Source organism: Arvicanthis niloticus, chromosome 21 (assembly GCF_011762505.2).
Source record: "Arvicanthis niloticus isolate mArvNil1 chromosome 21, mArvNil1.pat.X, whole genome shotgun sequence".
NCBI lineage: Eukaryota > Metazoa > Chordata > Mammalia > Rodentia > Muridae > Arvicanthis > Arvicanthis niloticus.
The window spans coordinates 23042287-23186465 of record NC_047678.1 but is presented as its reverse complement, the minus strand read 5'-3'; the positions used below and the strand labels follow the sequence as shown (position 1 = coordinate 23186465).

General features: G+C 43.6%; 1 protein-coding gene and 1 long non-coding RNA gene across 3 annotated transcripts in view; both read right to left on the bottom strand.

Annotated features, from left to right (window-relative positions):
* Positions 1–39608: 39608 nt before the first annotated feature.
* Ryk (receptor like tyrosine kinase) lies at positions 39609–109231 on the bottom strand. 2 transcript variants are annotated; one of them, XM_034484208.2, is made up of 15 exons: positions 109033–109231; positions 84226–84347; positions 78166–78265; positions 76572–76706; positions 74433–74486; positions 71992–72136; positions 65875–65975; positions 61804–61938; positions 59259–59345; positions 56519–56588; positions 51190–51322; positions 49873–49982; positions 49589–49748; positions 41803–41939; positions 39609–40732 (listed from the first exon to the last, which is right to left on the bottom strand). In XM_034484208.2, the coding sequence occupies exons 1-15, from the start codon at positions 109214–109216 to the stop codon at positions 40621–40623; spliced, it is 1785 nt and encodes a 594-aa protein (XP_034340099.1). In that variant the 5' UTR covers positions 109217–109231; the 3' UTR covers positions 39609–40620. The 2 variants fall into 2 exon arrangements, with proteins under 2 accessions (XP_034340099.1, XP_034340100.1); XM_034484209.2 differs by having other exon boundaries at positions 61804–61929.
* A 30880-nt stretch (positions 109232–140111) lies between these two features.
* Positions 140112–144179, bottom strand: part of LOC143435327 (uncharacterized) — a 25768-nt gene continuing 21700 nt past the window's right edge. The window contains exons 5-6 of the long non-coding RNA XR_013105527.1: positions 143723–143816; positions 140112–142227 (exon numbers count right to left, since the gene is read on the bottom strand). This is a non-coding gene — a long non-coding RNA (uncharacterized LOC143435327). The remainder of the gene's footprint in view (positions 142228–143722; positions 143817–144179) is intronic.

Below are 144179 nucleotides of genomic sequence, written 5' to 3'. Positions count from 1 at the left end.
TTTTGAAGAAATATTTTTAATTATATATATATACTTCTGTATGCTTCTGTATGAGTTTATGCACAAGAGTGCAGGTGCCTAGAGAGGCCAGAAAATGGCATTGGATCCCCTAGAGCCAGAGTTATGGGTTGGGAGGGCTAAGGTCCCTGATATGAGTGTTGAAAGTAAACTTGGATCCTCGGAAAGAGTAATACATGCTGTAAACTTCTGAGCCACCTGTCCAACTCCAAGATTCATTCTTTTAAGACTTCCTTTTAAATGTGACTATATTAAATCAGAATAGCATTTAGTCTGGCGCTAATTTTTTTCTGGTCACTGAAGCAGGCACCATGCAATCTGCCTGACTATCAAAGTTTCCATTCTGGAGAGCACAGCCAGAAGGTTTTCTTTCCTTGGGCTACAAAGATTTTCCGGTCTTTTTTTTTTTTTTTTTTTTTTTTCAGGGGAGGGAGGGGAGGTGTATCTTCACCTGCCTTGTGTGACTCAACAAACCTGAGGGACCCTCTGTGTGTTCCTAGAGTTTTCTTCCTACAGCTTCTCTTTGCTAATCATTCCCTCTGCAAAGTCAAGCCTTCTTAGGCTCCAGTCCTATCTTCTCAGATTAGGGAGATTCTTAGTCCTCCCTAGCTCGTCCTTCTGGAATGAACTTGGCATGGTAGGATGCATCTCAGCTGCTTCTGGTGTTAGAGACTACAGTTCCTAATTGCTTAAGGTCTAATGCTTGAGGAGAGGTTGTGTTACGTGTTTGTCAAGAAGTTTTGTCTGTTTCAGGTGGAAGTAAACCTGGCAGGCTAATCCATCTCGCTCAGCATTGGGAGTCTCGGACATCTATCTTTTGATGGGATAAGCCTGAAGTTTCTGTTAGTCATCCATGTGGTGATATATAGCCTGAAATCTTATGAGTCAAGAGCTCTGGGGAGGCAACCCGTTCAGTCCCCTGGGAATGACCTGTTTTCTTGGAACTTGCTGTGAACACCTTGGCATCTGAGAGATAAGAGAAGATCCCAAAACGTTCTGTGCTGGGAGAAATTAGTGGCCTAGACTCTTCCTGTTCGTCCACCACCATCACGCTGATGATTGTTTGGTCTTGAACAGACAGCCATGTCTGTTGCACCGTGGTCCAGGCTTGTGTAGGTTACGAACTGTAATTCTTCCAAGCACTTACTCAGTTGCTAATTTCTCCGAGTTGGTTCCGGGTATTAATCACAACACACCCTTTCTCCTCATGTTCTCAAAGCTTAATGTTGGCTTTCTTTTCTCACGCCCACCACTTGCTGTCTCTCAGAGGAACAGCAGCTACTCAGGGCCCATTGTGACAAAAAAAAGCCAAATTAAAATGTTTGTCATTAGCATGTATTTAAGTAATAAGTGTTTTTTGAGCCGTCGTTAGGCAGAGCACATTTTAGTCCTTTTTGAGCTTCAGAATTCTCTTCTCATCTCTCTACCAGCCTCTTATTTTAGAATGGCTCGATTTTATTGTATTTCTACTTTGATAAAGGCTGGTTCTCTCCTTAGCAAACAATATTCTTGCCATGCCTTGCCAAACCACGCAATAACATCTGTGCCTGCTATCCAGGCACTGCCCACCTCACTCCTTCCTGTTCCTGAGGGCCTGGTAGTGTGTACCCTTCCTCTCTCTCTTTTGACAAAGCAATGAAAGCCGGGCGGTGGTGGCGCATGCCTTTAAACCCAGCACTGGGGAGGCAGAAGCAGGCGGATTTCTGAGTTCGAGGCTAGCCTGGTCTACAGGGTGAGTTCCAGGACAGCCAGGGCTACACACAGAAACCCTGTCTCGAAAAACCAAAAAAATAAAATTAAAAGTAAAAATAAAAATAAAAAAGACAAAGCAATGATTCTACCAAACAATCGCCTCTCACAACACAGGTCCTTCTCCAGACTCCAGGACCAGCTCCCTCACTGTTAACAACCCACTACTAAGCCAGCAGGTTATATTTTGGGATTTTATTCCAACAAACTCTCACTGCCTTTAATCATCTTTTTACAAGTCAAGGAGTTATATAGTTGTGTGGGTTGTTTTTTCTACTCTAACGCAGTGAGTGTTCCTGGTTGACTGTTCACTCCTAACTTATGACTTCTTGGTCACCTCAGCTAGGTCCTCGGTTGGTAGTCAGGGAGCTAAAAGACTGAAAGCAGCTGAAGCGTTCACGAGACAGTCAGGCATGGTGACACACACCTTTAGTTTCAGCGGAGGCAGGTGAAGTTCTGTGAGTTAGAGGCCAGCCTCGCTTACATTCTGAGTTTCTGGACAGCCAGAGCTAGCTACATTAATAGAAAGATTCTGTCTTAAACAACAACAATAACAACAAAAGAGTTTATAGGGTAGCCTAGGCAACAGGCCAGGAAGTGATATTACATTAGCCAGAACTAGTCACAAGGCCCCATCCAGAGACTGGGAAACGCAGTCATCTTGCACAGAAAGTACTCTGAAAGGCGATTGCTTGGTGATGGTCTCACAGCACCATCCGTGCGTCCTTCTTCCTGTCTGCCCACCTGTCCACCTATCCCCACCGTTCTTAGGACTCTTGAGAAGGTAGGAGCATCAGGCTAAACTTAGACATGAAAGAGACTTATTATGAAAGATTGGCTCACGCAGTCAGCAAAGTGGAGATGTCCCATGGTCTTTGACCTGCCATCCGGAGAGCAAGGAATGCTGATATACTTTTGAGTTTTAAAACCTGAGAACCTATAGTATAGTTCTTAATCTAAATCCAAAGACTTAAGAACCAAGGGTGCTTGTGTCTGAAGATGAGAAAGGATCACTTCCTAGGCCCTTTTTGTTCTATTCTGGTTCTCAGTGTATTGGAGAATACACACTCATATTGGCCAGGGGGATCATATACGTAGTCTCTGATGCAAACATTTCTTCTAGAAACAGCCTCATGGCCACACCTAGGAATAATGTTTAACAAGCTCTCTGGACATCTCTTAGCCTAGTCAAGCTGAAACAGAAAATTAACCATCGTATCCTCTTCCTTGGGACTATTCAATACTTCTGAGCACTGAGTACTTCAGAAGCTGGGGAAAGAACTGACTACTGCACTACCCAGAGTCTGCTGACTTCTGTGTCCATCTGCTGCCCAGACCTTGAGGCCCTTGCAGACAGAGACAGACCTTGTCTGTCTCTCTGCCTGTGACATCAGGTGCACGCTAAGTAAATGAATATAAACTAGGGGAGGGAGGGTGAGTTAACTAATGAGCGAGACCCCCCCCCCCAGGGCTTCTAGTCTATGTTGTTGGATCCACACTCCAGTCTTTGTCTCGAGAAAGCAGGCAGAACTTGTGTGCAGCAGAATACAGTGGGTGGAAGGCAGCAGCCTCCTGAGGCCAGGTGATGTGAGATTCCTGCTAAATCCCTTCCCTGGGGGAAAATAAAGCAATGTCTACCTTTCCTCCCAAGGTCTCAATGACAAACCCAGGTGGGGTTCCACCAGACATGTCTCTCTAAAGGACAAATGACTTTATTGGGCTTCGTTATTAAGCCCAGGTGAGGGGTTACTTTCAGAGGTGCAGTGCTCCTCCCACAACTGTCCACATCTGGAAAGCTTTACCCAACAAGGATAAGGCCTTCTTAGCCCTCCCAGTCTCAATGCTGGATCTGCTCCCTCAGGCCACACACAGAGTTGCTGGGTGGTAGGGAGCAGAGGGACACCCAGGAGAGATTGTCTGTCTTCTATCATGTAAACTGTCAATTGTCCCAACTGGGAGGATCTTTTGGGGTGGGGGATGGGAGGCCCAGCTGAACTCCCCAAGATGGTAGTTGTTTGCCTCAGAGATGACAGAGGTCCTAGAGCAGGGCCTTCGGTTTCAATGAAGAGAAGGTTCAGGGGCCCCTCCCCTTCAGGTGGGTTGGGAGGCAGGAGTACTCCAGTTAGTGCCTCTTATGTTTGTGCTCTGGCAAAGGTCTTTAGTCATGAAGTCATTGCAAAGCTGGCTGAATATGTGTCATGTGTTGGGTACCACGTTGGGTCCAGAGGATCTCATACAACCAACACAGGCACTAATCTAGTGGACCTTGCAGCTAATTAGACAACAACTATCTGTACATCATGAGAACATCACAGTCCCCTGTGCAAGAGTGCTTCTCCTCCTCTTCCTCCTCTTCCTCCTCTTCCTCCTCTTCCTCCTCTTCCTCCTCTTCCTCCTCTTCCTCCTCTTCCTCCTCTTCCTCCTCTTCCTCCTCTTCCTCCTCTTCCTCCTCTTCCTCCTCTTCCTCTTCTTCCTCCTCTTCCTCCTCCTCTTCCTCCTGCTTCTCCTTTACATTTACCCTGGGGACAAGGAAGCTTTGTGTAGATGAGCAGGGTCTTCTCATTCACTTCCCTTCCTGGGGCAAGATGTAAATCCACTTCATTTCTCACCAAGTGTGATGTTAGCCTCCGTTGTCAATGTGCAGGATTTGGGATCACCTAGGAGACACACTTTTAAGGGTGTCTGTGAGAATGTTTCCAGTGAGGCTTAACTGAGGAGGGAAGGCCCATTTCAAATGTGCATGGCACTACCCTATGGGCTAAGATGCCAGGCTTAATAAAAGGGGCAAAAGAGGAAGGCAGGTGGGTACCATATTTCTTTCTCTGCTTCCTGCCTTTAGACACAGCATGACCAGCCAGCCACTTTGTGTCACCATACCACACCACCGCTGTGTCTGCTAGGACCACCATACCTTCCCTACAATGATGGACTACACCTCTAAACTGAACTCAAATCAACCCTCTGGGAAGTTGATTTTACAAGGCATTTTGTCACAGCGTTAAAAGTAAATAATATTTCAAGTTTGTCTAAAGGGTAGAGAGGAGGTAGTCCTGAGGGAGGTAGGAAGAAGAAGAAGAAGAAGAAGAAGAAGAAGAAGAAGAAGAAGAAGAAGAAGAAGAAGAAGAGGAGGAGGAGGAGGAGGAGGAGGAGGAGGAGGAGGAGGAGGAGGAGGAGGAGGAGGAGGAGGAGGAGGAGGAAGAGGAGGAAGAGGAGGAAGAGGAGGAGGAGGAGGAGGAAGAGGAGGAAGAGGAGGAAGAGGAGGAGGAGGAAAAAAACCCAGAACAAGAATAAAGGGACAACAAAATGCACCTGGGAACATCAGGCCTGTTCTCTCTTCAGCTCTGTATCACACCATGTCCTGTCAGAGCTGAGCTGCATCTGTCTCTGTACAGAACTGCCTGGAGACATAGCTGGTCTCAGAAATGCACCCAGGTGGTCCTGACAGGCACACAGAGTTCTAAAGAGACAATCACTGCCCTTTCCAGACTCTCCAGATAATGGATCCCAGGAAGCTGGGATTTCTCCAGGAGTCTCATCTGGAAGAAGGAAAAGCCAGAGCATGGGTGCCAGCCAGCCAGGGAAGAAATGTCACATAGTTTTGGCAAATTGCCAGACCACCTTGCACAAGAGGCTGGAGCCAATGACCACTCATCGATGGGATGGACCACACCCTTCCTGGGACTGCTTACTTACATATGCCTCTTGCCCTCTGTTTAAACCTCAGCTTCACGCTGGGACCCCAAAGATGGACTTGGGTGGGGGTGTCATCTTTGCCTTTTCCTCTTCCCAGTGTGGCCACACGAAATCAATCACCTTTCTCTGCTTGTCCTTGTTTATTTGTCTATTTAATTGGCTGATTAAGGTTAGGTAGCCCTGCCTACTTTGTTAGGGCTGCCAGGGCCAAGGCTCTGACCCTATCAACTCCAGAAACAACAGAAGGCGCCGAGTACCCCAGGTGGGAACGGGTTGCCATGGGGATGAATTTCCCAAGCCTTTCTGCCCCTCATCCACATATGAGACGATACATTTCTACACCCCAAGTGTGTGCCTGGTAGTTCCATAGGAAACCCCCTTAGAGATTAATTCTTCCCTATGGTTTTCTAAAAACAGGCCAAGGTGCCACCAGAGTCATTGTGTTAGATGCATGGACACGAAACTTAAAGAAGAGTCCCATGGTGCCCTGCTTGGATCTTTCTAGAAACTTTTGCAGCTTAGGTAGTAGTAAAACATTCCAGGTATTTACCAGAACGACTTGAGGACACACTGTAGGGGCCACACTTCTAAGGGACCTGATATCTCCTGTCTGGTTTTAACAGCTGTAATGGGAGAGAGCATTTTTCTTTTTTATAAAAAACATTTTTATGGGTGTGAATGTCTTGCCGGAATGCATATCTATGTACTTCTTGTGTGCCTAGTGCCTTCACAGGCCAGAAGAGAGCATTCGATTCCTTGTGACTGGAGTTACAGAGAGTTGAGCCACCATGTGGTTGCTGGAAATCAAACCGTGGGCCTCTAGAAGGGCAGCCAGTGCTTCTAACCACTGAGCCATCTCTCTGGCTTTCATCAGGCAGATAGCTTCGTGCTTTGGGTGTCCCTAAGGGGAAGAGGGACTCTCCACAGCATTCCTGCTGTGATCACATGGGGCAGGTGTGTGCCAGGGACTGGAGTTGTCATGGTCTTCTGCTTCTTCTGTGGCACACATGTCCTGGCTGGAGGTTTAAACATGCAGAGAGATGGGAGATGCTTTATAAGAAGACAAGATTCTGTGTGGAGGGGGTGTCTCAAGGATCCTCATTAGGGACTACTGACTGACAGGTGGGAGTGACCCCTGCCTTGGGAGTGTGTGAGCTCTGGGAAGGCTTCATGCCTTTAGCTCTGAGATCATGGCTCTTTTTTCTAGGCATTGTCTTCCTGCTACCCCACTCCTCAGCCTCACCTTCATTCCAGTAAAAGGGTTAGTGCTCCCTCTCCCTCTTCCCCCCCATCCCTCCCCCTCTCTCTTCCCCTCCCCCTGGCTCTTGCTCTCATGCTCTCTCTCCCTCTCCCTCAGTTTTTCTAAGCCTTTTATTTAAATGTAATCCTGGCTGTTCTAGAACTTACTCTGTAGACCAGGTTGGCCTCAAACTCAGAGGTCAGCCTGCCTCTGCCTCTTGAGTGCTGGGATTAAAAGTGTGGGCCAGTGGCTGCCCTTTCTGAAGGGACACCTCATTCCTCTGCACATACAGGGAAGACTGCCTAGCTCTATCTTAGCAGAGCAAGAAAAGATTCTTATGAAGATGACATGAGCTTAAAAAACAAACAAACAAACAAACAAAACCTGTGCACTATGTAGCAACTCCTGCCACATTTTCCAAAACCACACATCTGGATTTTAATGAGCAGACTCATCAGCTAAGGATCTAGTTAAAGTTCAGATTTAAAAGGCAACACCCAGATGCACCAGGCTGCAGAGCACACACTGAGGAACAAGCCAAAGGGACACCTAAGCAGGCAGCTGGGAACCCTAAGGGTAATGGTTCTCAACCTTCCTATGCTGCAACCCCTGAAAACACTTCCTCATGTTACTCATGTTATGATGACCCCCAGCCAGAGAATTATTTTCGTTGCTACTTCATAACTGTAATTTTGCTATTGTTATGAGTCTTTTTTTTTTTGCAACAACTGTTTTTTTTTCTTTCTTGTTTTTGTTTTTATTTTATTTATGAGCACACTGTAGCTGTCTTCAGACACACCAGAAGAGGGCATCCAATCTCATTACGGATGGTTGTGAGCCACCATGTGGTTGCTGAGATTTGAACTCAGGACCTCTGGAAGAGCAGTCAGTGCTCTTAACCGATGAGCCATGTCTCCAGCCCCCATGAGTCTTAATGTAAATATCTAATATGCAGGATATGCAACCCCTGTGAAAGAGTCATTTGAACCCCAAAGGGGTCTCAGCCTGCAGGTTGAGAACCATTGCTATAGGGGTTCCCTCCAAAGACATGGATGCACAGAGCCCTTCCTTGAGCTTAGCTAGATCAGCCAAAGGGGTCTCATGCTTCTGCTCTCTGTTTTCCCTACATAACAATGGAGTCATCGGAAAGAGAGACTTACAAGTGTGATGGTAAGAATAGAGACTATTTATTAGTTAGCCTTCCAAACTGACTTAAGTTTCACTGTTTCCTACATATCCTCTTGCAAACCTGGGTGTTTCTTTCCTGCTTAGAGAGGTCTTGTGATGCTGCCCCATGCCCAGGTGGTAGATTGATGTGGACTCTGGGGGCAAGTCTCCTCTAGCCTCCTTCTCTTAATGACTACCTGCCATCAGTGTCTTAGCTGGGTTACTATTGCAGTCTTAAAACACCATGACCAGAAGCAATTCAGGGAGGAAAAGGTTTATTTCATCTTAGGACTTGTTGTCCATCACCCAGAAAAGCCAAGCAGGAACCTGAAGGCAGGAACCTGAAGGCAGGAACTGAAGCATAACCTGGGAGCACTATCACTGGCTTGCTCCCCATGGTTTGTTCATCCTGCATTTTTATAAACTCCGAACCACCAATGCAAGGACAGTACTGTCCATAATGGGTTGGGCCTCCCCTAACATCAATTCCAAGAAAGTTATCCATAGGCTTGCCCACAGACCAACCTTATGAAAGCATTTTCTCAGTTAAGGTCCCTTCTTCCCAAGTGGTACTAGCTTGTATCAAGGCTGCATTAAGAAGTAGCCAGCACAGGCAGGTGCTTGTACAGTAAAGACTTTAAGTTATAAGTAACAAAAAACAAATGAGCAAACAGACTAAGTTCCATGATGAAGTGCCTGCCTGACATTGATATAACTCTGGGTTAGATTCCAGCATAAGACAGACAGACAGACAGACAGACAGACAGACAGATAGACAGACAAATGGACTGACATGGCTTACATACCTCCCTCCCTCTTTTAAAAGATCACTTTTTAATTTTTAGTTTGGTTCATTTTTGTTTTTGTTTTTTTTTTTATTTCCAGTGCTGGGGACCAAACCCAGGGTCCTTGTGTTACTAGGTAAGTGCTCTACCACAGAGCTACATCCCACCTGTGGTTTCTATGTTCCAAGAGAAGTTACTTGTTAACAAACTAAAATGTCTAGAGAGGGGTTGATAACTACGTTAGAGAGCTGGGACTGGAGAAGGAGCACAGAAAAGAGGCGTGACTGCTGCTGACGTAGCCAAAGGCACACTGAGAGTCTGCTCACCTGTTGATGCCAGAAGCCCCTAGACATCCTAAATGCAGGAAAGGCATGATGGCCAGGGGCGTGAAGCCAGACTGCAGTCCAGGTGCTGTGCACCAACCCACGGCCTCATTCCCTCTTACTGTCTCTCAACATTGCTCAACAGTGTCCAATCCAGCCCCGCTCCATTCTGCATGTTCTGCTTCCTCTGCCTAGAATACCTTCTTTCTCTCCCTCCTTCCTGCAATGTTCCCTCACCTTATAAGGCCTTGCTAATATCTTCCTTGATCCTCCAGGGAGTGCCAGAGGCTGGGTCTGCTGCTGCCAACCCCCCTCTGCATCGTCTGCCTCTTAGGCTATATCATCCTGGAGATGATCAACTATCCACCTCTCTCACCAAAATAATAAGTAAACAAGAATACATATGTGTGTACATACATACATACATACATACATGCATGGCTGTGCGGTGGAGATGGAAGGCATTTCACACAATGGGAACATGCATAGGAGAGTTTAACAGAGTCTCCCCACATCCACATTGCTCTCTGGTCCAAGGCCTCAATGTCATCTCTCCCTTACCTCCATAAGGCACTAGGTCTGCAGCTCAAGCATCGGGCTACAAATGGAAGTAGAAACAGAATAGAAAGTAAGAACTGTATTGCCTTGGTCCTAATTAGACACACAAATCAAATCCCAGCAGCAAGAGTGTGACTAGGCTCTGGCTGCCGCAGGAGTATGAAGAACAGTCGAGGTGGGAGGCAGTGTTTGTTGTTATTCTTCTTCACTGCCATGTTAGGAAAATCCCTGAGAGTTTTGCTCAGCCCAACTTCTAGCCATCATTCTTTGTCCCGCCCCCATTTCCAGCCTCACTGTGCAGTAGTCATTGTTCTGACCCGAATATCTGGCTTGACTGAATGTGAAAGAGTTAGGGACACATGGAGACTGAGAGTTGTGGGAGCAAGAGACAAAGAGATGAAAGTAGAGGTGCAAGCTAGCACACAGTGAGACATCACAAGCTAGCACACAGTGAGCCATCACAAGCTAACATACAGTGAGACATTGCAAGCTAGTATACAGTGAGCAATCTCAAGCTAGCACACAGTGAGACATCACAAGCTGATACACAGTGAGCCATCACAAGCTAGCACACAGTGAGCAATCTCAAGCTAGTACACAAGAAGGAGTCATTATTGAGACAGAGAAGCTTAAGAGGGAAGCTGGGAGCCACTGCTTTTTACTGTGTTGGCGCTCACACATCAAAGAGTACCAGGGACATAGCTCTAGTTGAATAGATATTTGTTGCAGCAAAGGAGACCGCACCCCATGGGGAACTTTAGGGTGCTGTTTCTGCCCTCATTAACTACAAACCAAATTTCACCTACAGTAGGTTCCTAGTGGTCTGTGGCTCATGAAATTATCAATAACTGAGATGTCATTGATTGTGACCTGGGATAATTTGGCTATTTTAAAAAGGCTATCAAATTATATTTGAAAAGGTGAAAGTTATGCTTTTTTTTTTTAAGACTATACCATATTATAGTAGGAGACGATTTAAGTTAAGAGGATAAAGATTCAGCACACAATGCTAACAAGAACAAAACCAGTGAATAAGATCAAATTATAGTGTGTGTGTATGTGTGTGTGTACCCGTTACTCTAGAGGGGGTAGGATCTGGGAGAGTGGAGCCAATAAATCAGGCAGACTGAGTCTCATGCAATGACCAATTTTTTTTCTCAGACTCCCAGACAGTTTACACTCTGAGGGTTGAGAAAGGTCACATGAGTAAAGTTCTCCTGAGTTCAAGTTGTATACACAATCACAAGGACCAGCCACATGCGGCAAAAACATGTTTTTCCACAGAAGCATATAAAGGATAGTTGAAACATCCAGTTGAACATCAGCGGCAAGCAGTAATGAGTAAGCTGAAGTAAACTCACTCCTACCCGCTACACCTGGGAGGAGCACGGAAACACACCCCAAGGACAGCTCTGTGTTTTTAAGAAACTGAGCTCACAAGGTTCTTGATTTCTTGGAGTTTTCTCCCCAAGCACTCAGAATTCTCACATGACTCCATTCTTGGACTGTGTTCTGACGTGTGTGTGTGTCTGTGTGTGACCTGCGTTCACATGCTCATACCCACACACTGGCATACATGCATGTGTATATGTGTACGTGTGTGTACATATGTGTGTGTATGTGTGAGTGTATATGTTTGTGTGTGTGAGAGAGAGAGACCTCTGGCTTCGGCAAGCACCTGCATTCACATGCACGCACCCACACACTGGTGCACATGCATGTGTATATGTGTATATGTGTGCGTGTGTGTACATGTGAGTATGCGTGTGTGTGTGTGTGTGACCTGCATTCACATGCACATACCCATGCACTGGCATACATGCATGTGTATATGTGTACATGTGTGTACATATGTGAGTGTATGTGTGAGTGTATATGTGTGTGACCTCTGGCTTTGGCAAGCACCTGCATTCACATGCACACACCCACACACCGGTGTACATGCATATGCATAAGTAAAAATAACGAGCATTTTTAAAATGTGTGTGAGATGGTGAAATACTGAATGGAAAGTTAGGAATAAATAGAGAAAAATAGGTCCATGAATTAAAGAAAAAGTTAAAATGGAAAGTTACAGACCACATAGTGACATGGAATGGGGTCTAATAACAAGCATAATAAGGTGTTAAATAAGGTATGTACTAAACAGAGTGTACGCCTCGGTAACAAGGACACGTGGCGATTATAAGCCTTTACACCTGAACATGTTTCCTACTCGTGAGATGAAGATCACAGGTACACATCACATCTGCATGCCTTTTAGTACAGAAAGGTGTTGGGGGCCGACTTTTAGCAGAAAGCGGCTATCAGCTTTGCAGCCATCTTGAGCCATATACCCTGACATGAGACTTGGGTTACAATAGCCTACAACAGCTGAGAACACTCCGATAATCTTGGTTTAGATACCTTGGGTGTGTGAGATTAAAGGTGTGTGAGATTAAAGGTGTGTAACTTAAGAGTGTGACTTAGAAGTATAGAGATCAGAGTTAGAGACAAGACCTAAGGACATGATTAAAGGTGTGACCAAAAGGCATGGCTTAAAAGTGAGACATATAAAAGGCAGAGGCAGACAGAAGAGAGTTGAGAGAATCACACACTTTTAGGAGACACTTAGAGGAAGAGAGACTGAAGAATAAACAGGATTGAAACACACTCTGTCTGGTCTCCATTCTTCGAGTCTGTCCTCACTCTCTCTCTTGCTGAACCCCGACCCACAGACCGGAGTGGCAGCTTGAGCCGGGATACAGTGGCCGCTAAACGCAGGGTAGCCCAGGCCTCAACATTCAGCTCGGGCCGCAACATTTTTTGGCACCCGAACGTGGGGCTAGTGCAGTTCTCAACAGAAAGGTGACTTCAAGGGGCACTCATCAGCTTCCCTCAAAAGTCTCTAAGGAACCAGGGTGTCAGGCAGTTTACCTTAAGAGGTAATGGTTCAGAAAAATCAAAGGCAAAGTTGAGGGAAACCAAGATAAAGCTGGGACATTTTACTCAAAAGAAAATGAAGGCTGGAGAAGAAGAACACTGACCGCTCTTCCAGAGCGGTCCCGAGTTCAATTCCCAGCAACCTCATCGCGGCTCACAACCACCTGTGATGGGATCTGATGCCCTCTTCTGGTGTGACTGAAGACAGCTACAGTGTACTCACATACATAAAATAAATATAGAAAGAAAGAAAAAGAAAGAAAGAAAGGAAGGAAGGAAGGAAGGAAGGAAGGAAGAAAGAAAGAAAGAAAGAAAGAAAGAAAGAAAGAAACTGAACACGCTAACAAACAAACAACAACCAGCTGAGATAATCACAGAACTTCGCATTATAGCAAAGCTTCTTAAAATAAGTCATGACCCCACCTGGGATCACACAACCCGAGGTGGGAGTTGTGAAAATCTGGCTGAGGTTAAAGGTTTCTGAATTCGCAAGGGCTAAAAGTGAACCCCAAGGCAAACACAACATGAAATCCGAGCTGCTTCCGATCACACTCACTCACGCTGCACAGGGTAACCTCCACCCTCCCTGCAGCTTTGCGCCTTGCACTGTGCACACCACACGTGATGACAAGGTCTCACTGAGATGCCTTGGCTCAAGTTTGACACTACTGTGCTTTTCTGCTTTTTTTTTTTTTTTTTTTTTTTTAGAAACACATTGGTTTAATTATGTAAAATTTTAAAAAAGACTAATTTTTCCACTGACCGTTTTTAGTGTGTATCTAACTAGTTTATTGTATCTTCAAACTGGAGTGTGTTAGGCAAGTAAGCACCTCCATTTCATTGGTATAATTTTGTCTTTAATAAGTGTAAAGTGATATGTATGCCAAGGAATTGTTTTAGAATGATCTTCATTATGATTTATTATCGGTAAATGTCGATTTGCACATTTATACCTATACACCCTGGGTGATCTAAAAGGAAATGAAGAAGACAGGCGTGAGTAGAAGTTTAAGAAATCCTGTAATAGACTACAAAGCAAATCTCCTAAGCCCCACCCATATTCATGAACAGTAATTAAGCAAATTACAAATTAGTAATAAAATTAGATAGCAAGGCACAAGCATACGGAAAAAAAAGAATCTTCTGCTTCTTGTTATTTTTAGGTTACAGAAAAAAAAAAAAGGACAAAACTCGACCAAAATCATGTTTAAAATTATTTTGAAACTATTTGAACACTCTGAGGGAAGCGATACTAACAAGATGTCGCACTAGGAGGCCTCAGCCACAGCCACAGTTATTAACAAGACATGGACCGAAATGCCTCTGGGAGACCGCCAGTGAACAAGGAGAGGCTACAGCACACTGGCTGTCAGAAAACCAAAACCACATTCCAGTGAAAAGGGGAGGGACATTTTCAGAGATGGATGGATCGGATCACGCCCCTCCGTCTACACCGCACAGCACAGGTTATCCAGGCTGACGCCCCACCAAAGTGCGGCTCCTCCCTAGGACGGAAAACAAAAAGACCGACCTTACACCCAATGTCATGGATTAGCTGAGCTTGCCTCTAAAGGTCTGGTGAAAAGGACTGCCGAGCAAAAGCCAGAGTCTGAAAACTACCGAACAGAGTGGTCACGTGACCACTCCCGTTCTTCAGACAGACAACATGGAGACCAAGAGATAAGAAAGATCTGTGAGGCCCTAAAACCCCTAAATCGGGCCAATCAACTCAAGAATGGTACTGGAAGGTTTGCTTTTTTTTTTTTTTTCAAATACAAATATTAAATAAATAAATAAATAAATAAATACATAAATGCATACAAAGAAACAGAGACATGGTCCATTGAAGCCCTATGATGTGAGAGAGGGCGGATGGAAGTTGTCCCTGCTAATGTTTGAAGACTGTCCTAGACTGTCCTAGACAGTCTTCAAACAGGAATGAAGAAGCAGCGTGCCTGTCCAGACTATACAAACAAAGTTATCTGTTATTGTTGGCAATAAAATCACATACATTGGAAAGCCCCATAAAAATCAATTACATTCTCAGAACAAGAGGGAGGGCAGCCCGACACAGATATGATTTGGGAAATATAATGGAAAAATTACTATTTCATTTTTTCTAAAAATCTGTAAGACTTCTAATTCTGGGCTTTTTAAAAGTACTTTTATAAAACACTATTTAGAATTGCTGGTGCTCCTTTATATATAAAGTAGACTGCATTTGTGAAGGACATGGGCTGGCAACACGGCTCGGTGGGTTAAGGCCCTTGCTGCGTAAGGCTGGAGATCTGAGTGTGATCTTCAAAACCCACAGTGGGAAGAGAGAGGCGACTCCTACAAGTTGTCCTTTGACTATGCACATGAGATAACATTGCATGTGTGTGAGACTCACACACAGTAATAAATATAACAATAACAATACTTAGTATATTAAGAGTAATTTGTTATGATGGGCAGTCACTGTGGCACTGAATAGCCTGGCCCCGTATATCACCATGTTAATTATCTAAAATGTCCTTGCACTGTTGCTTAGGCATGCATGGAGGCTTGGCTCCAGAATTCTCTCCTATGCCTTGGAAGCTCAAAGTCCTTTCTGTAGAATGCATGAGTGCTTGTATATAATTCTTACAAGTCCTCTCATGTTATTTAAGCCATCTCTAGATTACTTATTATGCTTAATACAAATTAAATACTGTCTAATGGATACTGGCAAGAAAAATCTGTCCATACTTGGTACACATGCTTTTTCCCCCCAAAATAAATTATATATTTTAGACTGACATAAGATCTTTTCACCAAGTAAAAACTTAAAAGTCCATAAGGGAAGATGAATCTTATAAGAAAGAATATTAATCAAGTTATAAATATGTGTTTAATGTTGACTTGGGTATAAATAAATTCCTAGTTAAACGGAACATGAAACACAGAATTAAATTGACACATGAAAGAGAAGTGAATTTTTAAAGGTGACAGGGCAGATGAGTTTTTCACTTTGCTTCATGAGGTAGGGTACTGCTGTGGAGACCAGGTTGGCCCCAGAACTATGTAGCCCAGGCTGACTTCAAATTCAAGATTCTTCTACCTCAGTCTCCAAAGTGCTGGTATTATAGGTATCTATCATTATGGTTGAAGCACATACATTCTATGCAGGCTATGAAATATTTGACCAGTGATTTGGGAACAACTGGATGTAGAGGAAAGGGTAGGAAAAGTTTATCTCCGTGCTATGAAATTATTCCTCCATCAATCAAAACCCGGGGAGAAGCTGAGAACTAAATATAAAACAAAGCCAGAAAAAAAATCTATAAAGGCACCCAGAGAAAATTTAGATTATTTATAGTTAGAAGATAAGATTAAAAGGAAAATAAAAAAGAGTTCTTGGTGGCTGGAAACGTAGTTCTATTGGGAGAGGCTTGCCCAGAATGCACGAAGCCCTGGATGCAATCCATGGCACTGTGTCAGCCATCTAAGCTGTCAAAAAAGGAAAAAAGGAAAGAAGGAAGGAAGGAAGGAAGGAAGGAAGGAAGGAACGAAGGAAGGAAGGGAGTGAGTGGGGTGCTGGAGAGATAGCTCAGTGGTTAAGAGCACTGCTTGCCATTCCAGAAGACCCAGGTTCAATTCCCAGCACCCACATGGTGCCTCACAACAATCGGCGGCTCAGATTTATTGATCCTACACCGTCTCCTGTCTTCCATGGATACCAGGCTCTCAAATGGTGCATGCAGACACATGCAGACAAATCACTCATATACATAAAGTTGTTTTTAAAAATAAGAATGAAGAAAAGAATTAATTCCCAGTAAAAAAAAATTATGAGAGGAAAACCAGATAAATTTGATCATGTCAAAATGCAACTTTTAGCCTGCTATGGTGGTGGGCATCTTTAGTCCTTGCACTTGGGAGGCAGGGACAGGCAGATCTCCATAAGTGTGAAGCTAGCCTGGTCTACATAGTGACTTCTAGGACAGTCAGGGCCTTGCCCATAGATAGACTGTGTCTCAAAAAAGTAAAAACACAAACAAATATATGTAATTTTAAAAACTTGATAGACTAGGGGGAAAATATTTTCATCATATAGATCAGATACCAAGTAACGGTCAAAAAGTATATCCAAAATTTTAGTGAAAAGAAGAAACAAAAGATACCAACTGAAAAGGAAAACAAGCAATGTCACTGCCAGGCAATCCTCAGGAAAAGATACTGAAGAGGGGCGATCTACTTATTTTTAACTAAGCCTATTTTATTTCTTGTATATGACTGGTTAGCCTGCACATACATACAAACGTTCACCATGTGTTTGCCTGGTGCTTGAGGAGGTCAGAGGGAGTCAGATCCTCTGGAAATGAAGTTACCGACATTTGTGAGCTACTGTGTGGATACTGGGAGTCAAACCCCAGGTCCCCTGCAAAAGAAACCAGTGCTCTTAACCACTGAACCAACCCTGCAGCCCCAGGAATATTGTTATTTTATTTAAGTGCTCAAAACTGTCCCCAGAGGATGAGAAAACTCCCCATTGTTCTTGTCTTTCTGTGTTTTGGCCTAAACCAGGAATACAGTTGTGGGAAGCAGGAAATTAAAAGCGGGGCTTTAGTCACAGCGAGAAAACCAAGATGAGAGGCTCTGGGAAACAGGATGTCAGAGGAAGGGTGCAAAGAATAAGGAACCTGGGTGTAGAACCCCATAATATAGTATATAATATATAGCAATAGAGTATATCAATAAATATATAACAATGCATGATAGCGTACATCTTATACATTATCAATATATAATATTATAGAATATACATTATGTAATTATATTAGTTATATATTATATGTAATACAATAATAAATAATACTGCTTATGGAATCTCAGGTTTACATCTAACTGTGAGTGAATGGATATGACCTTAAAACACACCAAAACATCTGAGCATCACAGGAAGAATGAAGCTGGTTGCAACAGAGCAGGGGGCGCCTCACTAGGAATGCAAACATCTTGAAAACGGAGCTCACTTCAAAACACAAACACCAGAAGCTGGATCAGAACTTGCAGGCAAAACCCAATTGAGCTGATTGATTCTAACAGCCAAGAACAGTGTTCTCCGGAGAGCTTAAACCAGACTTGGAATCTGATATATTAGATTCAAAATGATCAGAACACAACCGACAGGCGTGCGTGCACACCCACACTCACACACACGGGAGAAACTGAACTCTTTCCAAACGATGTAAAATTTTAACTGTACAAATCGCAGCTCAGTGAATTGAGGAAGGAAGCAGCAAGAAATCATTTCACCCGATTGGCCCAAAGCTAATGGGGGGGGGGGGTCCTTGCAATCAGCAAGTGAAAAAAACCCACTTGTTTTTAAACAGAGGATCAAAACAAAAAAAAAATTTTTTTAATCAAAAATCAAAGCAACATGGAAGGAATGGGATGACATTTTGAACATTATGTGTCCTGATGGCACAGATGTTTCTGAACCTCTGGCTGTGTTGAAATTCATAAGATGACACACAGAAAAAAAAAAAGTAAAATTCTCTCATGTTAAAAAAGGTAAATAAATAATAGAAGTACATTCAAGTAGTTTTCTTCATCAGGCAAACATTATTATAACTCATAAGGAAGAATCTTTGCAGTTTCTTCCATTTACACTGTCATCTTCCCGCGTAGATTACCACCAAACCTAAGGCATTAGAAGCCACCTACTGACCCTTCTTGCATTGACTTTGGACACTTACACAGTGTATTCTGCCTTTTCTCTAAAGGCCTTCAAGTATTACTAAGACTCCAACATTAATAATAAGAAAGCTTGCCTCTTACAGCTTCAAAACACCAATGCACTGGGGGAAATCATGCCCAGACTAATAGACTTTATGAATTATTCTGACATAACCACTTATCAATCACATATGTGCTAACTGCTATGAAGGAAATGTCTCCCAGCGGAACAGACTGTACCTGACAACTATGGGAAAGGAACAAAGGGACCTGGAGAACTGCAGATTCACTGCCCAGGGAGTGGGTGAAGATGCTGATTTAGTATTCATTTTCAGAAAACCAAAGGTGATTCTGATTGCCTGAAGAATGACCAACAACACAAATGTGTACAATTGAAACACTGCTTATTAAAACGTGCCCAGACAAGAACAAGGAAATAGATACGGGGCACTGGGGCACGGAGTGAGTACTCAGATGTGAGTTATGTGGAAACAAGTTAACAACCGTCATAGGTGTACCAAACGAGACACTTCTTAAAGGTAATAGAAGCACAAGCACAGAAAGTAACTAAGTCAGGAAAGTATCAATGACAAGAAAGCTGGCTGTGGCTGGAGAGATGACTCAGTGATCAAGAACATTTGCAGCTCTTTCAGAGGACCTGGGTTTGATTCCCAACACCCATATAAGGTGACTCAGCACTACCTATAATTCCAGCTCTAGGGGATCTGATACGCTGTTCTGGCTACCACGGGGTACCTGCACATATGTAGCATAGACAGACACACAGAGAGAGAGACAGAGAGAGACAGAGACAGAGAGACAGAGAGACAGAGAGACAGAGAGACAGTGAGAGACAGAGACAGAGAGACAGAGTGAGAGAGACAGAGAGAGCAATAAATAAATCTTTTAAGAAAGAAAGAAAGGGAGGAAGGGAGGAAAGAAAGGAAGAAAGAAAAAAAAAAAAAGAAAGAAAGAAAGAAAGAAAGAAAGAAGGAAAGAGAGAAAGAAAGGACAAAAGAAACAGGCTTAGACTGTTTTTAGTTCATGCCTACCTCTAACAGCACCAGTATACCATCATCAACAATATTCTGAGCTGATCTGAGCAATGCAATCAGCAAATGTATGGCAACAGGCACATTTTGTTGCACCTAACAACCATACATGTACATTCTTTTCAAGCACACTTAGAATATTTGTAAAAATTTACCATAAAACCATAAAAAAACAACAAATTTTATGTGAATAGAAATAGAGAGGAAAAAACATTCTATAACTATTATGTAATGATTCTGGAAATTGATAAACTATAGCTGAAATTTTTTGTTTATTTGGCTATTAATTAATTCACTTATAAATAATCAATAGGTTAAAGAATCATTAGAAATCAGACATTATTTTGAATAGCAACAAAAAGAAACAGCAAAGGTTCAACCAAAGCAACATGTGACAGAAAAGACCATGACTACAATAAATATATTTAAAAAACACAAAAGGCAAAAATTTTGGATAAGGAAAAGATATAAAATTAATCCAAATAAATACAAAGAAACAAGTAGAAAAGGAGATGCAATATGGAGGACAAAAAACTATTATTTGATAGAATTTTAAAAACTGATCAACTTGTTAAGACCCACTGTTGAAGAATAGAAAATTTAAAAATACAATAAAATAATGAAAAAGGGTAAAATAACCATGCCATAGACATTAAAACATAATAAATATTAAAACTATATGACTTTGAATTTCTTAGAGAAAAATAAAAAACCTAGTAAGAAGAAATAGAATGCTAGTGTAGTCCTACATCCTCTGAGAAGTTAATCAGTAGTCATAGGGCTTGCCACAAAGAAAACTCTAGATCTAAGTCACTAATTAATCTAGAAATAAAGAATCCCAATACTATTAGACTTCTTCTAGAGAAAGAAAAACAAAAAATACTTCCAATATCAAAAAGAAGAAGCACCTCCTTTGGAGGTGAGACCATAACCCTGACACCATGACCTGACAAAGAAAATATAAGGACAGAAAACTAAGGGCCACAATCACACAAACATAATCCCCCCCCCAAAAAAATCCCCAAAAGAAGTCCTTTCAAAAATGCTACTGTATCAGATTCAGCAATGCATAAAAATAATGTATGGTGACAAAGTTGCATTTGTCCACAGAGTATAAGATTGGGATGTTACTTTTACTAGGAAACTAGTTAGTAAATTGATTCTCTATCTAAAAAGCTAAAAGAAAAACTATATGATACTATTAACAGGTGTGCATGTAGAATAGTTCAAGATATATTCTGTTAGTCAGTTTTTTCTATTACTGTAACACTAAATCCCTGAGCAAACCAACTTAGAAAGAGTAAAGGTTTATTTGGACCCATGATTGTTTGGTGCCATTGCTGTGGGCCTGTGGGGGACACAGCATGGCAGAAAGGGCATCTTAAGGCAGAGCTGCACACCTCCTATCAGCTGGAAAGCAGAGAGAACATGAGAAGGGAAAAGGCCAGGGGGAGTTACTATAAAGTGAATTGTTTCATGTGAGTTTTGAGATTGCTTAGTTGAACAATGGTGGTGCATGCCTTTAATCTCAGCATTCAGGAGGCAGAGGCTAGCCTGGTCTATAGAATGAGTTCCAGGTCAGCCAGGGCTATACAGAGAAATCCTGTCTCAAAAAAATAAAACAAAACAGATTGTTTATTGCTAGTTGTACAGGCTGACTTTGTCTGCCAACTTGACAAAAGCTCGAGTCATCAAAGAGAAAGAAGCCTCAGTTGAAGACATGAGATCCAGCTGTAAGGCATTTTATCAATTAGTGATCGATGGGAGAGGGCCCAGTCCATTGTGGACAGTGCCATCCCTGGGCTGGTGGTCCAGGGTTTTATAAGAAAGCAGGCTGAGCAATTTAGGGAAGCAAGCCAGTAAGTAACATCCCTCCATAACCTCTGCATCAGCCTTTGTCCTCAAAAACCGTTATCAAATAAATAAAAAGGCAACCACAAATTGAGGAAAAACATTTGTAAATTATCCGCCTGACAAAAGTTTCATATTTTAAGATAGATCAAAGAAGTCAGCTGGGCATGGTGTCATGCCTTTAATCCCGGATCTTGAGAAGTGAAGGGAGGTAGGTCTCTGTGAGTCTGAGGTCAGCTTGCTCTACATTGCCAGTTCAGGACGGCCAGGGCTACATCTCAACAAAGCAAAACAACCTTAAACTCAGAAATAAAGTAATTGTGGTAGCTGGTGTTGATTGTCAACCTGATAATCTAGAGTCATCTGGGAGATGGACTTCCAGACATGCCTATGCGCCCTGATTGTCACGATCACATTAAGTAATAGGGGAGCTCTTCCCACTGTGGGCGGTGCCATCCCCTAGTCGGAATCTCAGACTGCAAGAAGGGAGATAAGCAGGACCATGTATTCACTGCTGAGGACTTCTTGCTTGTAGACCCAATGTGCCCAGCATCTTCAAGCTCCTCCTGCTGCCTGGACTTCTCTGCCGAGGTGAACTGTACCCTTCTGGGATCCAAACTAAACTTTTTGTCCTTGAAATCACTTTCATTAGAGTGTTTCATCATTAACAGCAGGATATGAACTTAAGACACTAGTGTTAAGGTGGGTAAAAAATTTGAAGGCATTTCTTGAACAGAAATATACAAACAGATAATGAGTACGCATGCTAGTCACATTTCTGTTGCCATGATAAAAATACCATGACCAAGGCAACTTATAGAAAAACTTGTTTGGCTTATGATTCCTGGGGGATGAAAGTCTGTCATGGTGGGGAAACACGGCAGCTGGTGACCATCGATTAGGAGCCATTGATCATTGGTACCACTGATCATTGGTGAACTCAGCAGCATATACAACTGAAGGCCTTTAAAAAATAGGCCATCTATATTTTTTGTTATTTAAAAGGGCTTTTTTTTTAAAAAAAAGACTCGTTTATTTTTATTTATGTGTATGAATGTTTTGCCTGCACGCATACATGTGAACCATGTGTGTGCCTGGTGCCAGGGAGGTCAGAAGAGGGCATTTATTCCCTGCAGTTACGAACGGCTGTGAACCACCATGAGGGTACATGGAGTCAAACCCAGGTCCTATGCAAGAGCTGTAAGTGCTCCTAACCTCTGAGCCATCTCTTCTGGCCTGACAAAAAAGATCATGACAAGTTTGTTTCTCTCCTCTTAACACAAAAGGGCGTCAACCACTGTTCTTAGATCCATCAATGAAGTCATAGAGCAGGCTGTGCTGAAAATCGGGGAGACAGACAAGTGGATTTGGAGGGCCACAGCTCGCTAAGATAGGTCAGGAAGTAGAAGCAACAGCAGGATTCCGCAGGGGAAAGAATATTTAAATAGACATATTTAAATATTTAAATATTTAAAACAGAGTAGGGAGTCTGGAGGAAGAAGAGAACTGATAAAGTGACCCGGATACAGCACAGAACACACCTGGACACCAGATTCTCACCACACAGATTTTATTATTTGGATGGACAAGGGGCGGTGGGGGTGGGGGGGGGGAGCTGCCTCTGGATTGTACAGAGACAGAGATGACTGACCAGCACGTGGCTTGTGGCTGGTTCTAAGGGCTCAAGTGTAAGAGAGTGGAAAGGTGTTGAGCTTCTCGCCCCGCCCCCAGGGGGTTGGGCTTCTCAGATTGGCTAGGAGGAGAACGAAGGAGATGAGGTAGGGGCGGCTTTCTGCCATGTAGCCTGGTACTTTTGGTCTCAAGCCTGGTGGGCTTGAGAGGACCAACAGTTGGTATAAATGCTAGTGGTGGGTGGCTAATGGTGACAGTATACTATTATTAGAGATAACACGCTGGATGATCACAAGGTTGATGACATCAATGTTAGGAGACGATGAGGCAAATAGCCTGACCCTCTGGGGCCCAGGAATGTTGATTAGGCTTATGGGAGTCTCCAGGCTCAACATGAAGTTGCCTGGAGGAATACCGGCCTGTGGGGAAGCCCCAGTCTGTTCCATAATCTCCAGCTGGCTTCCCGTCAGGCCCTGTAGTAGTTTGGTTGGTGATGGTGGCAATGGTGAGGAGGAAAAGAATGTGGCCGTCGCCATGGAAGCCACCAAGGCTCAGCCAACGAAACTCAGAGACCTACACCACTTTGCTAGAGCCAGGGAACTAAGCCCAGGATTCGAAACAGGTAAGAAAATGTGTGCACTGCAAAGTTAATGGTGCTGTTGAGGTCTCTGAAGAGCACAAAAGTGGAATTCCAGGCACAGGACATTTAGGATTGCTGTGAGAAGGCACCAGCAACAGCGGATGTGTGAAGAGGTTCCCAGAGTTTGCCCTCCCTCCCTCCCTCCCTCCCTCCCTCCCTCCCTTCCTCCCTCTATGAATATCCCCAACTCGGGCAACCTGCATCAGCTCCTTCTGGCTGTGTTGGTTTTGGTCTAGTTGTTGGTAATATTAACACCTGTTTCTTTAAGGTGCCTCTCCCCGCATAGTCTATAGCATTCCAATGTGTAGTTTCCCACAGCCAAGAAATCAACTACCTTAGCCAAGAGGATTATAGGAAGATCTAGGGAGGTAAGAAGACACTTTATACTGGGTCCTGAGGCACTTGTCACAGGAAGAAAGCAACACATCAGGTTGTTGTCACATCACATCACAGTCACAGACTTCATAGCCCCCAGGGCCTTAGAGAAAGACAGTCTGAGACTGAGGCCTGTGGGGAGTGTCTACAGAAGAAGGGAAGGCAAGTGCTGGAAACCCTCTCTCAAGCCACTGTCCTTCTGGGCAGTCTTCCCATTGGAGCATACGGTTCCTATGAACTGAGCCCAGCCTTCCTGGGCCCTGCAGAGTCAGGTTATCTTAAGCACAGGTTTCAGCTGAAAGAAACAACTCGGCTTTTGTTCCAGGGCTGAGGCCTGGCAGATGTGGCAACTTTCTCCTCACTTCCCTCGAAGGCCTTGTCTTAAGAGGCTACTCTGCAAAGGGCTGGGGCTCCTGACAGGAATGCTGCCACGTCCTTCAAGGTCAGGCAGGCCACACTGCTTCAAGAAGCCCCACTGGCCTGCCCAGAGCAACTGTTCTCTCTTAGGCCGAGACACAGCCAGTTCTGTCTTCTGGACTGTGACAGTAAGCCAGCCCGCATGTGTGCATGATTCAGTGTCCTCCCTTCCCTTGGCTTCCTGAATTGGGGTACTTGTATACTGGGGATCTGCCCAGCTATGCCTCGCAGACTTTTTATTTTGGTTTTGGCCTTTGTCTAAAGATTTGGGATGGAGGCTACATTGATGAACCTAACATTTTGTATGCTCAGCACAGATCTAATCCACAGTACAGACAGGTGGAGTCTACCTCCCTGTCCTCAGAGTCCGTCCCACTAGGCTCTCCAGCTACTCTCAGGAAAAACTTGGAGAGTACCGTCCGCTCTGCCATTACACTGAATTCAATAAGTAACTCAGATGATTAACGCAGTCATTCTTTCTATAAGGACACTTGGCGTGGTCATGGGATTTGACTCAGATCCCAGAGCCCTCAGGAGAAGAAGAGACGTCATGATCCCGTGGCCTTTCCTCTCAGACCTCAAGCTAACCTCCACCAAAGCAAGCTCTCATGACCAGCAGCCATTGCAAGCATTCACAAGTCTGGACATCTGCTGTCACTGAGGCTATGGCTGGGCCTTCGCTAGGAGGCAGTGAAGCCCTCCGCTTTCATAAAGTGTCCCAAACTATCTCAAATAAAACTCCTCAGCTCTGAAGGAGAGTGTCACAGTTACGTAACGAGGGAATTAAGCACATTTAGAACACTAGGCTATTTTTGTAAGCCTGTGGACTCAAAAGAACACCGTGCTCCCTGCAAACCAGCACTACCCATCTTGGGGTCCCCTCCACCCACAATGCCGCCCAGACACTCTGACGCTGACATGGGTCAGCTAACACATTTTTCAACCTCGGAGCACCATGTGCTTTGCAGGGATCTTTGTTACCTGTAATCAATTTATCATGAACAAGCAACAAGCAGCACAGAGTGTAAGTAGCAAATACCCTTATTCTGATTCCCAGATGCAAATCTCCCGCAGGCTCCCTGCCTTTCCAATCATTTTAGAATAACAATCACCATTCACTTCTCTGGTCAGTTCTGGTTTTAAGGATCTTGTAACTTGTAACAGAGGACTACCAACCCATTGCAATCACAGAAACTCCAAACCCTGTGAACTGGAGATCTCCTTTCTCTGTGCCCCACCCCATCCCACTATCCCTTCTCCCTCCTGGGTTGTCATGTCCTGAAAGTGTTTGGGAAATGGGCTCTCTGTGCCTCAGTTTCCTAATCTGCAGAACAGAAATGTTTCTAATGCTGTCTTGATTCAATTCCATTCCCAAAGGGCTTGTTCCCAGCTGCTGGGGTCTCTACCCCCAGCTAGATTTGATTGGCAATAAAGAATTGCTGTACAGCCAGGCGGTAGTGGCACACGCCTTTAATCTCAGCACTTGGGAGGCAGAGGCAGGCGGATTTCTGAATTCGAGGCCAGCCTGGTCTACAGAGTGAGTTCCAGGACAGCCAGAGCTACACAGAGAAACCCTGTCTCGGAAAAAAAAAAAAAAAAAAAGAATTGCTGTACAGCCAACAGCTGGGCAGGAAGACTGAGGTGGGACCTGGGGATTTGTGAGGGCTAGGAACTGGGAGGGGGTGGGAAGGAAAGGAGGAGATAGCCATGAGGGTCGGGGGACCGGGAGTGGGGGAGAAGGGAGCAAGACTAGACCGAAAGGCCACCGACATGTGAGAATCAGGGAAAGTGGCCACACAGGCCACTTCCCCAACTGTGTTTGGCGTAGCAGAGATGAAATATAGATTTTTAAAAGATGTTAACTCAGGAGTACCGGAGGGGAGTATTTGCTAGCAGAGAGAATTAGAACTGCCCAACCTTTGAGCTAGTCAAGGCATTTTAAAATTAACTGGCACAAACCCGCTGGGAGCCTGAGCGGTTAGTCAAAATGACCGCTACACTTAAGAATCGCCATGTGCACTGTTTAACTGACTAGTTTCTCTTCCTGATAAATGTGAGATGGTGTTTGCCAAGTCCGTGTTGTGACTTTGTTAGCAAACTTGGGAAGGAGTGACGCGTTTATGATCTTGGATCTCCTCTTCAGAAACACAGTCAGCATCACCACGTAATCAGAGCTGGGTTTGGTTTGCTAAACTGTGCATGGGCTGCACATTCGTTGACTTGTTTAACTTGTTTATTCTTTATTTTTATCGGCTGTTTTAAAAGCTATCTTTGCCCAGTTCTTTAAAAAAAAAAAAAAAAAAAAAAAACAACAACAACAACCTGTTTATTATTATCTATTAGAAAGTAAGACACTTAGGTAAATTCTCTTTGCCGGGTCTCTTAGTTATTAATATTTTAAATGTACTCTAATAGATGATTGGTTTTTTCCACTTTCTGGGTTCATTACAAAATCATCTGCAAATCATCCCCTACCCCATCACTTCTGGACCATGTCTCATTATCAGGATGAGTGTGCTGGCTAGTTTCATGTCAACTTGACACAAGCTAAAGTTATTTGCAAAGAGGAAATTGAGAAAACACCCCCACCAGATTGGCCTGTGGGTGAGCCTGTGAGGCATTTTCTTAGTTGATGATGAGGGAGGGACCAGCCCATCACAGGTGGTGTCACCCCTGGGCGGGTGGTCCTGGGTTCTATAATAAACCAGGCTGAGCAAGCCTTAGGGAGCAAGCCAGTAAGCAGCACTCCTCCATGGCCTCTGCTTCAGCTCCTGCCTCCAGGTTCCTGCTTGATTTCTTGCTCTGACTTCCCCCAGTGACAGAATGTGACCAAAGAGTTGCAAGAAGAAATAAACCTTTTCTTGTCCCAGTTGCTTTTAGTCATGTTTTATCAGAGTAAAAGAAACCAGAAGACAGTGAGAAACAATGTAACATGAGCAGGGGAAATGAAGCCTACCTTAGCTATACGCATATGGAAGGATGGGTGTAGTAGACTTCCCAGCTGATCAAATCCTGAACTAAGAACTTGATTAGAATTGTTACACTGGTGGGCTGGAGGGATGGCTTGGTGATTAGAAGTGCTTGCCTCTTAATCCTGGTGGCCTGAGTTTGATCCCTGACACCCTAAAGGAAGAAGAGAACCAAGTACTAACACTTGTTCTCCGACCTCCACACATACATATGCCTGTACACACTGTGCTCACTTAATCTCTCTCTCTCCCTGTCTGTCTCTCTTTCTTTCTCTTTCTTTCTTTCTTTCTTTCTTTCTTTCTTTCTTTCTTTCTTTCCTTCCTTCCTTCCTTCCTTCCTTCCTTCCTTCCTTTATTTCTTTCTTTCTTTCTGTGTGTTTGCCTGTCTGTCTCTCATAAACAAAAGTTGAAGAGTAAAAAATTATTTCATTGGTTATTAAGTTTGGCTACACATTGGAATTATGTAGGAAATATAAAAAAAAATACTGATGCCTAAAATTCTAATATAAATGTTCTTCATGGTGGCCAGGGTATCTTGGGTGGGTTTATAAAAAATTCTCGTAAGACTTTAAGTATGTAGTAAAGGCTGACAACTGTTGCTCGGTGGCCATTGGTCTTCAGATTAACTGCACCAGCAGCCTGACACAGTGGAAAGGCTAGCTGGCAGGCTCAACCCGAGCCTTGAGGGTGAGGTACAGGGCTCTGGATCTAAACAGATTCTCCAAGTGGCTATGCTGTTCACTCTGGTTTGACACCACAGATCTAATAGACAGAGAAAACACAGTCCTTGAGAAGGTGAGAGGGAGCAAGGGCCAGATTGGCCTTTTTCAGGTTGGGATGCTTTCCTAGGAGACTCAGATGTGAAAACACAGGCTGAGGGCGGTTAGCATTTCTTCTAGGCTCTGCCCAACAGTTACCTAGCAACAGCCAGGTGGGAGCCTGGTTTGTTATAAAAGCACTCTCTCTCTCTCTCTCTCTCTCTCTCTCTCTCTCTCTCTCTCTCTCCCTCCCTCCCTCATCCCTCCCTCTCTCTTTCCATGTGTTCCTCGTAGGCCTCTTCCCTTCTCTCCTGTCTCTGTCCCTCTCTGTCCCCTTTCTTTCCCACACTCCCTTCTCACCCCACTTCTCATGCCCCAAATAAACTTTATTTCATACTAGACCTGTCTATTGTACGGCTGGTACCTGGGGCGGGGGTGGGAGGGTGCCTCAGCATGGGCTCACTAAGGCACCCCCTCCAGCCACATCATGCCACAGAATCACAAAACATATCAGTAGGCCCAGACATCTGGTAGCATAGAGAGCAAAGATATGTTTTCTGGTGTCACCTACAGTCTCTAGAATGAGAGGAGGCTGAAAGAGATGAAGGGAGCCAGGCATGCTGGCTCTCTTGGGAGGTTCTGAGGTCAGCCTGAGTAATACAGAAAATTGCAGGACAGCTTAAAGTACAGAATACAACCTTGACTCAGAGAGAGAGGAAGGGGGTGGGTAGGGAGAAAGAAAGGGAGTTGTAAGTATGAAAAAGACAAAGTATAATTGACTTTGCATCACTCTGACAAATGCACGATGGAATAGAGTAGAAGGAAGAATGAATGACTTTAGCTCACAGGTTTGGAAATTTCAGTTCATGCTGGGTTAGCTCCTTTGCCTGACGCACAGCTAAACATCCTAACAGCATCCTGTAGAGAAAAACAGTTCACTCATGGCAGATGGGAGAGCGAGACAGAGAGAGAGGGAAGGGGGGGAGGAGAGGGAGAGTTTCAGTTCCCAAAGACATGCCCTGTGATCTGTCTCCTCCAGCTAGACACCACTTCCTAAAGTTGCTGAACCTTCCCAAGCAGCACCACCAGCCGAGGACCGAACCTTCGACACAGGAACCTTCCAGATCCTAGCCATAGCAGTAGTAAACTTGGACAAAGATACTGAGCGCCACGTGAAGTTTGAGGTCTTCATCTGGAAGGGATGCTCATAACCCAGGCCTGTAATTCCCAGAAATGTTCAGGCTGAGTTACCCTCTTCCCTCAAACTGCCGTTTTTCCCTTTTGTGTTTTCTTTTTGTTTTGGTGAGACAAGACACTTCCATGTAGCTCAGGCTGGCCTCCATTAGAGCCTCTCTCTCTCAGCCTCTAGAGTTCTGGGGTTACAGAAATGCATGACTATGCCTGGCTTTCAAGATGGTTTTCAAGGCAAGGTGCAGATTCCAAGCACCTGACTGAAAGGGAGCCAAGGAACCTGACCTAGCAGGACCAGAAAGGAGTCTGACCAATGGGATTGAACAAACACATGAAAACGAGTCTTCCTGGACCTAAGTTACTGGTGGGGGCATAACAGTAGAGGGTGGCCAGTGTCTGAGTTTCTTTTTCCGCTATCATAAAATACTCTTGACAACAGCAATTTATGAGGCTTGGTGGTGGCGGCGCACACCTTTAATGCCAGCACATGGGAGGCAGAGGCAGGAGGATCTCAGTGAGTTCAAGGGCAGCCTGGTCAACTGATGGGGTTCCAGGACAGCCAGGGCTACTTAATGAGACTCTGTCTCAAAATGAGTAAATGCCTTTATTAAAGAAAAACACAACTACTGAATTTTAAGACCTAAGTGCATTCTCTGTTAGTGGATGAGGACAGAGCTAAGGCAGACAGCCGATTATTGTCCCTCTGCAGGCAGAGTTTTTGTGAGGAATGGTATTTTAAAATGTCCCTGAAAGACAAAGTTGTTGTAATAGGAAAAGGCCATAGAAGCCTTCAAAACTAGCTTTTTTCTTCTTACTGTTAAGATTTTATTGACCCAGCCATACGTCCTCAAGCTATTTTCAGAGTTTGACATTTTCTCTCAAACAGGAAGGAAATCAAATGCCTATTGCAGCAAGTACACAAGTACATTTCAGTAGAACTCCAGTAAACAATTTCAAAGCAACTTTCTAGCAATCTGTGCTTGGTAAGAATGTGTATTTGTTAACTGTGTAACAAGGTACCCTGTATTCATTTTACTACAAAACAAAACACACCCCCAAAAGACCCCCACACCTTACAAGAAACCTGATTTCTGAGGTAAGGAGGAGACAGACTATTGTTGAAAATTCATGTTGTAGGCCCAGCGCCACCCCCAGGGAAGGTCAGCCAGCAGTGTCACCTCTTTAGAACACATTCTTAGGTGATGTTTTGTGAGAGAACTGATGAAGCAGGACGTGACTGAAGTCAGGTCACAGGCCATTTCCTCAGTGGCTCCCAGCCACAGGCTGCAGCCCAACCCCAGGAGGCGCCCTGTGGTCTCAGGCTTGGATGCAGAGATCAGGGTCGTGTGCAGAAATTTCTACTTCTCCTAGGAAAGCAGTCGGCTGAGGAATTACGGGCTAGAATGCGAGTGATACAATAAAGACAGGCTGTGGGAAAACCAGTAGGGTTTTCATTAAAAAAAATAAATAAATAAAGACAAACCCCATACATGGCTCCCTCTGCAGGGCAGCAATGAGGATAAGTCCATCTCTGTTTTGGGGTTTGCTAGACCTGCCTAGATTCCTTCCTCTAAAACTTTAGAGTATATTTGCATTTTTTTTTTTTTTTTGCTAATACAAACTTTTAGAATATTGAATTCCATGTGTATTTTCTCAGTAAGAAGTAATGTTTAATAAATTCTAGGCTAAAGGAAATTGCAGAGGGGGTGGGGTAGTCCTTCTTTGTTTCAGGAAAGACAACAATAGACAGCATATATATATATATTCTCTACACGCACATGTGCGTGCACACACACACATACACACGCACACACACACACACATCTTAGTTCACATGATCCTATGTATCACTGATTGAACAAAACTATCTCCCATAGCAACTTTTTAGAGCCTGAGTGAATATTGAAACAGATAATCAAATAACCAATGTGGGAGTGGGGGCAGGGAGCTAACTGGGGCAACGGAGTCTGGAGAGAACTGGCAAGAGACCACACGTTCTGCCCACATGGCTCAGGAAGCACTATGAAATAGTAACGGTGGCTTCCTGGTAGCCCTGTGGAGGGCATAGGAAGGGCTAAGTTCCATGTTGGGATTGAGGGGTGCCAGATGGTCCTGCAGAGGTGCTGAGCACAGAAAAGCCCACCGACGGGCAGGTGTTCAAGACTGACATAGGAACCATAGGAATCTAAAATTTGGGGGAGGGGAAGGTGAAAGCTCGAGCAGCAGAAGAGCTAAGTGTGGAAGGAAGGCGGAAGTGGAGATTTGTGGTTTCTTTGGAAAGTCAGTTATGTCAAAGAATGCTTCACTAAAGCAGACACGTGAAGGAATGTTTCACGGAAGCAGACACATGTGAAAGGATGTGTGATGAAGGAGTCTTCACTAACAACACACATGTATTGATCCACCTTATGTGCATTGTTGAACTCTACAGTTGTGACTTCATAAAGAGAAATGCACCAAAAATCTTCTCTAGAGGTTCCTGTGTCTTCTTGCTACTTCTAAGGACTCAGGCTGATTGGCACAATGATGTCAGCTGATCCAGACATGTGGAGTTTTGCTAAGACAGACTCACATGCTGAGGCAAGACCTATGATAAGGCAAGACCCTTGGAGGACACATATTGTTTGGGGGAAGTATAAATAGGACTCAATGGACAGTGATGGGGGCTTAGCTTGGCTTGCTTGTATAGTTAGCTTTGCAATGCTTCTTGGTCTTGAGTCTTCAATGATCTTGGCTTTTCTCCTGGCATCCCTGGTGGTCCTGCTCCCTCCTGCTGACTTATGAAGATTTGCCGGAGGTCTGGCTGTCTCTACTAGGTCATGCCAACCATTGATGATTCATGTTTGTGATCCCAACACTACCAAACTGGACTGCTGGTATATCTGTGAAGTGTTTGCGAGTGGACTGAGCTGCTGCTGCTAATTCCTGTGAACTGAACGGTTGGTTTCCTGACAGTGCAGATGGGATTTGCTTCGAAGAACAATTTCTAAACAGGTCCACTACCCCTGTATCCTAATAACCTTTCTTTTCCATTACCTCTGATGGGTGATGGGCTAGAAGGGAGGTTCAAACGATTAAGAACAACCATTAAAAGTAGGATTTGAAAAGTCGAAGTCACAGAAGGTATTTCAAGGAGGATGATGTGCTGACACATGCCACAGAGAGAATGTCACCGAACCTGGCACCTATGGTGTCTGGGGCCTGCAAAGGGAGCCATCATCCCAGGAAGGAAGGACCCTGAGTAGAGTGGAGGAGACCCACTGAGAGGTGGCAGCTCATTCTAATGGGAAGGCAGAAAGGGGTTCTGGAAGTTGTGAAAATTATTGGCAGAGAAAACTATGCACAGAACAAGTCTGAGGGGTCCAGGGGGAGCATAGGAGGCAAACACGAAGCTCTTCTGATAGAGAAGATATCTCAGAACACTCTGGCAAGAAAGAGGAGCTGTTGACTAGAACTGAATTCAAGGGAAGCTGCGGAGAGGCTAGAAACAAGGATGGGGGGTGGGAAGCAGGGTCAGAGTGCAAGAAGAGAGGGAGAAGATGACAGAGTTGGGGTGCCAACTGGATCGTCCCGGCGTCAAGAGGGCCAAGGGGTCTCTAGCAGGGCCAGCTGCTTAGAAAACACACTCAAGCTTACAGCAGGCTTGCTGCTTATGCAGTCTAAATGTGAAATGCCCCCCCCATCTGCTCATGTGACACTTATATGCTATAAATAACACGGGGTCGGGTGGGGGGTTGATTTGATGGTGGTCAGACTGAATGTGGAGACTAAAGATGCTAAAGAACCTCTTGAGAGGTGGGTTTTATACAACAGGGAGCTTTGCCAGAACTGCAGGAGGTATGGAACACCGTTACACAGATGAGATTACAAGAGAAGGCACAAGGGGTGTGTGTGTGTGACAGTAGAAAAGAAACCATATGTGAAGTAGGTGAAGATGATGTTACAGTTTGGACTAATGTCCACACAAAGGTCCATGTGTTAAAGCTTGGTTCAAGGCATTATTGTAAGGGGGTAGATCCTTTAAGAGGTGGGGACTATTTAAAGGCCTTCCAGCCAAGAGAGGTCATGCCTTTCAAATAAGTATTGGGCATCTCCCTTTTCTCTGGTTTCTGGCTTCCAGGCAGGAACTATTCAGTCCACCATGTGTGCTCTGCCATACCATATACTGCCTTGCTACACGCTCAAAAGCAAGAGGACTCCTGTGTGAACTGAAACCTCCACAAACTGTAAGCAAACATAAGCTCTTCTTCCCTTCAGCCACCTCAGGGATTGTTAGAGCAAGCCAACAGAGAGTAGAGTGTTGTGTGCTAGGATGCCACTCCTGACCATAGGATGCTGTGACTGTTCCACCCCAAACCCTTCATCTCCCAAACCATGGCTGTAGGGGGCTTATTTTCTAGACCTAAGGTGCTCTGGACTCAAATCCAGATCCTATTCTAGCTACAAAACACCAGCTCTTACTCATTTACTTTCTGCCTGTGATGGTTTGTATATGCTCAGCCCAGGGAGTGACACTATTAGAAGGTGTGGCCCTGTTAGAGACCCTCATCCTACCTGCCTGGAAGTCAATATTTTGCTAGCAGCCTTCAGATGAAGATATAGAACTCTCAGCTCTGCCAGCACCATGCCTGACTGGACGATGACATGCTCCTGCCTTCGTGATGATGGACTGAACTTCTGAACCTGTAAGCCAGGCCCAATTAAATGTTGTCCTTTATAAGACTTACATTGGTCATGGTGTCTGTTCACAGCAGTAAAACCCTAACTAAGACACTGCCTTAGTCCCCATATTTACTCTGGAAACTCTTAGGCCCAAGGTATTCGGATCTTCAATATCTTGGTCCAGATACTTAGCATAACTGAAGCACAAGGTCAGGCATTCCCGCATCAGCCTAAACTCCGGAGTGCAGCTAGCCTCACACCTATCCAGAAACTACTTTCTCCCAGCCAGCTGCCTAGAGTTCCTTTCTAAATGATATCCTTGAGCTGGACCCAAGTCTTTCCTGATGGATGTCAGCAGAAGTGACTCGGTGGCTTTTTTATTACTAAGGGAAGGACCTTTCCTGCTCATACCCTCTTCTGGGAGGCACACTGATGTGCTTGCAACCCAGCACTGGCTGTGCAGCCACATTAAAATGGCCTCTGATAGGAAGGGCAGGATGAAAGGATGACGGGTCCTTAGTCACCTCCCTCCCTTTGGACTATAATGTAAGAAGGAAACAATTGCTTAATGTAGTATTTGTTATAGCAGATTCCACTGTAACCAGATTTCTGAAGAAAAATGTGCAACCAACCAGGGCAGCACCAATGTGACTTACCTTAGGTGTGTGCCATTCTTACCTGCTTCTAGCCAGCTCCTATTTTAATTTCCCTCCGTAACACTTCAAGCCCCTATGAGGCTTACAAGCACCTCCCCAACCTGGTACTCTAAACACTAACACTATCTTTACTCTCACTAGAAATGTTGGAATCAACAAGCAGGGTAAGATGTCCTGCCTCCTTGCAAATCATTTTCTCATCTCAATGGCACAGTGTTTGGGGCCAGACTCCCTGGAGTAAGACAAAGACACAGCATTACTTAGGCAACTGAGTTCAACTTAGATTTCCTCAACTGTAAAATGGAGGTCTGTTGGTAACTGTAGGTCTGTTGGTGGTTAGTGCCATATCTGATGTAAGGTGGCAACATCTGCCTGCCACAAACACTGCTAAAACACATGTGGCTGTCTCTCTCTGATGTGAGCCTTGTATTGAACTTCTATTACCTCCAGACCAAAGTCTGAACTTCTTGATGTTAGACCTTCATGGCACATCTTCCCATTTACCTTGGTACCTTCCCTCCTGGCAACTTTATTTTTGAAGGGTTTTGGCCAATAATAGCACTCTGTTCACGGATTCAGAAAATCAAATATATGAATCTGATCTCATTTGACAGGTGTTTGTTAAAATGCCTACGAACAGAGTGTTGGTCAGCGTCCTACCAAATTAATTCCCCTTCTTGAAATGCACGCCCACCTCCTATAACACACCAACACAAGAAACAGCCTGTTATACATCTTATGTCTGCAAGCAAAGGCGGCATTCATTTCCTTCATTTGTAAAATAAGGGAGTTACGTTATCAGCTTGCCATCTCTAAAATACAGCACTACACTGAGGCGGTGATGGGAAATCCAGTATCTCTATCTACTTCCCGATCTTATGTTGTTTTAATGTACTTAAGGGCCACATCCTGTGGAAAGAGAACAGCATTCCTTCAATAGGGACATGCAAAGGATGAGCCAGAGGGTGAGGCCAGCAGCAAACTAGAGCATGCAAAGACCTGAGTGGCCAGGGGAGGTGGAGTGGGGAGCTTCCCACCAAGCCCAGCAGGCCAGGCTCCTGTCTCTTCCTTTTCCTGCCTTCCCAGAAGAGGTGAGGAGGATCCGAAGGGAGCACTTACCACAGAACAAGAGTCTGTTTAGGTGGCCAAAATGGCTGTCAGGTTAAATACACAACCCTCTCCTTCAGTGAAGGCATCTGTGGGTCTTGAGGGGAAAAGAGGAGTCAAGGCCAGAGGGACACTGCCTAGAGATTCCAACACAGAACTTAAAACACTCATAATATGCACTCCACTTCCTGACCTGGTCAGGCCAAGGCCGTTCTGGCTCCAGACAAGTTGGGGCCAAAGGATCTTTCCTCATAAATAGTAACACTGGTGTTTCTGTGAAGCCAGAAACACTGACCCATGCCCCTAAAGCACTCTTTAGATAGGCTTACTTCTGTGACTAAGTAAAGCTAGTTTAAGGTGCCAAATCTCTAGAGGCTGAGGAGATGGCTGAGTTGGCAGAGTGCCTGTCACAGAAGCACAGGGATCTGAGTTCAGTTCCTAGCACATATACAAAAGTCAAGTGTGGCTGGGGAGGGAGAGACAGGAGAGTCCATGAAGCTTGCTAGTAGCCAGCTAGTCTAGACAACCAGTGAACTCCAGGTTTCAGCAAGAGAATCTGCCTCATAAAAGAATGTAATGGAAAAAACTGAGGAAGATACCTGATGTTGAAGTCTGGTGTGTGCACACACATACAACACACAAAATTAAAACTAAATGTTGAGCTGGGCATGGAGCTGTGAATCTGTAATTGCACTGCCCAGGAGGCTGAAGCACTCGTGGGGTGTGGGAGGGAGGTGGGGGATCAAGAGTTTAGGCTATACAGTGAGATTTGGTCTCCAAAAGACAATGTTAACAAACCTCTTGTATATGCAGATAAAGACTTAAGACCTATAGTCCAAGACTTGTATCATTAGGCCAAGGGTCAAGTGCATTTACCTTCAACGTTTGCATAGGTATATGGCCGGATTTCTGCACTATTTCCAGAGGCTAAAGGCCCTAGATAGTTAGATCATGGAGCCAAAGCAAAGGCATCTGAGGTAGATTTTACAGTACCAAGTACAAAGAACATACTTTACTTTGCAAGTCCAAATACAGGTTGTTACAAAAAACAGAGGTCAGAGTGTCAGCCGCCATGATGTACGGGTAGAGCTCTCAGGACCAGGAGTTAGACGCTAAAAGCTTAGCTGGTGGCTCTTACCAGCTTTTCTCCTCAGTGGTGGTCTCTGCTTACTTGAATCTTCCTAGAATCACCCTGCTTCCCTTCACATTTGACAACTCCTGAAGTGCAAAACACATTGCCGAAGGAAGCCAGGTCAAGAGTCCATCTCTTCACTGGGGCTGACCCCGCTAGGACCCGCCTACAGCCATTGCCCATCCTTACCCATGGAAAGCCTCTTTTTGTTTTTGTTTTTCCCAGGTGAGGATCTGATTAAACAAAAACTCAGTGTCCTCAAGCATGTGTCAACTGATAATGTGGAATATCCTTACAAGGGAATATGTTTCAGCAGAATGAAGCATTTGCTGACCTTGCCACATGGAAAAACCCTGAAGACCCATGGGCTAAGTAAAAGACAACTAACCATGTGACTCCATGTAATGCAAAGTTACAAACAGAGATAGATTAGTGATTGCCTAGAGCAGAGGGTGAGAAAGGAAGGGAGGTGACTGTGAAAGGGCATTGGGTTTCTTCTAGGGGCCACACATCTGAACAGGGGACCTAGCAGCAGTGCTCCCCCTTTCTTCCAGCATTTGCAGGCTAAAGCAGGACGGCTGCAAAGCAAAGGTCTTAAGAACTTCCTGGGCTACACAGTGAGGTTCTGTCTCAAAAACAAAAAAACAAAAAAACAAAAAAAAAACCAAACAAACCTATAAGACAAAAAACCAAAATGAAACAAATTGAATTCAACTGTGGTTATGACCATTCAACAATGAATATACTAAAACCCATCTATTTTACGGTGTAATATCAATTATATTTTAGTAAAGCCACTTTTTTAAAAAACCTAACAAAATATAACTTCTGGGCTGAAAAGATGGCTCAATGACTAAGAGCATTCAATGCTCTGACAGAGAAGCCAGGTTCAATTCCCAGCACCCACAAGGTGGCTTACAACCATCTGTTAACTCCAGTTTCAGGGGATCTGATATCTTCTTCTGGCCTCCACAGGCACCAGGCACACACACACACTGTGCACATACATACATGCAGGCAAACACTCATACACATAAAATGAAAATAACTCTTTAAATGTTTTTTCCTGGAATGCCTAGTAGCCAGGTGTGCCCATGTGCTACAGTTCCAGCAAGACGTTGGCAGAAACACCCTACAAGAATGACTTCCTCACACAAGGACTCAGCTAACTGGTGTTCCCATTTTTCTATCACAGCACATGAGGCTAGGAAGATGGCTCAACTGGTAAAGTGTTTGTCATGCAAGCACAGAGAAGTGAGTTACTGTCATAGTCTTCTTCATGACATTTGTGTTCATATACATGCATGCCACAACACATAGTGGAGGTCAGAGGACAACTTGCAAGAGGCAGTATTCTCTTTCCTAAGGATTTAATTCCAGTCATCAGGTTTAATAGGAAGCACTTTCCGAAACTGAGCCACCTCACCAGGCCAGGGTTCTAAATTCTATCCCTAGCACCCACCAAAGTAGAACAGCAGTGTGATTGCTTCCAGTCCTGGGGAACCACAAACAGTGGGATTCCTGGGGCTTGTTTAGCAAACTGGCAAGTTCCAGGTTCAATGAGACACTGTCTTAAGAAAATTAGGCACCTGTCTTGAAAAACCAAAAAACCAAAAAAACCAAAAAAAAAAAAAAAAAAATTAAGGCACATGTCTTTAATCCTAGCACTCATGACAGAGGCAGGCAGATTTCTGAGTTCAAGGCCAAACTGGTCTACAAAGTGAGTTCTAGGACAGCCAGCAATACACAGAGAAACCTTCTATCTTGAAAAACCAAAGATAAATAGATAGATTGACTAATAGATAAGATAGCTAACAAAAACTAAAAGAGGAAGATATTTAACATCCGCCTCATACTCACTCTCACTCTCTCTCTCTCTCTCTCTCTCTCTCTCTCTCTCTCACACACACACACACACACACACACACACACACACACACACACATACTTATGTATGTTATATATGGGTATATATACTCATATATAATGTTATATATGAGTATACATGTATATTCATACATATGTATATGAGTATGTGCCTTCGTGAGTTTATGACACCATGTGTATGCCTGGTGCCTATGGAGGCCGGAGGGATCCCCTGGTGTTGGAGTTACAGGTGATCGTGAGCTGCCTGCCATGGGTGCTGGGATCCAAACTCAGGTGCTCTACAAGAGCTGTAAGCAGTCTTAGCCATGGAGCCATCTCTCCAGCCCCCAGTACACTGACCTTTAAAGCAACTTCTATACAGAGAATTGTAATTTCTAAATATTGTTCTCATCTGAAACAACAGGAGTGCACTGAGTGTTGGAAACAGGGCAGAGCTGAATCGCTCTGTGTAGGTAATATACACATTTGCTGACTGGATGCTGAATTGCTCTGTGTAGGTAATGTCACACTAATACTTGTTGACTGGATCCCTTCTAAGATGCAGGCTATTAACAAAGTGTCTTAAGTTGAAAAGGGAAAAAAGTATTTTAAAACCCAGACATTTGAGGACAATGCACATCATAAAGAAAATACCAGCAAGTTAGGCCATATGCAAGACACTGTATGCAGGAGGCCGTATGTCAGGACACCGAATGCAGGATGCTGAGTTCCTGGCTTGCTTGTGGGAACCTTGTACTATGCAATCTGTCTTTTCAGATACTCTTTATTCATAAGACTTACTTTAATATAGCAGACCCATGTTCTCCCTTACATCCAAGAGGCTGGACACAGGGGCAGTGGCTGCAGGCCTAGTCACTTCACAGGCCCAGGTGACGCTCCCTTAGGTAGCCCAAACCTGTGCGTACTACATACATGCCATTTACAGGCTCTCTCTGTGATACTTCCTTTTAGGAGTAATTCCAACTTCTTAACAGGCCACGGTGGCTGAGCAGTCAGCTGTTCTTTTGTTAGGGTTTTAGAACGCGAGCAAACTCACAAGGGATAAAAATGTGACCCTCCAGCTGCTGCATACTCCAAGACTTTCAAGACACGACCAACAATCACACACTGTGAGCAGTATCTTGAATACCAGCATATAAAATGAGTCCTTTAATTTTTCAAGTGTTTTAAACAACAAATTTATACTTAAGCCAGCCTTGAAGATAAGCATAAAAATTACCAATTTAAACCACAAACCAAAACCAAAACACCCCACACCCACAACAACGGAAGCACCAACTCTGTGTGTAGCGTCACCCAGGTGTGCACAGAGGGAACCGCAGCCGTAGAGAGGGGTCACTGTCTGGAACTGCGTCCTTTCCTTACCTGGAGAGCAAAAATAAATAAGGCCACCACTGCTTTCTACAAGTCTGCCCCCAGCCTTCTTCCAGCTCACAGGAAAGCTTACGGAGACGTGATGAACTCAGACCTGCTTCCCCAGACATGAGCAGAGCCATGTTCACTAAACAGCGATTCTCCATGCAGGGACGATATGTTCTTTTTATTTTTGCTTTCAAATTTATTTTTCTTTTTACTTTTTCTTCAATTTTCCTTTTGCTAATATACTATCTTTCCTTGTATAAGGCAAATCAGACACCCTTGCAATGTTTTTCCTAAGAAAAGTACCGAATTTTGAAGACAAACCATTCCCAAAAGTAGTGACCAAAATGTTAAAATAGCTTTAAAGGTGAATCATGTACATTACTTCAATGAAGTAAAACATTAAAAATAAAAGCAGTTGGCACTAAGACAGCTATTCCAAATATCTGTGTCTAAATAATTTTTTAAATTGTTTATTTATTTTTTTAAAGAATGCACCCCCTAGTCCAAAGTAACTATATTTTAAAAAATTTTTGGCCAAAAAATTTACAAAACCCCTTTTGGTTTAACCTAGTAAAAGTGGTATCTAGAAAACACTCTGCATTATTAAGTTGTCTTTAAAAGTTCAGGTGAAAGCATTCCTAAGGCTGGGTGATCTGGGAGACAAAATGTGCTCCTGCAGGCACTGTACTGCACGCTGCACACTGCATGCTGCACGCAGAGAATCTGTGACAGACAGGCACTTTCTTCTGAGTGGTGGAGCTGGGAGAGAAGTCACACGTAGGCTCCCAGGGCAGCGTGGAACTCTGTGAGGCACTGGACCAGCTGCTGGAACTTAGGCCTCTCCTCCGGGTCCAAGGCCCAGCAACAGGCCATCACAGCGAACCTGCAGAGAGACATGGAAGCGTGTCAGGCCTCAGTCAGCTTCCTGCCAGTTATGAGCTGTTCAAATGTGCTGGTGGGGAGGACAGCCATGAACTTAGCTTAGTTGTACTATGTGTTAGCAGTTTCAGGATTAAAAGAAGCTAAGTTATTTGGATTACATAGAGCAATCTCAGTTCTTCACGAGAATACAATACTCAGAAAGTTCAGAGCTTCCTGTAAACACACAGAACACAGTCAGAATAATGGCCTGTGTTGTCCTGGACACTGCTGAGGAAGAACTAGGAAGAAGTGTTACCTGAAATTAAGATTCCTGGATCTACAACAAAACTACGACCTAAAATTGGCAGGGAAATTCTGGGGCCTCTGTAGACAACACATTTCTGTGCCCACAATCCCAACCAGCCCCTGTGTACCCCACTGCTGTGATGGAGGCAGGAGTCACATGTCACTAGCCCTTAGCATCTTCCTTAAGAAAGGCAAGACCATAATGAGATAGGTGTCTGTCTCTGTCTGTATTTACCGTCATGTGGTGTATGTATATGTCTATGTGGATGTACGCATGTTCTGTACATGTATGTGGAGAGCAGAGGTTAGCATTGAGTTTGTCCTCTACTGTTTTCTTTATTCAGATGGAGTATCTTACTAGACCTGGAGCTCAGAGATGCAGCTACGATGGCCAGTGAACTCCAGGGACCTGGCCGTCCACCCGCCCTGTGGGAGGGAGGGGCGCAGATGCACACTACTGTGCCTGTCTTCTTGGTGCGTGCTGGTGGTCTGCACTTGGATCCCAAGAAAGGTTTTGCTAAGTATTGTATCTTTTAATCATCAGTTTCCTCACGATTATGTTAGATCCTCAGGCTAACTTTTAGTAATCAAAATGATGTACCACTGATACAAGATGCAAAGTGGGTTAACAAGTGACTGTTGTTTCCCACAAGGTCTCAGTCCTATCTGAAGATTCCTCATTCTCACAGGGGAGCTTCTGTGTGAACACAGGAACTTGCTTTCTTACTTATATAATAACACAATAAATGCATCAAAGCTCATGTCTAAGATCCAAAAAAAACTCACAGTTCGTCAGGGCAGTTGATTGGCTGGGCTATTCGGTAACCATCTTTCAGGTAAGCAGCCATCTCAAAGGGGTCGATGTCCACGTAGGGCGTCTGGCCCAGAGTCATGAGCTCCCACAGTGTCACTCCGAAGGCCCACTAGGGGAGGAACAGCAGCATAAAAGAAAATTACCACAGTGGTTAGTTTCTCTAGCTGGGGTAGGAAAGAAAGCATTTTAATGAGTTAATTCTTTAATGTTAACATCCGTATCATTTATTCTAAGTAATTAGGTCTGTTCAAAGAAACCATTTTTATCACTGGCTATTTATCATGCTACCCCCAACTTAACTAACTATGGTGGGAAATGGAGAACAACGTAGAGGGACAGAACATCTACTCATGGACAGAAGATTCACTCAGTAAGTGAGACATGAAGATTATTTAAAGTGTAAGTCATGGGTGTTTTGATTTGCTTATTTTGCAGAGATAGGGATGGAATCCTATCATAAACAGAGGAGCACCATTTACAACTTTTAGGAACACCCTGAAAAAATATTGTCCAGCCGAGTAAAAGTCAGATTTGCTTAAAATCAGCAAGTGGATGGCCAGTAAGAACAGAGCCTAAGCAGAGGCACCTCAAGTCCTGCGAGCTGAGTAGGCCTTCCCTTCATGAGAAGGATGAGCGTGTAGAAGACAGGCTCCACCACCACCTAGAGCTGCGGCTATGCTGCTGTCCAGGGCACGGTGGGGACAACCTCTAGCCTGCTGCCACCTGTGAGCCCTGAGTTCCCGTCACCGCTCGGGAGAGGGAACACCACGTGCGGAAGCTAATGGGTTCTCACCAGTACTCAGCAATGAGCCTCCCGTCACATTCTGTTTTCACAACAGACCCTGAGAACCTCACACTGGCAGCTTAGGTGACAAGGTGAGGAAGCAGGTGAAACCATGGCTGGCCCATGCACACATCTCAGTGAGTGGAAGAGGAAAGCTGGGCGGGGCGCACAGAGCACATCTAAGCCCAAAGCACAAAGCCGGAGGGTGTTATTATCTATTATGAACAAAATCTGGAAACACTGTGCAAAACACACGGATTTTTTTAAAAAGCCTTTTCTAGGTTGAATATCCCTAATGCAAAATGTGCCAAAATCTAGTTACAGAGCTACAGTAAAGAAATTTCCATACCATGAAACTCTGTTTCATGCACAAAATCATTAAAAATATTACACAAAACAGAACTGTGTTTAGACTTGAGTTCCTTTTGTACAGCATACGTATGTACGTATGTATGTATCTATGTAGTCTGGAAAAAAAATCCAAACATTTTGGATGAAGGCTATTCAACCTATACTAGTGAACAATAGCCACATTTTTAACAAAATCTATAAAACAAAACAAAAATCCACAATGGAATGATATTAAATATTAATCCTAATTCCAGCTTCTACTGGAAGTCCTAGGTGTTCTTAAAGTTATATTCTTAGTTTCAGGGATTAAAATTTCCCATCTATCATTTGGAGACTGGGGGTGATAGAGTTCAAGCCACTATCCATGCTGCATGAATTCTCAAGGGGCAGCACTGCTGGAATAGCAAAGTCTTTCAGAATCTACTGTCCTTTCATGCAGTGAGCATCAGGCCATCTGACCTTGGGGTCACTTTGACAGCAGGAGGTATAAGTAACGGGTGCAGTTGAATGTAAGTTGAATGTAGTCTCTATTTTGCAGGTGCTGCTCTGCTGGTGGTAGGTGGTGGTGGTGGTGGTGGTGGTGGTGGTGGTGGTGGTGGGTCTCTCTCGGTAACCCAGGCTGGCTGCAGACACCCAACAACTCCCCTTCTTCACCTTCTTAAACTGCTGAGATTACAGACATGAGCCACCAGATAGAGTTTCTGATCTTGTTATTTAAGATGAAGGACAAAAACTAGTTTTTTCATTAACAATATATACTGACATGGTTTGTCAGAAAGTACACAACTGTTTTAACATATGTTTTAACAACATATCTTAACATATGAGGCTGAGGTCACTGTATGATGAAACTTCTGTGTGGTTACACTGAGAATTTGAAACGCCAGACAGGCTTTAGCACAGAAATCTCCCCTAGCCAGTTAACTGAGAGTAAGCATTACTACTCACTATGTGTGACAGAATACGCTCTCATTTTCTGCCCTGCCTGGCTGGGACCCCAGTGGAGAGCCACAAATGAACTTTCATGGGCAGCTGTCATTGAAGGTACCAGGGTCCTGGATGGCAAGGTACTGAGCTAAAGAGACCTGCTTGAGTCTAAGGTGCATTGTGTTTGCCTGTTGGGTGTGCCTTTTTTCCATTGCTATGTTCCCATTGCTTTCTTTCCTGTCTGTCCTTGTGGAGACAGATGCACCGACTTACCCACCCCACCACTGCTTTCCTGGTAGTTGGTAACTTGCTTCCTTTCCTAAACTTAGAGCTGAAGACAAATCTGCCTGAGTATAAACCATACTTCAAGGCTTGCTCATATCTGATAAGACTGATTTTAGGCAAATGAGGAAGGAATGTCAGGAAGGAATGGAAGTAATCTTCTACATGAGGGATGTGAATGAGAAGGCCCGGTAGCAGAACGTGAGGTGTACGCCCCCACCATGTACATTTTGACCTCCTGATGCCTAGTGTGATGGAACTAGCAGGTGGAGCTATGGGAAGAGTTAACATCATAAGTAGAGCTGCCAGGAATGGGATTCGTGCCTTATAAAGACCTCAGCAAATCCCACTCTTCCCTCTGCCATGTGAAGAAATAGCAGAAAGCAGGATACTTCTGATCAGTACCCTCATGCAAGACTTCCCAGGCTTCAGAGCTGGAGGAATGCAGCCTGAATGCGTTACTGAGTCTATGCACCTTAATCTAAGACACTGCTTAACCTCAAAAACCCGCATATGTAGCATCAGCATCTGCTAGTATGACTAATCTTTAGACACCTGCAAACCTACTCACAACCGAACACTATCACAGAACTGGCTGCTCATGCCACTTTCTCCACACAGACACTTGCACACGGCTTCACTGGAGTACTGGGGTCTCCTACGGGAAATGAAGCAGAAAGGAGGAGTAAGTCTCTGGGAGGAGATGTGCTCAGAGACTCACGAGATCCTGAGAGAGCAGCACTGCAGACAACACTGCCAGGGAATCAACCATGTCTGGAAATACAGCAACTGTTCTTAGCGTAATTCCTATATCCTCATTCTTAAGAAATATCAGGACAACTAACGTTAGAGTAATACAACTAAGCAATATGGTAACATCAAGACTATTAAATCTTAGATCTATTTCCTAAACCAAGGTCTAAACTGATCTTTCATTTCTACATTGTCCTTTTGTCCTTACATTAACTCTCTTAATGTGAATTTGATACTAAAACAATAGGTGTAAGATGGCTGGTGTGTAAAATCTGCAGCCATGCAGGAAACACATAACTACTGAGAATCTTCTAAACACTACTCTAAAATTAGTAATGGGAAATATAAAACAGAAAGAGTTCTCTGCTTTTTAAAAATAAGAAGCATCTTCCAGAAGCTCCAGCTTTCCGTTAGACAGCACCGTAGCTGCAAAGGCTGCTGGTGGTGGGGATGCTGTAAATGCGTCTCCTGAGTGAGTCTACTCAGTACACGGCCATGGCCGTTAGAGCGAGCGCTGGGCAAACTGAGCAGGATGGAACACGCTGCAGATGCACTCTCTGAATGACTGCAGACTCTGCTCCCAGAACAACGTCCACCAATGTCTAGAAAGAAACGGCAGGCACATGGGGAGCATTTGATGTGCCCTATGGCCTAATAACCATTCAAATGCCTTAAGAAGGATCTCCTGAGTGCCATAAATCATGCTGATAAGATTAGCATGGAAGTCATTTCTGTGATTTGTTTTTCCCAAGAAAATGCTTTTTAAACACAATGTAGTACCACAGAGACGAGAAAACCAACATGAAACTCTCAACTGTGCTTTCTTGACTGCACTCACTACTCAGTCGGTGGCAGACTCTTGACAGCTGAACTGTGTCAGCTACTATACTTATCTAAATAATTCAAAGGAGGCATCAATCAAAAAGTATTTTTTTCAAATAAAGGGGAAAAAAGTCATAACAGAAATCTGAAGTTGTGCCTACATTTGACAAAACACAGAACGAGAACAATGCCCGGACAGTTTTCGGAGTGAGGTCATATCTTGGAATACTAGATATTCATAACTAGCTGGATCTGGTTATGTGTACTTCCTAAGCTGACAGTTAAGAGCTGATGTTAACATTATCAGAATCTTAATGTACCAAAAATATGGGATGTTTCCAGACAGAATTACAAAAGCAAAGTCCAAAGTGGCAATGTATTACTTTTATGACAAAACAACCAACCAATGTGTTTCTAAGCAAATCATGAAGACTCCTTAACTATAAGGTTCTTTCAAGGAGAAAAAAGGGTCCTGAGTTACACCTACAAGTGTGCATTTTATACACCCGCAAGTGTGCACTTTACATGTGCAGATGCCAGTGGGAGCAGGGTTACATTTCTTACTTAGTACATGATGATGAAAACTGTTCAGCACCCCCAAGAAATGACAGTGACACCTCCTAGCACTCAGGTGGCAGAGGTGGGTGGATCCTCAAGTTCAAGACCAGCCTGGCGCCGGGCGGTGGTGGCGCACCCCTTTAATCCCAGCACTTGGGAGGCTGAGGCAGGCGGATTTCTTTGTTTGAGGTCAGCCTGGTCTACAGAGTGAGTTCCAGTACAGCCAGGGCTACACAGAGAAACCTTGTCTCGAAAAACAAAAAACAAACAAACAAACAAAAAGACCAGCCTGGCCTACAGAGCAAGTTCAAGGACAGCCAGGGTTAAACAGAGAAACCATATCTAGAAAAAAAAAAAGACAGACAGACAGAACCCCACCCAAAGAAAGCAAACAAACACAACATATGTTCACGGAGTTGTTAGCATTTTTAACCCTAACATTAGAATGTAACAATAACCTTAAGAATTTAAAACAGTATTCAATGCCCCAAACTGAAAAGCAGAATTTTACACTAACAGGCTACCACAGTCACAGGAAAAGACCTAACTATTCCTTTCATCCCAAGTATTCAAGGCAAAAGACACTTACAGGAAGTATCTGTGTGCATGAAATGAGTCTGGAAGAATTTAAGAGAAAAATCTGGTCATTTTCAGGAGTTAGCCACATTAAATGTAACCAAGGGACATTCTTACAATGATATACTAAGCCCAACTCAAAAGTGTTTTGAATAAGACAAAACGGAATACTTAACCCATGGCAGCACAAGCCTGTAATCCTAGCATGTAGAAGGCGGAAGCAAAATTTCATGTTCAAGACCAGCATGGGCTGTAATGAGTGACAACTTTGTTGAAATGGAAGTTGGTGTTCTAAGTTTAGAGAATTCTGTTAAGATATCCATTACTGGATTCACAGTTATTAAAACAGAATGAAGCGGGCCATTTGAGGAGTCATATGGAAGCCTACTGCAATAGATATTTCTTAAAATATATACACATATGAAAGAAATCGAAAGGGAGTCACCAAATAATGGAGGAGTGAATAACCCAACTAGACATCTCTCCACCAAGTGATGCCTCTAGTGACAGGAATGGGTCACATCTAATTGAGCTGTTGCCAAGACGGGCCCCATGGGAACCCCTAAACAACTCATGCTATTGCCAAGGCCATTGGCTGATCTCCAACCAAATTGATGGTAATGCCCTACTGCTGAACACAATGCCTACATAACTCCCTGACCATGGAGAAGTTGCACTGCTGCCTAACTAGCATCTTCACTCTTGAGTGACTAGTGTTTATCGGTGCTCTGCATACTACCAGGGAAGAAAGATAACCATCAACTCAGTTACAAACCCTGAAATCTACACTGTTTACTGTCCTACGTGATACTCTGGTGATAGTGGCACAAATGTGGGAGTGACCAACCACTATTTGTCTGGATTAAAGGCCCACTCCATGAGACAGAACCCATGCCTGACAATGCTTGGGTGACCAAGAACCTGAGCTTAAATAGACCACAGACCTATAAGAAAACCAAATACTATTGCTATGCAAAAGGAATTTAGCAATAAAATGTTGTCGTAATTATTTAATCTCAAATCAGGGTTTCTACCCCACTGAATGTCCTTTGATCATTCAGTTCCCAAATAAAATACACAATACTTTTATTATCATAATAAGCCTTAATCAGCACTAGAGCTGGGCAGATGTCTGTCCTCTACACTACTAGAATCTATTTCCCCATTAATAACCCCAAATTATCATTTGCCATGTTCCCTCTGAGCTGCTCTTAACTTCAACTGGCCGGCCCTCATGTCTATGCTTTTATGACTGACTCACCTAACCCATGGCATCTTCTCCCCTCCTTCTCCCTCCCCTCAACCCCAAGTTGAGAACCCCAAGCCCTGTCTATCTCAGTTTTGTCCATCTATAGGCTATAGGCATCTTTATTCAACAACCGGAGGTAACTTGGGAGGCAAGGTCACAGGGTGTCACTTGGGTCTACCTGCAGACTCTCTTGTCCTTGAGGTCAACCAGGCCTTGGGAGCCGGTATTTAGCATAGCAACAGACCGAACCTCAACAATACTCCTTTTTAGTCCAATAAAAGGCTCTTTTTCCTTTCAAATACAAATTTCAAATACAAGATACAAATACAATTATAACAATTATGAAAACTATAAGGTATGATACATATTTATGTCTAGTCCATTTATATCTGAGTACTGAGGTTATAGTAATTTGTTATAGAACCAGCAAAATTAATATACTGAGGGAAAGAGTGTGCACCAATCAATGTAAATAACTAGCAAAACGGGTCGGTAACACACTATTAGAAGGGAAATGCGTAAACTGAAATGGAAAGGCAACTCTGGATAATACAATAAACCAGAAGACCAAACACAATAAGCCCAGTTCTTCAATGTTGAAACATGAGATCAAATCCCAATTATTTTACAAGTAACGTAGTATTGCCAAATGATGATTTAGGGACCTTAATAGCAAAACTTTTTACCTAATTTCCAAATACAAAGCTACAGTGTGTAACAGTCAAGAGATAAAAACAAAACAAAACAAAACAAAAAACAAAACAAAAACAAACAAACAAACAAACAAAAAACCACATTAGTTTTTCATTCTTTCTTGAGATATAGTCACTATGTACCCTAGGAGGGTTTGGAACTCACAATCCCCCTGACTCTGCCTTCCCAGGGCTGGCATTACAGGCATGTGCCTCCAAGCCTGGGTTGATTATGATCTAAACTAGAATTAAAAAGTCAAGCAACGGGATGGAACCTTATAAGAGATGAGTAGATGCAGCTTCTGAAAGCACATCACTGAGCAGGAGGGCTCAATTGTGTGCTCTGGAAGAGGAGACAGAACTGTGCTGACACCTAACTATGTCAGGACTGCAGATGGGAGAGGCTGGACACTGAGAAGAGACCATGCACAGAAGGTAACCATTCTGGCTTTAGTAGCCACTCTGTCATCCTGAGACCTGTACAAGGAGATGACGAGTGGTTGTCAGCTCCCTAAACCTCAGCGCCTGCCTCGGTGGGGACAGTGCTGCCTCAGCTCCTGTGAGCAGGGAGAACACACAGCATCGACCCAGATCTGGGCCAGTTTCTCTGCTTTAAGTGCGCCAAAAGGGAGCTAAGTACCCGGGCTCTCGGGATGAAAATTTCAAGGAATAGTACCAAGATCTTTATAAGAACAAAACACTGACTGTAGTAGATCGGGAAGTTTTCCTCTCCATGCTGTTGATACCTGGGTTCCAGTACTTACCACGTCGCTCGCACTAGAGAATTCATTATTAACCAGACTTTCCAGAGCCATCCATCTCACTGGCCTGTTCTCGTTATCCCCTAGGCAGTGGTAGTCCATAGGAAACAAGTCTCTGGAAAGGGCATTGTCTGTGATTTTTACTTGAAGAGTGTCGTCGATGCTGAAAAGAAAACATGAAGGTAAATGGTATGAGGGTGTTAAGGTGCAGCATTACCATCCACAGACTGTGTCCCACAGTGTGACTCCAGGCAGAACCCCAAACCCGAGGAGCACCTGACACCTACACACAGTTCCTAGCAGCCAGGTCTTTATGGATCACTTCTCTTCTCGCCAGGTAGCTCATTCCACAAGCAATCTGAATAGCCATATGTACCAGATCTTGTTGGGAAATTGCCTGTTGTAACAGAGGGGGGAAAAAAGACAGTTTGCAGCTACTACAAAGTGAGTTTGGGATCTGATTACCTGAGCCTACAGTCCCGCCCCAGAACACCTCCTTGCACCTACTTACTAAGTTTTTAGAAACCTATTGCTCAACCAGGATGTGCTCTGGAAGCATGGTATACTGTTCATCCATTGCAAAGATTCCTGTTCTGTAACAGGATTTACCAGCTATGTGACTTTATCCACGACACTTTCTTTTGCATTTATATTCTCTAAAATCAGCATTACAGAGCAGCGTCTCGGTGATGCCCGCACAATGAACAGAATCTCTAAGGCAGTATTTCGAGTGACTTGTTCTTTTCTTTTGCAGTAGAAGGTTTTATCATATTATCACCACCACCACCACACTGGGGTCGGGGGCAGCATTCCACTAAAACAAGTCTCTCCGCTGACATGCTCCTCGAGATGCATGCCGGCACTGCAGGCTGGGGAGGGAAGTTCCTCCCCTGGTGATACTCACAGTCCACAGCCTCTAACTACATGGTTCGAACCAGAGCTTCATTCTTTTAGCTTAAACAACATATCATATATATTAAGAGTCAAATACTCAGTGCAGATCTGAGTTTATTTTTTTTATTAACTACAATAAGTATGCTATTATAAGTCTTAAAATCAACTTAGCAAAACCAGAAAATATAGCAGACAGCAAAGCAACAGCCACTCTTATCACTATCACAGCATATCTGGAATCTGATGGAAGGTTCACAGTAAGTACTTGGGTAGTGACAAGAAAGAAACTCTTAAATGGTGACGTCTCATTAAGGATATTCCTGGTTATCTCCCACAATCCTGACCTCCAACCTTCAGTGCTGTGGGCGCCATATGGTCAGACAACTTTGTTAAGATTTCCATTCCAAGAAGGGAAATCCTGGACCATCTTCAGAAGTTACCCCAGAAGGGACTTTGAGATGCTGACATAGGGCATGAGAGGTGATTATGAATGAACGCATGGTGAACAATGAGAAACAGCACGGGCCAAGAGTGCTGCCTTGGGGAACCACAGGCCATCTTCCTGTGCCTCTAAATCAACAGCTTATAAATGTCGCCTGATTCATTCTGAGGTCTTTTGTTTTAAAGTTTTTAGATACTATGCATGTGGTTTTTTAATATCTACTTGCAAAGACATTAGAAATTATTCATATTTAGAGAAATTTTCTCACCTGTGGATTATTGGCTTCTACTAATTTGCACTGCCGTAGAAATAATTTAAGATTCCCCCAATTCATGTATGGCAATACCACCATGGGCTTTTCTCCTTCTTCTATGCACACATGAGTAATAGGAAGAAGGTTTCTAGAAAATAATAAGAGATTGGGAAAATGCAAATGAAATCTAAAACCTTATTGGTTTATCTTAAATTAAAAGTAATAAATACAATCGAAAGCAAAACAAAATCCCAAACACACTTAAAAAGATCATTAAAATATTTATTTTCAAATGTTCTACTTTTCAAAACAGATATAAACAGTCCTCATACGCATGAGCTTTCTTTGTAGAATAAAAATTACTAACATAGAATGAACCCCTTTGTACTAGATTTGCTGAAAGCCATGTTAAGTCCCCAACCTAAAGGACAAGCATAGACAGCTGACAGCAGCTGGGCCAGGAGCACATCATGATGGTGCTAGCCCACTGATTTCATCATCGAGCTTGAAGAAAAAAAGGCCCAATCCAGACTGTGCATATAAGCAAGGTCATCAAAAATCTCTAACTATTCAAACTGTCACAAATGTGAAATGTTTGCAAGAGAATTTGGAACCTGATTTTTGAAAATAAGATTCACTATCTGAGTGTGTGTGTGTGTGTGTGTGTGTGTGTGTGTGTGCTCGAGTGCCCACAAGTGTGCATGGGGGCCCTGCTCCCCTCCCCCACTTGGCTTTAGTTTTCAAACTTGTAACATGTGGGTTTCACTAGTCACAAACAGTTCTTATGTATAAAATAGAACAAGAATGTACTGAACAATCTTGTCTACTTCCTGTGGCATGTGCGTGTGCAGGCACACGGAGACACACACACCTCGTCTTCCAGTGTAATGACACTCCAGCTGATATATGAAAAAAACTCATTTTCCCCAAGGTTTTAAGTATTTAAATAATTACCTCCTCTCTACTAAGCCAGAATAATCACAGACTCAATTTATATACTCACTGTCATATCCTGGGTTGTTATGTTTAATGTATTTTTGAAACACACACACACACATAAAAATACCCTAAAAGCACTATTTATTAGTAAATTCTGTTCCTAGGGATGGTCTCATAAAAAATGAATATGTGAGGGCTAGAAAGGTGACTTGGGAGTTAAGAACACTGGCTGCTCTTCCAAAGGAAGTTCAAATCCCAGCACCCACATGGCAGTTTACAACTGTCTGTAATTCCAGTTCTAGGGAATCTGACACACTCATGCAGATACACTTGAAGGCAGAACACCAATGTCAATAAAAAACAATTAATATGAAACATAAAAAGCTGCATTAACAAGAGGAGTCAATAGGATATCAACAGTGAAAAGTTGCAAACAATACAAACGCCCAAGAATGGCAAAATCATACAACTGAACAATCATAAAATGCAAAGAGCTCAACGAGACTGAGGCACAAACCACACATTCACAGGACAACCAGGAAGACAAAAGGGAAACTGCAGAAATGTACCAAGAGGAGCTGTCTTCGACTTGTGAGACTACAGTAAGTTTCTGCTTGTCCTTTATGTCCTAAGAGTGTCCCCACTATAAGAAGGATTGGTTTCTAAGAGGAACTGGACCCATCAAGGACTTCTGCTTGCATTACAGCTGAAGAGTGGCAGCCATCCCTAGAAGAAAGGTTAGGTACCTACAAAGATCAAGTATAGAGAGAAGAAAATCCAGGTGTCATCAGAATCTACACCCCTGTGCTTTCCCCTGGGCTGCTGGACATTTCCTTCCCAGAAAAAGGGGGAATGCAGGAAGGACTGCAGAACCTTTCCTTTCCAGAAGTGCAAGCACATGCATGTGCTCATGCGTGCACATACTCTCTCTCTCCAACTCAAGCCTCACCTGGAGGATCAACCAAGGCTAACCCTGGCTTCAGGATAACCAAGTGAGCTGGCCACTTCCTTAACCCTGAAGGATCATCCCCGTTCCTTCACTCATGACTGAAATATTTAGCAGAATTAATGGCATTTTGTCCAGACACAACAAATAAGCTAAAAAAATCAAAATGTTTATTCTTGTGGTTAAGTGGTTAAGAGCACTGGCTACTCTTGCAGAGGGACCAGGCTTGGCTCCCAAAACCCATATGGTGGCTCACAACTGACTGTAACTCCAGTCTCAGGGGAATCCAATGTCTCTTCTGCCCTCTTCCCACCCTGTATAATGTGGTACACAGACATACACATATATGCAAAATACCTATATACATAAAATAAAAACTAAAGGGGAAAAAACTCTGGAAGCAGTAATAAGCTTTATGAAAATGTTTCAAAGAATAAATGACTGCTCTCCACTGCCTATTTTATGAAGGAAAGGACGACAAATGGAAAGATCTGAGGTATCTAAGAATGGACAGATGGAGAGCCAAGGTGAGAAGGTGGAGTCAAGGCGGGGCTGTGGGGCTGGGCACAACTGCCTCCTGTACTGAGCATGCTTACAACCTTAAAGCTGCATGTCACTCAGCATTATCAAGTGTCATCACTAAGCATCACTAATGGGGACTTCAAACCACAAAAAAATTACTTAGGGGTTTTCAGATATGAAGTAATCAAAGCAGATTATTTTTAATTCATACAAATATTTAGTTATGATAAAATCTTACAAGTTCCAGTTGAAAAGCCAAAACTAACAAAAAATAGAATTTCAAGATGCTTTAAGATGTGTCAGTGATTCTTAACCGGTCATCACAGAATGTTAAAACACAAAGCAAACCTTCTGAATCACAGACTACATTTCTTGCTGAGGACATGGAGCCTGCATGATAAGCTCTATGGTACTGATGTGAAGATTACTCCTTCAGTCTCACTCTCTGCCTCGCTGAGCTCTAAGTACAAAATGGGCAGTTAGTGAATGAAATCAAAGCAAGTGCAGTCACGAGTACTCGGTTAACAAGCGTGTGGTCAGATGAAAGACTGCAGGCAGTAGAGCACACTAACAGCTCTACTGCCACAACTAGGAGTCTTGATGGCACTTCACAGTGAGATGACAATGAACTCTGACCAACTTGCTTTTCCGAGCTTCACATGTCATTCTGTGGGATGTCTGGGACTGCTAATCCATCAGGTGGGACGCTGTGAAGCAGTTCAGCTAAAGCCGCATGAGAGAATGTTGCAAATACTTGCCTGGAAGGTTGCTTAGCCAAGGCATGCTGAGGACTAAGGTAGATCTAAAGCTACTTCTTGGGAAAAAACCTGGCTTTGTCTCCATTTATTCCTGCCACATGCTTCTGTCCCGACGAGTGCAGCTTTCACTGGGTCAGAGGACTGGCGAGGAGCATAAGCCCATTGAAGGCAACATTCTTGAGTTATGTGACTCAACTCTTCCAAGGGATGCCCTCACTGTTCCTCAACTTTTTTTTTTAAAGCCTCATTTTTCAATGAAGTAAAGTGTTTACTTTTATATTAGTCAGTATCTACATTAAATAATAAACCTAATCCAATATCTGTCTTGGGATCTGAGACTAAAAAAGCTTTTTAACCTCCTACCCTAAACAAAGTGTTTTCTCTTTCCTCCACTTCTGAGACTCACTAGACTTTAATATCACCTTCATCTCAACTGATCAGAAGCCAAGAATTATGTTGTGTTTACTCTCAGTCCAAACAGTTGTCTTCTACTCTTGGCTTGTTTTCTTTACACTACCACAACGCCAAAAATCTGTCTCATTTTCATTACCACTGAACTCATGTTCATGTGGCTGTCATCTTTTTAGGTCCTCAAAAACCAAAGTAAAAACTAAATGAAAAGAAGAAATTTCTATGTATTCAAACTTCTATGAGAGTACCCTATGCACACATCACTGACCCCTCTCACATGCAGAGTCATGATTCACTTTTCAGATATGTGAAATTCTCAGTAGTCATACAAATTAAACAGAGTCTACACAGTAGTTGTGTGTGGAATATGTGCATGTAGGAGTATATAAGTATGTACATGTTTGAGCATGTGCATAGAGGTCAGAGGTCAACATCATATGCCTTAACTGGAACTGGTCTCTGTCTGACCTGGAAGGCACAGAATCAGCTAGGCTGGCCAATGAGTTCCAGATATCAACTTGTCTGCACCTCTACAACTCTGAGTCATAGACATTACCACCTCCCAGACCTCTCTATATGATGCTTCAAACAAACCAACAAACAAACCCAGACTATCAGCTCATCTTGGTGGAACACACCTTTAATCCCAGCACGGGGGTGGCAGAGACAGTGGAGTCTAAATAGTGAGCTCCAGGAAAGCCAGGGCTATATAGAAACTCTGTCAACAAACAAAGAAACAAACAAACAAAACTCTGCCACGGTGCTGATGCTGTGGTCCCCAATGATTCCTGGTCTAGAAGAAGCTGTTAAAGGCTCTTTCTATAGGCACACTTTGTAAAATCATACTATGATTTTAAGAGCATACATAAGAGATAAATTAAATAAAATGTGGTACAGTCATTTAGTAAACAACTAAGTGGCCTTTTAAAATGGGGACAGGGATTTACAGTTACCAACATAAAAACCTAGAAACAGGAGCTGGAGAGATGGCTCAGTGGTTAAGAGCACTGACTGCTCTTCCAGAGGTCCTGAGTTCAATTCCCAGCACCCACATGGTGGCTCACAACCATCTGTAATGGGAACTCATGCCCTCTCTTTCTAGTGTGTCAAGGACAGCATGCTCATATACATAAACTAAATAAATCTTTAAAAGAAAAAAAAAAACCTAGAAACAGTTTTTTTAAATTGTTACATAAAGAAATACATTATTTTGTTAAGGTAAAAACATCCTTTTTAAAAGTATACTGGAAACACTAAAGTGTTGAGATGCCTAATTTATTATAAAATATCTCTACAGACAAATACATAGATGGCTATTTCTAGATACAGAGATCTCAAGTAGACACACACACACACACACACACACACACACACACACACACACGAGTGCACACTCGCAGTACATGGCAGACCATTAACCTCACTGCATCCAAGGATGGTTGGTTATTTTTGGCCCTGGTGCTCACAGCAGTTATGTTTAATGTATACACCATTCTGTCGTATTTGCTAAAGGGAGACGGGTGCAGACTATGTGCAGACTATTTCAGAAAGCTTAGTTGTGCGCATTTACCATTTTCACAGCTTACACCCTGTGCTCTGTCTTCGTCCTTTGCTGTTTGCACACTGTGCTCAATGAGCATGCATTGACTTTATATTCAGAAGGAAAAGAGTCAAGAATTTCCAAAAGAATTCAAATCTGAACAAGAATAACATTCTTAAAAAATAAGTCAGTGTGCTGAGTCGCACTGTGCGTGGTGCCCGCTCTCACCTGTGGTGGAGACCTCTCAGCTTGCAGCTCTCCGTAAGCATCATCGTCACCTGAACTTCAGAAGCTTGGTCTATAAATCAAAACAACAAAACAATAAACAAAAGCCATTGCCATGAATAATACTGTATTTGTTACACTAACATTTCATTATCTAGGGTCAATTTTCATTGTAAGTTACAAGCAGTCTAAAGCCACAGGGCAGCAGACAAACCCTTGCTGAAGATGTCAGCTTTCACAGAAACTCCGGAGCAGATGACAAAATCTGGTTAGGTTCCATAAGGCACATTACGTCTTAAAACCAAAATTACTTGAAAAATCAAAAATACCTGGGGACTCTGTTTTTCACTGACCGTGGGAAGAACAGTATCCTACTCTTTATACTGGCTCCTTAGGGCTAAGATATCTTATATTTTGCACTTTTCTGTACTGTAACAAAGTGTTAGTATGTAGCCTAGGGCGATCTCTAACTTCTGATCCTCTGCTTCTGCCTCCTAAGCACAGAGTACTGTGCCTGGCCCTCTTTTATTTCTAGCTTCTAAATTCATGGATTTTGATCCAGGTAACATATCTGACTTCAGTCTTTGGAAACGGACACTGGATATCTATTATCTCTCTGAACAAAATTATTAAACTTTAAAAAAAAAAAAAAAGCTCCAATTTTCCCCCATAAAAATAAATCTACATTCTCTAAAACAAATCCAAAAACCCAAAACTTATTCTTTGTAGAACTACTATCTGTGCAGCAGGCATAAGATGAAATAAAGCACACAAGCCTGTTAGGGAAGTTTGTCAGCAGTACACATCAACTGGGAATCAATACTCTAAAAGATAACCGTGGAGTAACTCAGTCATGTGGCCTATGCAAACAAGCACCACTGCATGTCCCAGCCCCACAGAAGCCATGACTGGAGCCATGCTAAGGGCTCACTGTGCTTGCTCCTGTTTCCCGCCAGTTAAGGAGAACACAATAGTCACAAGGCAGGGAGCAGTGACGGCAGCTCCGGCACAGAAGGGAAGGCTTATCTCAGGACTGCAGGGTCTGTGCTTTCTTATCAGTATTATTTCCTTTCAACCCTAACTCAGGATTGAATTCAGGATTCATTAGGATGCAGAGAGAATTTATAAATCCAAAAAATACTGCCGTTAAAATATTTCCTTAAGAAAAATGAGAAAACAAAAAGTAGTTCTTTTGCTACACTTGTGGCTCAAACCTTATATTTATAAAGAGTAAAATGTAAAAAAGAGTCACGTAAGTTATACTTCAAAATTAGTCAGAAAGCCCACTATCATCTAAGAAAATAGTAAATGTCTTGGGAGCTAAGGGGAGTTGGCAAACAAACATAAAACAAAATAGCAAGCCGAACCATTTGTTTAGCAAGGGGAAGGAATGTGCAGGGTCTTAAGGCTTTCAGAAGCTTTAAATGGACAATTGTGTTAAATTACAGGCAACAAATTTTTAGAAATAATATATATATGCTCTCCATCTTTCCCGTGTATTCCTTTAAGTAAATTTAGAAACAGTTACTGTAAATCTCAAAAAAATTTTACATCTTCTACTCAAAAGTAATTTCCCCTCAATCTTTGCAAAGTGCTTAATTTCTTTTCAAAAATGAGTACTTACTAGATTGGAAAGAAGAACTGTCTGTAAAGCACTTGCCTTACAAGCATGAGGAACCAATCTAATGGTCATGAAAAATAGCCAGGCATGCTGGCACATGCTTACAGCCCTCACACTGTTAAGGCAGACCCAGATCGATCTCTGGAGCTCACTGACTAGTCTGCCTCGCCTAACTGGACAACCCTGGGTCCCAGAGTGAGAGACCTGTCTCAAAGATCAAGATGAATTTGGGAAAAGATGGCCCAGTGATTAGGAGTACTGGCTGCTTTTCCAGAGAACTTGGGTTCAAATTCCAGCACCTACATGGTAGCTGACAACCATCTGTTCCAGGGGATCTAACACCCTCCCAGGGGGCCGGGGCACCCAGGTGGTACAAATGTACACACACAGGCAAAACATTTATATACATAAAATAAGATAAAAATAATTTAAAAACAAAAAGGTGGCTAGCACTTGATTAAAGAAACCTAAGGTTGACTCCTGGGATCTCTGCATGTATGCATGTATGCACATACGTACATTTAAACCTGCTCACCCACATGGGTGAGGGTAGAGGGTGGCAGTCAAGGTAAGGGTTGTGGAAACAGGCACTTCTTAGGACACTATACAGCATGCAAGAGATGGGGAGGGGGAGAGAATGAAAGGTAAACAATGTATATCTATATAAGGTACTGTGATTATATCTATATAAGGTACTGTGATCTGAGGACAGTTCATTATCTTCTTTATAAATGTGTTAAAAAGAAAACTAATGACAATGTTTTCTTATGTATGATTCAGGATGGTATGACAGAGTTTTAATAGGAAAAATCCAAAGTTAGACACAGCCAGATTAAGCACATGCAATTATGCAATTTAACTACACTTGGAAGCATTTCTAATAAATGTTTAGTAAGTTAAAAAATTATTTTCTATACCTGATGAGAAAAACCTAATTTGCAAAAATTAGCCTGTGAGTCACACTAATATAGACTAATTCAAAAGGTCTGGCACACACTGAGACAGGGGACAGAGTTTTGCCAGTTTGAGTGATTGACAAAAAAAAAAAACAAACAACAAAAAACAAAAACAAAAAAACCTATCATGGAAACAGCATGTAAAAAAAAAAAAAAAAAAACCTACCTTTAACTGTTTTTACGAATGTTTGCTTTTCTTTATTTGGATCTTTTTCATCTACTAAAATCCCATGGAAAATCCGCCCAAAAGTACCTAAAAGGAAAAAGAACAGTTAATGAAGCCATATGATAATCTTCACAACATCACAAAGCTTTCTAGTACTGTGACTAAACTGTGACAGGTATGGCTGCTGTTAATTCTTGCTCCAGAGTAAACCGGACCAAAGCTGTTAAAAGCAATTCAAGCCTACAAAGCAGGTTGCTTTGAGAAATCTTATATCTAGACTGAGTATCTGAGATTATTTTCCTTAATTTCTCTAAATAAACTAGTAACACAGTCAGGCAGAACTGTTACAGGTGTCAGTTGGGGCATCTGATTCTCTGGTAGTTGCCTCAAAGCACCGACAGAGGGAGAGAATAGCCTCTCTTTCTGCAGATGCAGACATCAATGAAAAAAGAGTGAGGAATGCAAACCCTCTGTGCTTCTACCACTCAGCCTCAGGCGAGGTAACCCACCTCCCCGGTCCTGTGGGCCACGTGTGCTCCTAAAGAGCTCGTACAGCAGAGAGAGTCATGACACTCCTGAGGGGGCAAAGCAGGGTAATGAGATGATCTTCAAAAAAAGATTACTGGCATGTTGTTCTTTCTCACAGACCATTTTTTACTTTCTTTTCATAATTTAGAAGAAATGCCTGAAAGAGTTTAGCTTTGCTTGGACACCACACACACCTTGGCTTTAATATCATTCACTGTGTGTGCTCAAGTTACCGATGCCCGTGTAGAAGGTCCCACTGACTCACAGAGTCTGAGTGACATGGGTGCTGCAGGCAGAAGGGTTTGGAGAATTTTTGCTTGGAGCTGTCCAAACACTTCCAAGTCTCTGTTCTGTCAAAGGAGCTCCTTTCACCCCTGCCCAGCAGGATAGACCTCTCCCTTCCACCCCTGCCCAGCAGGACAGATCTGGTCCTTCCTTCCACCTCTCCGCCTGTCTCCTCTTCTCCATACCTAGTCCCCTTTCCATATTCCAAACACAGACTTTAAAGGCAAAAGTAACTGTGGGCGAACCCCACACTAAAGCATGTGTATGCACAGATTACCTTGCCACAGGTCATGCATAACAGTTTATTCCCTTGTACCCTGTCTGGATATCTAGCTATCTCCTTTTAATTCCATCCAATCTGACAGATGAAAAGAGGCGTGTAACTGCTGTTTGATTTGCACTTAGTCAGATTTCCAGTGAACCTCACCACTTTTCAAAATATTAGCCAGTCACATTTTCTTTTCTGAAAGCTAAAGTTCTTAAGAAAACAAAACAAAAAAAAAAACCAAAATCAACAATCAAACAAACAAAAAACTATTATGGCTCAAAAAACATCAAGGAGTGATCACGGGAGTGTTTACAGAATTTTGCTTAATGCCTTGCTTGTTCTTTGACTATTTGTGTTTATTGTCTTGCTTGTTCCTTGACTATTTGCATCTATTGTATTGCTAGTTCCTCAACCTAGAACTGACCTTAATACTTGCATGTAATTAAAATGATATAAAAGAAAAAAGAAGGAGGGGGATGGGATGGGGGTTCTAGGGAGGGGAAATGGGGGAAGGGGATGAGAATATCTAATAAAAAAAATAAAGAACAAAAACATCAAGGAAAACCTAGTTCCAAATTTCCTCAAAGTATGAGCATCCTGTTTGGAAACACAGGAAGTTGGAAGCATAACCATTAACTCTGTAGAAAATGTTGTCTGGCCTGGTTATTCTCCTCAGACTACAGATAGATCTGAGACAGGTTATTCAAGTTAGGACACGGACAACTGAAGGAGTAGCATTCCTACTCTGAAAAACAGACCAGAAATAAGCGTCTTCGCCAACTGAGCACCGCTTGCTCAGAAGGCATCTTAGCTCCTCATTTAGCCGAGGCTAGCTTCCAGGAAAACGGTCCTGTGAGGAACCAGGAAAACACATTCTAGAACGAATTACAGCGGAGGAAACAAGCATCTGCCATCTAACTGTGAGTTGTGTAGTATTTCATTGTTAATTTCTGTCCTCCGATTTCATCATCTCCTTGATCAAGACCTAAAACTCAAAACAGAGAGCAAGGGCCTGCAAGCCGGGGTAGACATAGTCCTGGACATGTCAAATACAGATTCTGGTAAGTCTTCCACAAGCACTGTCTCATCTTGCCTCCTGGCTAGTCTCAGAGTGATCAGGACTAGCACAGTGTGAATTCTACAGAAAGTCTGAGATACTGTGTGATTTCTCTAAGGTCATTCAGGCTACAAATCCTGAGTCTAACTCCAAAGCCCATCCATACACTTGATCATCCACAACCCATGAGAGAATAAACTAATTTAAATATTTTAAATACACCTGCTGGGTACTGATCACTTGAAGTAAGAATAAAATGCACTTATAGGTAACAGATACTTGTCTGTTTTATCACACTTCAAAATCAAGATGTCCATCAAAGCTGTTAGGACACAATGTATAGTCTAAAGAAACGGGAAACGAAAAAACTTTTTAATCAAAACTGAAAACGTAGAGAAGATAAATACCTTCTTGAAGTACATCTTTCAGTGTTATCCTTTCCCTGGATATCGCGATATCCTTCACCTTGGCTTTGGCTTCCAGAAGAGTGACACTTCGCAAGTCGTTCTTCTCTATCCGCAAGGTAGGATAACCTGAGGAGCCAACAAAGCCAGACCAAGCAATATAAATACCCTATTACGGCACTGGGCTCACCTAGGCACTACAGCCTGAGAACTTCAGTCATAGCAATAAATGATGAAGCAAAATAAAAGCAAACTACATACACAGACCAGGGAAGCTACTGATGAAGGACAAGACGTTAAAGAGAGGGGCTGGAGATGTGGCTCTGCAGTTAAGAGCACTGTCTACTCTTCTAGAGGACCCAGGTTCAAATCCCACATGGCAGCTTACAGTCTGTATTACAGTGTCTACTCCAGGTCCAAGAACCAGACACCCTCACAAGAGACATATAGGCAGGCAAAACATCAGTGTGAATAAAATACAAATAAATTCTTTTATTTGTTGTGCCTCCCACAACTCTCCTACTTCCAAATGCTAAAACAAGATATGTTAAAATTATTATTATTGTTATCATTTGGAATGCCTCTGAGACACATGATACAAGGTTTGACTTATAGACTCTAATCCCTCTCTTACTTAGTTTTTCCTCCTAAATGATTTTTCAATAAACCATGTAACAAAAGATCTACTCAAATATGGAGAAGTCTGAAAAGCAACACTTCTCATAAAACATGTCCTCGTCACTTTGACTGCTCTTGTTAGTACTCCTGCAGCCCAGCCTGATCATGCCATTCGGAGGTTCAATTTTAAGTTCACTCAATTTCTAGCTGTTCTCAATACAATGACAACAAAAATACAATTTGCAGCCATAAATTAGGGTTTTCACGCCAAGAAAAAAAAATTAGGATAAAAAGAACAAGGGCTGGCAAACAGAACCTAAAATGGCATTTCTACCAACTTCTAACAGATAATGGAAAGAAAGCACGGAGAGGGACACAGGGTTAGATGATGGGAAGGGAGGAGACATCTTAATTAAAAAAAAATTAATGGGTCAAAACAATGAGCATCGGTGTCTGCCAGACTACTTTATGAAGTCTACAGAGTTGTATAACAGATGCGGTCTGGCCATATCTGAACCCAGTGATGAGATGGCTATGTGGTACGTTTAAATGTACCTCAAGCGTTCTTAGTGTCCTGGATCTGTGGTCTGTTCTGTTGTGTTATGTTGGAAAACTCTTGGTCAATATATTTTTAAGTATTTTTTTCTGTCCGCCCCCCCCCCCCCTTTTCTTTTTGAGACAAAGTCTAACTAGACAGCCCATACTGGCTCAGAACTCATCACCTGCCTCAGTTTCCCACGTATTGGGATTATAGGTATATTCCACTACACCCCATCCCTGCAGTTGTTATTACTTTTTTGTTTTGTTTGAGACAGGGTCTCACTATGTATCCCTGGTTGGCCTGGAACTCACTACATAGAGCTGGCTGGCTTCAGATTCACAGAGAGCTATTTGCCCCTGCCTCCTGAGTGCTAGGATTCATACCTGGCTTTCCTTTTTTAGTCATAAAATAATTGTATTTATATTGAGTTTTTTAGACAATAATTTATGGGGGATGGAGAGAAAACTCAAGTGTTTAAGATCACTTGATATTCTTACAGAGGATCCAGGTCAGATTCTCAGCACCCATATGGCAGCTTACAAACACTGGTCCCAGAGGATCCAATGCCCTCTTCTGACCTCTGCAGGGACTTCACGCACATGGTCACATACACATGCAGGCAAAATGCTCATACATGTAAAGGTAAAAAAAATTTTCCAGTGTTTTGTTTATAGCATAACAATAAATAAATAAATTCTACACTAATGACAAATTTTTAATATGTAAATTATTTTCAATAACGTCCTTAAAATTTTTTCAGCATATATAATCACTGAATTATCTCTTTTATAAAGTCATATCCACAAGTAAGGACAGCCCCTAATGGCAACACTAAAAGGTTTGCCTTTTCCGAGCAGCACTGACCTTTCTATCTACCACAGCATTGACCTCTCTGAGGTTTCTTGTTGCACCTTGTTTCCTGCCACCACCACTACCACCGAGGGAAACAGATCAATGACGCAGAACTGCCCTCCTTGCTCCTGGTGTAGCCTTCACCTTCTTCCTCTATCTTTTTATTACATGAGAGCTGCAAGTCCTCCAACGCTGATTAAGTCTAGGCTAATCACGTGGAAGTCCATATCCACAGGTATAAAGTATCTGGCTGCTGGACTTTTTGTGCTGCTAAGTGTATCTAACTTACCAGCGGGTCCAGGGAAGGATCTGATTGGCTAATGGTAAAGCCTCCATTTCCTTTGTGCTTAGGGTTTTCATCAATGATCATCTTTCCTAGACAAGGTATTTTATTTAGGATTCTAAGTATTCTTTTCTAACTATATCATTCTTTTCATATTTATTAGCTGTAAATGAAATGCTTGCTTCTGTAAAGAGATGCTTGCTCTGAGCAACCAGCTCTAGCTAGCCACCCTGCAGTACAGCTCATTCAGCCGGCTGTCAGAATACTAGGGTGTTGACGGAGTCCCAGTTAATAATTATGTGAGCAATTATACACGTTATACATTTATGGATTATTACCCACATTTTGTTCCAATTCACTGCAGTCACTATTCTCTTGTATACTCTGTGGCTCCATCCTTGGTAAGTGGGATATGTTGCTCAGTCGTATGTCTCAGATTTGTCCTGTTCATTTCCTGACCCAGACCTGGAATCTGCATTTTCTCCTAACAAGTCTGATTCCTCTTTGTTGGAAACAGTTTAGAAAACCCACCACAGGGCACTCAGAGTGTGGTGGTTTGAATACAAATGAACCCCATAGGCTTATCAGTATATACTGAGTCTCCTGGGAGCTGCCGTGTTTGAAAAGATTAGAAGGACAAGGAGTGTGTCACTTGGAGGTATGGGGGTAGACCTTAAGGTTTCGAAAGCCACCCCCCCCACACACACACACACCCTATAGATCAGGATGTAACAACATGAGCAAAAAAAAAAAAAAAAAAAAAAAAAGGCCCAAAGAGCCACAGGTCAGGTCTTGACTTGGAAGGGCTGCTGATTACTTAGGATTTTGTAGGACATTAGCAGTATTCTTTGACCTGACATTCTCTTGGTAATAACATCAGATCAAGGCTGTCTTCCTCCCTGTCTTGGTCATTACTCTATTGCTACAAAGAGGCACCATTACCAAGGCAACTGTTATAAAAGAAAACATTTAATTAGGGTCTTGCTTACAGTTTTAGAAGGTTAGTCTATTCTCATCATGGCTGGGGGCATGCTAACTGATTCCCCACTATATCTAAATTATATTCCAATAATGACTACATTGTTACATGCATATTTTACATTGCACTGTATATAACTTGTCAGTTAAATATTTTTTTAAAAGAATTATTTTAGTTGGGCAGTGATAATACACAACTTTTATCCCAGCACTTAGAAGGCAGAGGAAGACAGATCTCTGAGTTTGAGGCCAGCCTGGTCTACAGAGCGAGTTCCAAGACAGCCAGGACTACACAGAGAAACCCTGTTTTAAAAAATCATAGACAGACAAAATTCCATGCATATAGCATATCAGTGGTAACCAGATTTTTATTAGGATTAGAAGACAGTGAAGGACTGGTGGGCAGCTCCTGACATAGTACAGCTGGCATGCTGGAGACCCTGGGTTCCATCTCCAATGTTCAATCAACCAATGTGAAGTCTCTATGTACCCCAGGAAAGTATTAGCTTATTCCATATAACTAACCTGAAAACCTTCAATTTAGATTTGTATTCAATTGATTTATTAGCTCTTTTAATAAAATTAACTATGGAAATCTCTCCAAAGCAAAAACTAGCTCTAGTAATTATTTTTACTTTAAATACCCCAATTTTTTTTATTCAATGATCTAAAAAACAAAAACCGAATATCAAACCAACTTTTACACAAGTTAGATGCTTGTACATTAATTCCACAAATACTCTAACCACAGACAGAGACCATACAGCTGTGCAAACAGCTTTAGAATTAAATTGACTCTTACTGGTGATGGGAGTTGCATTGTTGGGTGTATCAGCTCTCAGATACTGGGTCGTCTGGGTGGATGGCTGAGACAGCCCCTGGGAACTACTGCTGGCGCTGATGCTGCAAATAATTTGGAGACAGAAATACTTAATAAGTGAGCCTCAGTGAGAAATTTCTTTTCCATAAATATAAAATACATGTGGCTTTAAAAAGTTGATAGTTGACAATACAATAAATGCATGCAATTCTATCAGCGGTCCATATTGAATTCCTGAGGGATGTCACAACAGAGGGCATGTCGTCAGAGCAAAATTATTCAGAAGTGCAGGTAGAAGTGCTCAGAGAACAGTCCTGAACCTCACGCAAAGTATGTCAGGGAACTATGGCTCAGCTCTCTAGAAAAGACCCCATGTTGTTCAGTGGAACTGGCTTTCAGAAAAGGAGAAAAACAAGCTCATTTAAGCAATGGCCCAAATCAAACGGACCTCAGATGAAGCAGTCACAAACTAAATCAGTGTGCCACGCCCAATGGCGGGAAGCAGCATCTTCTCAGGCTCACTGTTTAATCATACACATGGCCACTCTTCACCTCCCCTAACCCCACTTTTAGAATTCATGGTTCTCAGAAATCTCTAGAACTTGAAACATCACATTACTCCGTAAGAGGCGCTCCTTTAGGTGGTGGGCTCAAATCCTGTCAATAGTTCCCAAGCATATTCTATCTTTTTAGTAGGTAGCAACCTTGTCCTAGGTCCCTTGGGTACATTTCTATCTCACTGGCCTATTCTTTTCATTTTGTAGCTGTGGGGAAGTAAAGCAGAGACACTCAGCACAAAGAGTAAAAACAGAAAGCCAGACAGAACTTCTGAAACCACAGAGGTGGTGGTGCCCAAGAGGTGCCCAGAGGCTCCAAGTTTATTACATATGAACAACCTTGTGACTGACTGCTCTTTGTACCTTATCACTGTAGTTTCAAACCCCAGTGATTACAACGAAACTGGTGACCAACTGCTATATAATCTGAACACTTACATGTGTATTTGTATTTTGCCAGTTTCAAGAGCCCAAAGACAAATGTAAGGACATAAAGTATCCAAGTAGTGAGTACTGGAGGCTCTATGGAGCCTTTTACCACTAACACAATTTAGAATGACCTACTATTATAGCTAAAGTACTGAGATGGAGCGTCCTCCAATAAACATTCGGAGAGCATGTATATACACAAGCCACTTTGCACAGCACAACCTCCATGTGAAATGCCTGTTCATTTAATGTGCCCTCAGCATGCCTTCCTTCCCTGGAGACGCTCACATTTCAGATTATTACTTCTTTCTGTTAGCTTGCAGTCAACTTTGTTTCCCAGCAACTTTGCTGAAGGGACTTTCAATTCAGAGAACGTTAACAAAGATTTGTCAGGCCATCATGTGGTCGGAGTTCTGGAAGTTATTAAATAGTGATTTATGTGAGTTTACATTTGTAGTTGGTCGTAAGCAAACGGAGAACATAAACCTGTACATCATAACTGCCCACATCACCAGCTGTGTGACATCACCAGCTGTGTGACATCACCAGCTGTGTGACATCACCAGCTGTGTGGCATCACCAGCTGTGTGACATCACCAGCTGTGTGGCATCACCAGCTGTGTGGCATCACCAGCTGTGTGGCATCACCAGCTGTGTGGCATCACCAGCTGTGTGGCATCACCAGCTGTGTGGCATCACCAGCTGTGTGGCATCACCAGCTGTGTGGCATCACCAGCTGTGTGACATCACCAGCTGTGTGGCATCACCAGCTGTGTGGCATCACCAGCTGTGTGACATCACCAGCTGTGTGGCTTAGGCAAACTGTTCAATCGTTCTGGAGCCTCCGACTCTGTTGGGACAGAGGAAGCATAAAGCTCCTCCCAACAGGAGTGCTACAGGGTTACACGGAAGATGTGTAAGTACATCACTGAGGGTACTGCTTGGCCCTCAGACACGCACTATAAAGTACTACTGTTTTACCATGAAGAATATTATGTATATGGTCTCCAAACTTAGAATGATAAGGACCTACAGGGTACATGTTTTTGCTGAGTACTTCGTGAAGATGTGACTAAAAGTCATACTTGTTAGAAGTCTGGTGTTCAGTGCAGAGGAGGGTTGTCTGGTTTGCATCTCAAAAGGGGAACAGATGAGGAACTCCTCCACAGAAGTGGAGTGAGAAAACCTACCTCACAGGATGTGAGGCTCAAACTTAGGATACATGTAAAAACTCAAATATTTCCTGCAAGCAACAATGTGTACGGATGAATAAACTTCCACAACTGAACAAACAGTAGGTGGTGCTCTTGTGTCAGCTAAAAATAATTAAGAGCAGTCAAGCTTTCTGGCTACTTATGTCAGATTTTCATTTCCTTAACAGACTCTGGGTAAATGAAAAATGAGCAAAGCAACAGTGGGGAAAGAAATTTTCTTTGGAACCAAAACACACTATTATAAGAAAAGCACGGACAGTCAGACAGCTCCTGACACCCACAAGAGGTAGGAAACAGATTAAAATGTATATTTACTAACATTTAATAGCTTATGACTAGTCTAAATAAAGTTGATTTTCATAAGCGAGAAAGCACCCAGATCTAGGATAAGCTAAGAATTTAAACAACAATCTTCAAAATAATAAATTCTTACTCTCTATTTTTAGTGAGTCATCTATGTATTTACTCAACAACTATTTATCAGGTGTCTATCACGTGACAGGTGGTGCTCTGGCTGATGAGGATACAGCACTGAATATAACGTAGTTTCTCATCCTCTGTTCCAGTTGGGACTTCTTGCTGAATGTCTCATCAAGGCAGATCACAAACTCCACGGGGACTGTTTAGTCCACCCTCTCCAACACCCACGCCTGTGCCCAGCACAGCCAGCCCAAATGGCCCGTGAGAGCCCAAAGCACAGTGGGTTAAATACTCGGTGAAAGAAGCCATACCCAAGGACTAAGAAGGCATGAACCAGGCAGAACGCTTGCTTCTGACTTCAGCTGCCGATACGTGATGAGAAGGGAACTGTTTAGTGTAGTAACTCACTTTTCTGCTTCTATTCATTCTTCACACACGCCTTTAGTACCATCACTCAGTAGCCAGAGGCAGGCTGATCTGAGTTCAAAGCTAGCCTGGTCTACAGAACAAATTCCAAGACAGTCAGGAATACAGAGAAACCCTGTCTCGAAGAAGAAAAAAGAAACTCTAAGACTCTGCATATTACTATGTATGCCAGTCTGTTAACAACAGTAAGGGTAAAACAAGTATGAAAAAGAAAAAACAAAAAACAAAAAACCCACACCACTCTAATAGTGAGGATAGTGAGATGCTAGAAAACAGTAAGTAGAAGAGAAAAAGAAAACTACTACCAAGTAACACATCTAAGCTTCCTATACTCAAGGAATGGATTTTCCAGTCACTAAGGGGGAGACCGCAGAGAGAGCAGCTACAGACCGATCTCTGCAGGAGACATACTCAGACCCTTCAGGACAGACTGACCTGGTGTAATGGACTACAGATCAATTTGCTGTGTTGTGAGAAAGGGAAAGCCACATGTGTGAATTCCATGTGTCCCTGTTGAGAGCATCTCAGACAACTACACTCTGCCTCCAAAGAAACTTTCTATGTAACAGAGCACTGGCTCTTCCCAAGAGTTCACAGCACCACAGACCTCCCCACTAAGCCTCCCAGGGAACAGAACCTGTCAGGCAGCAATCATTTTATGTAACTACAATACAGAAATGATAGAACGTAGCCCTCCAGCTTTGCACTGGTGTAATGTTACAATCCCACAAGTCATTGTCTTTACATCTGTCTCTGGGTCTTGATTACACAACCAGCAGATGTAGAGTATAGAGGAGCAGCAGGTGTCTCCAGTGCTATCAGAACACTGCATAGGAACCTGGTCACCACCATTAGCTTGCCTGATTTGTCATAAGCAACTGCCAGGAGAATGGGGAAGCCAGAAGAAACCAGGATTATCCACTGCATGACTCTGGGAATGAAATCGGCATGGCGGCACTCACTGCATGGATACGGCTGAGATCTACTACCACCTCTCTATCGTCCTTTCTTTAAAGCCCGCAATCCCTGCTTCACAGGTGAGAAGGCTGTGAAACACAACAGCTGGACATCAGATACACATGGCCTGGCCCCAGAGGCTAGCTCCTAACTACTAGGCTGTGCCCTGAAAACAAGCAATCATATAATTGCTTTTATTCAGACAATATCTAGGAACCTAGAGAGTTTGCTCATGAGTGCTCACTACTTAGCAGGAAGACACGCATGCTTCATGGAATCTACAAGTTACAGCACAATTTTGGCTTGTGTGAACTCATGGCCTTAACACACATACCAGCAGTCAAGGAAAACTCAACTCAATGGGCATCAGAACAGATGTCTGAGCTGAGTATAACAGTATGTGCCTGTTAGGGGATGGAGCAGAAGAATCAAAAGTTCAAGACCAGCCTGGGCCACATGAGGCCCTGCCTCAAAAAGCCAAAAGCACAAAGTGTAAAGTATGACTTCTGACCATCCTGCTCTTCAGTAGGTCTCGTCATTTATGTCAGTTCTCATAACTGTTTACAAAATGTCTATTACCACTCTTCTCCCCTCAACTGCTTCCAAATGCCAGTTCTTCCTCTGTAAAATCAATGAACTCCATTATCACACTGTACACCAAACATCCTGAAACAGCGTGCACTATCCTAATTAGCTAGCTGTCAACTTGACACAGCCTAGAGTCATATGAAGGAGTCTCAGTTGAGGAAGTGCCCAGATCAGATGGGCCTGTGGCTATGTAAATGAGATGTTTTGGTTAATGATGATGTGAGAGGGTCCAGCTTACCATGAGCTTCACCCCTAGGCAGGCGGACTTCAGTGTATAAGGAAGCAATGCAGTTGGCAGCCATGCCCCATGGTTCCTGCTCCAGGTTCCTGCCTTCCAGTTCCTACCTTGACTTCCCTTAGTGATAGACTGTGACCTGACAGTGTGAACTGAGATGAACCCGTTCCGCCTCCACAATGGTTTTGGTCAGTATTTTATCACAGCAAGAGAAGCAGGTTAGAGCGCCTGTGTGCACTCCACCATGTTCAAGGAAGGGAAGGAGCAGAGTGGAGACCAAGTCATGAGTACTGGATCCAACCAGCTCCCAGATCTTTTATAAAGGGAATGCTGACATCATGGCTCTACCTTACAGTGTTAGGACTGAGTTTAAGGAGAGAAGGCTCTCTCCTCCCTGCCTGGAAAAAGCTTGTATTTTAGTTGTGGAAAAGACGGTGATAGATCTGGAGTATAAATAATGGGTCTGGATTAGCGGAAAGTCCCATGGCCCCAGTATGAACAAAAACTCTGAAAGGGCAGAGTGAGGGATAAGGAATCACCTGACAAGTCGCACCTACGGATAAGCAAGACAGGTAGAAAGGCTTCAAAGTTCAAAGCTAAATACAATGCCTTTAGTCGATAAGGATTGTGGGTTATGAACACATATCTGCCATTCCATCTTTACCCCTCACTGCAGTCTGGCTATAATGCGTGTGACTCACCCAGGGTATGCCAGCACCTTCTGCATTCCCACACTACATTATACATACCACAATCATCAATTCTATACTATAATTATAGGTTGCCATCAAAGAACCTTGATACCGTGAGGAGTATCGTTAATCTTTATAATCCCAACACTTAGTGTAATTCTCTCCCCAGAGTGCCTCTACTCTGCCATACATTAGGATCGTCCAAGAAACCTTAAAGTGCAGCAGACAGTGAAGTGAGAAGTCGGGAGAGAAGGCAGGAGGGAGGGATGAAGGGAGGGATGAGGGAGTGTCTGAGGAAGTAGAAGGAAGGAGCAGTTTCAAGAAGGCAATCGGACTGGAGGTGAATCAGGGTAATGCACATAAAAACCGTATCTGACCTTTATTTCTCCCCAGGTTATAATCCCACCAACTTCAGAAGATGAAGATAAAACATAAAGGTAGTAATAACCAAGGCATCTGACTTCCTCTCTGGCTTGAGCTTCACCGCTCTCCCTCCTCCCCTGCCCAGTGTGCATGCATGTGGGTATGGGAGGGCACTCATGCACATGCAAGTAACATGTTTCCCAAAACATGTACACTACCTGTCATCCAGTTCAATCCTTTTCATACTATGAAGGTGCAAAACGGCTAATATTATTGCTACAAGAAATATTACTGCACAACAAACCCCTACACTGATATAAAACACACGCGTGGAAGTAGTTGGAGCTGCATGTACAGGATCATCTGAAACAAAAATAAGAAGCACATTAGGTTTTTAAACAAAGCTGATGGAGTGCTCGTGACCTAACATGGGGAAGTACCCTGTTCCTCACAAGAAGGCCTGAATTTCATCACACTCATCCTTTGATAAAACCAGATACCCGCAGTGCGACACACAAATTTTGGTGGTTTTGTTATAGTTTTTTAAAAAAAAGACTTTAAAATTTCCCAGTTAATAAGAACCACAGTCCCCCAAAAGTAGTATATACAAAATACCCCAGTACACAAGACACACAGCAGAGCTGTCCCACAGATGTTCTTCAGGAAAGCAATGTTCTAGAGCATATTTACAGAAACAGAGAGATGGAATGTACTGCCCAACACAGTAGCCACTTGTTATTTTGGCTATGTGGTATGCAAAACAACCTGAATAACTTCACTGTATTCTACTTTATACCATGTTAGTGTATTTACAGCCTCAAGGCTACACACACCTAATAGTCACCCTGCTGAGCAGACTGCACAGTTCTTTTCATCAATATTATTTTGCTTCTTTGGTTTTTTTTTAAAAAGGTTCTATTGATTAAATATGATTATACCCAGCTAGCATTATTTTAAGAAACACCACAGGAATAGAAAAAAAATTAAATACCAGTTATAAGAAGAGTTTAAAAGCAGGTTAAATAACACAAGAAGGTGTATACTTTGGCAAATTCTATGGGACAAAAAAGACAATTTGATCAGCTAATAAAGAAGTGGTGTGTCTGATGAACATAAAATGGTGTCTCTGATAGACAAAACGCACTATGTATAGGCTCCATTTAGATCCTGATTTTCAGGAAGGAAACTATAGAAAGATGGTTTGGCACAATTAGGTAAATTTGAACACAGACTAGATTGAAGAGGTTACTAAGGATTTACTGCAATTTTGCTATATGTGATAAAGTGTGTGTGTGTGTGTGTGTGTGTGTGTGTGTGTGTGTGTTGGGTAACCAGGGGCTTTTTAAGTGACCTACAGTGAAATACTTAGGGGAAAAATGATGTGATGTTTAGAATGTGCTTTAAAACACTAACTCCCTTAATCCATCAAACTTGGAAGTAGTAATGCATAGAAGGACACATGCGATAGTTACTGAAGACATAAATGTCCACCAATGCATGCTGACCTTCAGTGTACTTGCAACTTTCTCCTGAAAATATCATCTATTTCTATAAAGATCATTTGGTGCTAATGCTACCATAATGTGTTCATAAGAGAAAAAAGAAGCTTGTTGATAGTGTATAATATAATCAATACCACAAGTAAACAACTAAATCTAATTGGCCTAGCAATTTTTTTTTTCTCTGTGTGTTTAAATAATATATACCTGGGCTGGGAGTGTGGCTCAGTAGGTGTTTGCCTAGCATGTGTGAGGCCCTCAGTTCAATTCCCACCACTCCAGAGGTAGAGATAGGAGAATCAGAAACTCAAGGTCACTCTCAACAACATACAGATCTCCAGGCCAACCTGAACCAGAGTGTTCATCTGTCTGTCTGTCTCATCCTGTGTGTGTGTGTGTGTGTGTGTGTGTGTGTGTGTGTGTGTGCGCGTGCGCGCGCGCGTGAGCACAAGCTACGTATAGGTGTTTATGCGTGTGCACATGTATGCATAGACCAGAGGCTGTCATTCCGTATCTTCTTCTATCACTTCCTACCTTACCTGTTGAGACAGGATCTCTCACTGTACCTGGAGTACACTAGCTGGCTAGGCTGGCTGGTAGCAAACTTTGGAGATCTGCCTGACTCTGCCTCTCTACCACCTCCCACCTTCCATCCCCCACAGCGGAGCGTTACAGGAGTATACCACAGCACCTGCCTTTTACATGGGTGCTAGGAATCTCAACAAGTCTTTATGCTTGCATAGCAAGCACTTTACCAACTAAGTCATCTTACTATATCAAAGTAAAACATAGAATAAGGAAGGACATAAATTTTCACTTTCACATAGATAAAATCAGTTAGGGGCTGGGCCTAGGCCACACTTAAACACTCTGCTAATGGAGGTCTCACACATACTTTTTAATATCCTTTCCTTTATTGGGCCTGCCTGAGAAAAACCACAATATAAATTCTTGCTTCTAAAAGGTATTTGTTAGCTTGCTATAAAGTATGTTTAACTTTGAATTTCTCAAACTCTTCAAGGTCCTAACAGCTTCATTTGGTCTATGTATCCATCTGTATACAAACAGCATACTGACACTGGTACTGGACCAGGCTTTAGGCTTCACACAGTCATGCTACACACAGTCAGGGTGGAGAATGCTAACACAGTGACACTTACAAATAGTTCTGCTAGTGTTTCTGTCCAAGGCTGAAGTTTTTACTTCTTCAAGTTCTAGATTAAAAGAGAAATAAAAAGTACTTTAGAAGTTGCTTTCTGTGGCAATCCTTACATACTAACATACTTTCTGAACACTGCTTGAGCTAAGTCACAGCTGTTTGCATGATCACTAGAACTGCCGTCTCACCATCAGTGCAATCAGATTCCCAATGAGACAGGCTTCTGTGGTCAAGAGTGTGGGGAATCCCATAAACTTATACTGTCGTCATGGAAACTCACAGCACAACCAGCTGAGTGGACAGGCTCTAGAGTCCTAAACGAACGAAACTTCCTGACCCATAATTCTCACCTGTGAGATACAGAAGCTTCTCCTAGGGAGTAACAGCCCTTACTTAACATTCCACACAGCTCGGGTATGCTTACTAGTTTAGTTTTTTAAGTGCTATAGGCTAAGAAATCAGATAAACACAACAGAATCACACATTAAAGTAAGAGTCATGAACAAAAACCACACAATTTAAGTGGACAAAATATGACCACCAAATTAAGATGGTGATATACATTAAATCTAAAATGGGATGGTTTCCAAAAGTCAGGCATGGTGGTGCACACCTTAGTCTCAGCTACCTGGAAGCTGAGGCAGGAGTAACACAAGTTCAAGGCTTGACTAGGTTACATAGTGAGTTCAAAACCAGCTTGGGTAACTTAGCAAAACCCTGTTTCAAAATAAAAATTCTAAAATAAGAGTTTTGGATATATTTCAATGGTAAAGCACTCTCCTAGCACACCTTTGGTCTAACCCTAGCATTAACCCACCCTTCCTCCCTCCATCATCCATCCATCCATCCATCCATCCATCCATCCATCCATCATCCATCCAACCATCCATCCATCCATCCATCCATCCATCCATCCATCCATCCATCTCTCTATCCTCTATCCTTCCCTCCGGGTCACTCAGACTTTTTGAAAACATACCACCTGAAATTGGTGTAAGAATACACAGGTTTAGTGCATGCAAAGTGTATAGATCATGGGAAGCATTCACTGAGTTTACAGTTTGTTTTGTTTCTATCTTAAACAGCAAACAATTCTATGTATTTGTAAATTCTGGAAATTTTATCTCTGGACTACATGGAGATTAGATAACCTTTAAGAATCTTTATTTTTTTTTTGGGGGGGGGCGGGTACGAGACAGGGTTCCTCTGTGTTGTCCTGGCTATCCTGGAACTCACTCTGTAGACCAGACTGGCCTCGAACTCAGAAATCTGCCTGCCTCTGCCTCCCAAGTGCTGGGATCAAAGGCGTGCGCCACCACTGCCTGGCAACCTTTAAGAATCTTAAAATTGGAGCTAGAAAGATGGCTCAGTAGTTAAGAGCACTGACTACTCTTCCAAAGGTCCTGAGTTCAATTCCTAGCAAGTACATGGTGGCTCACAACCATCTGTACTGGGATCTGATGCCCTCTTCTGGTGTATCTGAAGACAGCTACAGTGTAGTCATATACATAAAATATTTAAGTCTTAAAAAAAAAATCTTACACTTCAAAACTTAGCCTTGGTGTTCTAGAACTCAATAGTATCTATGGTGATTTCCTGGGTAATAAATAATTCAAACCCTAATTATTAAGTGGCCATATGTGGCTTTCTAATTCTGGACTAAGTTTCATCCCCTTTAAAGCTTCTCTGAAACAGCATCATCCACATTTCACAAACAAGAACCTCAGCCATACAGAGGTACACGTTTCCCCCATCCTGAAAACAGCAGAGATGGTTCAACCTAGGCCCATGTGACCCCAACACAAAGGTCCTGCACAGCGCAAGGCCATCAAGCAAATGCTCAGCTTTGTGTCCCTGTGTGTCTGTCTGTGTGCCTGTGAGGTTTGTCTCCCTTCTTTACCTTTCACCCACACAGGCACCACTCCCACTCCTGACGGAAACACCCACATAACTCTGAGAGTCAGAGGCTGAGTGGGATCCACTCTACGCTCTGTGGCGCTCACCTCAGAGTTTCATCCACTGATATACGTTGCTTTTCTCACAACTATAATCAAGACATGGTCCTGATTAAATATCTATACAGATAACAGCCTTCTACTTCTATCTACATGATACACATTTTGTTAAATAAATTCCTTACTTTTGTAGCACATTTTCCTTCGTTTAAAATTTAAAACTGTAAAATTTTTTGAAGAATTTACTGTCAGATTGAGCTGCATCAGTATCATAACTTCAGAGTCTACTTTGCCAGTACAAGAAAGCTCGACCCGAAACACTGTTTAAAAGAGAAACAAGAGAAAGTACTTTAGTGTCCTAAAAATCAGAATCAATACCATACAACATTTTCACTTATTTCTGCTCAAATAAAATAGACAAGCACATCTTAATGAGTGGACTGGACAGAAGCTTCAGAGACCCCCTCCGCCAGGGCTCTGGACGTCTGTACTTCATTCACTGTAGATCCAGAGGAGGACGGAAGGAGAAGGCAAGACACAGATGAAGGGACAGGTTCTTCCAAGCCTGTCCTATGATTTTTTTTAATCTACCAATTTGTCTTCTATGTTCTGCTTTTCAACATACTGAAGCTACTGAATCATAAGACAAACTCTGCTGATCTTACCAGTCTCATCAGCAACAGTAACAGAATTACACCAAAGAAGGAGAGACTATGCAGTACCAAATGCATTTATATATTTCTCCCAGCAATGTAAAGGATGTAAATGTCAAGGAGGATGTACAGAATAAAGCATGTCGTCATCATATTCCTAAGGCGGGGAAAGCCTTTCCTGTTGTTCGGCTAACAAAATGTGGGAACACCAAAGACACACTGAACTGAATGCCAGGAGAGTTCCTGTTGGGCTTAGAGCTACGCCATTACAGATGGCCAAATATATACATTAACACACCACCAATAACAAATATATCCACAGTATGAACAGACAGGTGTATGACATGTTTGAAAGTATCCTCTATGGAAAATGTATATGTATATTTAGGAACCACATTTAAAAATTGTCTCATTCAAAAAGAGTAATCACTAAGAAGTACCCTAGGAAATAAAGACAATGTTACTGGGGAAATTATAATAAACCTCTAAACAAAGCTAACACGTTCTTGGCTATGAATTAAAAACAACACTGCCCTTCTAAACAGGATTAGCTTCTAAAGGTGTACCTAGGAACACTTTGTCTTTTAGTTTAGGATTCCTTTCAAATTTCAAAGATATTTCACCATCTATGAGTAGTGGATTAGAGATTTAGACATTTCTGTAACTCCTGCTGACCCACAAAAAGTAACCAGCCCCCAGCTCTGTCTTAAAGCCTAGCTGAACTTGTACCAATAAGAATGGTGAATAAAACTGCCAAGAAAAGCCTTACAACATGCTATATGTAGCTCATCCTTTCTTTAAATATAAATAAATAATAAAGATGACAATAATAATAATAACCACCCATCTACTTCCCCAACCTCTGTTCCCCACCCCCGGGATCGTTGAGCTTTTCTGCACTGCTTAGTTTTATCAACTTGACACAAAGGAGAGTCACCTGAGATTGGAATTTCCAACTAAGGAGCTGCCTCCATCAGACTGGCCAGGCATGTCTGTGGGGCAGGCACTCTCTTGATTAATGACTGATATGGAAGGGCCCGGCACTCAGCGGACTGTCCTTGCAGGGATAGGATGCAGACGGCTGAAAGCAGCACACTAAGTGCTAAGTCCATCTTTCTTGGCTCACCTGATAAAGTGCGTGGGACCTCCCCTTGAGCAGAAATATTGACCTGGGGCATGCCCATAGCTACAAAGTTGTCTACTTGGAATCCCAGCTTATATTCAACCTGTAAAATGAAGAGAGATAAAACATTATACCTGTGACAACAGAAAAGGACTTCACTAATGAGTTCATTACTAAGCAGTATGAAAGCTATCCACAGGTGGAAAAAAAGTCACTATCAAAAAGATTCCAAAGAGCAGGCCTTTAATCCTAGCAGTCACCAGTGAGCAGTAGGTGGATCTCTGTGAGTTTGAGGCCAGTGTGGTTTATATAGTAAGTTTGAGATCAACCTGGGCTACAAAGTGAAACCCTGTCTCAAAAATAAATAAATAAAAATAATAAAACTGAAATCATGCTAGGAATTTTCAACCAGATAGAAATTCAACCTGAAGGCTACTACTGTCCATTTGGTATCTAGAACGAGACCACCCTTTGACCTAAAATCAACAATCTGTTACCCTGGAGAGGAAGCATTCAATCTCTTAGTTCATCACAACACCATGGCTGCCACCAAGAGGTGCTAGAGAGCTATCACTAAGGTACCCTGGGCTTTCCAGCACTAAAACCTCAAGAGGATACACTGACTGTAAGGTATGGTGTAGTACCTCTGTACAGGAGCACAAGGCAGGCAGGGAGGGAGGGAGGGAGGGAGGGAGGGAGGGAGGGAGGGAGGGAGGGAGGGAGAGGGAGAGAGAGAGAGAGAGAGAGAGAGAGAGAGAGAGAGAGAGAGAGAGAGAGACAGGCAGGCAGGCATGGAATCTGGAGCCAAGAGGCCATGTGACCTGCACACATGAGCAACTTTCCCAAGCTTCAGCCTTTAGAAAGTGAGGCCCACACAACATGAGGAGCAGAAGTGCTGACTGACCCAACAGGCCTGTGACACTGGCTCGGGACTCTCAGCTCACTGTGGGCCCAGTGGCCTCAGCAACCTCTCCCACTGGCAAGCTGCACTTCTTTGTGGTCATTAGCCTCCTGTCAACCCCAGGGATTTGCACACAAACCCTCCTGAGCTGTCAACACTGGTGTGCTCAGTTTTGTTCCCGGTGTGAGGAACCTCACCTACATAGCCTCTCACACCCTCATCTCCCTCAATGTGGCTTTGCCCTCAGGCATCCTCTTCTTGCTCATGTCCACTTTCTACATCTGAGCACTGGGCCTACATGTGGGGTCAGTATCCTAAAGCTCTAAGACCCTCTCTAGACGTCCTGAGTAAAATCAGCCCCTATACTCTGAAGCTCACTTCTACTCAGGCCATCCACATGTCACACACAAGACTCTACAGAGGTTTTGAAGGCTGGTCCATTCCATCTCCTCCAATCTTTCTGTTAACTTTGAAATTCCGTGTTCATTCTGACATACCACTCAATTTCTCCATGTCCAAAACAGATACAAATATTCTGTCTGTTCCATCCAAGACCCCAGCACTGCCTCTGACCACCCACCTCTGGTCCCTACAAAAGCAGTTCTTTGTGTTCACTACTCTAAGTCAGACAACATTTATGAGGCATGTTTATGAGGCAAGGGCTGAGCTTGTAGAGAGGGAAAGCAGTAGTCAATTAAACGACTTCCTTCCTTCCCCGCACAGCCAGGGGCCTGGTCTCATGTTCCCACAGCCTGTGCCCCAGCAGGGACATCACTGACAGTCATTCTGACACCTTTTCAGCTGGTTCACTCCGTCTTCTTCACACTGGGATGGCAGTGCCTGCAGCCCCAGGGCCCTTGGCTCAGCTTGCTGGTAAGATGATACACACATGACTTCTCAGTCCTATACTCAATGGCTGCTCTTCTTCAACCTCACCCATGGTCCTCACTGATGCACCGTATGCTACCTGCCGGCTTCTTCACTTCCAGGCAAAACTCTTGCTCCTTTCAGCTAGCATGCAGGAATCTTGTTTGTCCTTCCCAGCATCAGGCAGGTTTACCCAAGGATAAACCCTTCAACTTGTCTCTTGCTCTCCTTTTCCTCCAACTACCTACTAGGCATACCCATCTGGTAACCTCCAATGTTGAAGTTGTAGGGTTACCAGATAGAGCTGAACTTATCTGATTGCCAAACTCCTCTCACAGATAAAGACAAGCACCTCAGTGGGACACTTACTGTCTGTGGGTTCCCACATACATGTAGGAGCCTCCTCTCATATGTAGACAGGCACCCCACTGGCACACTGTATGTTCCAAGTTAACAAACACCCTGGAGCCAGGATTTCTTACCTAGAAAGTGAGTCACTTGATGCCACATCCAGTTCCCCCCTCCAGTCCCTGCCTCCTGCCTGGGAATCTACCACATGGGCTCGGCTGCTTCTCTCCAGAACCCATCATGCTGTCAGTTTCTAATGTTAGGGCCTGAGCTGTGCTTGAGGCCCATATCATCTTGCTGCCTCTCTGTCTGTCCATGGCATTAATGTTTTCCCAGAAGCTCCTTACTCCCCAGCTATGCCCCTCAGTGTCCCTCCTGAGCATCTCCTATAACCTTTCAGCCTCCTTTACTAAGTCTTCAGTTATTACAAGCAGAGGAATCGCTGTGCAGGGACCAAAGCTAGGAAAGCAAAGACTGGGTACAGCCAACAAGTCAGAGGTCTCTGACGGCAGAGCTGAGGGCAAGGGACAAGAGCAATGGCAGGGTCTTCTCAGTCTAACTACAGGAGGGGGAGAACAGGGTCATCTCAGTCTAACCACAGGAGGGGGAGAACGGGGTCTTCTCAGTCTAACCACAGGAGGGGGAGAACAGGGTCATCTCAGTCTAACCACAGGAGGGGGAGAACAGGGTCTTCTCAGTCTAACCACAGGAGGAGGAGAACAGGGTCTTCTCAGTCTAACCACAGGAGGGGGAGAACAGGGTCTTCTCAGTTTAACCACAGGAGAGGGAGAACAGGAAGGAATGATGTTGTAAGTGGAGGCGGTAAAACAAGGAGCGGAACACAGGCAAAGGTGGCATCAAGGCTGAGGGAAGGACTGAGAAAATCAGCAGTGGCTTAGAGAAACCCACAGTAAGAAGCATGAAAGACTTTGCCTAAGACTTCCTTTTGACATACAAATGAACACAGGAAGCATCAGAAGGCAGCTTTCTCCTCACACTGGTGTCCTTAGGATACCTGTTTTTTAAATGTAGTTTTTGGAGTCAGAAAAAAACCTGCCAATCATTGAAATACAATTTTCTCTACTTTGGCATGTACTGATCTGTAAGGAATGCCATTTGTCAATCACCTTTGAAGAAACAGATCTATTTAGAAATTACACCACAGCCTACCCCTACCCCCCAAAAAGCAACTCTGCACAGCAGTTGTTTATCAGAAAATAAATGAGCCAAAATACTTCAGAAAAGTAACTACAGAAAATATAAATATTTGAATAAGCTAAAAAATAAACACGTTTGGTATTTTTCCTTACTTGGAACACATGGCTGTGTGAATAGGCAGATGATGAACACAGCCATCTCCTTCTGGAACATATCTAAAGTGAATGTGCTTGCCTACAGTCAACGGCCTTTTCATTTCTCTGAAATTGCCAGAACTGCCTTTCTCACAGCTACTTCACTCCACTGGGACACAGCAGGCTGGCCCCCAGAGGCAGCTGCTGGAGCTCTGACAAGCTCCCCACAGAATCTCCTGGATGGAGACCAAGGAGAGTGGGTGGTGGGAGTCTTCTGCCACGTCCTACCATGCCTCTGCCTTTTGGTTATCTAGAATATCTACTGACACTTAACAGACATAGTTGCATGTTTTTTCTTGAACACTGGGGAATGTTCTGGAACATACAAGAAACTAATTATCTGTTAAGACCGCCTAGTAGTCTACTCTTGTGAGAGAATCAATACCAGAGTTCTCCTCCCATCTTAAAATACAATTAACACATTCTCAACCACTCAGTGAGGCACGCATGACATAGATGTTAAGAAAAGACACACACAGCTCCAGCCGCAGAGGGAACTGAAATCTTTGGCAAGACCAGTCACGTAAACACTGGAGAATTCTACCAGCAAAAGCTTTGATGTGGAAAAACTGATGTTAAAATATCTGCACTGTTGAAGTGATACACTGGGGAGTCTGGAGATCCTCGGAAGCAAGTATTTCATCTTCTGGCAAGAGCTCAAACAGCCCAAACAGAGATCCTGACAGAGTGTTAGAAATTGAGAGAGACAGCCTTCCTTCTGAAGTCTGACTGTATCTCAGAATCAAGTGATAAGAGACCGAAACTTACTACTCCTGCCTTCTCGGGTGACTGCCATATCAGCTCACCCCTAGCACCCGTTTCTTCAGCCTCCAGACTCACTAAGCAAATCCTTCCCAAACCTGGATTGAGGTTTCCTCTTGTAGGAAATGACCAGGGTACAACTATGCAAGAAAATATGATACAGTTATTTGAAGGGGGAAACACACAAAGCAATACCAAGGAACAAGGACCAGTGCCCCTCTACCAGGACACACTGCTTACAACTCTGCACTACACAAAAGCAGGAAGCACTTAGGTATATATGTACACACTGCACACACATGCACTACCTTTCTTTAGGAGACAAGAATCAGACAGCAATGCCTGATGAGGACAGAGGTCTAGATGGGCTTGCTCAGCATGCTATCATGATGATGGAAAACCTTTCCACTGTATATACCCTTACAGGCCTTTAGAATTTACACCATATCCATACACTACCTACTCATATAATTAACTTTTTAAATAAACAAACTGCAATTAGCCGGCTGTGCTAAAAAAAAAAAAAAATCACCAGATACTATAACCTAAGAACTAGAGTTAGGGACTGTAATATCAACAAGAAGAAGCCCAAATGTATAGTTAAACACATGCTGCTAGCGCTTGGGAGGCAGAGGCAGGCAGATGTCTGAGTTCAAGGCCAGCCGGATCTACACATAGCCAGAGCTATAGAGTAAAACCCTGCCTCAAGAAGAGATAGAGAGAGAAGGATAGGAGGGGAAAGGAGGGAGAGGAGAGAAAAAGGGAGGGGAGAGGGAAGGAGAAGAAGAGGAGAGGAGAAGAGAAGAGAAATCTACAAAATAATAGAATCACTAGAGTTACTGGTCCCTTCAGTGTTTCCCCTGCAAGCATATATATTCACAGACGACCCTTCCAAGCTAGCTTCCACCACAACAGGTTCCCCACAACCAACAACTTGAGGCTGAAGAAGAACATGGACAGCACAACAAAACTTCAGATTGACACAAACTAAAACAACCACCACCACTAGTGAAACCTTAGTCATAAAGATGCTAAAGGTACCTGGTGAACTCTGAGATCTGTGAGTTAGAACACCAAACTTCCTGGTTTTGATAATTGTGCTTGGATTGTGTAAATAACACCAGTGTCCTTAGAAAATGCAAGCTAAGACATTTAGGAGCGAGGGAACATGATGCTTTCTTTCAGTGCACTTTTAAACAGCTGAAGGGTTCAAAGGCAGGGAGGCAGTGGGGAGCAAATGGTACAAACAGTATCATCTGGCAAATCTGGGAAACGAGGATGTAAGGTTCCTTGGCAGTCAGAGGTGAAGAATTCACCAATAAATAAATGGCAGAAAGTTGATAAGCCCTGGCTTCCGTATCTATGGTTACTAAGGCTCAGAGCAGTGTACATGGGAAGCTGCACGTGTGGTACCTTGGTTCCACTGTGAATGGGAAAACTATGTTCAAGTCTCCAAGTGTGTCTGGAAGAGCCAGCTGAGCAATGCTCTCTTTCCCCATCCACCCACACCCGTCCTCCAGCCATGTATGGCTCCTCTGTAACAGCAGGGTCCTCATCAGCTCTAACTGTCCTTTTCCTGGATCCAGATCTCCCTGGAAAAGCCTCAAAGGAGCCAGCCCTGTGTGATGTGCTAATCATCCCCCTGGTGGCCACCTAAACCTAAAGTTTTAGAGGAGCAGGCTCAAGACTGTATCTGTCAGATATAAACCTGAAAAAACCCAATGCTCTATACCACCACTGACCCTTCTGTGGTGAGGAAGGCCCATTCTCAGGGACGGCCTTTGCCTCTGGAGACTGGGTAACCCTGTCATGTTGTCTGCCAGCAGCTCTTACCTTGGATTTTGCATGCCAAGTGAAGTGCAGGAAGTTTGTCTCACTGGGCACTAGCAGGTTAAAGGACAGAGCATAGTGACTGATGAGGTCATTTCTCACATAGTAAAGTTCTGCATCAAGACCTAGGAAAAAAAAATGGAAAAACAGTTAACCATCCAAATGTCTTCAAACTGACTGCTTTCAGTGTCACAAATCCTTGTAGAGGGCAGAGAGAATGAGCCGATGCCCGAGTGTCAGCTGCGGTCAGCTGGCATGTGAGAGGTCTTGTGAGGCAAGGTGCTGCAGCTTTACAGCCCACAGAGAAACTGGCACTCAAAATCTAGCTCTCCTTCTGAGACAGCTGTTCTAAGACCGCCATAGCCACTCTGCCTTTTGGATTCGACGCCTCTCTGAAAAAGCCCCAAAGAAGAAACATCACTCCTTCTCAAGTGCCTGCGCTGAAGTTGCAGAAAGCTGTGAGCTACATATGGGTCTGTGCTCTTAACTGCAAAGCCATCTCTCTAGGCCCCGAAGAAAACCTTTAACCACTCCCCTTAGTGGAAAAACCGGCCTACTGTGAAAAAGATATAAGATAATAAACAAAAAAGCAAAAGGAAAAGAAAACAAAGTACTAACAAAGCCAATTACTGATGCTACCAAGTCAGTGACCTTGAGCCCTGGGCACTGTAGACAAAGGGAGAGGGAGGAATCATCAGCAAGTGTTGGAGACAGGCAAAGAACCAAAGAACTGAAAGAACAGTGGCATGGTAACTTCCTTTAAACATATTTACTGTTTAAGTTTAGTCCAGATGTCCCTAGTGCTCAGACAGGACACACTGAAACTTAACATGGCACATTTACTGAGCATGCACTGCAGGTCTGTATCTGAGGGAGACATGAAGGAGGTTACCTGGATACCTCAGATCCCTCAGCACACAGAGAGAGACCAGCAGCTCTGCCACAGACAGCTTATCTGTCAAAGCTCCTTCCTCATTTCTAACCCAGATCTGATAATACATGTAAGTCAAAAAGGAGATCTGAGTAGCACTGTTTCATGCATCCTGCACAGAGTGCCAGATACAACAAGGCAAAGCTGGAAGCCTGTGTAGAAGGCTCTACCTGCTGAAGACAGAAAATGCTAAGCAACATAAGGTGGGGACTGGTGGTGTTAGAGAAAGATGCAGAAGAGACCGGAAGATGGAGAGATTGAATGGAAAAGGAAAATGAATTCAAAGAAAACATCAATAATCACAATAATACAGTTTAAATTCAGTTAAGGGGCTGGAGAGATGGTTTGGCAGTTAAGAGTACTGATTTCTCTGTCAAGGACCTGAGTTTGAGTCCCAGCACCCACATGGCACCTCACAACAATCCATTACAGTCTCAGAGATTAAATGCCCTCTTCTGGCCTCTGTGGGTATTGCACACATGAGGGACACATACACATGCAGGCAATACACCAATACACACTAAAAAAAATAGATAAACCTTTTATAAAACTTCAATGAAGCCTGAGATATGCTAGTCTAGAGAGATTGATAAAGACAGGGCTAAAACAAAGTTCAGAAATATGTCAAATAACAAAAAGAAAAAGACGCGAGGCAACACACAATTATAGCTTAAGGTGAAACGACTCATTAGTTACTAAAACTTACAACTGAGATCTTCTATACACAAAAGATACAGCACTGTAACAGGCAAAGCTTCATATACAGAAAGCAAAAGCCAAGAGCCACAGCCACAGACTAACGTCCCCTCAGACCCAAAGGGTAGACTCATGGACAATCATAAAACATAAAAAGCATGAAGAAGGAGAAGCCAACACATAACCAAGTAACCTCTAAAAAGTCAGTAATTCACCGCATTAGTAGAAAACAAAACCAATAAAGGCAGGTGCGGTGACTCACACCAGTAATCCCAGCGCTGGGGGAAGCGCTGGAAGGTAAGGCACTCAAAGTCATCCTCCACTATTTAACAAGTTTGAGGCCAACCTGGGCAACATGAGACCCTGTTTCGAAACAAAACAGTGATGGCATATCAGATTGAAAATCTATACTGATAAAAACAGACAACAAATAATAAATGGACAGATACTTTCCTGGTCTGATAAAGAGCATTTACAAAGCCATGCAGCTAGCATGCTCAATGGTGAATTTGGCGAATTTTTACATTCTTATTTCTAAAATCATTAACAAGGTAAGGATGCCCCTACTCCTATTCAATTTCACACTTATAACGGTAAGACATTATAGCTATAGAACATCGTGAAACTGTTAAACACTCTGAAAATCAAGTAGTGGAAAGTCTGTGCTGGGTAAGTGCTTTTAGGAGAAAGCTTATGGTGAAAGGTCAGCTGCCCCTTTAAATGCTGGTTAGCCTTCTTCCAAGACACTGTATGGTTTAGATAGAGCTATGCAGACAAACCACAAGGAATGGGCTTGAAGAGGCCCAGGCCTCTTCTCAAGACCTAAGTAAACTTTGCTCTCAACCACATTCTATGAGTAGAAGGGAGAATGGTGAGCATCATAGTAAGATACACACGGGGGGGGGGGGGGGGGGGGGATGAAAATGTGAAGAGGTACTAAAACACATCATTAATCTTCAGAAAAACAAAGGCTAGAAGTACTATGAAAACCATTAGCACCCAAGAGAATAACTACAATTGACGCTGGCAAGTCAGCTCAGAACATCCCTGCCAGGGTGAAACCGCTCAACTGCTTTGAAAAGCTAACAGTTGCTTATAAATTAAACAAAAACCTACTCTATGGCCAGCAATTCCACTTGAGGTAATTCTGCAAAGGAAATGAAAACACTGTATCCACAAAACACTTGTGCAGATGTTCACAGGCCTTTTCCTACTAATAAGCAGAAGTGGAAACAATGCAAATGTTCCTCAGCAGACACTGAACTTGATACCAGTTGTTTATATTCAACAATGGAATACTACTCTACAATCAAAACCAGACTCTGTAACAAGGATGGACTTCTCAGAGTGAAAGAAACTTGACAAATGAGAATATCAAACTATTTGACTTTAGATAAAACTTTTAGAGCATACAGAATTAATTTTGGGGGCTATGACTCTGAACTGTGGCCATCTAAAAAGGATGGGAGATGGGAGTACACGGAACTTCTTGTGAGGATGGCAATGTTCAATAACTTGATTTGAGTCTAGGTCATAAAGCCATATATAAAAATTTTATTTTCTCTTTAACTGGGGGCAGAAGGGTGGGTACACATGTGAGTGCAAGTGCTCACAGAATCCAGAAGAGGGTACTGGATCCCCTGGAGCTAGAGTTATAGGGTTGCTAGCCTCCTGATATGGGTGCTGAGAACTGAACTTGGGTCCTCTCCAAGAGTAACAACGGAGCCACCTCCCCAGCCTCGAGGCAGGCACGTGTACACAAGCCCTTTCAGCTCCATTTTAAGAATGTTAAAGGTGAGCACATACACAAGGGCTCTATCCCCAGAGCAGCAGTCTGGCCTGTGCATGCTTCCTGGCGGGGCACACTGAACTCCCCTGCACCACTCCTAGGGCAGCCCCACGGCTCACATCCAGGAGGCCTGCAATTTCCATCCTCTTACACTTTAATAGCTTAACTCTGCTCTCAGGGAGCCTCAGCCACAATGAGTGGTTTGACTAGGCGACCCACCTTACCTCATAAGGTACCAATTATGCTATTGTTAGTGCTCTCTGGTCTGAAATAGTAGAAGTCTTCAATGGTCTGCCTTGAACCTTCTTTTCACCATAATCCTGTTATTTTTAGTGAATAAGCACTCTTGAAAGTTTTCTTAGGAGCGAATTTGATATTATAACAGAAATGCTTATGTTCTTGAAATATAACTCTGAATGCTGGGCAGGGAGTGGCAGCAATTTGTGACTCTAAACTTATAAGTAGTATAAATTCCTAGCAAGACAGCAGTGACTAATAAACAACAGTCATGCCAGGCAGTGGTGGTGCCAGGCAGTGGTGGTGCATGCCTTCAATCCCAACACTTGGGAGGCAGACAGGCAGGTGGGTCTCTGTGAGTCTGTGGCCAGCCAGGTCTAGAGGGAGTTTCAGAACAGCCAGGGATACACAGTGAAACCCTTTCTTAAAAAAAAAAAAAAAAAAAAAAAAAAAAAAAAAACCAACCACAAAATACATTAACAACCAAACAAGAGTCACATCTGTAAGAAACAATGATTGTAAACATTTCTTTCTTTGTAGAAGAGCACCTAAAGGCAACTCCAGGGCTTACAGCCTTTGGATCTGCACAGTCCCTTTCATCTGCGGCAATACACTAGACACCTGGTATGCTCTGAATCCCTCTGTGCCAGAAACCCATGCTTTAAATGCCTGGTCCCCCGCTTGTTTCTTGATTTTGAAGACTGTGGAGGGAGCGTTCAGGGAGCAGACCCTGCCTGTCAGAAGTATGTCACTAAGAGCAGGCCTCTGAAGGTTGTGTCTGCACTGGCTACAGCCTGCCTCTTCTGCTTCCTGTCTGCTGCCATGTGAACAAGCCGCTGCCTGCACTTCTGCTGTCCTGACAGACTGGACTCTGCAATTGAAGAAAACAAGTCTTTTCTTTCCATCAGGTTTTTTGGTCCTAGCAACACAAACATAACTCTGATGACAAAAGAAGGAAAGAGAAAGGAAGGAGAGAAGGAAGGAAGAGAGAGAGGGGGAAGAAAGGGAGGGAGGAGAGAAGAAAGGAAGGACTGAACTACAAAACCCTGAAAAGGGCTATGATACCGTGGGTGGAGCTTCTACAAATACAGTGTGGTGAACCAGTTTTGTCCAGACCTTACCACTAAGTGAAAGCAGGCAAGATGTAAACTATATGCAGCAAATTTTTAAAACTGCCTGGCACCTCAAAGTGTTCAATAAATATCCAAGAATTAAAGTCAGACATGGATATGAATAATATATGAATGTGCACATTACATATGTTCCACTTTTTAAAAGAAAGTGAGTATCAGAATATCCTAAGTAGTTGTGGTGGTTTGAATAGGTTTGGCCTCCCTAGACTCATGTGTTTGAATGCTTGGCCCGTGAGGAATGGCACAATTAGGAGGTGCGGCCTTATGGGAGAAGGTGTGACCTTGTTAGAGGAAGTATGTCACTGTGGGAGTGGGCTTTGAAGTCATATATATGTTCAAGCTCTGCCCAGTCCCCTTCTGCTACCTGCGGATCAAGACATAGAACTCTTGGCTCCTCTAGCATCAAGTCTGCCTGCACGCTGCCATGCTTCCCACCATGATGATAATGGACTAAACCTCTGAAACTGTAAGCCAGCCCTAGTTAAATGTTTTTCTTTATGAGTTGCCTTGGTCATGGTGTCTCTTCTCAGCAATACAACCCTAACTAAGAGAGAAGTGAATAGTGAATTGATTATACGAGATTTTTATGTACTCTGTATTCTTTTCTTTCTCCTTAAATTTTCTATGAAGGGTAGTCATGGTGGTACATGCCTTGAACCCCAGCATTTAGAAGACAGAGACAGGTAGATCCTACATAGTGAGTTCCAGGCCAGGTCAGTCAGGACAATACATTAAGATTTCATATAATAATATTATTATTATAATAACAACAACAACAATAACAAGTTTACATTTTCTATTAAGTATAAGTAGAAAAAATAAAGGTTTTCAAAAATATTTAAATATGCATATAGCATTTTGAAAGTCACTAAAACTAAATTCATTTACTTTCTGTGGTAGTTTAAATGAGAATGGCCCTTATTGGCTCATTTGAATGTTTGGTCTGCAACTGATGGAACTGTTTAGAAAGGATTGGGAGGTATGGCCTTGTTAGAGGAGGTGTGTCACTGGCTCTGAGATCTGAAAAACCCACAGCCCTCCAATTAGCTCTCCTGGGCCTTGTGGGTGTGATGAGATGTAAGTTCTTGGCTACTGCTCCAATGCCATGCTCGCTTGCTTGCTCCCTGCCATGATGGCTATGGACTCATCCTCTGAAACTTAAGCAAGCCCTCAATTAAATGCTTAGAAACTTTCTTTTCTAAGTTGCCTTGGTCAAGTATCTCCTCACAACAACAGAAAAGCAACTAAGACACTTTCTATTAAAAATCCATTACAGTTTAAAAGAGCCAGAAAAAAGGCTGTACATGCTCACCCACCCCAATTATTTTTCAGTTAAAGAATTACTGTGAAGATGTCATCTTTGGTATATTAAAACTGACACTAATAATGGCAAATCATTAATAATTAAAAGCTCTTCCTCCACCATCCCTTAAAATACCAAGGTATAGCAAAAATCAAAATCTGGTAAAGAACCAAAATGAAAGACCCAAGTTTAGGAAGAATCTCCACCTACAGCACTGACAGAGGATTGATGTGAAGACACATTTCAGACTGGCCATGTTCACTAGCTGTGGAGACTGGTTGTGTTCACTAGCTATGGAGTCTGGTTGTGTTCACTAGCTGTGAAGTCTGGTTGTGTTCACTAGCTGTGGAGACTGGCATGGAAAACTGTAGGATGCTGAAATAAAGCAAGAGTTTTCCAGGGAAGAAAAGGCCAGCAAGCAAGTCTACTTTCAGACAAATTCTGATCCTATGCAAAGAAAGCTGAGAAGAGGCCTTGGAAAATAGCCAATTACATATTCATACCTTTAACAGTGAACAAAGAATCCTTTATACCAAGGAGAAACTTATGATGATAAAATAACTGTTAATCTTTACTGATTAAATCAAAACAAAGTGTTTCTGGGGCTGGAGAGATGGCTCAGAGGTTAAGTCCACTGGCTGCTCTTGCAGAGGATCCAGGTTTGATTTCTGGCACCCACAATTGTCTGAAACTACTGTACAAGGTGATCTGATGCCCTCTTCTGGTCTCCATAGGCACCATGCTCACATGAAGCACATATACATGCAGACAAACAGTCATACACATCAATCAAAACAAATAAATCTTTTTTTTTTTTGATGTAAAGCATTCCTAAACAGAAATATAAAGAATGTCAATTGAGGCATGAAATTAGTATACAGAGAACAGAAGACACACACACATCCTTAATTAGTATAGTCCTAAGAAAGGCACACATCAAGATAACAGATACACTACAGAAACCATCTCCTCTCAAATCATCCACCAGACAGATAAATAAAGCTATCAGCAACCAGGTTGGTCACACACTAGTAATGGGCAGCAGGAGTTCAAGGCATCTCAGTTACTTACTGAGCTTTTAGTTAGACTAAACTACATAAAACAGTGTTCTCAAACAAAAACAAAAAACTGGGCTAGTAAGATAGCCTTGTGGGTAAAGGGACTTGCTAGACAAGCCTGGTCAACTAAATCCAACGCTCAGTTCCACAGTGGAAGAAGAAACTCCTAAAGGATATCCTCTGACCTTTATGTGAATCATGTGCCATAACTCTCCCCATATATATATATATATATATATATATATATATATATATATATATATATAATTCTTATTTTAAAAGTTATCAGCTATAAGGAAATGCAAAACCAACTTTTTAAGGCAGAAAATGTCCAGGCCAAAATTTGGTCAGCAGTGGGTGAGAAGAAAGCACATAGACAGGAAACACATGTAGGTTATGAAGTACAATCTGCCTGCTTTCTTTATCTTTTATAAGAAAAACAGAATGCAAAAACAGACTAGGAAGATTATTTACCAAAAATTAATAATGAATGTTTAATATTTTTCTTATTCTTTATGATATGACCATATTATTTTCCAAATGATCAATAAAGTCTATTTTTTGCATTGACATCCACAAAATAAAATTAAGGAAATAAAATAGTGTTAACAATTTTATCTTAAATTATTTGACAAATACTAAATTTATAAGGAGTATCATATTTTATATTTCTGGGTTTAATCTCCTTTCTTTTTCACTTAAAGTGAAAACCAGGCAAGTGAAGACAGTAAAGCCTGCTGCTCCCAACTAGCAATGCTTCCACTGTAACCATGGTGATCACATGCTCACTGAGCTCAGGGACAGAGGCCGGCAGAAGCTATGGGGATGGTAGGGCAAGCATCAACCAGGTTAAATGGACACTGAGGGGTGGTACTGAGGAAAAGAACATATTCCACAATGCATCAGTGAGCCAGTCTCATAGCAAGCCAAGGTGGAGGAATGTTAGAAAATCAGGGACCAGGAAAGGGCATGGGAGGAAGGCTCAGTGAGTCTAAGGTAGTTACTCCAGCAGGCACCTTCAGAAAAGTCTCCTGGAAACTGGGATGTTTGTGGTTCAAAGAGGAACAGTTGAAAGAAAATCAGAATAGGTTCTGATTTGGGGGAGATAGAAGAAGGTTAAAAAAAATCTGATTTAGAAAATAATGTCTTTGGGAATCCCTTTTTGGGGTCTTTTGATTCCAATACTAGTGGGCATAAAGCCATATACAATAAAGATCATACAACAAAACAGAAGAGGGTTCTGAGTCACCATCCTGGGGCAACGCAATAGATGGAAAGACAGAACGCATGAGAGCCAGTTCCTCCGAGAACAATTCCAAAAGGAAATTAAGAAACCAATTCCATCCATAGCTGTATTCCAAAGGATAAAATACTTAGAAAGCAATGTAACCAAAGAAATGAAAGACTAAGTTAAAAAAATGCAGAAGTACTGAAACAACTAAGCAGGAAAACATCCCATGCTTACAGATGGGAAGACAGCAGGGTTAGTCAAGTGGCAATATAACCCAAATGTCCAATGTCAGTCCAATGTCTCCCAAAATTCCACCTGCCTTTTATGCAGAAATAGAAAAATAGATCCTCAAATGAATATAGAATTGCAAAGTTGCTCCAAATAGTCAAAACAATCTTTTAAAAGCACATAAAAGAAGATTTGCACTTCAGTTTCAAAACTCACTACAAAGCTACATAAATCAAGACACTGCTGAAGTGGCACACATACTTCGGTGGTAACCAATACTCTCTGATTGAACTTAAGACCTGCTCAACAAGAGGAAATCATTCCTGGTCCTGGAAACCCAGCCAACTACCCACAACTAGTGAAGTCGTGCATCTTGGCGGAGAACCTACAACTTCTACTCTACTAAACAATCCCTAACCACAGTCTAAATATTGGTCCCACACCCACAGGTAAGTCCTCACCCCTCATCAGGGAAACTTCTCTGTTTTACAATGGAAGGAGACCATTACAGAAAACCACAACCAAAGCAAAATGTTATGGAGCCCAATCCTAACAGATACATCTACAACATAACTCCTGAGACTATGGCTCAGGGATTATTGTGGAAGATGAGAAGAGAAGATTTTAAGAATCAGAGGAACAGGAAGTTTGCTTTATAGATGTCATAAGCGACATCTATAAAGTCTCAGCAACATGACTGCTTAAGCACAAGCGGAACAGGAACAACACAGACATCTAACGTGGATGAGGGAGAAAGCCCATGAGGCCCGGAAACATACACATAAGTAACATTACACAGCTAGGGCAGGTTGTATTTATGTATTTAGGATCTCTCTCTCTCTCTCTCTCTCTCTCTCTCTCTCTCTCTCTCTCTCTCTCTCTCTCTCTCACACACACACACACACACACACACACACACACGAGACCATGAATTTGAAAGAGGAATGAGGGACATATGGGAATGTTAGGGGGAAGGGAGAAATGATAATGATTATAAATCTCAGAAAGCTAAAATAAAATAATAGTACAGTTCTAACATAATGGCAGCTGTATAAACTAACAGAACAGAATTGAAGCCAGAAATAAAGTTATAAAATTCTGAAGACTTGCCAGGCAGTGATGATAGCTAGCGCACAACTTTAATCCCAGAACTCCGGAGGCAAAGGCAGGCAGATCTCTGTGAGTTTGAGACCAGCTCTGGTCTACAGAGTGAGTTCCAGGATAGCCAAGACTATATAGAGAAACCTTGTCTTGAAACCACCACCCATTCCCCCAAAAATCAAAGACTCAATTTTTGATAAGGGTACCAAAATCATTTGCCAGAGAAGACTATTCATCATCAACAAACAATTTTGGGACAACTGGTTATTCTGTAAGAAGAATGCAACTGGATCCCTACCTCACACCACAGACAAAGATTTGTTTAAAACAGATGACCCAAACATAAGACTTAAAACCAAAACTCTTGGAAGAATATTAAAGATATATCTTTATAACCTTGGTAGCGGGTTCTTACAACAGGATAGCAAAAGGACAAGCAATCGATGAAAAAAGAGGATAAACCAAGCCAGGAGGTGGTGGCACATGCACTTAGTCTCAGTACTAGGGAGGCAGAGGCAAGTGGATCTCTGAATTCAAGGCCAGCATAGTCTACAGAACCAGTTCCAGAACAGTCAGGGCTACATAAAGAAACTCTGTCTCAAAAACAAAACAACAAAGGAAGGAAAGAAGGAAGGGAGGAAGGGAGGGAAGGAAGGGAGGAAGGGAAGAAGGGAGGGAGGGAGGGAGGGAGGGAGGGAGGAAAAGGGGAAGGGAGGGAAGAAAGAGAGAGAGAGAGAGAGAGAGAGAGAGAGAGAGAGAGCAAAATTCATTAAAGAAATGTTTTAAGTCTATGCAAAAAAAAAAGAAACAAAAACAAAAAACAACAACAAAAACCCCCAACCTACTATTACAAAGACAAGAAAACACATAGAATGGAGGATGGCACCAGCAAATTACACCTGGCAAGCATGTGAATTCTGGATATATAAATAATTCTTACAATTTAGCAAACAGTACTAGTCCAATCTAAAAATGGACTATGGACTTGAACACCCATTTCTCCAGAGAAGACATATAAATAACCACATGAAAAGATGTTACACATTGTTCAATACCAGGAAAACAGAGGCAAAACAAAAATGAGGTACTTCATACTGCCTAGAATAACCACAGCCAAAAAAGCAGAAAATAGCAAGAGCTGACAGAATGCAGAGAAACAGGACCCCTGCAGTCTTGGTAGGAATACACACCAGTCAGCCACTGAAAATACCCCAGCAGTGCCTTAAAAGGTTAAAACGGTGTTACCAGATGATCCTGGATCCTAGTCTAAGTATGTATCTAACTTGAACACAGATCCAACTGGGCACTTGCATATTCTCAGCACCATCATTCACAACACCCAAAATGTGTAAATAACTCAAATGTCCCTGAACAGATAAAAAGTAAATTGTGGTATAAAAACAGAATGAAAAGATGTATGGGAACCTCCACAATATTATGCTACATGAAAGCATAATGAAAGCTACAGAAAAAAACATCACGTAATGTGTGAATCCACTTATGTAAAGATACAGAACAGGGTCAGTGAGATGTTCAGCAGGTAAAGGTGCCTGCCACCAAAGACAACCTGAGTTCGATCCCCAGAAACCAAACAGTGGAGAAAATCAATTCCTGCAAGTTGTCTTCAAACCTTTTTGTTTGCATTGCGTGTGCGTGTGCATGCATGTGTACACACACACACACACACACACACACACCCCAGATAGACAGGTAGGTAGGTCGAAGGATGACATAGATGATAGATGGATGGATGGATGGATGGATGGATGGATGGATGGACAGACGGACAGAGACAGATAAATAACAGACAGATATAGGTAGATGATATAGAAAGAAGATATAGATGGATGATAAATGACAGAAAGACAGACAGACAGACTGACTGATTGATTTTTGAAAGAAGCAGCACAATGGAGACTCAAGAACTGAAACTCTACCATACAAAGAGGGAGGGCCAAGAGAGGAGGGAACAAAACAGGGAAAGGAGAACAGGCAGAGAGCGGAAAGGGCTCTGTGGAGGTAATAAGGCAAAGGCCATAGGCCATGGACTGACTAGGTAGCGTTTTGTCATCAGAATGCACAGAAAATTGCCATTCTGACTTAGGATAAGCACTTCAACTGTTCAACTTCATCAACCTGACTTAAGTTTCTTGCTGCCAACTCCAGCAAAGTAAGGATGTTACTCTCTCCTAAGAAAGGATAACATTTGTTCAGAATTTGATTCTAAACAACCCATATTTAATGCTACAAAATTTGTTCCTCCTGCAAAATTTTCATGACCTATCAAGAAAAATATGTTTTTCACTATACAATTTTAAGTCTCAAATTAATAATCCACTAATTAAAAATTTTCCAAATGACTTTGACAGTTAACTACGGATTCCAATGTTGTCATCCTGTTGGTGAGTCACTGAAGAATCTCCCTTTTTATTATAAAGAGTGCACTTGACAGGATGCATTTCTGAGAGCTGCTTACAGGATGCATTTCTGAGAGCTGCTTACAGGACAGGCAGGCTCCTCTAGTTTGCTTGTAGCATTTAGTGGCAGATGCATGAATAGCTGGCTGTTGATAAAAATCAACTACATCAAAGACAGGTTTTAAGAAAAGGTTATATTACAAACTGTCAGGCATCAGTTAGAATAAGAAAACAGGAGTAACATTGTGGAGACTGAACTAAAGCGGCTTTCACAGTGCAGACCTCTCCTCCTGGCTTGAGACTAAGTAGGTGAGTGGCCTTTGGCACGCAACTCCTGAGCCATCTTCCATAAGTCAACTTTCTCAACTATAAGACAAAAGACGTAGACCAGATGATGCTAATCCCCTCCTCCACTAAAAATCCTGTATTTTTTGACATCAGCAGTAGTTTCTAAATGTCAACCAAAACATAAGTATTCTATGATACATCCATGACTCCCACATATCAATCAAAATTTTAAAAAAATTTCAAGTCAAGACAATCTTTTAGGTCTAATCAGAAAAAAAGTAATCAACGTATTTTAAACCACTAAATATACTTACTGACACAAAATGAAAATAAAAGGCTCTTGCTTCTAATGTTTCTAGTTTATGTAAAACAATAAACTGAAAATAAGTTTGTTGCTCAAAATCTAGTAAGTCTAGTTATGCCCAGTGCACACACCCAAACAATTCATTGAGAAGCAACATTTAACTGTACACAGCGGAGACTGCCGGGCTGGAGATGCGTGAGGAGGCGCTTTTGCAGAGCTTGAGTTCAGTTGCCAGCAGACACTCGGTGCCCTCAGCAGAGTGCTGCCCACAGTTGATGGCAGGAAAGGTGCACCTTCTTTCACCACTAAAAAGGTCTCTTCAAGCCTTGTGGCTACTCAAGCAGGGATAATGGGAGCTGAGAGCTCTCATGGACTACTCAACCACACAACACAGTGTTTGCTTCATGTCTCTCTCAGCCTTAAATATCTTGGCAGAGCTGAGGTAACAGTGCATACTTGCATACAGAAAAAAACAAGGCAAGCATTTAAAAAAAGACAGCTATGATCAACAAAAGGTCACTGTACCCCTACTTCGCACCTCTTATTTAGGCTTCCTCCTTCAGACCAAGGCCCGTCTTCCCAAAACCCATGGTAATTCTGTGATAACTAATCACAGAAACTCAAGCCATCCATCACAAAAGCTGTGTTCTGGTTTGACTCTGCTAGTGCTCTGAAAGAAGTTATGCAGACTTGGAGGAAGAGTAAAGCCATTTGATTTCAAATGGATGTGTAGTCATCTTCCCCCATCAGCAAGCACTGTAGCAAATGTAGCAAAAACACTTTAAATTAAAACAACAAAACACTTCACTCCCAAGGAAAATATAGGTCAAAGAGAAACACATAAGAGCATTTCCCTAAAAAATGTGATTACATATGATTTGTACAATAGCCAAACGTGTAAAAGGTACTTCCCAAATCCTTCCAAGGATACACATACTCCAGCACTGAAACATAAAACATGACCTCCCGACCATAGAGAAAAAATCCCCAGCATTTGGTAAAACAGAGAGTCTAGACAATAGTTTGGCGTGTTCCCTGACCTAGAAGAAGAAAGTGATACGACCAGTTTATTTTGTAGCACTGACACAGCCACAGAAATGGAGAACTGTAGCCAGGGCTTCATGTCAGCACTGCCCAACTTCTTTGACTTCCACTGCTATCAGGAACACACTTCACCTCAGAGGCTGGACTGATTCAGACAATAATCTAGGCTGCTATAAAACACAGAGAATCGAACATCGCTTCTTCCTGCCAGCAACAGGTAGCAGGGTGCTATCTCAGGAATTCAATTCCAAAGCTGTAAGAATTTTTTTCCAAAGTAAATCACATAGCTTTCTGTCAAAAGTTAGTTCCACAAGGCCAGGTTCTTTATCTGTTGTATTCACCAAAAATATACCTCATGCTCCTAAAATAAGGTCATGTTACACTTGTAAAAGAATATTGTTATTAATGCAATCAACCAAATATCTAAATGACCCAATAACCTGAGGCCTGGTTTGTTAAAGTAGTGGCGAATAATCGTCACTCCAGTGGGTTGTGCTTACGTGGCCTATTGTCTTAGGCCTGGAATAATGTTTCCTCATACAGTTAAAAGTGAGGAAAGGGGCTCACGGGGTACAGGTACCTAACTGGCTCTTCCTGGGGATGGTTAGCAGGCTCCTTCCCTGTGTCCTACAGCTTACGCCAAGTCCTTCCTCATAACCAAACAGATGAGCCATTCTACCTTCCTCAGCAGAGCCCAACCAGAAATGAAGCAGCCCGAAATGTTGAGTATATTTGTTTTTAATGCAAAGATAGAAGAAATCCCCAACAGTGACTAACACAAACTGTTGTGAGGCTCATGCAGCGTATTCAAATGCATTAGAGCACCTGTGCTAAGAGCAACCCCATCGTACATACGCAGAAAGGAATATTCAGATCATTGGTTACAGCTTGCTTTTCTGTGGGCCTGATAAACACCACAACCCAAAGCAACTTGAGGAAGAACACTGCAGGTCACAGCCAATCAATGAGGGAATCCGGCAGGAAGAGAAGCAGAACCTACTGAGAAACAGAGAAACTCTCACAAGTACTGCCTCGCTCACTAACTCATGCTCAAATAACTTTGTTTGTTTGTTTGTTTGTTTGTTTGTTTGTTTTGAGACAAGGTTTCTCTGTGTAGCCCTGGCAGTCCTGGAATTCACTCTGTAGACTAGGCTGTCCTTGAACTCAGAGATTTACCTGACTCTTGGGATAAAAGTGTGTGCCACCACCATCTGGCTCAGATAGTTTTCCTATACAGCCCAGACCCACATGCCCAGAGATAACACAGCCCACAGTTGGGCAGGCCTTCCCACATCAGTAATTAATCAAGAAAATGCCCCACAAATATGTCCACAGGCCAAGCTGATAGAAGCAATTCTTGAATTGAGGGTCCCTCTTTCCAGATGTGTCCCACTGACCATCAAGATTCGCCACTACACGAGCCTAACCACACAGAGTGGAAGAGGATGCAATGAACATGCAAACATGTGAGTTCCCACACTCTCCTACACTTGCTACCTACCATACGCTCACAAGTGTGCATGCACAAACAGATCCAAACCTTACACACTGCTTCTTTGAGCAGGGTTACTTTTTCCTCTTATAAATCATTAAGGAATTGACTTTAGGGGAGACAGAAACAATAAGCATTTAGTGAGAGTACCGGAAGCTTGACTGATCCTCTCATCTGAATATCAAGACTGCACACAACTGATTGATTAGTTTAAAGGACCCATCAGGAGGGGTCCCTGAAACAAAAACCACAAGTGGTGAGCTCTACAGTTACAGAGCAGAGAAGGGCGCAGAAGTCAAGTGAGATGACTCAGCAGGTGACCACTCACACAGAGTATGAGTGAGCTTGATGACCAAAACAACTACACTGCAAACAGAATTGTCTCCTCAAAGCTGTCCTTTGACCTCCACATGAATGCTGTGACATGAGTATGTATATACAGAGATTGGTGAACAGACAGACGGATGGGCAGATGGATAGATGTGGGGGCGGGGGCGGGGGGGGGTACTCAAGGAAGAAACTGAGGTGACAAAGGTAAACTAGGCTTGTGGTACACACCTATAAAGAGGCTAAGGCAAAAGGGTTACTGTGTCTTTTTTGTTTTGTTTTGTTTTGTTTTGTTTTGTTTTGTTTTTCGAGACAGGGTTTCTCTTTGTAGCCCTGGCTGTCCTGGAACTCACTCTGTAGACCAGGCTGGCCTCGAACTCAGAAATCCGCCTGCCTCTGCCTCCCAAGTGCTGGGATTAAAGGCGTGCGCCACCACTGCCCGGCTTGCCGTGTCTTTTAAAAGCAGGCACAAGCCAAGAGTAAGATCTAAACCAAAAGATTAAAAATATGTTTAAAAGAGCTAAGTCCAGCAACATTATGGAAATATGGCACACAAAACAGATCACTAGAAAGGAGAGGTAAACAAAGTGAAAAATCCAAGATCCAGAGTGTTGAGCTCCAGCGCTCATCTGAGTCATGCCGGGGCATGCAAAGTAGAAGCCAGTCAGGGGCAGAGAGAGGGTGAAGTGAACAGTGCCCAATACTCAGAATTTGGATCCATTCCATCAGCCAGACTGGAGGCTCGTGCTTCACAGTTCAGTGGGATAAATACAGAAGTGTCTTAACTCCCCGTGGGGAACAATGAGCCTCACTACTGGTTTTGTTCCATCCAACAAGCCTTATAAGTAACACCCAGAAGGTTCAAACAGTTTCCGAGTAATTTAACTGCATCCCAGAACAAAATCCAAGGATATTTAAAGGAATTCATAAATATTCAGCAGTCAGGCATCCTGGTACACACCTACAATTCCAGCATGTGGGAAAAATGAAGTCGGAGGCTAGCCTGGATTACAGAACAAGTGTCTGTCTAAAACAAACAAAGCAAAAACAGAAAAGGCAGCAAGGCTGAGAAGATGCTCAGCTGGTAACATGCTTGCTACAAAAGAGTGAGAACCCAATACCCACACAAAAGGCGGGCACACACCTTTAATCCCAGTACCTGGGAGGCAGAGGCAGAGGCAGAGGCAGAGGCAGGTTTACCTCTGTGAGTTCAAGGCCAGCCTACACTACAGAGCAAGTTCTAGGACACTCAGGGCTACACAGAGAAACCCTGTCTCAAAAATCCAAAAGACTCACAGATACCCGTGAACTTTACCAGAAGTTCTACGAGGTCCCAAGCCTAAGAACTTTCTAGCAAAGTATGCAATCTTATTATGCAGACCCCTGCCTCCCAGAAAGACTTTCACCAGAAGGGTGAAAACCACTGGCATTTCCCAGGACAGCACCTCTTTAGCTGGACATTTTGAAATGATATGCTGGTTATGTTGTTACAGTATAACATTATATTGCTAAAGGGTATGTCACTTTATCTGACGTATAGAAGGAAAGTAGTCCGTTAACTGAGTACTCCCACTAACTGTAAGACAGCTGCAAATTTACAAGGGTATCTTGCAGTCAGTGACACATCTGAGTTCCACCTCAGATCAACTACAAGGGCTGAGGACCTGGCTCTGGGGGTACAGCACCTACCTGGCATTCATGGAGCTCTGGTTTGATCTCCAGCACCACATGAAGCGGGAGTTGTAGGCACTTGGGATTCCAGAACTTGGGAGGGGAAGGCAGGAGGATCAGTTCAGATCACTGCACCAGTTGGTAAGGGTCTATCCAAGAATTTGGATGTTGTTGCAGCTCCCCAGGTGATTTCAGTGGGAGCCAGTAGACTGCTACCCTCCAGCAAATTGTGTATTTTACCAGAATCTTGGTTTTATCTATTTAAAAATTTAAAAATGTACCAGATGCTGCTGAAGAACGTGTGTGAAATACCTGGCATGCATAAGATGAATTAGTTCTCTCTAGATTATGGGTATCTCCCAAGTTAAGAGCTGTGTGCATTCTATTATAGCTTAAACTATAAGAATGACAGCCACTCAGCATTGTCATTGCTGGGAACAGCAAAATAACCCTTCAGTGAGCATTTACTATACATCTGAGCCATTTGTTTTGGCATTTGTTTTAGGAAGCCCTACACAATGGGATGTTGTTTAGTAACATCCAGACTAGAAGATACACACATCAACAAGGATAACACACACAAAAAGTGTACTTCTGCCGTAATTTAAGAGTAACTTAATAGTTTGGTCTCAAGTGCGGGTTTTTCTTATCTCTCAGTCTGACAAGATCTAAAAGGACAGTGATGTACAGCATCAAAACCCCCAAAGCAATGCTGGGGAGGTTCTCAGTTCTGAGTGTTTGAGGAACAAGATGTGCACCTTCCACTTACTCTTGCAGTGAACTTAAAACCCAAGCAGCACTGAGGCAGCACCTTCAGAACTCACTCATTAACTCAGGATGTGACTCACATGGGACAAGTTTAGCCATAATTGGACAGAATTTTCCCCCATATGTGCAGGGAGAAAGAAACTCAAACCCACAATTGCACAATGTCTCAGGCCTGGCCTCCCAATGAAGAACACATGGTCTCAGATTAAGCTGTGCCAATACCACCAACCCCAACCTAACAAAACGCCTAGGGTTAAGGGTTCACTTCAGGATGCTAACCCACTCCTGCCAAAGCGTCCCCTTAGCAGGTTATACCAGTGCCACAAGCAAGGAGGACACCACCCCTGTCCAACCAAGCCTCTGGCCTGAGAGTCTGAGGGAGAGGAGCCTGACAGGGAGAATACTTGGCTCATCACATTTGTTTTTCTCAACTGCCTTTCCCATAAAGACAGGGTCCTTTGGCTCAGACACCAAATCTAAAGAAGAGTGGACTCTAGAGAATACCTTCCCTTTAGCCCTGAGATCTCCTTCAGTTAAACCTTCCAATTCATTGCCAGCTCCTAATAAATCCACCCCACCTCTTCACCTGCTCCCCAACCCAAGTACTATGACGATGTCTTAACTATGGACAGGGAATCACATACTATCTCTTCTACAACCCATACTGACTGCACTCTCCTCCCCTAGCCCTGCTTTATTTGTTGTGAGGTATTTTATTTTGTTGGCTAGGTTTTGTTGTTATTTTGTTTGGGGGAGGAGAGTAAGTCAGAGTCTCACATATACAAGGCTGGCCAGGAAGTCCTGATACCCCTGCCTCCACCTCTGGAGTGCTGCCTAATGACTCCCATAGCTTTCCATTCCCAGAGAAGCACTTCCAATCCGCTCACAGCTGTCTTCTCTGCCTCTCCTCTGCTCATTGCTCTCAACCCAGCCACTTCAGAGTTCGGCAGTGTCTGCCCCCACACTCCATGCCACACTCTCTGCCTGGCCCTAAGTGTGTCTCCTGTCTGCCTGTCCCGCTCAACCTGGAGATGAGATGTAAATATTTTCCTTCCTGGGATCCCTTCCCAAACTCTTCAAGCCTCTCTTTCCTCTCTCAAAAGTAACATTCCTACAAAAAACAAAAACCATCCCATCAAACATAGTGAAAAATGAAAAATAACCCTATCACTTACCCACATCAATCACAATCAAAGTGACCACTCCTCCAATAATCTACAATGTAACTCTGTATCTCAGAGCTACAGTCCTACATGGGACAATTACACAAACATACACAAACATACACAAACATACACACACACACACACACACACTTCCTTAAGGAAAGGACTCTAATCATTTTTAGTCATTATCTCCAAAATATATAATACTTCAACTTTCTTTCCCTAGACTGCTCTGAGAAGCAAGTGTCTAAACTAGTGTAAACTGTCCTTAAATAAGATGTGAGCAAGCACCGCTTTCCCAGAAGCTATTTGGTTTGAAAGGAGAAGCAAGCTAGCCAGAGGAAATGTTTAACTGGTTCCTTCTCTCTGAAGCTGTCTTCACTGCTGTGGACCACAGCTCCCTGTCACAGCCAACACTGTCACCACGCCTTCCCAGCCACTGGCATCTTATTCCCAAGCCTCTGGCACTGCTCCAGCAGTCGAGGAGCACAGGACAACATTAGTGAGCCTAGGAGGACACTGATAGTAACCAGGACCACAAGCCAGCACTGTTTGAGTTCTGGCTTAACTGCAGCTGCTCCAGGGCTGCCGGAAACAGTAGGGATCCAGATTCAGGCACGACTGAGTCAAGGCCTGGCCTTCTACTCAATGACCACCACACTTTGAATCAAGGTCCTCATACTTAAAATATGGATGGACACAGTAGCCAGTACTGTAGTCTGCTAAGGACAGTAATGAGAGCAGTGAGACAGGGCCTCGTTACACAGGAAAACCTCAGACACTGCTCAGAACATACTCGGACTTCCATCAAGACAGCATGTACATGCACAGACCAAGGACCCACTCCAAGTCTGTTTTCTCACTGCTAAGGTAAAAACCTTTGTATTCCCCCAGAATCCATGTTATACTTTTAAGCCCCATGGCGGACAGATAAACAGGGCTTTGGGAGAGGATTAGGTTTTACAGACAGGAGGAGGATCAGTGCCCTTATAATGAAGACCACAGAGCTCATTTTACCCTCCCATTGTGTGAGAACGGATAGATCTATGAACCAGAAAACAGGCCCTGACCAGAAACCAAGCCATCAGCACTTTGATGTTGGCTTTCCCAGCATCCAGAACTGTAGAAAATACATTTCTGTTGCTTCTTAGGGCCTCAGTTTATGGAATCTTGTTTCAGCCTGCTTGTGTACTGAAGTGTCAGCACATGACTGCAAGGAATATGTATTTTACACGGGGAAACTTGTACCACACATCAGGAGCACTCTGTTCACCACTACTGACCACCGCTGTCCTTACAAAACAACTGCCACATGTCATCTTCAACAAGGACCAAGCTTAATGCCATTACACAGCTCAGAATGACCAAAGCCTCTGGATAGTAACGGAACCGCATTATCAAGCCAAGAAGGAAAAAAAAACCATTGTCTATTTTATCAAACTTTTGCACGATGGAAAGCAGGTAGGAGAGAGATCAGTATCCCTATGACCCCTTAAAAGGCTCAGCCCTCAAGGTACCTGGGAGGTACCAAATGTCACCCTGAGGGAGCCAATGTGCAAATACAGCAGCAGGTGCCCAGGTTCAGTAGGAGACCCCCAGGTCTAGGGAAATTGAGTCGTAAGGGCAGGGAATTATAACCAGAAGTCAAAGTCTACAGCCTGAGGGTGAAAACTTCCATTCCTCCCCAACCAGGTACCCCAAAGCCTGGCAGCTGATTTATCACCCAGCATTCCAGAGGCAGGAAGTTTCCTGAGGCTTCTTTACAGACACTGAGCAGAGCCCTAATTAGATACAAAATTCTGTACTGATGTTTCAGACAGGCTTCCAGCGAAATGCCCACCTGCACTCCAGCAGACTGCAAGAATTGTCAGCACATGTGTGTGTTTTCGCCCTTCTAACAATCTTACTACACAAAGCCAAGGATCAGACATCTATAACCATAAACAGAAGAATTCTGTTTAATTCTGACGACAACAACAACATTAATAATAACAGATTAAGATAAAACATTCACAAGATGCAGTAAAATATAGAGAAAAAATTACAAAAATTAGAAACATCAGTAACATTTTTTAAATGAAAGCTGGGAAGACAAAATTGAGAACTCTCTGTCCATTGGTTTCAATACAACGCAATAAAAGTAAGATTAAAAACCATGAAGTTCAACTCTAGGGGGGAAAAAAAAAATCAACAGACACATGACAGTCATCTCAGAAAAAAAAAAAAGACACATAGGAAGAAATAAGGCAGAGAATATTGTTTAAAAAGTGAACAAACACTCCCCAAAACTGAAGGCTTTGCAACACAATTAACAAACTTCAGAATGTCAGAGGGAAAACACTCTGAAATTCTAAAAACCATGAAGGGGGAGAAAAAGGAGTTAGAAAGAAATGGCTTTGAACTCTTTATCTGAAATTCTTACAGGAGAAAATACCATCCAAATTGTGAACAAAAATTATGTTCCACCTAACATTCTAAAGTCAGCCAGACCATCAACAAAGTGTGAAGGTAAAATGAAATTTTTCGGACATAAAGGACCTCAAATAACATCTCTTTCCCATGAACCCTATCCCTAGGGTTCCACTGAGGATACACACAATCAGCAAAGAAAAGCAAAAGCAGGAAAAAAGAGACCAGGGAGGACAGAGAGGTACAAAGTGCTACTGTCCAGCCCAAAGCAAGGGATGGATGACGCTAAATCAAGACATCACTGGGAAGAATCCAATGGAACTAACAGATGTCTTAATGTGCTGCCTGAGGGGGCGGGGGGATCAAAAGGCACTCAACATGTTTCTTGGGGTACCTGAGAGAATATGTGTACAGACACAAAACAGGCTAATCAAAAAGGTTTAAAATCCAATTATTTGTTCTGGGGAAAACCAGAACAAAGGGGGTGAGGGTGGGAAGGGGTGTCCACTAGTTCATATCTCACTCAGAAAAGGACAATGTATTTGTACACTGTAGCTGACAACTGACTGCTGATTTAAAACTGCACTGGAAGACTAGAGAGATGGCTCTGTGGTCAAGAGCACTGGCAGCTCTTCCAGAGGACCCATGTTCAATTCCCAGAACCCACATGGCAACTTGCAACTGTCTGTAACTTCAGTTCCCTCATACAGACAAAACTCTAATGCCCATGAAATAAAAATAAATCTTTTTTAAAACTTTAAAAGAACTGCACTGGGGAATCTGATGTACACAGGTGACTCCAGAAGACAAATGTTCAGTCCAGGTTAGTATAGACATTCAAAAGACAACAAAGACAAGATAAACACCACAACACCCCCTGGGGGAGTGGGACCTGGAGGACAAAAAGGCCAAAGACAGGGTGCTGATGATTTCTGGTTTAAGCCCCCTTTTGCTATTCAATTGGTTTTTATTATGTGCAGCTTATGACTGGATTAAAACCACTTTTCCTACCAAGTACAACTAGCTCGACAGAGCTGTCACTTCCGCCTTCCAAGTTTTCACTTGGCATTCTGAACCCTGGGTCGTAGGAACTCTGTAAAATCGACACTTGCTTGCCTAAGTTTTTGAAAGTCACTTAACCTTTTAAGCATAGGAAGACATGGTAGGAAAGTATCATTTCAAGCAGTCTCGCACACACACCCAAACAGCCACACTCCGGAGGCCCTGCATACACCCAGACAAAGCCAGGGAATCCTTCAACAGCGGCACAGCTGAGGGAAACATTCTGGATCTGGAAGAGGAGTTTCTAGAGATGACATTGTGACAGGACAACTCAGCTTGCACTGAACTGACATACCTAAAGGTGGTTGGGAGTGTTAGGGAGCAAGTTTCCCCCTGTAATCCTCACACTGCCCACTGCTGGGCTTACATGTTGGGTGCTCATCCATTAGGTGCCTACTCAGCTACTGTCCTTAGAAAATCAGTTCCTGGCTACAAAGGTATCACTTCAAGTACTAATGAGCAGCGGCCTTTTTTCTAACATGCCACAACCAAACTTCTATATGCGCATGCCTTTCAATAACTTAGTCTGCAGTCAGCAAACACTGTCTTATGTGGGTATATAATATATATGTAACATATGAAATAAGCCATGTTACCTTAAGCAAGTTACTTAAAGCCTCACTTTTCTCATCTCCCACAGGATAACAAGAGACTGAGAAGTAACATGTGTAAGTCCATACCAGGCCCCAGCTAGATGGCTCAGCAGGTAAAGGCACTTGTTGTCCAGTCAGATGACAAAAGTTCGAGCCCTGGGCCCCCTACTGTGGAAAGAGACAGCCCATACCCTCAAGTGCCCTCTGATCTCCACAGAACACATCGTGGTACACACACTATAAAAATAAATAAATGTAACAGCAAAACTCTATTATGCAATGGTAGGCACATGCACTCCATGTTTGCTGCTAGCTGTCACTGTCCCCCTGTTCCCGTCCTGGCTGAGACAGGAGGAAAGGAAATACATGTCAATAAAGTCACAATTACGTAAGTTCTTTTAACAGCAACAAAAACAACACTTTACAAAAGCATGCCTAGGAGCTGCCTTACAAATCATTTTTCCTAAGCTTTCCACCCATGCTCCAGAAGTAACTCAGATGCAGTTTCAATTCTGCTAGACTAAATTCAGCTAATTCAACTAGACTATAAGGAAGGTTAAAATAGGATGTTACAAAAACATGGTTCTTCTTTGGTTAGAGAGTATAAACCTACTCATACAACTATGTCTAAACAGTCTGCTAAAAGCAATTTTCATTCCGAGGCTGAGCTCTCTTAAAAGACTTTAAGAAACTCCTTTAACAGGCAGATGGATCTCTGTGAGCTTGAGGCCAACCTGGTCTACATAGTGGATTCCAGAACAGCCCAGGCAACATAAGGCCCGGTCTCAAAAAGAAAAAAGAAACTCCTCTAATACATACACACACACACACACACACACACACACACACACACACACACACACACACGGGAGTGGAGGGTGGAGGGAGGGACATGCTCGCCCACTAAAAGGTGACACTTAATGGATGCGATCAGTTCCAACACTTCACTCAGATACACCCCGAGAAAAAGTGGGCTGCCTTAATGCACAAAAGATGGTAAAAGCTGGTTATCCCCAACTATCAGAGACTTCCTTTTGATGGCTGGCCAGGCCTTCCTTCAAGGGCTGAGTTTCAGAATGCACAAAGTTCCAAGCGGAGGGCAGAATCATTTTTTTCAAATGGACTCCCCAAACAACGGGGCTAAACAGGTAAACGGAACCTCCGCCCTCGGTCCCAAAGCCAAGTTCTCCTCTCGCTTCAGGGTCTGCAGAGTAGGCGAGTGGCCTGGAACAGCAGCATCAGGTCAAACTCAACGAACCCAAGGCAAACCCCGAAGCTGAAGGTCCGGTCGGCCCTAAGGTGTGCAGGATGCCACACAACTCAGGGCGCCCGGCTCACCTTGTCCCCACTCGCTAGCCAGAAAGCACGCGCGCAGCGGCGTGGCCTGTGCGCCACCCACAGTAGGCTAAGGAGCGGCCACCCGTGTCCGGAGCGCCGACTCCGAGGCTCCGGAGCTCCGCGGCCTAGAGTGACACGCGCAGGGAGGCTGCGGAGAGAGCGCGCGCGGGCGGCGCAGCGGCAGCACCGCGGGCTCACGAGGCCCCAGGAGCGGCGCCACTCACCGAGCAGCCGGCGCACCTCGTCCTCGCTCAGGTAGAGGCTCACGCTGGGTCCCGCAGAAGCGGCGGCCAGGGCCGGGGACCGCGGGGCGGCGGCGGGCAGCATCGCCAGCAGCAGCAGCAGCAGCGGCGGCGGCGGGGCCCTCAGGCCGCCGGTCCCCGGGACGCCGCCCCGGCCCGCGGGCATGGCCGCCGCCCAGCAGGAGCGTCCGCCGCCCGCCGCGCCGCCGCGCACCCCGGCCCCGAGCGCCTCACAGCCCCGAGCCGGGGGCGGCCGGCCAGCTCATCGCGCCGCCGCTTCAGACCCGCCGCCCGGGAACGGGAGGTGGGGGGGGGGGAGAGGTGCTGGCGGAGACGCGCGCGTGCGCGTGCCCGTCGTGCGCGAGGGCGCGCACGCACGCGCCGCCCGACCCAGGGCGCCGGGTTCTGGAGCGCGCGTGCACGCGAGAGCTTCGTAGACCTGAAGTCAGGGGTGGGGGCCGCGAGTAAGGGTTGGTATAAATAACATTACGTTGTTTGCCAGTGTGAAATGTGCAAAGAATGAAGGAAATGAAATAAAGAGGAACACGCTAATCAAAACAATAATGAAGTGCCCTGGCCAGGCGAAGAGCTCTAGGTAAATACAACCAATCCCCAGCCCAAGTCGTTTAGGCCTGGGGTTGGTTGGTCCCTTTATTCTTCCCCAGGTGTGCCCCAAGTCTTGGATGCTATTTCAAAAGAAAAGCATGCTGTTTTATTTAGTGAGAAGGGGCGGGTACGTAGAAATCTTCCCTTATCCCACCATCAGAAGTCAGCCTCTAGTTAGCTTGTCAGTTCCTTGTGATTCGCACTCCACACACTTTCCAGAAAGACCCTCAGCAAACCTTAGTAAACTTTTGTTTTGTATTTTGTTTTTCGTTTGTTTGTTTTTGAGACAGGGTCTCCCTATGTAGCCCTGGCCGGTATGAAACTTGCTATGTAGACCAAACTGGCCTCGAACTCACAGTCCGCCTCTGCTTCCCAAGTGCTAGGATTAAAGGCCTGTGTTACCATGCCCAGCAAGCTTGTTTTATATGTAATGAATTTGTATTATTCTAGTTCTTCTTTACTGTAAACCAACCTGCATGTGGCATTTTAACCCGTGGTCCATGCCAGCCCCTCTCCCCAAAACATGCAATGTAAAGTTATAGTGTGTGCTTATGGCTATGCATTGCTGTCTGTGTGCATGAGTGCTTTCACTTACCCGGAAGTGGTTTTTACATTTCATCACTTGCTCTGATGAAGAATTTTGAGAAGCCCCCTACCAAGACAGTGAAGCTTACTCCAAGATCCATCACTCGGGCTGGCTCCCAGGCATCCCTCCTCACTTCCTTCAGACCAGGGTCACCCTATCCCTGTGGCCTGTTCACTGACCTCACGCCTCCCTCCATGCCTGTGGAGAGCAGCTGCTTTCTGCCTGGCCTAGCTTCAAGCTCCCAGTTGCCCATCCACACTCAGACCCTGAGAGATACTATTTTTATCCCCTGCCAGGGCAGGGAGAAAGACTGAGGAGGATAGTTGGATCTTGATTTTTTTCCCCCCTCTCTCCTGTAGTGAGAGGGATGGATTCCATTTGGAGACAAGCTGGCCTCAATTTGTCAAGCTTCAGTTCCCCAGCACAGAGTACAGTGCCCTGCAGGAAGAGACCAGGAAGTGGGCATGAACTGAACAAAAGCACACCATCGGTGAACAATGAAAAACACAAGTCACCTGTGGCCACTGCTACCTAGTAGGGAGCCAGGGCCCTACCAGGAAGGACTCTAGGAACGTGGGAATAGGGCTCTCTACTCAAGAAAACCAAGTGAGTGGGAGGGGGTTCTTTAAGGCAATGGTTTGGTGTCTATATTTTTGCAGCAAGCTAATAATCCCCAAGGGAGGAAGCTGAGTCTTCTAGCAGGCCATTTTACTTCCACATCTTTGGCCAGTGAAGTCTTGACCAGAGACACTATGATACATATCCCAAAGCTGTCAGTCAAGGCAGCCTAAGTTCCGGTATTTATCAATGGTGTGGCCTTGGGAAAATTAAACTCTTTGAGCCTTGGTTTCTTCGTTCATAAAACACAAGCGCTAAGGCCTGACTTGCAGGGCTTTTACAAGGATTTAATTGGAGAAGCTATAAATAAAACACCTGGGCGGACACTGGGTGACTACTATGCTTGTTATGATTACTGTTGACATAATGACTCCTTCCCTCTAATGGCTACTTCTGTGAAGTTTCATCACCAAACACCACCAAACAGTTCAAATGAGGTAGCCTCCAAAAGTCCCTTCACTAACCCGGCACATAGCCCAGAGCCTGTACCTAGCAGACATTTTTGCTGGGCCTAGTGTAAAGTACACTAGGACACGGGAATGACAAAGGGCTTCCCTGAGCAATCACTAATTGAGTTTTCCTCAGTGCTGTGGAGGAAAGTTTAAGGGTGTGTGATTCCCAAACCAGCTGCTTCACCAGGGCATTATAGAAATGCAAATTCCTAGGCTCACAGTCCCCTTCCCCGCCCCCCCAGCCCCCACCCCCTCCCACCCCCTCCCACCCCCACCCCCGACTAAGGAGAGGAACAGCTGGAATTGAGGAGCCAACCTGTGTTTCCGTGAATCCTAATGGTGATTCAGGTATTGGCCCCTCAGTTAAGAAAGGCTTATCTCCTGCCTCTCCTTTGATCTGTGACAGGTGCCTTCCCACCCCCATATCCCCACCCCACACCCCTACTACCCCCAGGGCGCCTACCTGCTACCCTCCCCTCACTCAATCTGTTCACAATAGCCAGAGGCATCCTGTAAAACATCAGCCTGATGTTTCTGCCATTTTCACTGGCTTTCCAACTGCCAACGTCTTTCTGGCTCATCTAGAATAAAAGGCAAAGTTCTTGCAAGGTGAGAAGGCAGGTCTCAAGCCCTATCTCTCTCTTCCCTTCTGACTGTATCTCCTACCCTCCTACCCTTCAGCTACCATGGCTTCAATTTGGCTTCCTCTCTCTTCCAGCCTCAGGCACAATCCTTCCTCAGGAATGTTTGTTCCGCCAACATCCATATTGCTTCTTTTTCCCACCTCCTCTACAGCTGTGCTCACGTATTAATCTCTGAATAAGCCAGGCAGTGGTGGCGCAGCGCTTGGGAGGCAGAGGCAGGTGGATTTCTGAGTTCGAGGCTGGCCTGGTCTACAGAGTGAGTTCCAGGACAGCCAGGACTATACAGAGAAACCCTGTCTCAAAAAACAAAAAACATAACAAAATCTCTGAATAAGAAGAAAATTGCAACACTCTTATTAAACCCTCAGACTCCAGACTCTTCCTATGTCACACAGAGGTCTCTAAGACTCTCCTCTCCACTGCCAAGGTGTGGGTGGCAATCTCTGACATTTCCCAGTAAGCCTCAGCATCTAGATTTTGGGAAGCCCTGAGGTTTCTTTGTCCCCAGAGAAAATGAAGGCCACAGCCATGACCACACTCTGCCTACCCACCGCCAACCTCCTTGGTTTTTCCTGTCACCATGGCTGACTTTACTCTTCTTCAAAAGACACAGTTAAGAAAAGTCAGGAAATAACATAACACTTGGTGTTCACTATTCTAACCACAGGCTAGCTTTAGGCCTGAGATGCCACAGGATGGATACATGGAAGCACTGGAGGCTGGTCACGGCTGTGAGATGGAGTGACAGGTGTTCCATGCATGGCACTGGCATAGCCTCAGTGTCTCCCACTGGCTGGTACCCACAAAGATATCCTAGTATCCCAGAGTTCACAAGGCCAGGGGTACCCCACCCCTACCCCGACTGGTTTACAGCCCCACTAGCGTCCTCTGCTGGATCACCTAAGAAGGTTACTCTGTAACCCTCCCTTTCTTCACCTAGTAGTCAACCCAGTTGTACTATAAACAGGTCAAGCATTTGAGAAGTCCATGGCATAAAAGGTGAACTTTCCCCTTCACATACACCTTGATTGTTCTTCCTAAACACCTGTCTTGGTGCTTGTTCCCATAGTCTTTTGTGTAGGCATTTACACATTCATATATATTAGATCCATAGCTGTGTTTAGATTTTTTTCATTCCATATATAAAATCATAATTTACATGATTGTGGGTTGTTTTGTTGTTGTTGTTGTATTTGTTTTTGAGACAGGGCCACTACCCCAAGCTGACCTCAAACTCAATATATAGTTGAGGAAGGTATTGAACTTCTGATCCTCTTTCCTTGGGTGCTGGTATTACACACATGCTCCACCATGCCTGGTTTATGTGCATGCTGGAGAATGAACCCTGGACCTCATGTGTACTCTACAGTATCCTACTGATCCAGCTCCACTCCTAGCCCCATGATTTGCTTCTTTAACTCATCAAAATAACTTGAAATTTTGAGGAGTCCTGTATGACAAGGAACCCAGAGATACTCCCAGGGTACGCCTGATTGGGATGAGCCCTGGGAGAGCTTACCTGCTCTGGTACTACTTCCTTGCACACACATCCTGGTGCACATAGGTAGATGTTTCAAAGGGTGGATTCCATGAAATGAAATCACAGAAGGAAAGGGAGTTCAATTTTAATTGTGATAGATTCTGTTCACTTGCCCTGCAAAAGTCTTTACCAATGTGCCTTTCTACCAGAAAGCTTACTAGGTAAATTGTACTGGTTAGTTATTGTCAACTTGATATAATTTAGAGTCACCAACCGAGGAATTGCCTCCGTCAGATTGGCCTTTGGTCATGTCCATAGGGCATTTTCTTGATTGGTGATTGATGAGGCACAGCCTCACCCATTGTGGGTGGTTTCATTCCTGGGTTTATAAGAAAGAAAACTGAGCAAACCACTAAATAACATTCCTCCACGGTATCTCTTTCCGTTCCTGCCTTAAGTTCCTGCCTCCAGTCCCTGCCTTGGCTTCCCTCAATGGTGGACTGTAAGCTGTAAGCCAAATAAACCCTTCCCTCCCCCCAAGTGTTTTTGTTTTTTGTGTTTTGTTGTTGTAGTTGTTGCTGCTGTTTTTTGTTGGTGTTGTTTGGTCGTCGTTTTATCACAGCAACTGGAAAAAGAAAATTGGTTCATTATTGTTTGATCTTTATTGCCTTCCGCCACTGGTGAGCTTGACCATTCATTCTGTGCATTTGTGTCCTTCATATAGCCAATATATATAGAGAGAATTTCCTATGCACTTTAATTTACATTTTAAAGTGTTCATGGGGGATGGGGTGCTGTGAGATGCTCAGCAGGTAAAGTGCCTGCCTCAAAAGCCTGATGGTTAGGATTCAGTCCTTGGACTGGATCATCCCAGGGCTGGTGTACAAGTGAAGGATGGCTGAGTGCTCCACACATGTGCTGTGTGCGCCCATGCCCCAACACACACTGAAATAAATAAAATACCGAGAATAATAAAGTATTTGCAACTTTTGCGTGGGCTTCGGCTGACTGAGCGTCTTCTCATTCGTAATCCTTTTCCCGTACCCATTGTCCTTTAAACTTTGCTTACTATTTTGCTTAAAACTTGGATTTTTATTTTTCATAACTGACGGATCCTTTCCGTTGTGGTTTCCGTCTCTTGTGCCGTGCTTTAGAATGAACTTGCAATTAATAACTCTTATATTTTTAATGCTTTTGTGCTTTTCTCTTTCAAAAACTCGGTTTCTTCATCCATCTGGAACGTATGTTTATGCGCGGCACATGACGCTATTTTATTTTTTCCATATGGGGAACCGTTTGTCGAAAATACCATGTATTATACAGCACATATTGCATATTTCACTCAGTAGCTCTGCAGAATTTTAAGTAAAACGAGAACTTTCACCTGCTTCCACCTCCACATAGAGCTTTCGGGGAACTCCACCCATGGTATCAAACATTTTCGCCATGCACACATGGCAGCTTGACATATGGCTGGTAGTGAAGCATACGCCAAATTTTGAAGAATGTACATGTGTCATTAATCTGTATTATATTGGGTACATGTCAGTGATAGTATCTTAAATATTCTGTGCTAAATTATACTGTTGAAATATATTTTTCTTTTTTAAAGATTTGCTTTATGTATGAATGCTCTATCTGCATGTGCACCTGCATGCCAGAAGAGGGCATCCGAGGGAATCAGATCACATCGTAGATGGCTGTGAGACACCCAGTGGTTGCTGGGAATTGAACTCAGGACCTCTGGGAAAGGAGCCGGTGCTCTTAACTGCTGAGCCATCTCTCGAGCCCCGACCTGTTTCTTTTTTTACCCTCTTGAAAGCCACATAAGCTAGCTCAGGTGTGTTTCTCCTAGGAAGTGATGATCTTGCTTGGACTTCCAGATTGTTTAGGATTTCATTTTAATGGGTTACATTTCTCATGGTACTTTAAACAGTTGACCAGTTGCGTGAGTTATACGATAGCAGAAACTAACACAGGTGGGTGATTATAACGGCCACAGTATCTAGGTGATCTTTATCTCCTAAGCATTAAACTCTCTCTCATTCTCTCTCTCTCTCTCTCTCTCTCTCTCTCTCTCTCTCTCACACACACACACACACACACAAGTTATTAAAGTCAGCCCAAAGTATAAAAAAAAAATGCCACAAAAATGCTACAACTCTCATCCAAGTAAGTATTGCATTGGCATTTGAAATGAATGAGGACTCTGCTCCTTTGGTAAAGGGCTTGCCACACAAGCATGAGGACCTGAGCTTGAGCCTCCAGAACCCACATAAAAAGCCAGGTGTAGTGGGGCAGTTTTCTAACTCCCGAGCTAGGGGACTAGAGAGAAGGATCTCTGGGGCTTGCACCCCAGCCAAATCAACAAGCTCAGGTTCAGTGTGAGAACCTGTTCCAAAAAGATAAGCAGCTGAACAGTGGAGGATGACACCAAGCTTCAGCCCCTATCTCTACATGTGTGTGTGTGTGTGTGTGTGTGTATGTGTGTGGTGTGTACATAAACACATACATTTGTGCACCCAAATACATGCATGCACATACATATCTTTTATCTTCAAATTTATTTTTAGATTTCTCTTACTGTATGTGGATAAGCATCTTTGTCACCTGTCTGTCTGGGTATCGTGTGAGTTTCTGGTGCCTGAGGTCAGAAGAGAGCATCAGATTCCCTGGAACTGGAGTTATGGACAGTTGTAAGGTGCCATGTGGGTGCTGGGAATTGAACCCAGAATCTGTGCAAAAACAGTAAGTTCTCTTAACCACTGAGCCTCTTTCCAGCTCTCCCTCTGCTCCCTTTTTGAGAAAAGGTAGGGGAGAAAAACAAGGGAAGGGAACCCTTCCTACTCAGTGCCATGGGCTATTGCCTGAAAATACCTATTTCTGACACTAAAAAGGAACTAGGAATCTTGGCTGGTTGGAAGCCATATTAAAACGCAGTAATGACTCCTTTCTCACACAGTACACCAAAAGTCAAAAGGTTTTTGTTTTGTTTTTGTTTTTGCTTTAAACACATTCTCTTGGCACAGGCGTGGAGAAACTGAGACTTTAATACATTGCTGCTTGGGGTTTCTGCTGATGCAAATCCTCCCGAGGGCAGTTTGACAATAGTGTCTGCCTCAATGGTAGCTGTAAAGGCTTATGCCTTCTGACCCAGTGTATTCAGCACCAAGGAATTGACCTTAGGCATATATCTTTATATTTGTGTAAGAGTTTATATTGTACATAACTTTTGCAGTGCTGTTCTGCCAAAAGATTGAAAGCCTGGAGGTCTGACAGTAGGAGGTGTTCATATTTATGATCTGTCATGAGTATCTTAGAAAAGATGTAAGTGGATAACCACCTGGACCCTGGGTTGGGGATATGATTAGAGCCAAAGGGAGGAGACATTTGTGCTCCTGGCAGGCACGAGTTGTCCCCTGAATCCATTCTCCCCTTTGATAACACTCATACAGTTTTGGCTATGCCGATTTTCCCAGCCTCCCTTGCAGTTTACCTAAGTTCTCACTGGTAGACTGTGAGAAAAAAAAAAAAAAAAAAAAAAAAAAACCCACTATCTACTCTCTTTCAGGATGTTGGTTTCCACTATGATCTGCTAGCCATTGATTATCTGCCACCCTGGTCTTGTGTATTGTGAGCTTTTTGGGGGGTGGCGGGGGTGTTTTCGAGATAGGGTTTCTCCTGTCCTGGAACTCACTCTGTAGACCAGGCTGGCCTCAAACTCAGAAATCCGCCTGCCTCTGCCTCCCAAGTGCTGGGATTAAAGGCGTGTGCCACCACTGCCTGACTTTGTATTGTGAACTTAAAAAACAAATCTCTGTGTGGGTGTTCTGCCTGCATATATACCTGAGCATCGGTTTTATGCCTGGGGACCATGGAGCCAGAAAAGCCTGGAAATGAAATTACAGCCAGTAGTGGGCACCATGCGGGTGCAGGGAACAAACCTAAGACCTCTGGAAGAGTAGTGAGTGCTCCTAACCACTGGACCATCTTCCCAGTCACTTGTGTCCTGTGAGCGTGTTAGCCTTGGAGGTGCAGGTTCTAGAGAGTGGTGTGCTCTGGGGAGAACATGGTCCCTCTGCTGGCTTGTCTCTTACCCAAATGCTCTGTCCTAGGGTTGCTTGCTGCTAGGACATCATTCTGCGCCTCTGGTCCCAGCTTGCCTGCTCACTGCAGGAAGAGCAGAAAGAAGATTCCTCCAACAGACACTCCACATTAAATATGCTGGTGTTTGCCCAGGGGCACCCTCCCCTTCCTTGAGTCCCTTGACCCAGAACTTGGAGCTGTTCCAGGATCACTCCCACCTCCAAAGTAGGACCTTCTCTGGGTGTGTTTTACTATGCGGTTTTCCTCTGATCTTGTTTTGCTGTTAATTTGATACCATCTGCTTTCTTTTACATGACTTCTCATTTTTGTGTGTGTGATCCATTCATAAGAAATAAAATGTTTCTGTGTGACAAAATCACTATAAACAAAGGCAAAAAAACAGAAGACAGACTGAAGGAAATCTTTGCAGTCTCACCACTGTAATAAAACTGTGTTTTGTGAGGAACTTTTACCAGCTGACATAAACAGACATTGGTGTACACATGTACACACACACACACACACACACACACTACCTATAATCCAACAGTAAAAATAGATGAAGAAACAGACAATTTACAGAAAAATGCAAATATTTTGAAAATGTGTTAAAATGCTTAATTTTAAATGTGTTTTTAAAATATTTATTTTTAAATATGTATATGTGTATTTTGTCTGCCTATATGCCTGTGTACCATTTGCGTACAGGGCCCACAGATGACAGAAGAAGGCTTCAGGTGCCCTGGAACAGGAGTTGTAGATGGCTGTGAGCCACTATGTGGGTGCTGGGACTCAAACCCTGGGGCAGCAATCAATGTCTTTCCAGCCTCCTTCATCATAGTCTAGAGAAAAATACAAATTTAACCTTCCCTGATCAATAATCCATACTTTAACCCATCAAAATCTAATCTAATGATTAGATGGTCTAGTCTCTAACAGCTTGAGAGCATGGTACTCGTCACAGTGTGGGGAAACAGGTACTTTAATAATTGGTTGAGTGGAAATCACTAGTCTCCCATACAGATGATTTGGCAGTCATCGATCCATTTTACAAGAGCGTATTCTCTGCAGTTCAGCTATCCCACTTCTAGTACTTCAGCCTGAAGGTGTGTGTGCACCTCAGGTGCACTAGCAAAGCTACTGTCATGTTTTGCTTTCTATTGCTATGATAAACACCACGACCAAAAGCAACTTGGAAAAGAATAGGTTTGTTTCATCTTATGCTTCCACATAAGCACAGTTCATCACTGAGGAGACCCAGGATAGCAACTCAAGCGGAAACCTGGACCCAGAAACTAAAGGAGAGACCTTGAAACATCTCTCTGGCTTGTTCAGCTTGTTTTCATAGATAACCCATAACCACCTGCCCAGGGGTAGCACTGCCTACAGGGGGTTGGACCCTTCTGCTTCAATCATTAATCATTAAATAGTCCCACAGACTTGCTCACAGGCCGATCTGATGGAGCTAATTCCTTAGTTGAGGATCCTGCTCCCCAAATGACTTGAGTTTGTGTCAAGTTGAAAAGTGCCCGTGTAATCATTTACGGAAGTCAGTGGGAAGCATCCGCCATCAACAGTGGAGAGTTGGACAAGCCACAGTGAGTGCGCCTGGGTTTATGGCTGTAAAGAAACCTGAGCATACAGATGTGGAGCCACCTCCATTCTATAGGAGGGCAAGAGAAAGTGCGGGAAAGCAGACAGAGCAAGAAGATGGAGACAATACAGCTTGAAGGCTTGAGTTTGCAGTGTGCCGCCGCCACTGGCACAAACGAAGAATGTCTGCCTGGGGAAATTATTACAGACCAAAATGAAAGAGCAACTTCCTTGCAGACCCATGCTACTTTCTAGACTTTTCAAATCCAGGTGAATATTCTTCCTCCAGTTTGTTTTGTGGTTCTCAGAACCCAGAAATGCTGTGGTACTGATTAAATATTTTTTTGGTTTTTGCCTTTATTATAAGTCTTCCTCCCCGCCTCCCTGGTCTCTTCTCTTTCCTGTGTTGTCCCTGACTTCAGGAAAGGGATTTGGGATTTGGGATTTGAAGGGGATAATAAGCATGCACCTACTTTGCTCCCTGCTTCAAGTTGATCTTTCAAATTCTCTTTCATTTTTATTTATGTCTGTATGAATTCGTTTGTTTTTGCAGTGTCAGGAATGAAACCCAGGTTCCCATTCGTTCCGGGATCCCTTTAATTCTTATCTATTGAATCCAGACATGCTCAAAATGGTGCGAATGCACACACACGGAGAAAGACAGAAGAGAGACACTGACAGTGAGACAGAGAGGGATTTTAAGGAATTAGCTCACAGTGTGACTGGTAAGGCTGAAACCTGTAGTAGCCAAAGGTAGCTCGTGACTGTAACTCTTGTTCCAGGAAATCTGAGCCTCTCGCATAGACATGGATGCAAGGAAAGCACCAATGTACATAATAAATAAATTGATTAATTTTAAAGAGAAAATTAAAAAAATTGTGGGAAGAGTTAACATTCAAGCCTTGAGGCTAAAACCTGCAGGCTACAAACTCAGCCCAGATTTCTTTGTTGTCTGGAAACCAGTCTTTGCCTGTTGGGACTACAACTAACTGAGATGGGGCCCACCCACTCCATGGAAGGCAATCTCAGAATCTACAGATTTGAAAGTTAATTACATCTAAAATATCCTTTCATGGCGTTTGTTATTACACTGGTGTTTACCAAACAACTGGGCACCACAGCTCCATCTCATCAGCGTGCTTCAAGTATCATGGCGGCCTTCCTTTGACTGCTGTGTTTATGTTATCCTCCACCGTTGCCATCAACACACTCGCTCCTGTGCTCAGCTGTGACACTTTCCAGACACCTGCGCTACAGCAGAGATCACAGGCCTGTCACTGTCACTCACGTCGGAATCATTCCACGGTTTCCTCTAAACATGAACAGAAGGATTTCCCGCAGGAACTAGGGCCCCCTTGAAGCCTATCACTTTTTGCTGGCTTCGTTATTGAATGAATTCATCTTGACATAATGGCAGCCATCTTGAGCTGTGGCAGACAGGATCAGCCCCAGAATAACCTGGTTGGGGTTTCCCACATAGTTTCCCAGCCAACTGTAAAAGGACACAACCATGAGAGTAGCACTGCAGCTTTACAGCTGGGCCATGCCTGTCTGTTTGATACTGGCTTAAGATAAACCAGGTACATTCCCCTGTAATGAGGTCACTTTTGTCCTAACCAACATATGTACTCCTTCTGACCCCAACTGTGAGTATCTACTTGGTCTTGTTGCAAGGACCTCACCTCTGTCAGTAAGTCACATGATAAACTACATTCCATGTCATCCTGAATCTGTTTGCCTCTTTGTTTGTTTGTTATTGTTGTTGTTGTTAGCTCCTGCTCTTCACCCCCCAGATAGTTTGGGTTTTTTGGTTCTCTCATGGCACACTCGTTGGTGCTGTCCATTCTGCAGACTCTATCTGGGACTCTGATGCAGTAGAAGGAACACCGGACTTAGGATAAAAGGAAATTTGTTCAAGTCAACATGGCCTCCTGTACTTCCCTTTCAGTTTGAGTTGATAGGCCTGGCAGTTTTGTTCACAACTGTGACTGAAGAGTTTTCCTTGGAGTAAGTTCAAAACTGGGGCTGAGCTTTTACCCAAGAATAAAGAGAAAACACTGATGAGCGAGCAGAAGGATCCTCATGATCTGACTGACCTGATTCAGACCCCAATACCTAGCACATTATAAGCTCTTAGTGGGATTGATAATGCCAGCTCCACAGTGGACCCTAGGAGAAAGTGACAGGAGATTGTGCTTACAAATCTCAATCTATTGCCTGGTCCCAAAGGAGCACAGCTGCCATATATCACCATAGCAACACTGTCATAGTAACGATATCTCTGAGAAGACTAAAGGCATCAGGAAATTTAGACAATATGTATTTGAAACCCTACGTTTGCTTTCATCAGGCTTGCCCCTCTGCATACCTCTCTGCTCCTCTGGTTAATGTATTTCAATTTCATCCTCCTGAGAATTCCCATAAGGGCAAAGGCCTCTTCCCACCTCACGTCTCCATCTCTGCTCCTAGCAGATCCAAACAGCACATAGCCCACTTCTTCCATCAGTGGGATCATACAGGGCAATGTTTGTGTAATGAGCTTCATTTAAGATGTAAGGCGATGGGCATAATGGCCAGGTGCTTTAGAGCAGTGTAAAACAGTCGAGAGTCCTAGAAGATTATACTAGACATTTGTGTTTTTTACATGACATTCCCCACTCCCAGCCCAGCCTAATTTCCCTCCAGCTTCCCCCCAGAGATAATGAGGTGGCATTTTCCCCTCCAAGGCTTTCATCTATAGTCTTCTCTTTCTAAATGTCCTCCAGTACCTACAATTCCTATCTGTTTCCTCTGCAGAGAAGTCTGGCTCTCTTTGTTTTATATCCACAGCTGGTCACCTTCTGTGTCTACCCAGGTGATTTGCTGAACAAAGAGCCTTGTACTGAAGAGGAATGTCTGCCTTAAGGGAAGATGCATCTGTGGTCTGTTATGACTTTAAAAATTGGTTTTCCTCTTCTCTGCTGCAATTCTAATTACTATGGAACCATGCCTAGGAGAGATGTGACACCACTAGACAATTATGCTGGATGGATCATTGCAGCAGAGATTTAGAAGACACACTAAAGGGAAAATGGTGAAACCAGAGGTTGGGGACCAGGCTGCATGGCTTTTCTGGTAGACCAGATGGCTGGGGACCAGGCTGCATGGCTTTTCTGGTAGACCAGATGGCTGGGGACCAGGCTGCATGGCTTTTCTGGTAGACCAGATGGCTGGGGACCAGGCTACATGGCTTTCCCAGGTAGACCAGATAGGTGAGGATTAGGAGTGAACAGGGAGGACAATGGAGAAGAAAACAGAGGTCTGGGTGTAAAATGAGATTCATAGCCTTGATGGCAGATTGGATAATATTGAGCATGTAGGTGGCAAAACACTGATAGGCAGAGAAGAAAAGGGTGAATCCTTAGTGTTGAACTGGGGATAGCTGCCATGTTGCCAAGCTAGTGAAAAGAGCCTTCTTCGCTCTGTGTCTTAGTTAGGGTTTCATTGCTATGAAGACACGCTGTGACCAAGGCAACTCCTAAAGGACAAACAATTGAGACTGGCTTACAGTTTTAGAGGTTCAGTCTATTATCATCATGGTGGGATGTAGGGCAGTGAGCAGGCAGACATGTGTCTGGAAAAGTTGCCAAGAGTTCTGCATCTTGAGCTGAAGGCAGCCAAAAGGAGATTGTCATCTGCAGTCAGCCATGAGGAGTGTATCTTCAACACTGGGAGGAATTTGAGCCTAGGATCCCTCAAAGCCCACCTACACAGTGACATGCTTCCTCCAACAAGGCCACACCTCCTAATATTGCCACTTCCCATGAGCCAAGCATATTCGAATTACCACATTCCGCAACTCTTACTACTAATAATAATTGGAACCCCTCATTGACAGTATGTCAGACACCTGATGAGTACTTAGTTGTGGAACTTAGTCCATGCTGTATTTTTAGAATAATACACAGTCTGGGAAAATATCTTATTTATTTATTTGCCTTTTATCGAAGCTTTTTTTTCATATAATTTACGGTTTCTCCTCCCAGTTCCTATACACCTCCCTTCCCATCCAAATCTACCCACTTTCTGTCTCATTAGAAAACAAACAGGTTTCTAAGGAATAATAAAATAAAATCTAATAATATAAAACAAATACATTAGAATAGGACAAAAACAAACTGAAGAAAAAGAGCCCAAGAAAAGGCATGAGAAACAAATATAGCTCAGAGACTCACTCATTCACTCAGGAATCCCAATATACATACATACATACATACATACATACATACATACATACACACACACATTATATACATATATGTGTGGTTAAAAAAAGGAAAAGTAGAAAAATAAAAATAAGATATGAGCAGCACTCAGGAGGCAGAAGCAAACAGATCTCTGTGAGTTCAAGGTCAGTCTAATCTACAGAGTGAGTTCCAGGACAGCCAAGACTACATAGAGAAATTCTGTATCAAAAACCAAAAAAGAGGAAGAAGAAGGAGGGGAAAGAAGAGGAGGAGAAGGAGGAGAAAGAGGAGGAAGAGGAGAAAGAGGAGGAGGAAGAGGAGAAAGAGGAGAAAGAGGAGGAAGAGGAGGAAGAGGAGAAAGAGGAGGAAGAGGAGAAAGAGGAGGAAGAGGAGAAAGAGGAGGAAGAGGAGGAAGAGGAGGAAGAGGAGGAAGAGGAAGAGGAGAAAGAGGAGGAAGAGGAGGAGGAAGAAGAGGAGGAAGAGGAGAAAGAGGAAGAGGAGGAAGAGGAGAAAGAGGAGGAGGAGGAAGAGGAGAAAGAGGAGGAGGAGGAGGAAGAAGAGGAGGAGAAAGAGGAGGAGGAAGAGGAGAAAGAGGAGGAAGAGGAGAAAGAGGAGGAAGAGGAAGAGGAGAAAGAGGAGGAGGAGGAGGAAGAAGAGGAGGAGAAAGAGGAGGAGGAGGAGGAAGAGGAGAAGAAAAGGGAGAAGGAGAAGGAGGAGAAGGAAGAGAAGAAGGAGAAGAAGAAGGAGAAGGAGAGGAGGAGGAGGGGGGAAGAGGAAGAGGAGGAGGAAGAAGAAGAAAAGGGAGAAGGAGAAGAAATTAGGAAATTAAGAATTAAGAGAAAAGAAGGAAGGGGGAGAGAAGAAAAGAAAGAAAAAGGAGGGAAGAAGAACCCTGACAGGACATTATGAGACAAAGAACCTCCAAAGACACGGTTGGGTTTGTTTTTCGTTGCCATGCTGGGCATGCACCTTAATGATAGTGTGTTCTTCAGTGAGACTCCTTTGGAGCAAACTAAAATTTTATTTTTAAGTGGTTATCAATTAGGGATAGCTTCTGGGTTAGGGATAGAGGCATGTGTCCACTTCTCCTCTCAGCTCTAAGATGCTAACTGGTGCATACCTGTGCAGGCCCTGTGCATTCTGCTTCAGTCTCTATGAGTTCACATGTGCCTTGGTCTGCTGTGTTTAGAAGGCCTTGTTTTCTTGGTGTCCTCCATCCCCTCTGGCTCTTGCACTCTTTCTACCTCTTCCTCAGAGTTCTCTGGGCACTGAGAGAAGAGATTTGACAATTTGCATATTGTCTGCCTATGGGTCTTTGTATTTGCTCCCATCTGCTGCTGGAAGAAGCTTCTCTGGTGATGGTCGAAAAAGGCACTGATCCATGAGTATTGTGGAATGTCACTAGGAGTCATTTTGTTGCTACATTCCTTTAGTAGAACATTCCTTTAGTAGTATTTGGTTTTACTCTAGGTCCCTGGGCTATCTAGTTTCGGGTTCTTGGTCATCCAAACAGTATCAAGTATGGGCTCCATCTCATGGAGTGGGTCTTATGTTAAATCAGCTATTATTGGGTTGCTTTCACAAGCTTTATGCCATATCTTGCAGGCAGGACAGCTTTGTAGATCAAAGAGTTTGTAACTGGGTTACTGTTTACATTTCTCCCTTGGTAGCATGCAGAGCGCCTTTCAGCCCCAAGAACACTAGCACATCGAGATAAAGGATCTAGTTAGATACTAGTTCAACTTCTCTGTGTTCAATGAGTTGCATGGGTTATCTTCAGCAATAGGACCTTACTATCAGTTTGTGGAGATGAACCTATTCCCTTTGCAACAGCCTGGGTTGTTTCGGGCTACCCATGGGATCCCTTTGGTCAATTACTTAGATGTAACCCATTCCTGGTATTGGAAGCTTCATTTGGTGACAATAAATCCAGTTGGGACTCTGTTGCCCCCCTTATTTGGCAGTTTCATTTAGATCACCTTCGTGTGTGTGTGTGTGTGTGTGTGTTTGAGACCGTCTATTGTGTAAGATTTCCATACTTCCCCTTAAATGGACTTAATTTTATCTGTCTCTTCCTATATTCCCTCCCTCAGTCCCCAGGCCACTCCCCCTCTCTGCTTGATCCTCCAATCCAAGTCCTCTCCGCCCCCCTTGTCCATCCATAACTATTTTATTTTGGACTGGGAAATTTATAATGAACAGAAACATACTCATTGATCTGGAGGATGGGGAATTCAAGAAGCAAGAGGCAGGTAGAGGGGGGTTGTTGTTATATCCTATGGAAGACAGAACAGGGTGGGAGAGGGGAGAGAGAATAGGGGAGAGAGGGGAGGTAGGTCCAGATATCCTTTCATATGGAATGAACCCATTTCTGTAATAAAGAAATTAATCCATCCATGAGGATGGTGCCCCTGTGTCCTAAATACCTCCCATTAGGCTCCACTTTCTAATACTGTCACATGGGGGATTAAATTCCCAGCACATTCTGGGGGACACATTCAAGCCATAGCAGCATACATCATGAGATATAAAGGTACCATTTCATTCTATAAGGAATATATCGTCATCTAATTTTTCAGACAGGGATACAGTAGCAAGTTTTCAGAGATAGCAAAAGCACATCATTTCAGTTTTAAGTACTGAAAGTATCCAGTTTGGAACACACTGAGCTTAAATTTCCTGTAGAATGCCCTAGTGGAAATCTCTCAGGAGCAGATGGCAAGGCAGATCTCAACTGAGGAGAGAAAACTGAACAAGAGCTCCAGTCATCTACCCAGAAGTGGCTGTGGGGGTTAGCGTGAGACTCATTGGGAAAGCTTTACGTAGAGCAAAAGGAAAACACAGCTGAGATGGAGCACTGAGGGTGGAAGACAGCTGAGATGGAGCACTGAGGGTGGACAGATGAGATGGAGCACTGAAGGTGGAGGACAGCTGAGATGGAGCACTGAGGGTGGACAGATGAGATGGAGCACTGAAGGTGGAGGACAGCTGAGATGAAGCACTGAGGGTGGACAGTTGAGATGGAGCATTAAGGGTATAGATATTCAAGCCAGGCGGTGGTGGCGCACGCCTTTAATCCCAGCACTTGGGAGGCAGAGGCAGGTGGATTTCTGAGTTCGAGGCCAGCCTGGTCTACAGGGTGAGTTCCAGGACAGCCAGGGCTACATAGAGAAACCCTGTCTCGAAAAACCAAAAAAAAAAAAAAAAAAAGGGGGGGGGGTATAGATATTCAAGGAGAGAAAAGGAAAGGAGAGAGAAGGAGTGGAGTGGCTGGAGGCATAGGAAAAGCAGAACAGGGGTTGTAGGGTCTGCACAAGGGGCAGTGGCCAGCTGGGTGAAGTACTTCTGGGAAAAGACAAGGCTGCCTGAGTACACAGCAGTTCATCAGCGTGGTGTTCAGGAAGACTGTGTCAAGCAAAGGTTGTGACAGAAAGAGGCGCAAGGAAGTAGTCAAAGTGAATGCAGAAGACAATTCAAGCTATAATAATAGTAAGAAGGGGGTGTGAGGGAGGGAGCGAGGCAATAAAGATTTTTGTTTGGTTGGTTGGGTTTTTGTTTGTATGTATGTTTGTCTGTTTTTTTGTTTTTGTTGTTGTTGTTTTAACACATGCACACACAGAAAATTTTAAACTTTTTCTAAGTTGAAAGGAATGTGCCAAAGAGGTCAAAGACACAAAGCACAAGAGGAAAGGGGAAAAGCTTCCAAAGCTGCAGATAGCCTGGGCCTGAATGCCACTCCATGGTCTCTGTGGTGGGAGAGACACCCCGAGACTCTCAGACAGCTTTAAAAAGAGAATGTTAGAGAGAGAGGCGGGTGTGTGCTGAGTAGGGAGACCTGAATGGCTGCAGATTCGGATGGTTTCAGGGGGAGGAAAGAGAGTGAAGACAGTCATATTCAGTTGGTTTTTTGTTTTTGTTTTTTGATTGTTTTGTTTTGTTTTGTTTTGAATAAGACACAAAGTCATTTCTGGGTTGAAACCCAAGAATAGGGAAACGGTGGGGACTTGGTAGCAAGATCAAGTGTGTAACTACCAGTGAAGTCGGTAGAAGCTGGGATGTACCAAAGAACTGTAGGCTCTGTTTGTAGTTGAAAGCAAAGCTGGAACTGGTAGGCAGAGCCTCTGAGGTGACACCAAGCCTCATGTTAAACAGTCTGGTGGCAAAGCAGAAGATGGCCTATGAGACTGAGCTGTTGTATGCAGAACCTGAGCCATGGAGAGACAATGAACAAGGCTGCAGAGGATATTTAACACAATGCATTGGTCCATCTAGTGTGGATAGTTTCCAAATTAGATCAGAGGGACCAAGAAGAATGAGACCCCTTTGCTTTAAACAACAACAACAAAAAAGGCAACTCTCAAGCATGGTTCCATGGTGCCAAGCAGACACAAGCCACACCAGGAGGTGGGCCCAGGAGTATCCCTGAAGCTCATCTGTCCAATTAGAAAGCTCCAGAGTCACATTTCAGTTTAGTGTGTGTGTGTGTGTGTGTGTGTGTGTGTGTGTGTTCATGACATACACTCATGCACACAGGCACATAAGTATACAATGGCACACATGCAAAGGTTTCAGGACAAATCGCAGAAGTCATTTCTCTCTTTCCACTGTATGGATTCCAAGGATCAAACTCCAGTGTCAGTTGAGGGCAAATGTCCTCCCCACTGAGCCCTGAGCTCCAGGTTTAGTGAGAGGCCCTGTCTGAAAACAGGTGGGGAACAATGGAAGAAAGACCCTAGTATTGGCATCTGGCTTGCAAATGTGCACACACAGGTGCACACATACAATAAACACACAGGACACCAGAATAAAGAGAGAAAGAACAAAACTGTTAAATTGTGCTTTAAATAAAATGGAGGCAAATTAAACACAGATTCTTATCTCAGCAATCTCCACAGACTTTTATGAAATAGCAGGAAGTGGATTTTACTCGAACCCAGATGACAAAGAGAAATGGGAACAGAGGGATCAGTGACTGGCTGCATTTTAAAAGCTGAAGGCAGATGGGTGACTTAGCTAAAACCAGAAGTTAGAGCCTGTGGGCATCTCCGAAAGGGGCATTCAAGAACTAAGAATGGGAGGCTAGATTGTCTCGAGGAGCAACATAGAGACCTGGTTTCCTTGATCTGAAGATGGTATTATGAGAAGGATACACAGGTCCATAAGCAGAAGAACAAGAGCCAATGAGAGCTGAGATGGGAGGCTTAAGGAGGAGTGATATATTGAACAGGAAAACCCTGCTTTCACCTTCAGCTCTCTTCTCACCCTTCATCCTCGGGAACCCAGAAGGGAACTTTTCCTCCCTGGGAAATCTGATCTAAGAAAAAAATGCCTAAAAGATACTGGCCCGTGATGTTCTCTTACTCAGATGACTCTGGCTGAAGGTCAACAGTCAAAGGTCATCAGATTTTGAGCACTACACCCCTAAACATGAAAGGGAAATTGAGGACCACCTGATAACTGAGGCAGTTCTTCAACATAAAAGGCAGAGGGCAAATCAAATAGAGAGGAGTTTATAAAAGACAAGGTATAAAAATACCTAACGTATGGCTACTAGTTCCTAGAGCAATCGGGGATAATGCAAAGCCCATGAAAGGACAAGTCTGTAAGGCACAAAGAGCATTCTTAGCAGAACCTGGGAGGAGAGACGAAAAAGGCAGTATTAAAGTTGGGACATAAAAATTAAAGGAATTTCCTAGAAAGCGACATGAAAACAAAGAAAGCAGGAGAGAAGGGGGCAGAGATTCACTAAGGTGTGTGTCAATGAGCTATGTCTTTTCAATCAGCAAGGGCTCCAAGAAAGAGAACACAAAGAAAATCTTTATTAATGAGAGTAGTCAAGAAATGTTTCCAAAATCAAAGGACATAATTTTGTAGCTTGAGATGTTTTGCCAGATCCCTAGGAAAATATGTATTTTTATCAATATCTCAAATAATATTCCAAAACCTTCAGTAGAGATACTTAAAGGGTGGTGGTGGTGGTGGTGGGATCATTCTTCAATAGTGTTATCAAGAAGAGACTAATAGTGGAGTCTATGGGTGTTGACCAAAATAATCTAAAAGATGTGAAATGGCCAGGCCGATTCAGATCACATGACACATGCATTTCAGGAAACATGGACCTTACACAGGAGAGAGGCAAAGAGAATCCTTGGGAAGATGATGAAGGGGTTCAGCAGAACAGCAGCTCTGCTGCAGTCAAGAGAGCTAGAGACAAGCATGTAGGAGCTAACGGCTCCACAAAGAGAGCATTGGTGTCAACTCGAAGCAGTGTCTTGAAAACTTTAAGAGGAAGCCATTTCTGACTTAGGATTCCATCCCCAGCCAAACTATCCACTGATGGGGAGGTAGAATAAAGATACTTTCAATCAAGACCTCAGAATGCATCATAAGATAACAACAGGGTTAAACTATTCTTTCCCATAAACCATTTCTTAGGAAGTTTTTTTTTTAAAAACAGTGTTTGTTCCATCATAATGAGAAACTAAACCAAGAACAAGAAAGTGTACTGTTACATTGTGTAAAAATGTAACAACACTGATACACACTTGTGTATAAGTTGACGTCAGTCTACATCACAGAGACAGTGAATTGGCATTTCAAGCACCCCCAGTGAATTAAGCACTCACACCCCAAGAGTGGTGGCATTTAATCTTTTTAGCTATTAAAATCTATTCTTGTACAAGTAAAGTAATAAAAAAAAAATCTCTCAAGCTCGGAAACCTCGTACCTTCGAAACAGTTTTTGAGGTCTAGCATCTCATTGATCCTGTGCCTCAAACATACAAACACACACACTTCATGGGCCCATGCTACCTAATCCTGCTATGATGGAGGCGGTTCTGGTGTCAAAATACATTGCATCTACCTTACAATGACTTTTTTAAACCAAGATTTTCATCAGAATATTTATAGATAGAAATGGGGGACATCACTCAGGTTACAAGAAGGGTCTCTTCTTTAAGCCTGTTTAAAGATTCTTTAGGCCTGTTTGTTAAAAACAACAAAAGCCTGAACACTGGCAGAAGACAGTGTCCTCACGAGGGTCCTAAGAAGAGAGCACTGGTTTAGAGTTATTGTACAGGAAAGTATAGAAAAGGCAATCTCTAACTCCAGGAAAAAGAAAAGGTTGTTTAAATAAGGAAGGCAATTATAAAAAAAAAAAAAAAAAAAGCTACATTTTCCACATGATTAGTGTTTATATTTTTACAGTAATATAAATAAATTCTAAGGGCTAGTGGAGGGAGAGGAAGCTAGTAGTATGTGACAGAGTTTTTTCAAAAAAAGAAAGAAAGAAGGAAAGAAAGAAAAGAAAAGAAAGGAAGAAAGAAAGAGAAAGAAGCAACAACAAACCCTCAGTGTTCCGTACTGTAAACTTGGCAGATAATGCATACATTGAAAACCCCAGGGCTGGAGAGATGGCTCAGTGGTTAAGAGCACTGACTGCTCTTCCAGAGGTCCTGAGTTCAATTCCCAGCAACCACATGGTGGCTCACAACCATCTGTAATGGGATCTGATGCCCTCTTCTGGTGTGTCTGAAGATAGCCACAGTGTACTCACCTACATAAAATAGAAAAATAAAAGAAAAAACGTTAAAAAAAAACCAAAAAAAAAAAAAAAACAAACAAACAAAAAAAACAGATAGCCCTATTCTTTGGCAATGTATCGGGAAATATTACAACAGTCAGCTGGGGAATGAAATGGGAAGACAAAGTTCCAGGAAAGGCAGAGGGGTGCTGTTTGCCCTGCTTGTCTTGTTTGTTTGTTTTTAACTGCATAATTTTTATGAAAATTAAAAAACTCAGTCAAAGATCAGGGTGAGATATGGAGCATTATCTGAGCTTGCGCACTCCACTACGGGCACTGAGCAGCTTGACAGCCTCTTTCCTACGACGTGAGCCTAGTGAGAATTGGCGCAACTTAGGAGACAAGCTAGAGCGTGAAGTATCCATTGATGGCAGCTGATAGCTGGGCCCCCACATAGCCCATTAATCACCTCAACCACTAAATGGCTGTCAATAACAAGAGGAGCAAACTGTAGCATAGCATGTCAAAGAAGTTCTACTCTCTGCTGGTTGGGAGATAAAGTAGTCAGAAAAGGACTGACACATGCGCATGACTTGCAATTTACACAAAGTAGTCCAGCTTTGTGCTAAGGAAGAGAGGGGAGAGATGGGGGAAGAGGGGAGAGGAGAGAGAGGGGAGAAGGCAGAGGAGAGAGAGGGGAGAGGGGAGAGGGGAGAGAGGGAAGAGGGAAGAGGGAAGAGAGGGGAGAGAGGGGAAAGAGGGAATAGGGGAAAGGGAGAGTGGAGAGGGGATAGAAGGGAGGGGGGAGGGGAGACGGAGATAGTAATTATCTCTTCTTTTACTGTGAGCTCCATGAGGTGAGAAGGACCCATCCCTGGGAGAGCATGGCTTTGTGACTGAAGGAAGTGCAAGAGCTCAGCTTCCCAGTTCTGCTTGCTCACCCAGGCCTTCACCCTCTAGTAAAGAGAAGCCAGAAGAATGGTGGCTTGAGGCCTTTAGACATGACCCCCAAATGTAGCTTGTAGAACTTCTATGAGCTCACAGTCAGCTGATAGTAGGAGTTACAGTGACCTGGGTGATACCCGCACACTGGAAGGATGAGCTTGGTCGACCCTAAAAGAAGGAAGGGACAGGCCTGGTTGCCATGAGTGAGGGAAGGGCAGAAGGAGGATCTGTAGAATGGAACAGAATACGCCACTGACCAGAGCTCACATTACCACAGGCCACAGAAGGTCAGCAGCTAACAACAGCATGGCTCCCAAAGCATGAGTAACCAAAGGACCAAACGGAGTCAGTTCTCCCTACTCAAGCTGTCTGATGAAAAGCCTTCAGACTAAACCTGAACCCAGGACAGGTACAGTGGACACAGAGTGGGAGTGTTGAGCCCAGCAACAACAAACTTCACCTAGGAATCATGGAGTGAGATGGCCACAGCAGGGGTCAGGCCAGAGTCACAGGGTTGGAAAAGAATAACATTCCATTTCTGCACAGCTGTTTTTGTTAATGGCTCTAACTAGGTATTATTTCTGATTTATTTATTTATTTACTTCCTTATGTATGTATTCATTCATTCATCTATTCATTCATTCAGGATAGGGTCTCATTCTATTCTGGTCTAGAACTTTACTATTTAGCATAGGCTGCCCTCAGACCCATGATAATCCTCCTGCCTCTGCCCTCTAAGTGCTGGGATTTTAAGCGAGAGCCACTCTTCCTGGCTTTGGGATGTTTACTAATATCCTTGAACTCGAGGAACCACAGAAGTCTGAAACTCCGGCTTTCATAATTCTTTGAACTGTTGTTCGCGGTTAATTGCAGTTTTGTGGGACTAAGAGCCCATTGCCCAGAAGTTCATTCAGTTTACAGAAGAAGGAAGCAGAGGTTAGCAGGTGACAGAACTTGACCAAAATTGGTAGCAAGGAGCTGAGCCAGAACTCAGACTCTGTCTGCACAGATTCCAAAGCCTGTGTTGACTTTCAGGAGTGATATGTCCATCCCAGGCTCAGCCACAAAGCACGGCTTCCTGGAGACAACTGTTGTCTGGCATCTGCGAGTGAGTGTGTGCATCCATGTTCTGAGTCTGCTGGAGCCACGAAGGCCCAACGGGGATGTGGAATGGCAGCCAGGTGAGGCCCTGGTGTGCATTTGGGTGCTTCAGCCTGTTGATAGTAGCTGAGGTGGCAGTGAACCAAAGTGCCTTTTAGCTCCAGGCATGCATTTTCTTAACATGATTTTGAAACAGTTGAAGAATTTCTTAATTTTGGAATCCGTTCAATAAATTGCTGCAAAGTGAGGTATTCAGCTCGAGTTCTTTAAACTTGTGCCAAGGAGCTGTCAAGTTAAATCCCCCCAAATCATAACATTAACAGCTCTGTGTTCTGGCAAGATCCATCAAGCCCTGTGTTCTCCCTATTAAATTCCTCCACATCTGTCTTCTGTCTCTTGGATCAGGAATCTACATTTGCTCACAACTTTACTGTACCAGCCTAGACCACTTCTGTGGCCTCATCTACTCTAAAAATAGGGGTGGAGTGGTACCCTGGGCTATCATTGGCTCAGCGCTAGGGACCAAGATGAACTGGTTCTTGCCTAGACTCAGCTTCCAGACTGAGAAAAAGATAAGAACTTGTGACCCAACTTGTGTCACTGCTCTCCCAAAGTCCTGTTTTGTCTATTGCCTCCTGGACTACATTTCCCATTTTCCTTTGGGCTTAGGTGAGATCATAGGGTCAAGGTCTTGGCAATGATACCTGAGGGAAGTGAGGAAGCCACCGATGGAGACTCCTCCTCCTCCTCCTCCTCCTCCTCCTCCTCCTCCTCCTCGTCCTCCTCTTCCTTCTTCTCTTCGATTCCTTTTTCCATATTGTCTAGAAGCCTAAACCTGGTGGAGACAATATGGTGGTCACATCTGAATAGCAAAGTGATGGTTTAGAGGACCAGGATCCCTGAGTGACCATGAAAAGCCAGTCTCAGAGCTGTTCCATGGGTGATACAAGATGGTTGATGGTTCATGCTACTATTGACTGGAAGTTCATCTAGTTCTATCCATTAGCTAGATTCCCCATATCCTGGGCTCCTCACAGATCTGTACTGGAGGCCAGGAAAGACTGCAGTGGGGACCATGCAGAAGCCTGTTGTGACTTAGCTTCAAGAAACTCAGAACTTACACTATATCTCATTAGTCAATGCACTTCTAGCCTGGGGAGATGCCACTTCTCTGTGAGGAGCAGCAAGTTGCATTTAGAGAGATAAGGGATTGCTGGCAGCCATCTTTGGAGACTATCTATCTCATCATGCCTTATAAACATCAGAACCTGGAGTTGGCTCTCAGATCAAAGGAGGTGAGTATTCTGTAGTCTCTCATCTAGAAATGGTGCTTTCCTTCCACCCTGAATAAGGAGGACTTTATGATATTCTGAGTCACTCAACTGCTAAGATGTTCACCAAAATCTAGATGACCTGCGAGTCAGGAGGCTGAAGAGGGAGAGCCAATGCTTCTGAATTAGAGATAAAGGCATTAGCTGTTCGTCACCCACCTCCACTCCTTAGTGTGGAGCCTAAAGTCAAGAACTAGAGCTGAGCTACTGTTGGGGTAAAGTTTACACAATTCTGAACATGGCGAATGGCTTTCCCCAGCTCCTTAGCCACTCGATGGGGTTGGGCTTAAGGCCCAGCATGGTGGTTGTTCTACCTCACTTTCAGCTGTTGAAAGAGGGAACCATTACCCTCCTTCACACCTAACTCCCACCAGCCTTACTGGCCTTCGTGCCCTATGATAGATTGAGTCATGGCTCCCTCACATTGTGTGAATATACTATTTTATATGGCAAAGGGGAGTTACATTTGTCATAGCACCCTCTTGTGTAGATGGCTCTCCCCTCACTTCTCCACATAGCCTCTACCTTAAGAGTTGATTTTTTTCATTATTTATTTATTCGCTTTAAATCTTGATCACACACCCCTTCCTCTAAGTCTCCCCTCACACACACTCTCCCCCTACACCCTCCCCTTCACCTCTGATAAGGCCCCCCCCATATCACCCCACCCTGGCGCATCAAGTCACTGCAAGACTAGTTACACTGTCTTCCCCTGATGCCAGACAAGGTGGCCCAGTTAGGGAATGGGATGCACAGGTGTAGGGAAATGGTTCTGATGCTTTGGTCGGGAATCTTCACAGCCATATACTAAGGTCCTTGTCCACAATTGGTTCTTTATCAATCAATAAAGATGCCAGCAGCCAATGGTTGGGAGAAAAGAAAGAGGCAGGACTTCTAGGTTCCTGCAGGCTAGGAGAAAGGAGAGGGCAGGAAGAGGAGAATGGAGACATTTGGGGGAGAGAGACAGAACAAACTCAGAGATGCAGGGGAGAGCTTCCAAAATATAGGGAGACAGGAAAAGTGGCCCACAAAAGGGCAGCCCGAAAGTGTCTTGTGCAGCAAGACCAGTGGGCTTCACAGGAGGTAACTGGGCAAATAGGCTGAGAGAAGACTTAGAGGCTTTGAGCTAGGAGTAAAGGGAAGGACATGCTAGCCATGAGAGGCTTAGAAGAATCCAGCCACTGAGCCAGTAAGGCAGGTTCAAAATGCGCTAATATGGGGATGGAGAGATGGCTCACGGGTTAAGAGCATTGACTGCTCTTCCAGAGGTCTTGAGTTCAATTCCTAGCAACCACATGGTGGCTCATAACCATCTATAATGGGATCTGATTTATCTGAAGACAGCTAAAGTGTACTCATATACATAAAACAAAATTTTAAAATGAGCTAGTGTGTGTGTGTGTGTGTGTGTGTGTGTGTTTCATCTGCGGATGCAAGAGAATCTGGGCTGGTGGCTGGTAGCATGGCCCGCCCAGGAACATCAAAGCAGTACAGCTAAAACCTCACCACAACACACAGGCAGGCAACAGTCAGGGACAGCCCTCCCTCCAGTTGTTGGGGGACCTGCATGAAGACTAAGCTGCACATCTGCTACATATATGTGGGTGGCCTAGATCTAGCCCGTGCTAGTTTTTTGGTTGGTGGTTCAGTCTCTGAGAGCCCCCAAGAGTCTAAGTCAGTTGTCTCTATTGGTCTTCTTGTGGTGACTCTATCCTCTTTGGGTCTCTCAATCCTTCCCCCAACTCGTCCAAAAGACTCCCCATGCTCCATCTACTGTTTGGCTGTGGGTCTCTGCATCTGTTCCCATTGGCTGCTGGGTGGAGCCTCTCAGAGGACAGTCATGCCCAAAGAAGCCAAATAATAAGGAGGGCCCAAGGAAGGATGCTCGAATCTTTCTCAGAAGGGGAAATAAAATAGATATCAGAGGTGAATCGAGAGAATGGAGGAGGTAAAGGGGTGGGGAGGAGGAATGTCCCTGAGAGTCCATGTGAGTGACTCCAGCTGAGACTCCTGGCCATGGGGGATATGGAGCCTGAAGTGATCACTTCCTGTAGCCAGGCAGGACTCCCGGTGGAGGGATAAGGACAGCAACCTACTCACAAAATCTTTAACCCAAAATGTGTCCTGCTTACAAGATGTGCAGGGACAAAGATGGAGCAGAGACAAAGGGAATAGCCAACCAGTAACTGAACCAAATTGAGACCCATCCCATGGGTCCTATTACGCTTGCAGACAAGAGTTGATTTTTACTTAAAAAGAATATTCTGAGTCCAGAGAGATGGATCAGAGATTAAGAGCACAGGCTCTTCCAGAGTTCCAGAGGACTCAAGGTTGATTGCTAGCACCCCCCCCCCCCCACACCATGGTAGTTCACAACTATCTGTAACTTTAGCCCCAGGGGATCTGATGCCCACTTCTGGCCTCCATAGGTACCAGGAACAAAAGTGGCACACAGATACATTCAGGCAAAATAATGATAAATATAAAATACAATAATAAAATAATCTTTAAAAAAAATCAGGCTGGGCATGGTGGCAAACACTTTAATTCTAGCACTATAGGCATGCAGCTCTCTATGAGTTTGAAGCCAGCCTGATCTGCATAGTGAATTTCAGGCCAATGAGACTCTCTCTCAAGAAGAAGAAGAAGAAGAGGAAGAGGAAGAGGAAAAAGAGGAGGAGGAGGAAGAAGAGGAAGAAGAAGAAGAAGAAGAAGAAGAAGAAGAAGAAGAAGAAGAAGAAGAAGAAGAAGAAGAAGAAATAGTAGTAGTAGTTATAAAAGAGCATGATTCTAAAATGCTTTATTTAGCTCACACATATTTATATATTACATATATTATATTTAGTATATAATGCTATATAATGCATAGATGACAATGTAGAAGAAAAGAGAATCAAATGCCAATACTTTTTGCATAGGAAATGTATTTGTAAGCTTTGTTAGAAAAACCAAGAGGAGAGAAAAACCACATAAGACAAATTTGTGCAAATAAAAAATTTAAAACTTCTGTATTACAAAAACACAAAAACAAAACAATAAAATTAAGTAACCAAAATAAAAAACAAAGAGACTGGAATGCATGTGGTTGCATGGAAGCTCAGAGATGCAATTACCACAGACAGAAGCCTGATTTCTTTGTTACATAAGGAGCTTCCCAAAATTGGTTTAAGAAATTAAGGCCTGGGGTTGGAGAGATGGCTCAGCAGTTAAGAGCACTGACTGCTCTTCCAGAGGTCCTGAGTTCAATTCCCAGCAACCACAGGGTGGCTCACGACCATCTGTGATGGGATCTGATGCCCTCTTCTGATGTGTCTGAAGAGAGTGACAATGTACACACATATAAAAAAAAATAACCATTTTTACATAAATAAATAAATAAATGCCTGAAGAAGTTACCCAACATCTGTACTCACAAATCCCCTGCGTGGAGACACATCTATGAACAAGCATGGCAAAGGATGAAAGCGTGCAGGCATCTCAGTAACATGAATCAAAAAAACAAGGAGAAACATCATCCTCCAGGACAATGGTGAAACAGTCGCTCTTCCTGGAAACCGTGCAGGGACTAGGTATAGGAGCCATGAACGATGCTGTTATGCTTAGACCATGTTACCCTACTTCTGGGAATTTACATCAAGGAATAATCTAAGTGAAGTCTGGCATTCTTCTAGATGGTGGTGAGCATTAGCGATGTCCAGAAAGTTCTGGATGGCCAGTGCTCCCAGGGAGTGATGTTAAAGCAGTGGTTCTCAACCTCCCTAATGCTGTGACCCTTTAACATGGTTCCTCACGTTGTGGTGGCCCTAACCATAAAATTATTTTTCTTTTCTTTCTTTCTTTTTTTTTTTTTTTTTTTTTTTTTGGTTTTTTGAGACAGGGTTTCTCTGTGTAGTCCTGGCTGTCCTGGAACTCACTCTGTAGATCAGGCTGGCCTCGAACTCAGAAATCCATCTGCCTCTGCCTCCCAAGTGCTGGGATTGAAGGCGTGCGCCACCACCGCCCAGCCATAAAATTATTTTCATTGCTACTTTATAACTAATTTTGCTACTGTCATGAATCGTAATGTAAATAATTTTGGAGATAGAGGGTTGCCAAAGGGTTTCCTGCAGCCACGGGTTGAGGACTGCTGTGTTAGAGGACGACCTTCTATACAAGTGGGAGTTTATATCTACTGATGTGCGGGGTAGCTTAGGGATTTGGGATGAAGAATGAGTAAGACTTACCTAGGAAGGGCAGCACTGAAGTTCATGATCGTTAATCATAGTTGGCAAATTGAAGGTATTGAGAAGGTCCCATGAGATTAGAAGCACGCCTGTAGTCTGAGTCTTTGTTTCCATTTGTTAGTGGGAAGACCTGTTCTGAATGTGTGTGGGAGCCTGGACAGAAAGAGAAAGAAGAAGGAAGCTGGCACCCTCTCTCTGCTTCATGGCTGCTGGGGTCTCTGCTCTACCACGTCCTTTCCACTGTGACACACTGCAGCTTATTAAGCCATAAGCTAGAATCAACCCTTCCTCCCATTAGATGCATCCACCAGGCATTTTGTCATAGTGATGACGAACATAACCGACACCAGGATAAAGTGAGTAAGAAAGAAGAATACATCTCAAAATGAGCCCATCTCAAAATGGTGTGTGTTGGGCGAGGGGCTGGAGAGATGGTTTGGCTATTAAAAGCATTTTGTTGCTCTTGTAGAGGACCCACGTTAAAATTGCTAGCACCCACATTGTGGGGCCGTGGGCTGTGAGAGGAAGCTGGGTACCTGGTTGAGTAGGATTTGAACCCCCGAGACCCTCTAGGGATGGGAGGAGTTCAGCCTTGCTCCTGGGCCCTGGTTCCTTTCACATAGCTACAGCCCCTTCCACAGAGAGATTTGTGGCTATCAGTCATGTAGCACAGGTAAAGGGCATGACACAGGCCACAGAGCCTCAAGACATCTCCATATTCGTGAGATACCTAGAGGCCAGAGGGCATAGCCAATTAAGTGTTCTTTCCCGGACCCTCCTCCTTGCAAAAGGTATTTAACCTCAGACCCACCCTGAGAACACGGGATACAGCTTTATCCACTTTCCACCATGACAATAAATATCTTAAGACAATGTCTTAAGACCATGGATTCTCTCTCTTCTTTGAGGCCCCGCTGTGGGGAACCATGGAGAAGGTCTTTAACTAAAGAGCTGCCTTCTAATCTCCTGCTGACGACCTCTCTATGTTCAAGCCATGGAGCCCACCAACTCAAGTGAGCTAGCCAAGCCAGCCATAACCCAGCCAAGCTAGTTGCTGTGACCAAGAGCCCCCTCCTCGTGGGATGCTGCCAGAGCTTGTCCCCCTCCCACTTCAGCTGCAGGTTGATCCAGCCCCTACGACACACCCCCAGTCCTTCCACGGCATCTCAGTGGTGCCTGAGAGCCCAAGGGCTTGAGACCAGTTGATTCCTGGCCACCTCCCAGCCCAGGGACCCCCAACCCAAGAGCTCCAGAACTGGGGAGACCTCAGACTGTGTTCTCTCACCCCAGAGCCTGAGCGGAGCCCCACAGCTTCCCACAGTCTGTCCCTCACACAGCACACTCAAATACCCATGCCCCTGCCTCTCTGAGCTGAGGCTCCAGCCCCTTGGGGTGGCAGACACAGGACACACATAATTCAACCCAACAGGACCCACGCCCACACGTGCACCACAGCCCAACACCACATGATGGCTTACAACTGTTTATAACTCCAGTTCCATGGGATTTAATACCCTCTTTGGACTTGTACAGGCACCAGGCACATATGTGGTACACAGACATATATGCAGGCAAAACACCCAAATGCATAAAGTAAATGAATTTATTTTAAATAATAATTTAAAAAAAGAACCTTGGGGGAGGATTGTCTTTCACATACTGTATCATGCATGGTTCTCTATAGAGTCAGAACCAATAGAATGACTGTATATCATAAAAAGCATTTATTAGGTTGGTATGCACCATAGGGACTGGATAGTCCAATAATGCCTATCAACTCACTAAATGAGCAGAGAACATGGTAACTGCTCAGCTCACAGAGATCAATGCCTCAGTAGACCCCAGGTAGTGTTGAAAGCCTGGAATCTCCCTGGAGAGCAGCTGGCCTTCACTCCACATTGGCAGGCCAAAGAAACTGATGTGTGATGGCAGTGGTGGATGGGAGCAGAGGCAGGCAGGTAACTCTGATGCTCCCCAGACTCCTCTATATCTGGACCACCCATTGGAAGGAAGGTGCTGCCTGCTTGGAAGTGCACCTTCCCCTTCAGTCAGTTCTCTCTGGAAATCCTTCCCAGACATGCCCAGAGATGTGTCTGCTAGGTGACTCCAAATACTACCAAGCTGACAACCAAGATTATACATACAAGGCTAGGAAATGGCTCTAGTCCTGGAAGCTGGTAAGGTTGCAATGTCCTGAACACACAAATGTAGAATTAACTTTATCTTCTAGTAGCTGCTTCGTTGCCCCAATTCATCTTAGTGATGTCTCTAGAAGCTATTGCCTTATCCAGATATCCATTGCCTGGCCATTCCTTTACAACCATAATGTTCCTTGTCTAAAATGCATAACATCCACACGCTTTTTTTCTTTTGTAATTTACTCTCTGGTAAAGATTCCCATGTGCATGTGGAGTTAATAACATGTTTGCTCTCTTCTGTCCTTAATCCCTTTTTATATTTATTTATTGAGTTCCTAGATCCAACTAGACAGGACACATAAAAATTAAGGGAGCTAAGATCTCTCCTTCTGAGTGAGGGCCTTAGGATATGACAGCAATTGAGTTCTCATCCCCCTAAAAATAGATGACTCAACTTACGTTGAACATTTATGGGAGAAGCTACAAGATCAGAATTGATGACAGACTGTGTGAGGTCCTATGTCCAAACAGTGCAGCTTCAGGCCCCATGCAGCCAAGTTTGTACAGAGCCAGACAAGACACACTGTTGTGCAAGGACCAACCTCAACTCAGAGAGGGGTTCTGAGGAAGGGGTATTTGGAAGCGGCTAAAGAACTACTCAAAGTCATTTGTGGGGTACAAGCTGACAGCCTGTGTTCTGCTCAAGACAGCTTTTCTAGAGATCTCCAAACAGTTCATCCAGATAGTTCAGCTCTCCCAGACCAAAGCCCAGTCTTTTATTTACATATTTATTCAGTCATTTACTCCAGGTTCCCTTTTGATTATCCCATGAATCAGCATTCTATGACCCAGCTCCTTGATTCTTAGAAACAGCAAGCACATTTTTTTTAACATTGCAAATGAATTCAGAGATCTGCCTGCCTTTGTAAGCACAGACAATAAACTAGTTGGGTGGGATCCTGTCCTGAGATCACCATTCCCACCATGCTTGGGCCCAAACTAGCTCTGTTCCAGACTGACCTTGAACTTAGGAATCTGCTTGCCTTTGTAAGCACAAAAAACAAACTTAGCTGGGATCTTGCCCTGTGATCACCACTCCTGAAATCTCTTTATCTCCTTCCTTAATGTCATTTTGATAAGTTAGCTCATAGTGTCACTGCCTCTGTTCTTTTAGGTCTGTGAAGCCCCTCATATAATTCATGTTGCAACCTTATGTTTTGCATAGTTGAGAAATTATATAATTTTAGAATTAGAGTTCTTTTCCACAGCCTTAAGGGATATCCTGAAGGTCCCAGTGTTTACCATTTTGCTGAGATATTAGACACTCCCTCTCAGACTTATGCTTTTTCTGATTATCATGGAGTCATTAACCTTGACAGTGAGGACATTCCCCAATAACCTTGTCAGGGAGAATATTTCCTAAAGGAGGAAGATGATATAATAATAACCTCATGCCCAGCAACTGTCAACACTTGTGGAGGCCCACACCCTGCTGGCTCTGTTCCAGGGTCAGGAACCATGTCACACCAGGACATGCAGGACTCATCACTGTTGTACCTCTGCATGGTGCTGCAGACCAGCATGCTGTGTGTGCAGAATTCTCAGCATCATTCTGTGAAGCTTCCTGCAGAAGAGATGGTGTGGGTAGAAGCTTCAGGATGGATGGATGGACTGTATGTACCCCATGTGCTGAACAATACCCACAAGGGTGTTAGGCCCAGAGCCTCACATGAAACCCTTGATGCAGATTTCTGATTGAGAAGTTGGGTGGTGACCCCCAGTCCATGCAAACAGTATGATTTGGGGAAATGGGGAAGGGAGGTGAAGAGCTGCCCAAAGAAAGTGGTTCCCAGATCCAGTAGTAGCACACAGCCAAAGCTAACACTGATCCCAACTACAACCCCAATGAAACTGGGAGACTGAAGTTATATTTGTGATACTGAAAAACTAGCAAGAGTCAAATGTCTAAACATAAATTACAGAGTGTGCAGTTCATTGGAGTTATGCAAATCTAAAGTTGAAAACATTACTCTGTGGTACTCTCAATTTTCTTCTTCCTGGACCCCTGGCTGGCTGCATTTTGCAGCCCTCCCCATTCTCTGTCTTGCCTCAAGATGTGGCCTCAGGATAGTTCTGACCATCACTGGGAGGTGATAAATATTTATTCTGGACTCAAGCCTTCCAGAGCCTCTGTGTGAATTCTGTTACATCAAGACCTGTGCTCAGCCAGAAGTGCCACAGGTTTAAGCAGTCTCCATTGTCATCTAATGGAGGGCAGCCTGTGTGAGGGTCACTCTGAGCTATAGGGGACTCTGGATGAACAAGAATGAGCCTCTGGGGGCTGGAGAAATGGCTCAGTGGTTAAGAGCGCTGACTCTTCTTCCTGAGATCCTGAGTTCAATTCCCAGCAACCACATGGTGGCTCACAACCATCTGTAATGGGATCCGATGCCCTCTTCTGGTGTGTCTGAAGACAGCTACAGTGTGTTCACATACATAAAATAAATAAAATCTTAAAAAAAAAAAAAAAAGAATGAGCCTCTGACTTAGAGGTTTCTTGGTACTAAACTTGTCTTGTTCCTTGAGAGCAACATAGGAAAGGTTTCAAGACACAGTATCTAGAGGATTTAAGCTTATTTAGAAACAAAATACTTTGGTTTCCACCAGTAATGCAATATGGGTATTTATTCTCTTATTTCCTTTGTTCCCCTAAACTTTTCAACTTGCATTATTGTAGCATATCATTACTATTGTTACTACTGATGATGGTGGTGGTGGTGGTGGTGTTGGTGATGATGATAGTGATAACAATGTGACAATGACCACGATGATGATGATGATGATGATGTGAAAGATGGAGAAAGAGAGGGAGGAAAGGGAAGGAAATGTTGGGAAGACCCCCTCTGGCTTTTTTCACTCTTCCTTCTAAATCTCACAGTCCCTCCAGCTTCCTCTTAACCTTCCCAACAACATTTAATAGCTGCCTTTAACAGAAGGCCAGTTCTGTGCTGGGTTCCACAGGAGCTTGCAGCGTGTCCATCCAACCTCTCTCCCAGAAAGCAGATGCTATAATGACTGTTTATAGGCATGGGAACTGATTCAGTAAGGATGATACTCACATGAGGTTGACTGGCAAGCAGGTGACAGAGCCAGGACCCAAACTCGGAATGTCCTTGCTGGCTGCCAATGTGCTCAGCTTAGCAGCTCAGCTCCCTGGACAAGAGGAGAGGAATGTGATAAGATTGAAGATTTCCTAATCTCTATGCTTGGATCTCCTCCACTTTGCCCCACCACCTACATGGTGATACAATTTGTTTCCTACACTGGACTTTATAGTGTTTCTATGTCAACTCTGTGTGAGTTGTACAGGGTTTGCAGTATTTCCCACAAATGTGGCTGAAGAGACCTGAGGGAGCAGTTGGGTTCTCTCCTGTGACAGTTACTTATAACTGTCAATTCAACACAACCTAGAATCATCTGAGAGGTGAGACTCAATTGAAGATTGTTTATAGGCCTGGCATGGTGGCACATGCCTTTAATCTCAGCACTTGGGAGGCAGAGGTAGGTGGATCTCTG

Bases quoted from the DNA above. Each gene is read 5' to 3' on its own strand.
- Ryk (XM_034484208.2), bottom strand. From the start codon at position 109,216: ATGCCCGCGGGCCGGGGCGGCGTCCCGGGGACCGGCGGCCTGAGGGCC. The intron at 78,266-84,225 runs GTAAGAGCTGCT...TTCATTTTACAG, and splicing joins CTTGGCATGCAAAATCCAAG to GTTGAATATAAGCTGGGATT. The intron at 56,589-59,258 runs GTAGGTTTTTTT...TTTGATTTATAG, and splicing joins ATTCGTAAAAACAGTTAAAG to ACCAAGCTTCTGAAGTTCAG.